General features: G+C 58.0%; 10 protein-coding genes and 2 non-coding genes across 18 annotated transcripts in view; 8 read left to right on the top strand and 4 right to left on the bottom strand.

Annotated features, from left to right (window-relative positions):
* The window catches only part of DUSP9 (dual specificity phosphatase 9), a 2,653-nt gene extending 794 nt beyond the window's left edge, over window positions 1–1,859 (top strand). The window contains exons 2-3 of the mRNA XM_057718803.1: window positions 831–1,280; window positions 1,534–1,859. Coding sequence (XP_057574786.1) covers window positions 831–1,280; window positions 1,534–1,859 — 776 coding nt within the window. The remainder of the gene's footprint in view (window positions 1–830; window positions 1,281–1,533) is intronic.
* Window positions 1,860–13,484: 11,625 nt separating this feature from the next.
* On the bottom strand, window positions 13,485–16,420 carry PNCK (pregnancy up-regulated nonubiquitous CaM kinase). Its single transcript, XM_057718379.1, has 11 exons — window positions 16,351–16,420; window positions 16,024–16,155; window positions 15,722–15,796; window positions 15,491–15,629; window positions 15,234–15,357; window positions 14,973–15,048; window positions 14,765–14,877; window positions 14,603–14,681; window positions 14,425–14,512; window positions 14,126–14,270; window positions 13,485–13,778 (listed from the first exon to the last, which is right to left on the bottom strand). The coding sequence occupies exons 1-10, from the start codon at window positions 16,416–16,418 to the stop codon at window positions 14,133–14,135; spliced, it is 1,032 nt and encodes a 343-aa protein (XP_057574362.1). The 5' UTR covers window positions 16,419–16,420; the 3' UTR covers window positions 13,485–13,778; window positions 14,126–14,132.
* A 6,936-nt stretch (window positions 16,421–23,356) lies between these two features.
* On the top strand, window positions 23,357–23,503 carry LOC130842761 (small nucleolar RNA SNORA57). The gene has a single exon (XR_009050554.1). It is a non-coding gene; the product is annotated as a small nucleolar RNA SNORA57 (small nucleolar RNA).
* A 4,201-nt stretch (window positions 23,504–27,704) lies between these two features.
* Window positions 27,705–35,438, top strand: SLC6A8 (solute carrier family 6 member 8). Its single transcript, XM_057718113.1, has 13 exons — window positions 27,705–28,086; window positions 29,650–29,781; window positions 30,809–31,058; window positions 31,490–31,622; window positions 32,604–32,738; window positions 32,828–32,931; window positions 33,015–33,139; window positions 33,711–33,823; window positions 33,956–34,093; window positions 34,173–34,275; window positions 34,361–34,461; window positions 34,551–34,721; window positions 35,089–35,438. Exons 1-13 carry the CDS (start codon window positions 27,825–27,827, stop codon window positions 35,227–35,229), a joined length of 1,908 nt encoding a protein of 635 aa, XP_057574096.1. The 5' UTR covers window positions 27,705–27,824; the 3' UTR covers window positions 35,230–35,438.
* Window positions 35,439–40,669: 5,231 nt separating this feature from the next.
* Window positions 40,670–67,032, bottom strand: BCAP31 (B cell receptor associated protein 31). 2 transcript variants are annotated; one of them, XM_057719047.1, is made up of 8 exons: window positions 66,887–67,032; window positions 65,872–66,006; window positions 64,315–64,415; window positions 60,225–60,372; window positions 44,056–44,191; window positions 43,046–43,166; window positions 42,203–42,303; window positions 40,670–41,025 (listed from the first exon to the last, which is right to left on the bottom strand). In XM_057719047.1, the coding sequence occupies exons 2-8, from the start codon at window positions 65,961–65,963 to the stop codon at window positions 40,987–40,989; spliced, it is 738 nt and encodes a 245-aa protein (XP_057575030.1). In that variant the 5' UTR covers window positions 65,964–66,006; window positions 66,887–67,032; the 3' UTR covers window positions 40,670–40,986. The 2 variants fall into 2 exon arrangements, with proteins under 2 accessions (XP_057575030.1, XP_057575031.1); XM_057719048.1 differs by lacking the exon at window positions 66,887–67,032 and adding an exon at window positions 66,436–66,587.
* LOC130842740 (U6 spliceosomal RNA) lies at window positions 61,421–61,523 on the bottom strand. Its single transcript, XR_009050538.1, has one exon. It is a non-coding gene; the product is annotated as a U6 spliceosomal RNA (small nuclear RNA).
* A 342-nt stretch (window positions 67,033–67,374) lies between the features above and the next one.
* On the top strand, window positions 67,375–85,810 carry ABCD1 (ATP binding cassette subfamily D member 1). The gene is made up of 10 exons (XM_057719419.1): window positions 67,375–68,647; window positions 71,426–71,606; window positions 77,690–77,832; window positions 77,921–78,089; window positions 78,599–78,697; window positions 81,219–81,360; window positions 81,763–81,908; window positions 84,068–84,152; window positions 84,455–84,580; window positions 84,725–85,810. Exons 1-10 carry the CDS (start codon window positions 67,739–67,741, stop codon window positions 84,930–84,932), a joined length of 2,208 nt encoding a protein of 735 aa, XP_057575402.1. The 5' UTR covers window positions 67,375–67,738; the 3' UTR covers window positions 84,933–85,810.
* Window positions 85,811–89,866: 4,056 nt separating this feature from the next.
* Window positions 89,867–90,928, top strand: LOC130842262 (V-type proton ATPase 116 kDa subunit a 1-like). The gene has a single exon (XM_057718903.1). The coding sequence runs from the start codon at window positions 89,867–89,869 to the stop codon at window positions 90,926–90,928; it is 1,062 nt and encodes a 353-aa protein (XP_057574886.1).
* A 5,692-nt stretch (window positions 90,929–96,620) lies between these two features.
* PLXNB3 (plexin B3) lies at window positions 96,621–112,433 on the top strand. Of its 4 annotated transcripts, none has more exons than XM_057718857.1 (36): window positions 96,621–96,716; window positions 98,019–98,139; window positions 99,702–100,745; window positions 101,130–101,309; window positions 101,874–102,002; window positions 102,082–102,182; window positions 102,689–102,818; window positions 102,976–103,132; window positions 103,221–103,329; window positions 103,411–103,525; window positions 103,638–103,763; window positions 103,830–103,946; window positions 104,176–104,269; window positions 104,353–104,522; window positions 104,777–104,928; window positions 105,209–105,314; window positions 105,917–106,047; window positions 106,301–106,477; window positions 106,592–106,784; window positions 106,906–107,145; window positions 107,231–107,392; window positions 107,471–107,622; window positions 107,786–107,886; window positions 107,966–108,189; window positions 108,324–108,502; window positions 108,766–108,832; window positions 109,114–109,441; window positions 109,553–109,656; window positions 109,742–109,835; window positions 110,208–110,392; window positions 110,528–110,688; window positions 110,928–111,075; window positions 111,245–111,309; window positions 111,378–111,453; window positions 111,581–111,655; window positions 111,907–112,433. In XM_057718857.1, exons 2-36 carry the CDS (start codon window positions 98,080–98,082, stop codon window positions 112,009–112,011), a joined length of 5,757 nt encoding a protein of 1,918 aa, XP_057574840.1. In that variant the 5' UTR covers window positions 96,621–96,716; window positions 98,019–98,079; the 3' UTR covers window positions 112,012–112,433. The 4 variants fall into 4 exon arrangements, with proteins under 4 accessions (XP_057574840.1, XP_057574839.1, XP_057574841.1 ...); XM_057718856.1 differs by having other exon boundaries at window positions 111,799–112,433; XM_057718858.1 differs by having other exon boundaries at window positions 107,231–107,622.
* Window positions 112,434–113,785: 1,352 nt separating this feature from the next.
* SRPK3 (SRSF protein kinase 3) lies at window positions 113,786–118,482 on the top strand. Its single transcript, XM_057718197.1, has 15 exons — window positions 113,786–113,862; window positions 113,928–114,058; window positions 114,184–114,292; window positions 114,423–114,510; window positions 114,807–114,894; window positions 115,464–115,570; window positions 115,647–115,812; window positions 115,919–115,944; window positions 116,433–116,562; window positions 116,650–116,883; window positions 116,973–117,073; window positions 117,455–117,562; window positions 117,635–117,704; window positions 117,784–117,876; window positions 118,017–118,482. Exons 1-15 carry the CDS (start codon window positions 113,813–113,815, stop codon window positions 118,199–118,201), a joined length of 1,686 nt encoding a protein of 561 aa, XP_057574180.1. The 5' UTR covers window positions 113,786–113,812; the 3' UTR covers window positions 118,202–118,482.
* Window positions 118,483–118,526: 44 nt separating this feature from the next.
* On the bottom strand, window positions 118,527–122,421 carry IDH3G (isocitrate dehydrogenase (NAD(+)) 3 non-catalytic subunit gamma). 2 transcript variants are annotated; one of them, XM_057718899.1, is made up of 11 exons: window positions 122,403–122,421; window positions 122,042–122,139; window positions 121,605–121,717; window positions 120,564–120,624; window positions 120,338–120,470; window positions 120,073–120,206; window positions 119,711–119,813; window positions 119,473–119,619; window positions 119,094–119,188; window positions 118,951–119,011; window positions 118,527–118,730 (listed from the first exon to the last, which is right to left on the bottom strand). In XM_057718899.1, the coding sequence occupies exons 2-11, from the start codon at window positions 122,098–122,100 to the stop codon at window positions 118,629–118,631; spliced, it is 1,008 nt and encodes a 335-aa protein (XP_057574882.1). In that variant the 5' UTR covers window positions 122,101–122,139; window positions 122,403–122,421; the 3' UTR covers window positions 118,527–118,628. The 2 variants fall into 2 exon arrangements, with proteins under 2 accessions (XP_057574882.1, XP_057574881.1); XM_057718898.1 differs by lacking the exon at window positions 122,403–122,421 and having other exon boundaries at window positions 122,042–122,234.
* A 4,172-nt stretch (window positions 122,422–126,593) lies between these two features.
* Window positions 126,594–130,613, top strand: SSR4 (signal sequence receptor subunit 4). 2 transcript variants are annotated; one of them, XM_057718900.1, is made up of 6 exons: window positions 126,608–126,877; window positions 128,705–128,823; window positions 129,644–129,718; window positions 129,884–129,973; window positions 130,256–130,321; window positions 130,452–130,613. In XM_057718900.1, exons 1-6 carry the CDS (start codon window positions 126,811–126,813, stop codon window positions 130,554–130,556), a joined length of 522 nt encoding a protein of 173 aa, XP_057574883.1. In that variant the 5' UTR covers window positions 126,608–126,810; the 3' UTR covers window positions 130,557–130,613. The 2 variants fall into 2 exon arrangements, with proteins under 2 accessions (XP_057574884.1, XP_057574883.1); XM_057718901.1 differs by lacking the exon at window positions 129,884–129,973 and having other exon boundaries at window positions 126,594–126,877.
* Window positions 130,614–133,049: the final 2,436 nt, after the last annotated feature.

The raw sequence follows: 133,049 nt of genomic DNA, 5'->3' as shown, positions 1-133,049 counted from the left end.
GGAGGAGGCGGAGACCTCCCCCACCCCTTCTGCTGCCTGCCATGGTCACGGCAGGGCTCGGGGGTGGAGGGCAGACGCGCTGATACAGGCGTGTTGGCTCCTTGCCAAGCCAAACACCCCCGGAGACCCAGGGTAGGGACAAGATTCCCGTGAACCTACAGAGCCAGCCGTCCCCACCTCCCCATCGATGCGGGGGTCATTGGACTGTAGTCCCTTGCTCCATTCTGCATGCACAGGGACACAGAACTACATAAAACGTCGGATTTCCAGGCCCCCACCCCCATCCCCGGGGAAACAGTAGTTTTCTGTAGATAGAGATGTTCACTTCTTGGGACTCTGGGACCGTCCAGGTAGAATGCTGCGCTCTCCCGGGCTCTCTGCCTCTTCGGGTCCACTTCTCTGAAGAGAGCACAGCCATGGCTGTGACCTGGCCCCTGAGCTCAGGGTACTCCTGGTCGAGCTGGACCAGGAGACACCCAGGCAGAGAACTCACATCTGAACCTTTCCTCTTTTTTAACTGATGGCCGCTGTCCTCCCCGAGGCTGGCAATACATCTAAACTCTGTTGAACCCTCGTGCCTGCCTTGGCTTGGGCCTGAGGGTGTAAGATCCTCTTTGGGTGGCTCTGCCCGGGCCCAGCATCTTGCAGCTGCAGTGGGCACTTGCCATTCGGAGGAGCAGCCACCAGTGCTGAGCACACCACAGGGGACACCAGGAGAGGTCATGCTGCTGGCTTTTGAGTTCTCCTTGGAGACATCTGCCAGCCCCAACCAGGGCACTCGGCTGCCCAGGAGGCCAGATCAACGGGACCCTGCCCTTGTCCCCTCCCAGGTGGCTTCAGCAGATTCCAGGTCGAGTGCCCTCACCTATGTGAGACCAGCTTCAACAGCCGTGGCGGCCCGAGCATGGCCCCAGTGCCCAGCCCAGTGGTGGGGCTGGGCGGCCTGTGCCTCGGCTCCGACTGCTCCGACGCGGAATCTGAGCCCGACCGTGACTCCATGAGCTGCGGCCTGGATTCGGAGGGTGCCACGCCGCCCCCGGCAGGGCTACTGCCGTCCTTCCCTGTCCAGATCCTGCCCAACCTCTACCTGGGCAGTGCCCGGGATTCGGCCAATGTGGAGAGCTTGGCCGAGCTGGGCATCCGCTACATCCTCAATGTCACCCCCAACCTGCCTAACCTCTTTGAGAAGAACGGCGACTTTCACTACAAGCAGATCCCCATCTCGGACCACTGGAGCCAGAACTTGTCCCAGTTCTTTCCGGAGGCCATCGCGTTCATCGGTGAGTCCACTCTGCGCTCGCCCCGCCCTCCCCAGCCCCAGGCCTGGCTCCTGGCCTCTCCCACGTCTTCCCTCTCCCTCCCCTGGGCTCCTCTTCCAGGCTGAGCTCGGAGCCAGGATGGCCCTGCGGGGTCCAGGCAGCCCTGGGGCAGCCCCCGGAGGCCACTGGCTGGAGGACGGGGCGGGGGCCGCCAGGGACCCTCCAGAATGCCCCCGCCGGCACCTCACGCGGGCCCCCCTCTGTCCCCACCTAGACGAGGCCTTGTCCCAGAACTGCGGGGTGCTCGTTCACTGCCTGGCGGGCGTCAGCCGCTCCGTCACCGTCACCGTGGCCTACCTCATGCAGAAGCTCCACCTCTCGCTCAACGATGCCTACGACCTGGTCAAGCGGAAGAAGTCCAACATCTCGCCCAACTTCAACTTCATGGGGCAGCTGCTGGACTTCGAGCGCAGCCTGCGGCTGGAGGAGCGGCGCACCCGGGAGGGGGGGAGCGGGGGGCAGGAGTCGGCCGCCTCCGACCCACCCTCCTTCTTTACCACCCCAACCAGCGACGGTGTCTTCGAGCTGGACGCCACATAGGGCCCCAGGCCGCCCCCAGCGGGTGCACCCAGCTCCGCCACCCACGTGCTGGGGAGGAGGCAGGAGGGGGCTCGGCCTAAGGAGGGGGGGGGTGGGGGGGGGAGCACAATACCTCAGACCTGTCCTACCCACTTGAAACATCCACGGGAATCCTATTAAACGTGCCTATGGGCCGGGCCGCCGGCCACCGGCCCGACCCGCGCCTTTTTTGGGCGGAACCCCGCTCCAGAACCTGCCTCTTCTGCGACTGTTACTTGTTCCTGTGGGGGGTGGGGGTGGCGATTCTCATTCCGAGGGACCCTTCCAGGTGGCAGCCGGCTCCCGGGGCCCAGGCCCCACGTGCTCGGCCCGCTCGGCCAGGCCCCCAGTGTCCCTGTGGTTTCCCCTTCCAGGAAGGGCGCGGGCCTGCTCCGTCCACCTCGTCTGCCACAGGGACCTGCTCCCAGGCCCATCCCAGTTGTGAAGTGGCTCCTTAGAGGGAGGGGTGCACCACCAGCACCAGTGTAGTCACCCCCCTGTTCCTCCACAGAGGGCTTGGGCCTCTTGGGACTGGGGGCCTCCCAGGGGACATGGCCTTGGCCGCGCAGCGGCCGCCTAGCATCCACGGGGACAGCCCCTTTCTGGGTGGCTCCTGGCTGGGCAGTGCTAGAGGGGAGGGCGCCGGCCTAGGAGCCGCTGGGCAGGTTCCCGGCCGCACATCTGGCGCCCTGACTGTTTATCCACTTGACATTTGAAAAGATGCTTTTTTTCCTCTTCCCCCAGATGTCTTGACAGGATCACTGGGGCTCTTTGTGACTGAGGGTGGTCAAACTGCCGCCAGAGGAGATGGGGTCTCAAAGCAAGAGCTGTGGGTGGGGGAGGGGAAGAAGAAGGCCTGGATTTTGCTGCTGTGGGTCCCACACAACCGTGGTTGGTTTGGGGGGGGCGGGGAAGGGGCCAAGCTGCACACACACAGTCATTCATTGCAGTGCATACCCCTCATGGGCGGCGTGTGTGTGTGCGCGTGCGTGTGTGTCAGCACTCACACACATGCCAGCCCGCTTATGGACCCGGCCCAGGGCCAGCAGTCCCCCCAGCAGGGCCATCTCTCCCTTGGGAATCCACACCACGGTTGCTTTCTTTAATTGTTCCTGAATAAATGGTTTCTGTAAGATCCTGAACGGAGGGAAACGGCTTCCTGAGCACCTCGGAGAGTTTGGGGGGAAGGTGGAGAGGGAGACCTGGGGACTCGCACATCACCCCACCCCCATGTCATTCCCCACCTGGCACCCACGCTGCCTGTCGGCCCAAACTCTGGCTCAGCTGCCCATTCGCCCACAACCCATCGAGCTCCTACTCTGTGCCCCACGGCGCAGGACTAGGACCTGGTGAAGCAGCAAATGATGCCAGGTATCCAGTGTAGCAGACAGACAGGGTAGCAGGGACCCAGAAGTGACCATGGGGGGTTGACAGCTGAGCCCCGAGATTCTGTGGAGTCAAACCCAAGCCCCAGTATGAGGAGATGGAGCTGCAGGAGGACCCGAGCTGGTGAGTGACACAGGAAGACTGCACGTCCAAGCATGTGTCCCTCTGGCTGACACAGTGTGGAATTTGGACTCCGAAGGCCTGGGTTGGGGATAGGGAGAGCCTGCAGAGGCCACTGGGCCTCCTGAAGTGACAGTGGGGGCTTGCTCCTCCCTGGCCTCCCAGCCTCAGCTCTGGCCGCCTCCAGTGCTTTATGCACACTGTAGCTGAAGTGGTCATTCTAAAGCCATGATTCCTGGTGACGGAGACACGGCAGGAAGTGGCTGGAAACTAGAGGGTGGGTGGAAACAAGAGCAGTGTAGGAAGGCAGTGGAGACTTTGTGAGCTATATGGACCACGTGTCCAGAGCAACTGTCCTGGTCCAGAACCTCTAAAACATAGAATGAAGTCTAAAACATGTTTCAATGAATGGCTGAGCTGGTGGGAAAATAAGAGAAAGCCTCCGAGGTCAGAAATGATGAGAATACTTGAGATGGGGAGATGGTCCTGGATTCTCCAGGAGGGACCTAAATGCCATCACATGCACGTTTATAAGGGAAAGAGGGAGGCAGGAGAGTGAGACGAGATGTGATGATGGACACAGGGGTCAGAGCCAGAGAGATCTGAAGATACTACACTGCATAGAGGTTCTGCCAGGACAAGGCAGCTCATGAAGGCCAGCAGCTTCTCCACCTAGGTTTGAAGGCGGCTAAGTCAGTTTGGAGTGGTGGGCAGTGTCCACACACAGAGCACTGTCAATTGAAGTAACTTCTCAGGAGCAGACCAACAGGGAAGGGCCAAGAGCTCAGTTCTACTAGACAGGTTGTGAATGTGGTTGGGGCAAGCATATTCCTGACTAGCTGGAGAATGGAGAGGTCCCAAGCTATTCATGCACTCCTGACTACCTTGAGGCTGTGAAAGAAAACCCTGGAAAGGCCTGAAAATAGCCTGCACATTGAAAGAACTCCCCTTCCCACACACAGATCCATCAGCAGAGCACACAAGCCTTAGTGGCTTGAGGTGTTTGAACACAGTTTCTGTCCAATCATTGGCTGGCCACTCAGCTAGGCAGCTACAGGGGCAGCCCCTAGAAAACCAGGCTTAAATTTTAAACTGGACTATTTTTTTTAACTCAGCAGACACACCACTGACTGCACACTGCAGTGGGGGGGGGGGGGGTACAGATTTCACAGACTTAGTCCAGAAATGTTACACAACAAAGAAACAAGTTAAAACACACACATGTACACACATGCACACATGCCAAAAACAACTACTTCTAGGAGGAAAGGGAATATCAGAATCTAGAGTTGATGAAAAATGTTACCTAAAATATTCAATTTTCAGCCAAAATAAAATGGCAAGACTTAAAAAGAAACAGCAAAGTGTGACCCACATTAGGGAAAACAGTCAATAGAAACCATCTCTGGGGTCTTCCCTGGTGGTCCGGTGGCTAAGACTCCACACTCCCAATGCAAGGGGCCTGGGTTCAGTCCCTGGTCAGGGAACTAGATCCCACATGCTGCAACTAAAAGTTCACGTGCCACAACAAAAGACCCTGCATGCCACAACGAAGATCCCGTGTGGCTCAACTAAGACCCAGCACAGCCAAATAAATACATAGTTGAAAGAAAGAAAGAGAGAGAGGGAGGGAGGGAGGAAGGAGGAAAGAAAGGAAGGAAGAAAGACAGAAAAGAGAAAGAAGAAAGAAAGAAAGAAAGAAAGAAAGAAAGAAAGAAAGAAAGAAAGAAAGAAAGAAAGAAAGAAAGAAAAAAAAAAAGAAGGAAAGAAAGAAAGGAAGAAAGACTGTCTCTGAGTGTTCCCAGATGTTGGAATTAGCACATGAAAACTTCAAAGCACTTATTATAATATGTTCAAAGTACTAAAAGAAACCATGTTTAAAGAGTTAAAGGAGGGGACTTCCCTGGCAGTGCAGTGGTTAAGAATCCGCCTGCCAATGCAGGGCTCATGGGTTCAATTCCTGCTCCGGGAAGATCCCACATGCTATGGAGCAACTAAGCCTTCATGCCACAACTACTGAAGCCCACACACCTAGAGCCCATGTTCTGCAACAAGAGAAGCCTGCGCATCGCAACAAAGAGTAGCCCGCATTCACCACAACTAGAGAAAGCCTGCACACAGCAACAAAGACCCAAAACAGCCAATAAACAAATAAATAAATAAATCATTTTTTAAAGGAGTTAAAGGAAAGTATGACAACAATTAATCAACAAATAGATATTTTCAATATGGATACAGAAATTATGAAGCAATAACTAAATGGAAACAATGGATTTAAAGAGTACAATAACTGAAACGAAAACTACTCTAGAAGTATTAAAGAGTAGGTTAAAGGTGTCGTAAGAAATTATTACTGAACTTGAAAACAGATCAATAATATAAATTATCCAATCTGGAGAACGGAGAGAAAAATGATTGAGCTTCAGAGACCTGTGGAACATCAAACATTCTAAAATATGTGTAATGGGAGGTTTTCAAGAAGAGGACAGAAAGGATCAGAATAAATATTTGAAGAAATAATGATAGAAATGTCCAAAATTTTATGAGAAGCATTAGTCAGGTCCAAGAAGTTCAATGAACCCCAAATAAGATAAAAACAGAGTTAGTAATAGACACTTCACAGTCAAATTATTGAAAGCTGAAGACAGACAATTTTGAAAGCAATAGGAGAAAAAAGCTGACACCAGTTAGTAACTTAAATTCACAAGAAGAAATGAAGAGCAGCAAAAATGATTAATATCTGGATTAATATAAATGTCTCTCAATATATTTTTCCTTATTCCTTCTCTTAACTTCTTTAAAAGACATGATTGTACAAAGCAATACTATAACACTGTACTGTTGAGTTTTTATTATAACCTACACAGCTGTAATATGCATGACATTAATAGCACAAAAGAGGAAAGAAGGAATGGAGCTATACTGGAGCAAAGTCTCTACATTTTACCAAAATTAAATGAGTATTAATATGAAGTAGATTGTGATTACTTAAGATCCATATTGTAATGCAATTGTAATTCAAATATATATAGTTTAAAAATCAACAGCAGAAATAAAATGGTACCCGAAAAAGCATTTAACACAAGAGAATGCAGTCAAGGAAGAAGAGAGGAACCAAAAGACAGGAAATACAGAGAAACCAATAGCAAAATGGCAAATGTAAATCCAGTCATATCAATCATTACATTAAATACACAGGGCCTAAACACCCAATCAAAAATCAGGTTCAAAAAAGCAAGATTCAGCTAACTATATATTGTTTACAAGAGAAATTTACCTTTAAATGCTTATACCAATGACAACGACAAAAAAGGTCTCACGTGGATGGACCTGGAGACTGTCATACAGAGTGAAGTGAGTCAGAAAGAGAAAAACAAATACCGTGTACTAACACATACATGTAGAACCTAGAAAAATGGTACAGATGAACCAGTTTTCAAGGCAGAAATAGAGACAGATGTAGAGAACAAATGTATGGATGCCAAGCGGGAAAGAGGGGGACGGGATGAATTGGGAGACTGGGATTGATATATGTACACTAATATGTATAAAATAGATAACTAACGAGAACCTGCTGTACAGCACAGGGAACTGTACTTCACTGTACAGTAGAAACTAACACAACATTGTAAAACAACTTTACCCTAATTTAAAAAAAAAAAGGTCTCAAATCAACAGCCAAATGATATACCTTAATAAACTAAAAAAAGAAAAGCAAACTAAATTCAAAGCAAGCAGATGTAAGATTAGTGCAGAAATGAATGAAACAGAAAACAGAAGGGACTTCCGTGGTGGAACAGTGGTTAAGAATCCGCCTTGCCAACGCAGGGGACACAGGTTTGATCCCTGGTCCGGGAAGATCCCACGTGCCACAGAGCACCTAAGCCTGTGCACCACAACTACTGAGCGCACGTGCTGCAACTACTGAAGCCCGTGCACCTAGAGCCCGTGCTCTGCAACAAGAGAAGCCACTGCAAGGAGAAGCCCACGCACTGCAACTACAGAAAGCCTGCACAACAATGAAGACCCAATGCAACCAATAAATAAATACATAAATGAATTATTTTTTAAAAAAACAGGAAAACAATACAGAAAATCAGTGAAAAGTTAGTTCTTTGAAAAGACCAACAAAGTTGATCTTACCTAGACTGATCAAGAAAAAAAGATGACCTGTGAATTCCCTGGCGGTCCAGCGGTTAGGACTCAGTGCTTTCATTGCCGTGGGCTGGGGTTCAATCCCTGGTCAGGGAACAGATCCCACAAGCTGCACAGTGCAGCCAAAAAAAAAAAAAAAAAAGATTACCAAGATAAAGAATGAAAAGAAAGACATTACTATTGACCTATAAAAATGTTAAGGATTCTAAGGCAATGTTGAACAACCTTATGCCAACAAATCAGACAATGCAGATGAAATGGACAAACTACTGGAAAGACACAAATGATCACAATAGACTTTAAAAGAAATAGAAAATCTTAATAGACTTATAATAAACAAATAAGTTGAATTAGTAATTGAAAATCTTCCCACAAAGAAAATCCAAACCCAGAAGTCTTCAATGGTGAATTCTATCAAATAATGCAACTGAAAACATATGTCCACACAAAAAGTTGCACAGAAATGATAACAGCAGCACTATTCACAATAGCCAAAAGGTGGAAACAACCCAAATGTTCATCAATGGATGCATGGATAGACAGAACGTGGTCTACCCATACAATGGAACATTGTTCAGCTGTAAAAATGAATGAAGTACTGATACATGCTACAACGTGGATGAACCTTGAAAACATGATGCTTAATGAAAAAAGCCAGACACAAAGACCCACATATTGTGATTCCATTTATGTAAAGTATCAAAATAGGCAAATCCATAGAAACAGAAAATAGATTAGTGGTTGCCAGGGGCTGGGGGGTGGAGTGGGATGCGGAGTTACCACTAACGGGTACAGGGGTTTCCTTTGGGGAGATGAAAATGTTCTAGAATTAGATCGTGATAATGTAAACTGTAAATACAGCTCTTCCTTAACTTCTGATCGGGTTATATCCCAATAAACCCATCATAAGTTGAAAATATCCTAAGTCGAAAATGCATTTAAATACACCTAACCTACCAAACATCATAGCTTTGCCTACCCTACCTTCAACGTGCTCAGAACAGTCATATCAGCCTACACTTTGACAAAATCTTCTAACACAAAGCCTATTTTACAACAAAGTGTTGAATATTTCATGTAATTGAGTGCTATACTGAAAGTGAAAAACAGAATGGCTGTCTGTGTACAGAGTGGTCATAAGTGTATCAGCTGTTTAGCCAGCATTATGAGAGAGGATTGCAGTACGTATGGCTAGCCCGGAGAAAGATCAAAATTCAAAATTTGCAGCACAGTTTCAACAGAATGTGTATTGCTTTCGCACCATCACCAAAGTCAAAAAGTCGTAAGTCAAACCATTGTAAGTCAGGGACCATCTGTACACCAAAACAACAATAAACTGTACATTTTAAAGGGTGAGTTTTGTGGCATGTGAATTATACCTCAGTGAAAAAAAAATTAAGTTTGAAACGAAAAGAATTGAACAAGATATGCCAGGCAAGTATTCGCCAAAAGAAAGATACAATTGCTATGCTACTATCACTGTATAAGTCAACTATAAGGCAAAACCATTACTAGTATTAATGCATGTTACTCCATTTTGACCAAATATTCAACTTACCTGAAATACATAGCAATCCTAAACCCATCTGCACTTAATTACCTAACTTAAAAATACATAAAGCAGGGGTTTCCCTGGTGGCACAGTAGTTGGGAATCCGCCTGCCAATGCAGGGGACAGGGGTTCGATCCCTGGTCCAGGCGGATCCCACATGCCATGGAGCAACTAAGCCCATGCGGCACAACTACTGAGCCTGTGCTCTAGAGCTCGTGAGCCACAACTACTGAGCCCACACGCCACAACTTGTGAAGCCCATGCGCCTAGAGCCCATGCTCCGCAATAAGAAGCCCGCGCACCTCAACGAAGAGTGCCCCCGTTCACCGCAACTAGAGAAAGCCCACGCACAGCAATGAAGACCCAAAGCAGCCAATAAGAAAGAAGGAAGGAAGGAAGGAAGGAAGGAAGGAAGGAAGGAAGGAAGGAAGGAAGGAAGGAAAGAGAAAGAAAGAAAGAAAGAAAGAAAGAAAGAAAGAAAGAAAGAAAGAAAGAAAGAAAAAGATTGGATTGTTTTTTAAAAAATACATAAAGTAACAGCTGAAAGAACTAGAAGGATAAAATGAGAAAAAGCAACTGGGACATCACGTGAGGCAGGCTGGGCTAGCTGGCATGAGGGGGACCTATTGAAATCTTCATCTGGCTTGGGCGGGGGTGGAATCTAGAGGTGAGATTTTTGTCTTTATCAAGAGGGGCCATATAGGGTTGAAAAATACTGGAAAAGTCTCTTAAAACAAAAATCTAATCTCATCATCATCCTAAAACCTAAAACCCTCCAGTGCCCCCTTGAGAAAGTTCACTTTTCTGGGCAATCTCTAAGCACTTGTCACAACCATCTGCAATCAGCCAAATCGGGTTATTTGGTTTTTTCCCAAACACTCCATACTTCATGTCTTGCCCACCTGAGGAGACAGGGCTGGAGACAGGGATGCCTGGACAGAGGTGGGGCTGGGTAGAGAGCATGGCTGCCATGGGCCTGCCAAGTGGCTAGCAGGGAGGAGCTGGGCGTAGAGTCCTGACAGGGGCCTGGCTTGGCCCCTTCACCTCCTGAATAGACCTGCTTCTCTCCTAGACTCCCTCAGAGCCCCCCGTTCAGTCCACCATGACCAACCTCCATCTTTCTAGTCCCTCCTCAGCCGCCTTGGCACAGGCCCCCTCCATCTCTTGCCTTGCCCAGAACCCCAGAGGGGCTCACCCCACCACCCAGGTTCCCATCTCACAGGGAATTAACTCAACGAAATAGAGGCACAGAGGGTGTTAAAGGCGACAAAACCTCCTGCAAGGATGAAACTCAAATCCAGGGCGGCCCCCAGCCCCGTGTTCTTCCTCCTTCCTCACACAGACAGTTTGCGCTCACCAGGAGAAGGGTGGAGAATAGCTGCCCCGTGTTCTCCCCCAGTCCCCGCACGCGCTTCATGTCCCCAGTGAGCCTTCCTCACTTGCGCAGAGCCTGCCAGGGGGTGGAGCCCAAGGCTGCTGCGGGGCCTGGCGCAGCTACACGGCCTCTGCGCCTCCGGACGGAAGGCGGAGGTGACGAGCGAGAGTCATGACCTGGCCGTCGAGGCTGGCGTTAACACGGATGCCTGGCACACAGGACGTGCTCCGTTAACACTCACCACTGGGGCTTCCCTGGCGTCCAGTGGTTAGGACTCTGCGCTTCCAATGCAGGGGGCACAGATTCAACCCCTGGTCTGGGAACTAAGAGCCCACAAGCTGCACGGTGTGGCCAAAACATTTTTCAAAAGACTCACCACGGAGCTAATCCTTCTGGCCAGAGAAGGGTGAGGAACACGTCTCTTTTGCTTTACTTCCACACCCCTTCAGGCACCTCCAACTCATCACGTCCAAAGCCAATCTTGTTCTCTCTCCTCCAAACCCACCCTAGCTGAAGCCCTCTTGGTGAATGGTTCCATGGTCCACCCAGAAACGCATGGGCCACCCCAGACCTGCTCTCCTTCATTCTCCAGCCCCAACCCATCACTGACTTCTCAAGAGCTCCCAGGACCACCGCCGCGGCCTCGCCATCCCCAGCGTGGCCCCACAGGTTGAGCATCCCCAGAACCCCTGACACCCACAAGGTCACTCCAGGACAGAGCATGTGTGTCCCAAGACAGAGCGTGCGTGTCCCAGAACGAGGGAGACAGCTTTGTCTCGCGATGCCTACAGGGGCTCCCCCCTCAACGCCAGTCTGGTCCCTGACACCTGGGAAGGCCAGTCCTCTGGCCCTGGCTCCGGACTCACAGCAGCTCAGCACCTCCGCAGCCTAGACAAGGGCGACCTTTGGCTCCCACCCCGCCAGTGGCTCATCACTGCCCAGAGACTAAGGCCCAGCTCTCACCCTGCCAGGCTCCACTTTGGCTAGTGCCTCCGTCAGCAGCCTCGGTACCTGAGCACCTCCTGTTCTCTGAGTCCAAAATTCTCCCACAGCCTGGGTGACCCAAAGCTTTCTTCTTGCAAACTGCCCACTCAGATGGGAAGGGCTCAGAGGGACGAAGGAATGGTGCCTTTGCCTGATCTGCAGGTCCCCCGTCTCCCTGCGCCCAGATGGGCACCGTAGGCCTCTCCCCCAGGTGAGGACTTCCCTGCGGCAGGATTTTGTGGGGTGGTGGAGGAGAAATGGTTTTGAGCAGCTGCCCCAGGTGCTGAAGGATCAACGGGCGGCTGATGGATGTGGGAAAATGTGACTATGGTGCCTCTTGCTGGCGGGAGGTCAAATTGCACCGTGTCACTGCCCCAGAGCTGGGGCCCCGACTCCACTGAAGGAGTGTGATCGCTTCTGGAAGGCTAGCTCTGGTGCTCCTGCTCGGGCCTCCCTAAGCATCCAGCCGCTGTTTTCCCCACACAGATCATTCCCACCGTCTGAGTAAGCCCACCCCCTCCACTGCAGGGCCTCCTGCGTGACGGTGGGCACCTCGGCTGGTGGCCCCAGTGCCTGGCACAGAGTAGAGACCCAATCAATCTTGACGGCAAAAACGAGAAAAAGTGGGTGTGCTGGGAGACCAGCATGAACAACCGAAACGGGATAGGAGAGTCAGCGAAGGGGATGTCTGAGGTGGCAGGACAGGAGATGACAAGGCCCCAAGTGGGAGGCTAAGGGGAGGCAGGACAGGTCGTTGGAGGTGAAGAGGCCAAGCTGTAAAGACGTGGCCAAGGTTATGGCAGCCTGAGGGCCCCTGGGCTGTGGACAGGGAAGGGGGAGCTGGCATGGTAGGACCACATTGTGTGACACCAAAGCCTGGAGCAAACGATGGCCTAGACGGGATGAAGCTAGCTACCCCCTTGGGACTTGTTCCAGGCTCAGGAGCCCATAGGGTGTGTGCATGGACGTGGGTGGGAGGACACTGGGAACCAGTGGCGGCCGGGGGTGGGGGCGTGCTGTGCGCAGCTACCCTCCTCTGTGGAAGCCAGGCCCCTCTCCAGCCCCACCCCCAAGACCCAGGCCAGCCCTGTTCTGGGCCTCGCAGTCTCCCCTCACGTCCCAAAGGTCGACACGGAGAAGTGTCTTCTCCGTCAGGCTCTAAGGCGCAGGCTGGCGGGGGCCAGTGGGCAGGGGTGACGGTGGGACGAAGGGGTGGCCAGCTCAGCCAGAACCCTGGGAGGCCCCAGGAGTCTTCCCCTGCTGGCTGCAGGACAAAGGCCGAGCAGAGCCAGGAAAGGCTTCAGGTCCAGCAAGGCCCGGCTCTGGAGCCCGGCCCCATCCAGAAGACCAGCTGCCACTCTTCACACCAGAAGCCACGACCCACCCAGCCCGGGTTCCCCAGGGGCCCAGGAGCCCAGCAGTGCCAAAGCCACGACCCAGCACGGGGGTTGAGGCCCCAGCGGCGCCCTCTCCTGGCCGAGCAGCTCCTCCTGCAGCCTGGGATCCTGGGGCGGCAGAGCGTTTCCACACAAGGAAACGCTCTGTGAAACGCTCCGTCTGGCCAGGGTCCCGGGAAGCAGGGGAAGGAAGGGAGATGGGGGAGAGGACAGCCCGGGACTCTGGTTGCCCTCCCGGCTACAGCACTCGCCTCCACTCACCCCTGAGCCCTCCTCAGGCCCCCCTCCCACCTGCCTCCACTCCCTCTGCCAGCAGTCCAGCAGGCCCGAGCTGTGCCCACTTTCTCCCAGGGCCCCAGAGCCACACGCAGGCCAATCTCGAGGGTGGCAGAGCTGGCCAGCTGGGCTGCCTCTTGCCAGCACTGTGGGGAGTGGGAAAAGCAAGTTATTGGACCACCGGGAGCTTGTCTGCCGTGCTGCGAGGGAGCAGAAGTTCAGGTGGTGACGGGCAAGGTTGCACGGTGGGGCCCATTGGGCACTGGGCCTGCCTCCTCGTCTCCTTCCTACGGGAGACCCCCATCGCCTCCACCCTTGTCCCCCAGCCCTCATCCCTCCCCCCCGGCGCACCACTGCCCATTGCTGTCTGTCTTTATTGATTTGGGGGAGACTAGAGGGGGGCTGGAGGGCCACAACGCAAGCAGGACCACCCACAGTCAGCGAAGCACACAACAGCACGCAGGAAGGACAACCCCTGGGGCCTTGAGGCTTCTAGAGGGGGTGTGGTGGTGACAGGGGAGGGGAAGTCCGTGGACTCGCCCCACCAGCGGCCAACCCTGGGCCAGGCACCACACCCACAGGACTCAGGGGTCGGGGGAGGCAGAGGAGACTGAAAGGGTCCACTGGAAGGGAATCTGGGTGTCCGTGTGCTCAGCCTGGCGTGGAGGGGAAGAGAGAAGCACAGGAGAGGGGACAGTCAGGAGGCGCCCCGGCCTGCCCTGTGCCCCTGCTCCCAGCCCAGGCTCTCAGCAGAGGCACCCGCTGGGTCTTGGCACCGGGCCCCTCGAGAACCCTCACGGTCCCCGCTGGCAGCATGGCCTGTCCCCCACCTCTCTCTCATCCACTTCTCCGGAACCCCGGCTCCTCCCATCTGTGCTCTCTGCCCTCAGTCCGCTGCTCTGTGGGCGCCACCCTGCTGAGCTCTTGGACACATGGGACCTGCCACCCCCTGAGCTCACTGAGGAGCCAGCTCCCAGGGGCTGCAGGGCCCACCCCCACGCACCTGGGTGTCACCACTTGGGGGCTTGGCCGGTCTGGAGGCCAGGGTGGCTATGGCTCGTCACCCTCCGTCCCGAGGCCTCCTCGCCCTCCGGGCTCTGCCCCAGCTTCCGGATATGGCGCAGGAAGGAGGTGGCATTGAACGCTCGCTGCGGGGCGACAGGGGTGTCAGGCCATGCCCCGGCCCTGCTCCTAAGTCTCCGAGGACCATAAAGACCACCAGCGGCCCAGACCATCCCCCTGAGGCTGACGGATGGGGCGGGCAGCCTTGAGCCAGGTCCCCAGGCCCCTCCCCACACTGACCTTCCAGTGGGTCCGGGCAAAATTCTTCTGGATCTGCTCACTGACTGAGCCCAGGATGTCCTTGTCAAAGGCTGCATCCCCGGAGATCCTAGGGGGAGGAAGAAGGTCAGAGGGGGTGGGGGTCTCTGAGGGTGTGGCCCCTCTGCTCCCAGGACAGCTCAGCAGGGGTCCAGCTCACCAAAGATGCTGTAAGGCCTGCTGGCAGGTGAACCTCTTCTGGGGGTCTCGCTCCAGAAGGTGCCGGATGAAGTCTTTGGCTGGAGCGGGGAAAGCAAGTCAGCCAACCCCATGCCCACGGCTCCTCGTCACTCCCCCCTCCCTGAGCCAGCCTCAAGTTCACCTGATTCTGAGATGTCATCCCAAAAGGGAGAGTCAAACTCGTAGCTGGCCCTCAGGATCTGGCTGAAGAGTTCGGGGTCGCTCTCGTCGTAGAAGGGGGGGTACCCACACAGCCTGGCACCCACAGATGAATCACCCAGCTGTCCAAACCTCCCCAACCCATCAGGGGGCAGGCAGGCAGAAGAAGAGCCTTCCCAGCGGTCACTCACAGGATGTAGGAGATGACACCCAGGGCCCACACATCTACAGCCTTCCCGTAGGGTTTCTGCTCCAAGAGCTCCGGGGCTGGGGGCCAGAGACAGACAGACGCACACCCGCGCACACACACACCATGCCTTCAGTGCTGCCCGGCTCAGCCTAGTCCGCCCCAGGAGTGGCCCATCGCCTGCCCTGCCCCTGGCACCGCGGCCCCCACAGGGACCCCCAGCCCCCGGGCCCCCGGCGAGCCTTGGGGCACCCCCCTCACTTACCCACATAGCCCGGTGTCCCACAGGCGGTGCCCAGCATGTTGCCAGCCTGGATTTTGGAGAGGCCAAAGTCAGAGACCATGATCTTGGAGTCCTCGAAGGGTGTGGCATAGAGGAGGTTTTCAGGCTGTGACACACAGATGCCAGAGAGGACACCGGGTCAGCCCTGGCATGGCCCCTGGGGCTGGGCGCCCACAGGTCCAGCAGAGTGCACTGGGATGCGGGGCAAGGCCTGGGTGGGCAGGCAGGAAGGCAGGCACCTTAAGGTCTCGGTGCACGATGCCCAGGCTGTGCAGGTAGGAAACAGCACCAAGGACCTGGCCCACCAGGTGGCTGGCGTCTTTCTCCGTGTAGGAGCCTCGCTCCATGATGCGATCGAACAGCTCACCCCCTGTCACCCTGCAGGGAGCAGGGGCCCAGCTGATCCAGGCCCCTCGGCCCCAGCTCGCCATCCACCCCCTCCCCACCCCCGCCTGACCCCGCCTCCTCACAGCTCCATGGCCAGATAGAGGTGGGAAGGGCTCTCGTGGACGTCCTCCAGAGCCACGATGTTGGGGTGGCTGACCCTACAACGGCAAGAAAAAGCCCCTTATGGGCTGCCACGGCCCCCTCTGGACCCCCAGGGAAGCCCTTCACCCTCTTCTCGTCCTCCCGCACCTGCCCCCTACCCTACCACAGGCCGCCCCTGCCGGTCCAGCAAGCCAGGGCCCCAGGCCAGGCCCTTCTGGGGACACCAAGGAGGCAGGGCCAGCGCTTCACCCCAGAAGGCTCCCAGCCATGGCAGGGCGCACACCTGCGGAGCACCGCGATCTCGTTCTCCACCAGGGCTTCCTTCCCTCGAAGGGCCTTCTTGGGGATGCACTTGAGGGCGACAAGGTGTGAGGATCCCCGCTCCTGGGCCAGTACCACCTCGGAGAAAGCGCCCCTGCGGCAGAGGGGAAGGCAGGAAGGGAGGGGGAAAGGGGAGGAGGAGGGTGGGGGGAGAGCAGAGGTGGGGAGGGGGAAGGGCCTCCTTAGCCGAAAGAGATGGGGAGGCCCTCCCCGTCCCATGCCACCCATCCCCCACACAGATACACACATTCACATTCACTCACTCACTTACACACACACACACACTCACGAGCCAAGCTTCTCCCGGATCTCATAGACGCTGCTGATGTCCTCCGTCTGTTTCTTGAGCAGCAGCATGTCTAGGGGTGCAGGGAGAGGTGGAGAGAGGCTCCCGGGCGAGGGGCAGCCCCATCCCCAAGCCCAGACCCGGCAGTGCCTCAGCCACCCTCAGCGACAGCCCCACTCAGGAGCACAGGTCCCACACACCCTCCCCCAGCCCGGTACATCCCGCCCCTCCCCCAGCGTCTAGGTCCGCACTCCCAAGTGGACGACTCCAGCGAGGCCACCACACACACTCCTCCCCCTCCCAGATACGGCGCCGCCACCCCCCAGCCCCGACCTGGCACCCCGACGGCGATCGGCGCCCGGACACCCCCCCCGCCCCCCCACAACCTAGTCAGCGGCGACTGGCCGCCTTCCAGAAGGCTCCGTGTCCCCGCACCAGGGCCCCTCCAGGCCCACCCCCATCCGCAGCGCCCAGAGGCGCCCCCGGCCGCCCCCAGGCCTAGACATGCCACGCACGGCCCAGCGCCGACCGGCACGCGCCCCCCAGGCCACCGACCCGCCCGAGATGCACCCGCGACCCAGGCGCGCGGCCGCCCGCCACGGCCACCCACGCGGCCGCCGGGCGCAGCCCAGCCCTCGGCGCCGCGCGGCGGGAGGGACTGCGCAGCCCGGGCCTCCCGCGTCCTGAGCTGCGTGAGCCGCGCGCGTGCCGGCCGGGGGCGCGCCGGGCGTGACAGGTGTGCGCGGGGCCTGCCGCGGCCCGGGACCCTGCACGCCCCCGCCCGCGCGCGCCCGCGCCCCGGAGCGCCGGGTGCGGACCTGGAGCCGAAGCGAAGCCGCAGCGTCGCCGGGCGCAGTGGCCACCGCGCAGAGCCCCCCGCCCGCGCCCCGGCGGCCCCGCCCCCTTCGCGCGCGCCCCCGCCGCCCGCTGGAGGCCGAGCGCGCGGTGGCCGAGCGCGGCCACGGCACTGCAGGGCGCCTTGTAAGGCAATCGGCTGGCGCCCGCCGCCCCCGCCTCCCTCCTTGGTCATTCGTGCGGGTTCCCGCCGGCTCCAACCCCCGTCCCCCACCCCCACCCCCGCGGCCCCACTGGGCCGACCCCAGGCCCTTTGCACCACCGGTGTCCTCCATGCAGAGGTCTCTTCACCCACGTGTTGACCTGGCTCTCTGCATGCCTTCGGGTCTCTGCCCTAACGTCCTCTCTGCAGACAGGCCGCCCAGGCCATTTGGCCTAAAACAGCCTCCTTCCCCAGCCCCAGCCCTGCCGCTCCTTTCCACCTTGGCCTGAGCCCCCAGTAGCATTCAGTTGCAGGACAGCAACAGCCTCCTCGCTGGGCTCCCCCTGCCCCCTGGCGGTACCCTTAACCTCTCCCACTGCAGTTTCTTCCCCCACGGAGCAGCCAGAGCATTCCTTCTGTTGAGACCATGTCACCCCTGAGTTTCAAACCCTCCCACGGCTCTTCGTCTCTCTCCAAACCAAAGCATGAGTCCTTACAGGGGCCTAAGGGCTCTGCATGATTGGTCCCTCTTTCCCATCACTGCTCTGCCCCTCTCTACCCACTCTCCCCCTTGCTCAAGCAGCTCCAGCCACGCTGGCTTCTTAACTGGTCCTTAAACACGCCATACGTGCACCTGCCCCAGGGCCTTTGCACTCGCTGCCTCTCTGCCTGGAATACTCTGCACTCCATCAGGTCTCAGCTCAAATGTCACCTCCTCAAACAGGCTTCAGCTGTCCCTCTCCGACACATTCGACAGTACATCACCCCACCTGCCTGTCTGAAAAGCATGCATCTCTGCAAAATCACCTTCCTTGGCTTGTCTTCCTCAGCAAAGCATCCACTCCCAGAGAGTGTCTCTGCCGACTCGGCCCAGGAGACTCACTCAGGAGATAAGTGCTGCGTGACTGAGTCCATCCTTCATCCAACAGCTAGTGGATTTGTCCCATCCAGTCTCATCTCGGTTCTGGAGCCCCTCCCAGGGGGTCCAGATCCCACCAAGGATGGGGGCGACAGGTGTCCTGGCTGTTGACAGGAGCACATCCACACCGGCCAGTGTTGCAAGGGCTCCATGGCATCTCAGGGTCCAGGAGTGACCTCCTGAATCTGTCTACACAGGAGTCTATACGACCCCGGCCTGACACAAAGTCTTCAAGAAGGTCCACAGGGCAGGCAAAGGTTTTTAAAAATCATCTGTCCAGACCTCAACTCCTATATGTCCTCTGTTCAAAAATGGGGGTCTGAGAAGGCCCCCTCGGGTTCCCTTTCCCAACTGCCCCCCTCCCAGTTCCCTCTAGAAGGCTCCAGGGACCTCAGCACTTGGCGGTGTGGGCCCCACTCCCAACTGCTTAAATCTGTGAACAGCGTTTCCTAGAGGTCACATCTAAAAGAGAAAAAAATTAGGAATGGAACCGACAGTGAACCCCATCTCATGCTGGCGGTAAGTCCTATTTGTTTATGGACACTTGACTAATTGACACAAACCAAAGCCCCATCTTACTTTCTTGTTTCCTAATCACGCATCCACATGTCTAATCCACTGCCCCATGGTCACATCTCCTAACATGAAATGTAATTGGTGTTTTGGAGAAGTAGGATGATGCCTGAGTAATAAAAGACTGCCCACGTGGAGAAGGACGGCAAAGGAGACTGCTCTGGGGGCAGGAAGAAAAGGACCCGCTTCCCAAGTGAGCCTGTGGCATCAAAATCATCTATGGAAGTGTAAAAAGTGATCTCACAGTTTTTGTTTTAAATCAGTATTTACAATACACCAGAAATGACACCTTTCACAACTGTTGAAACATCCATTGAAAGACTGTAGATGTCAACGTCAAAATACACCTGTGTGTGTGTGTGTGTGTGTATGTGTGTGTGTGTGTGTGTGTGTGTGTTTGTGTTAGATGGTGGTGGATAAAGAGCTTTTCAAAATCCTTTCAGGGGACCCCTTACAGAAAAATGAGCTCAAAGTGGATCACAGACCTAAGTGTAAAATGCCAAACTTCTAGAAGAAAACATAGGAGAAAATCTGTCTTACCTTGGGATTGGTGATTAGTCTGGGGATACAATATGAAAAGCATGGTCCATGAAAGAAAAAATGATAAATTGGACTGTATCAAAATGTAACATGTTTGCTCTGTAAACAACACTGCTAAGAGAAAGAAAAAAAAAAAAAGAGAGAATGAGAAGACAAGCTACAGCCTGGGGAAAAATCTTTGCAAAACACATATCTGATATAGGACTGGTCTCTAAAATATATAAGGAATTCTTACAACTCAATAAGAGCACAAAAAAATGGGAAAAAAAAACACACACAAAAAACAATTTAAAAATGGGCCAAACATCTGAACAGATACCTAACCAAAGAAGAAAGACAGAGGGCAAATAAGCATGTGAAAAGATGTTTACCATCTTATGTCATTAAGGAATTGCAAATTAAGACAACGGATGGGACACCACTACACACCTATGAGAACAGCCAAAATCTGGACCACTGAAATACCAAATACTGGCAAGGCTGTGGAGCAACAGGAACTGTCATTCATTGCTGGCGGGAATGCAAAATGGTGCAGCCTCTTTGGAAGACAGTTTGCTGGTTTCTTACAAAACTAAATATACTCTTCCCATGCAATCCAGCAACCGCACGCCTTGGTATTTTACTCAAAGGAATTGAAAACGTATGTCCACAGAAAAACCAGCACATAAATGTTCATAGCAGCTTTATTCAGAATTGGCAAAAACTGGAAGCAACCAAGATGTCCTTCATTAGGTGAATGTGTTAGTTTCTGCTATTTGAAATATGCATTTTTAAAAGATGGCCGGAGATAAGGGTTCCTGGAAAAGACCAGGTAGAGTATTTGCATCTCAAAGACTTGGGGAGCAAACCAAGTTCCTTCTAGGATGACATTGTTCCCTTAAGGCCATTAGAAAAAAAAGCCTCTTAAAATAAGTAGGGGAGGCTTGGGGAGTTGTAAAGCATGGGTGGGCTTTGGATTATTTCTGGAGCCTCACCTCTGGTCCTGTAAAGACTAGATTTATAAAACAAGGAGGTTTTCTTTCCCTCAAAGAACTGGGTGGTCACCTCAATGATATCAAAGGACTGATACACCCATTCACCTTTGTTGGTAAATGCGTGTTTCTCTTGCCTTCACTCAGCTTAGGGGAGAAGGCCTTCCCCACCCCAGATTCCTCTCAGCTGTGCTTAGTTTAGTCAGACCGGTGGCCTCCCATGTTGGTAATTTACTTATAAACACTTTTGAGGATCCTCCTTGGGTTTAAGAAATGCTCTAATCATGGCCCTCATGGCTGGCCTACAGCCTCACGTGGTCCCATTTCTAAAGGTAGCCTGACGATAGCAACTCTGCCAGGGACCTTGGTGTCCCAGGCTGCAAGGGTTCACTTGAGAAACAACCTGGGATAGAGGGGAGCCCCGCTCTGGCTTGGGACTGAGGCAGGCTCCCACGGACAAGAGCAATCATTTTTCTTGGTGGGTGCCTTCTCTGTGAAGGTCTCCAAATTGGACTACTGTCTGGAATTTAGTGAGCAAGTCCTTTGCCAGCCAGCGGACGGGGCACACAGGCATAAGCAGAAACTGCCGTGTGAAGGTTCAACTTCCCAGCAAGCAACTGACGGGAGGGGGACTGAATCACTTGGTTTGGGGTTTTCCATCAATCCGTCAATCCCTGTTATCATACACAATTGGGATGACAAGGGGTCCAGTGCAATTAGCACAGAGCAGGAGGCCCCCGTGTCTAATAAGAAAATAACCTTCTTATGTGCCACGTCAAAGTTACCATAGGCTCTGTTACCGAAAGCTCAGCCTCTCTGTGCACTGGTGCCGAATCACATCTTGGAGACAGAGTTTCTACTTCTTGGGTGAAGTAGAAAAGAAGAGCTTTATTACTTTGCCAGGCAAGGCGGGGCACAGCAGGCTTCTGCCTCGAAAACCTATGTGTCCCCCAGCCGGGAGGATTTGATGAGGGGTTTTATAACAATGGTTAAAGGTGGGGGGTTCTAGCAAGATTAGGGTGTCAGCAGGGCTCGCTCTCCTTTAATCTCATTTTAGGTGGTGGGTCTCCTAATCTTCATGAGCTGCTCTGGTCCTTTTAACCTCGCCTTGAGTGGTGTCTTGCTGCTCCTCGCTTGATGAGCAATCTGCCCTTTGGAACTCAGAGAAGGTCATGGAGGCTGGAGTCTTGCCTACAAGGAATGGGGGACAAAAAGGGATCTGTGCCCAGGAGCCCCACGGACCCCACTAGGGTTCAGCTCCCCTGGAGAAAGGATCAGGTATCCTTTGGGAGCCAGGGAGGGTCCCAAGCCCCATCAGTCTTCGGTCCTCTCAGCCATCATTGGTTTGGGGGCCCCGAGTCCCCTTCAGCCCTGGGGGCAGTCCCACTTCCAGTGGCCCTCTCGTTTGTATATTGGGCAGGGTCCCGATGGACTCTTCCCATACAGAGAGCATTCGTTCTTCCAGTGGCCCTCCTGGCCACACTTAAAACAGATCCTTTCTTGGTGAGACAGTGGCTCTGATCCAGGCTTCCTGGATCCTGTCCCTGCCATGGGCTTTTGCTTACGGAGGATAACCGTGAGGTGGTGCAGGGCTTAGGGCTGCCGCCAGTAACTGTGCTGTTAGCTGTTGTCCCTGAATCCTTTTTGCCTCTTCAACCCTATCTCTATTATTGAATACTCCAAAGGCCAAGTCCACGGGCTGATTATGGGGGTCTGGTATCTCCAGCTCCCCAGATGGGGCGTTAGGGCTAAATGGTCTGGAAGACTATCCCTCCTCAGAATTGGGGTGGGGGGTGGAGTTCCCAGTTGTGGACCTCGGGGAGGTGGACTCATAAGGGGATCATCTAAAACATCGGGCTCCTGTGGGGGAAGAAGGCACTTTGAAGGGATGTGTGCCAAGCACACCTGGCAGGAGTTCTTTAGACTAGATCTTAGAATGGGGTCGCGAACATTTGAACACATGGCACTCCCACCCCATCTACCTTTCCTTTTACAAAACAGGCCCAGCTGCAAGACGGTATTGTAATTCAGTGCCCCATTTTCTGGCCAGATCTCTTGGTCTCCTGGTTTGTATTGGGGCCATGCAATATTGCAAAAGAAAATTAATTTTTTTCCTTAAACCATCCTGTCTGAATTTTCCCCAATTAGCTAATATGTATCCCAGCAGGGAGTTCTTTGGGAGTGGGAGGATTATCCCAACTACTTTGGAGAAGGGGTGGAGACTAACAGGAACTGTACCACCGCCCTCTTTTTGGCCTTTTATGGTCAGCCTGGCAGCCACGGCACCTGTGGGTGTGTCACGTAGCATGGTGTGCAGTACACCAAGGCTCAAGGTCCACTGGAAGTCGAAGCTTCTTCTTGGGCCTGATGAGTTCGAAACCAGTTTTTGTCCTCTCCTGTTTTTCTCAAGGATGTGTCATTCTTTAGGGGCACTTGTGGGTGTGTCACGTAGCATGGTGTGCAGTACACCAAGGCTCAAGGTCCACTGGAAGTCGAAGCTTCTTCTTGGGCCTGATGAGTTCTAAACCAGTTTTTGTCATCTCCTGTTTTTCTCAAGGATGTGTCATTCTTTAAGGGTTGTGCCTTGCCCCTTCCCTCCTGTCACAGCAGCATAAGCACCACTCCTCAAGTGTGGGCCGTGGACAGTGACTGTTCCCAAGAGGACAGGATGGAAAGCGGGGAGATTAAATTCAACGTGGAGACGCCTGATGAACAAACATGACCTCAGCCAGGCGAGCAAGGTCGACACGGACGATGGGAGTCGTGTTGGAAACGTGGAGTCTTGCTGCGTTGTGATGAGAAGGGCACTTCACCTCTGTGCCCCTCCTCTCAGGAACCATCGCCCTGTCTATTCATGACAGAAAACCAGAAAAACCGTGAGGAGGCCTCCAGGACCTCCTCCAGGACACCAAACACGAGGAGTCACAGCCCAGAGGAGCCTAAGAAGACACAAGGATCCTGGGGCAGAAAAGAGATGCGAGGGGAAAGAGAAAGACTCTGGACTTTCACCCTCCTTTTCTTGGCAGGGATCAGTCATGTGGTCCTGGTCCACGTACTGGAAGGAGGTAGGGCAAGGACTCTGGCCCCCTCGGCATCATGGCTTCGCTACTGGCAGCTTCCAGTCCCCCAGTTCTATCCTCCAGTGCCGGGAAAAAAAAGACTCTGGTTGTTCGTTGGTGACCATATACAATATTGGTTGATTATTTTAACAAAGGGACCACACAATGGAGAGTGTTAGTAACAGGGGAAGCTGGGTGTGGGTGTGTGGGAACTCTCACTGCTATCTCTGCAGTCTGTCTGTGCATCTCAAGCTATTCTGATAGAAAAAGTTTATTTAAAACATAAAAACAAATTTAAGAGATCCTGTTGGGGGTGGTTTGTGTGGATGAACACAGCTGGTGGACCAGGGGTGCAGTGCAGGGGCGGGGGGGCGGGGGGGGCAGGCCCCAGGCCTCTCAGGTTGCCCTCCTCCCAGCCCCCAGGCAGGCTGCGTGCGCCTTTCTCCCTTTCCCAGTGGTTGGAAGCACAAAGCCCTTCAAGGTAGACTCCAGCCTTCCCTCTGTTCCCAGCTAATTCTAATTCCAAAGCTCCCTGTGCCTGGCAGCCTCCAAAGAGGAGGAGCCCCCACCCTGCCCCCACCCCATCTCCAGCTGCGAGGTCCTCTAGGCATAACCAGTCACCTCGGGGCAGAGTGCCCTCCCATCCAGCCCACTCTGAGGTCCACGGTCTCTGCAGACACTGGGTCCAATCCCCAGACCGAATCCCCAGGCCTCCCAGGACAATAGGAGCCCTCCGGCTTGCCCTCCCTCCCTCCCCCTTGCCCTCCCTCCCTCCCCTGCCCTCCTTCCAGCTCTCCTCTCCTCCCCTCCCCTTCCTCCTCAGCTCCTAGTCTCACCCCCAGCCTAACTGTGGCTTCTGCCTCGGGTCGCTTTGCTTCTCGGGGTCGCTTTGCTTCTCGCCAACGAGTGGTGGTAGGGGCACATACCCCACCCCCTCCCGCACGTGCTCGGGAACCAGCCTCAAAGGGCCATCAATACCAGGGCCCGGTGGGGGACAGCATCCTGGCCGTCAGGTCAGCTGAGGTTCTGCTGCAGGGGGAGGGGGGTGTTGGCAGATACACCCCACCGAGGGCCAGAAACCCCTCTGCCTCCATTCGAACCCTGTAGACGTCCCTATCCGCTGGGACACTTCCAAGGGCTGCTCTCTCAACACATCAGAGGCCAGAGTTCCGACCCCAGCTCCCACCTGGAGAAACTCCTGCCTCATCATCCTGCCACAGGTGAGGATGTGTCCGTGAACTTCGTGCATCTCCAAAGCCCAGCTCGCCCTGGCTGGACACGGGAGGCTGTGCAGGGGTGCGCATGGCTCAAAGGATCCCTCTTTAGCCTCCTGGGCCAGGTGGCAGCTGAGCTGAAAAGTGGCACCCCAGGCAGCAGGCCAAGGCACAGAGAGGGCAGCAGGGAGGCGCAGCGCCCTCCAGCGCTGGAGAGCCCCTGGGCCAGCTCTTGTCCCATCTCGCACGCCTCAAAGAATGTAGGTTGATCTTCAGCACAGAGAAAAAAGCACAGGGAAGAGCAGATGGGGAGGGACCGGTCAGATTTGTGCTGCCTCCGAGAGAAGCACCGAGAGAAGCACGTGGTGCACAGGCCACAAGGATGAGGCCACGTGAGGTCCGGGGAGGCAGGGGCTGGTGTCATTACCTACTGGGAAAGACTGGAGAGGGGGAGGGAGCAAGGATGTGGCCCTGTGGAGCCTGGTCTTGGGGCCTGTTGCACCCCCCAGATGCGGAGGGCCCCCGCTCTGTGGCTGGGGGCGGTCCCTGGAGCAGCGGGAGCCGTGCTCTGCGCCAGCTAGCCCTTCTCCAGCCCAGTCACCTCGCTCTCAGCAGCCTCTGACCCCACAGAGAGAACGGCAGCCGCAGGTGGCGGCTCCCTCCCTGTCCCGCCACTGGCCTTGGAACACGTCCCCACGCCTCCTGGGCGTGGCAGCCGAGATCCCCACCCTGGGCTCTGACCACTCTTCTCAGGCGCCCTCGCCCTCGGCCTTGCTCGGTTCACCCTCTGCCCTCCTCCAAAAGTGCCATCCGCAAAGTGCCATCAGCTCCCCACAGCCTTCTCCATCCAGCCCCTGCCTTCTCTCCCCACCAAGTTCCTGGGGAGCCAGATCCTAGCAAGATCTTCAATTCTTGAGTCTCCTGCACTCCCCACCACCCCCTCCAGGCCACAGCCTCACTTCCCCGAGCTTGCCCTGGCGCCATCCAAGCAGCCCTCACCCAGGGCACCAGCACAGCTCCCTCCCTCCCCTCCCTCCCCTTGCAGGCGTCACCGCCCTCGCCCTCGCCCTCGCCCTCACCCGCAAGCACGCCCTGCCCCTTCCCCTCCGCCTTCACCGGATCCTCTTTCCTCTTCAAACTGCACGGGGCTGCATGGGTCACATACTTCTCGGCTGTCTCTTTGTCTCCCGACCAGCTTCATTCTTAGGCTGGGTTAGAGAAGACTCAAGATAGGGTGTTCTGAGGAGGAGTGGGACCCCGATACCTCGAGGGTCCCCGAGCCTCCAGTGCCCCCGCCCAGCCTAAACACTGGAGACCCCGCCCGTCTTCCACACAGGCCCGCTAAGGCTCCTCCAGGAAGACTGGGTGGAGATGCTGCCCCTCCCTCACCTAACAGGTTCAAGCTGGCTCGGGCCGGAACTGCTTTTCTTCCTAAAGCCGGCCGGATGGCTGAGGGTTTAGCTTAACGGGATGAGCCATCTGGGGACTGCAGCGTGGCGGCGATCGGAGAGCCTGGGGCTAGAGGCAGGGGTGGGCACACCTCACATCTGCAGCCAGGGCAAGGACCCCTTCCGTCCCCATCCTATGGCTGGTCTTGGCCCTGGCAAATTCTGAACAGGCTGCTCAGCTACTGATGGGGAAGCAGCTGAACAACCTTGTTCTTGCTGGGGAGGCCTGCAGGTCCCTGGGGAGAGACGCATGGAGGGTGAGGAGCTCGGGCCTCTTAGCTGAGGCCTTTGGGGGAGGGTCTGTACACCTGCCAAGCACCAGGGGGCAGCCTTACCCTATTCCTGCCAGTGTCTCCTGCAGGTCAGGCAGGGGTCGGGGGCGGCAGGAGTCCCTACCATCCTCGACTTGGGTGGAAAAGTGTAGCACTGTCCCTCAGCCTGGCAGGCTCCTCTCTGCCTTGCCTTCTTAGGAGACTCACAGAGACCTGACACTCCAAGAGCTAGGACCCTGACCTCTAGCGACCAGGGCTGTGTCCCCCAGGGAGGGCCGAATGGCAGGAGATAGGGTCCTGGCAATGCCCCACACCAGACCTGGAGACAGGCCCGCACCCCGAGCCCAGCCTTTCCCGACTGGGCCAACTGGACCCAGCCCTTCAGGAGGTGGAAGTAGCCTGCCCGCTGTGGTGCGGGGGCGCCGGGAAGCTGCAGGCCTTGGTACGCAACAGTGGCCCGGGCCTCAGCTGGGAGTCAGAGAAGGGCCAGAGATGGCACAGGCTAGAAGGAGGAGGAGGGGAGAGGGGAGCCAAGGATGTGGGAAAGGCAGCCGGGGAAGTGGCTGGCCTAGAACCGGGAAGGGCAGGTTAGGAGGGTCGACGTGAACCAGGCCCAGGTGAACCTGGGGTCAGGGGCGCTTCGGCCTCTGGGAAGGAGGTGCTGGCCGGCACCCCAGGTAGCAGCCATCCAGCTTCCCGCTGGAGCGGCGTCTCCTCCTCGGGAAGAGGGCGGGCGGAGGTGGGCGGAGTGACGGGGAGGGCGGGCGGGTGGGAGGGACGGAGGAGGGGGAGGGGAGCAGCCAGTCGTGGGGGTGGGGCGACAGTGACATCATCCCGGAGTCGGTTCTTAAGCGGCAGCCGGTCGGGCCGGGGAGGAGAGGCAGGATCGGAGCGCAGTGGTGAGTCGCTGAGCCCGCCGCGGCCCCGAGAGCGGCTGGAGCCGCCGCCGGGAAGGAGGGGCGAACGCGCCTAGGCCGCCGCCGCCGGAGCCGCGGGCGAGCCGAGCAAGCCGGGCCGGGCAGGGCCGGGCCGGGCCGGGCCGGGCCGGGGTGGGGGGCGCGGGCCGCAGGCCCCTGCTCCGGCCGCCGCTTGCAGACAGTGGGCTCCGGATGCCGCCCGCGCCCCGCTAGGCTGAGCCTCGGGCCGGGCGAGCCGCCGCCGCCGCCGCCGCCGCCGGAGCTGCGGGCAGGAGCCTCGGGAGCCGCCGCCGCCGCCGCCGCCGCCCGGCCGGGCCCCGCCGCCGCCCGCGCGCCCCCGGGCCCCCGACACACATGAGATTCTTCAGGCTCACTTTCAAGTGCTTCGTGGACTGCTTCTGACCGCGCCGCCCCCGCCGTCCCGCACCCCGCCCGCCGCCCGCCCGCCGCCGCCCCGACCCCCGGCCCCCGGCGGGCCCGCGCCTTCGGGGCCCCCCCCGCGCCGCCAGCGCCCCCGCCGCCCGCCCGCCCGCCCGCCCGCTCCCGCGGGGCGCCGCGCCCCCGGCCATGGCGAAGAAGAGCGCCGAGAACGGCATCTACAGCGTGTCCGGCGACGAGAAGAAGGGCCCCCTGATCCCGCCCGGGCCCGACGGGGCCCCGGCCAAGGGCGACGGCCCCGCGGGCCTGGGGGCACCCGGCGGCCCCCTGGCCGTGCCGCCGCGCGAGACCTGGACGCGCCAGATGGACTTCATCATGTCCTGCGTGGGCTTCGCCGTGGGCCTGGGCAACGTGTGGCGCTTCCCCTACCTGTGCTACAAGAACGGCGGAGGTGAGCGCCGGCCCCTTCCCCGCCCGCCGCCGGCCCCGCCGGGGCGCCCGTGCGAAATCCGGGGGGAGGGGAGGCCCTCTGCGGGCCGGGGGCTGCCCCTCGCCCGCCGTCGCCGCTCGGTGGCCCGGCCGGGCGGTCTCCACCCCCCTGGCCGGTCATGTGCCTGGCAGCGTGGGGGGGAGGGGGCCGGCGAGCCTCCCGCCGAAGCCGCCGAGCTGCCCCCCCAGACTCCCGGCCCTCGGCCCCGAAGTGATTGGCCACCGAGGTGGCAAGGCGAGGCCTCCCCCTGGGTGGGGGGGGGGGGGGCTTCCAGAGGTGAGGAGCCCTGGCTGCCCCTGCCGGTCAGGCACACAAGTGGCACATTGTGTGGGCCCCCCACGTGTGCACACACGAACACACACACAATGGGCCACTCTGTCCCTCCCTCTGCTTTCCCCTCCCTTCCCTTCTCTCTTCCCCTCTCCCCTTCCCTCCCCTCTCCTCCCCTCCCTCCCTCCCCTGTAGCCTGGGCCTGGAACACCGGGTGCCTGAGCCAGGCTTGGGAAGCCTGCAGCCTGGGCCGCCTGGCGCCGCCGCTGGACACACTGCACGCACACCCCATGCCCGCCCGCCCCAGCCCAGCGTAGCAACAGTGATGGGCACGCGTGTGTCCTGTGACTGCAAAGCGGCACCAGGGGTGGGGGGAAGCCACAGAGACTAGATGACCGGTGGGAAACTGAGGCCCAGAGAGAAGGCCCTTTGCCCAAGGTCACATGCAAGAAGGATGCTGAGACCAGAAGCTGAGCAGGCTGTGGCCAAGCTCAGCTTTTGATTAGTGGAGAGTGCCGAGCTGGGGGCAAGGGTAGGGGGCCTGGAGAGGAGGAGGGCTCCCCCCGCCCCCCAGCCTGAGGTCTCTGCCAGCCTCCCCCAACCTTGTCTCTTTCTGTCCTTTTTCACACCCTTCACTCTGCCCACTGGCAGACAACTGCCACCCTCCCCCTTCCCTGGACCTTTGCACTTGCAGGCAAGACTCTGGGTGCAGGACTGGCCGGGGCTCCCTTCCCCTCGCCCAAGCTCCGCAGGCCCCCAGGCCTGAGCACCAGCCACCGACGTGCGTGCCCGCGCACTCATGCCCTCGCAGTTCCTTCCTCTGCTGCCTGCCAAACGGGCGACTGCGACATTAGACGTTAGGAGTGGCTTGTGCCCACATGTACATGTGTCCCCCATGTCCGTTAGCTCACCCTAGGTGAGCAGGGGCAGAAGACTTGTAGGGGACCTGCAGCCCAGGATCCAGGGCTCTAAGGGCCCCGGGGCTGCCACAGCCCCCTCAGCAGTCCACCTTCCTAAGACTGTTCACCTTGGGCCCCTGAGTCAGCAACCACCCCTTGCACTGATTCACTCAGTGGGAAGTTAGGATGGGGCCCGGGTGGAGCCTGAAGCTGGGGCTCCACCCACCTCCCAGGGCTTCTGAAAGCCAGGCTGGCTTGCCTGGCCTGCGCAGCCTGGCTCAGGAGTTTGGGTCAAGTCCCTACCTAGCTAAGGGGCCACCTTGTGCAAGCGCCCACCTTGAGCTTCGTCCCCCAGGTGTTTTCCTTATTCCCTACGTCCTGATCGCCCTGGTCGGAGGAATCCCCATTTTCTTTTTGGAGATCTCGCTGGGCCAGTTCATGAAGGCCGGCAGCATCAACGTCTGGAACATCTGCCCCCTGTTCAAAGGTGAGCAGCCCCAGGCGGCCCCGCGCCCTCTCCCTCAGAGACCTCTCCCCTTTCCCACCACTGGGACAAAGCTGCTTCCCACTTGAGAAACCTCATCCTGTCTGAGCACCAGGCCTGGGATGCCCCCAGGCTGTGAGGGAGAAGCTGGAGGACGTGCGGACCCCCCTGGTGACCTTGGGGAGGTGGGGACTAGAGTGGGGGATGGGCCTCTCCACCTGGGCAAGAAAAAGAAAGCCCAGTCCCAGCAGGGCCCAGGACAGGCCCCGCCGAGCTTGGCTCGCTGGGGCTGAAAGGGTAGCTGGGTGTGAGACACATGGCAGGAGAAGCCAGAGGGCCAGCCTAAGGAGCTGGGACGGGAGCCATCAAAAGCTCAGTCTGAAGGGAAGGACCAATGGCAAAGATTACATTTGAGCCCCCTCTGTGTGTGGGCGGTGTTCCTCCATCAGCTGAAGGCCCTAGGAGGTAGTTCCTACTGTTAGGAGGCTGGGGCACAGAGGTGAAGTGACTGGCTGAGGTTGCCCGCTGAGAGGGTGACTTGTCCCCCACACCGCCCCAGGTCCACAGAAGACCCCCCAGCTGCTCAAGTATGGGAGGCCGCAGGTGGGGGGCGGGGGGCAGGTGGAGGCTTGGCCTTCCTTCAACCATCGTGATGGCAGTGGAACCCAGGAGAAGGGGCCAGGTGTGAGACTAGGGAAACAAGAGGACTTGACTCTCACATGGGGGCAGGATGTCTGCTCTGCTTTGGGGCTGGGGAGGAGGCAGGAGGTGAAGCAGGGAGGGTGGGCAAGGAGCAGAGGCTGATTTTGAGTGACAGACTGAGAGTCCAGGGGGGCTTGGAGAGGTCTGGTTGGACAGCCACAGAAGGATCTGGATGCACGGATGGTAGGGAGCGGGAGGATGGCAGATGCAGGGAGCAGGATGTTAGGGGCCCAGCAGGGACCGCTGGCAGTGCCTGGCCAGGTAGATAATGGGGGCGGTGGGGAGCTGGCCAGAGAAGAGCCTACACGGAAACTCCTCTCCTCCCCAGGTCTGGGCTACGCCTCCATGGTGATCGTCTTCTATTGCAACACCTACTACATCATGGTGCTGGCCTGGGGCTTCTATTATCTGGTGAAGTCCTTCACCACCACACTGCCCTGGGCCACGTGTGGCCATACCTGGAACACTCCTGACTGTGTGGAGATCTTCCGCCACGAAGACTGTGCCAATGCCAGCCTGGCCAACCTCACTTGTGACCAGCTTGCTGACCGCCGGTCCCCTGTCATCGAGTTCTGGGAGTGAGTCAGGCGCCTCTGGGCCAGGCCTGGCTTGTCTCTGGTCTCCCACACGTAGCTCAAGTCTGCATGTGTGTGCGTGTTGGTCTCCCACACGTAGCTCAAGTCTGCATGTGTGTGTGTGTTGTGTGTGTGTGCGTGTGCGTGCATGTGGACGTGTGCTGGGGCCTGGCCCTGGGGAGATGAGGCCAGGGATGCAGGGAGGCTGTGCCTGCCCGCCTGGGGAGGGAACGGGGGACGGCTGCTGGGACCGCTGGGGACAGTGTGGGGCCGGGCCGCCAGGGGTTCCAAGGCTCTGAGGACACAGATTGCAGTGACCAGGCTGCCAGCTTGGCCCGGGCCATACAGGTGCATGGTGGGCGCACCAACCCTGGGATACCCCCAGTCTCCTGGCCCTCTGCTGGCACAGCCCTCATGGGCTCTCCCTCCCCCAGGAACAAAGTCTTGCGGCTCTCCGGGGGACTGGAGGTGCCGGGGGCCCTCAACTGGGAGGTGACCCTGTGTCTGCTGGCCTGCTGGGTGCTGGTCTACTTCTGTGTCTGGAAGGGGGTCAAGTCAACAGGAAAGGTACAGCCGGGGGTGACGGCAGGGCTGGGGGCAGCACTGCCTGGGGGGAGGGGGTGTCTGCCAGGAACCCCTGCTACAACTGGACCAGGGCCAGAGCCCGAGCCCAGGGAGGTGGGGCAGCTCCTTCAGTTCCAGCCACTTGATCCCCACCCCCTGGCTGGATAGTCCTCTCCACCCTCCAAATCCAGGTCTAGCAGCCTTCCATCCAGAGTGGAGGGAGAGAGGCCCCGGTGGCAGCTGCCCCTTCCCTGGGGTGGGGGTGGGGGTGGGGGTGGGGGGGTCATCCCCATCCCTCCTTCCCTCGCTTCCTGTTTCTCTTGGTTCTGGCTCTGAGTCGGTTTAGACCTGGTCTGTGCCTGTTGCTCTCACCTGCCTGTCTGGCCTAGGGGACCCAGCAGGCAGCCTAGACACATCCCTCCCTCAGGGGCTCCCTGTCAGGTTGGGGGGACAACTGCGAATGGGTGCATAATAATACAGTGTGCCGATGGTTGTGGGACACAGCCAGGTCTCTGGAGGGCGGGCTTATTCCCAGCAGGGTCCACAGAGCAGCTGCCTAAGGGGCCCTGCTTGGATGGAAGGCTGAGGCCTTTGCTGTCATCTTGCTCTTGCCTCTGTCTTTGGCTGGCTGAGTTCTCATCCCAAGTACCAAGGACCCTACCTCTCTGCATACGATGACCTGGAGTCAGGTTCACAGTGTGCATGGGACCTGCCCCCAGACTGCAGGCCCCGCCTCTCCCTCCCTCTGCAGCTGACCTGTGCTTGCTGTGGGGCTGCTGGTATCCTAGCTGAGCACCCTGCTTCCTTTGGGAGGACCATGGCTCTGATGAGTAGAAGGGGGGCTGCTGGGTGGCCTCTCCTTACCTCTGAACACGCCAGCCGGCGTGGGGGGACCGTGGCCTCCCTGGCAGTCCTGCTCAGGCTGAGGGCATCTAAGGGGGAGGCGGGTGCCGCAGGACCCCTCTGAGCAGCCCGGCCCCGCAGATTGTATATTTCACCGCTACATTCCCCTACGTGGTCCTCGTTGTGCTGCTGGTGCGTGGAGTGCTGCTGCCTGGCGCCTTGGACGGCATCATCTACTATCTCAAGCCTGACTGGTCGAAGCTGGCGTCCCCTCAGGTGAGGTAGAGGTTGGGTGGAGAGACACTGGGGGAGCAGGCCAGCCTAGCAGGGCTCCTCACACCTGCCCCTTCCTGGCTCATCTCCAGGTATGGATAGATGCCGGGACCCAGATTTTCTTCTCTTACGCCATTGGCCTGGGGGCCCTCACAGCCCTGGGCAGCTACAATCGCTTCAACAACAACTGCTATAAGTAGGTACCGCAGCCCTGATGCCCCTGCCTGCCCACGGGCAGCAGGCAATCTAACCAGCCCTCATGGTCCCCTCTGCCCCCAGGGATGCCATCATCCTTGCACTCATCAACAGCGGGACCAGCTTCTTTGCTGGCTTCGTGGTCTTCTCCATCCTGGGCTTCATGGCCACAGAGCAGGGGGTGCACATCTCCAAGGTAGCAGAATCAGGTAAAGACCCCCAAGCCCCAGCCCAGCCTCCGAGCAGCAGCTGCTGTCATAATGTACTATACACATGAACACACGGAAATAGACATTCTGAGAAATGAGAACAATTCAAACTCAATGTGTCACATCACTCTGGCCTGGAGGCCTGGCTGAGCAGCTGTGAGGCCCAGCTGTTCAGCCGTCTCGGGCCAGGCCACGTGGAGCCCTGAGCCTCCATCCATCTGTATCCAGGGGCCTCAGGGTGTGTCCTCGTACTTGCCTGAGTGTTGCAGAGGAAAGGTCGGCCTTTTCTGGGTCAACGGTGACCTGTGACCACAATAGCTGCTGGAACCCAGAAGGCTGAACCAGACACCCCCCCTGTTAGGGGTGGCGATCTACCAAGGGCTTGCAGGCCCCCGGTATGGCGCACGCAGAAGGGCCTCAGTGGCCTGGCAGTGCCTGGACACAAGTGCAAAGGCCCTTGGCCACAGGGTGCCCTGCCATCGTCCATGACTCTGGTACTGTGGGGCATGGTGGGGGGAGGCCAGGAGGTGGGGGGGCTCCAGGTGTCCACACCCTGCCCCTTCCTCCTCAGGGCCTGGCCTGGCTTTCATCGCCTATCCCCGGGCCGTCACGCTGATGCCTGTGGCCCCGCTCTGGGCTGCCCTGTTCTTCTTCATGCTGCTGTTGCTTGGCCTCGACAGCCAGGTTTGCAAGGGGGACAGAACCGAGGGGGCTGGGAGGTGAGGGGTAGGGGGGCTAGTGGGCAGAGGACACGCTGGGCAATGGGAGATGGCAGTTGGGTGGCGGAGGGGCACTGCCTGAGTTGCCCGGCCACAGTTTGTAGGTGTGGAAGGCTTCATCACCGGCCTGCTGGACCTCCTCCCAGCCTCCTACTACTTCCGTTTCCAAAGGGAAATCTCCGTCGCCCTCTGCTGTGCCCTCTGCTTCGTCATTGACCTCTCCATGGTGACCGATGTGAGTGGGGGCAGAGTGAGGGATGCCCCTGGCCTCAGGCTGCCAGCTGCCACCTTCCCTGACCTGCCTCCGTCCCCAGGGCGGGATGTATGTCTTCCAGCTGTTTGACTACTACTCGGCCAGCGGCACCACCCTGCTCTGGCAGGCCTTCTGGGAGTGCGTGGTGGTCGCCTGGGTGTATGGTAGGTCTGAGTCGAGGGGCAAGCTGGGGGTGCAGCACGGTCGGGGTGGTGCGTCTCTATCTCTGGCCCTCCCGCGTCCCCCCAGGAGCCGACCGCTTCATGGACGACGTGGCCTGCATGATCGGGTACCGACCTTGCCCCTGGATGAAATGGTGCTGGTCTTTCTTCACCCCGCTGGTGTGCATGGTAAGGGCCAGGGGAGGCTGGGCAGGGCGAGGCGCACCAAGGGCCTGCGGTGGCAGCCGCCTGCTGAGTGCGAGGCTTCCCGCCGGCAGGGCATCTTCATCTTCAACGTGGTGTACTACAAGCCGCTGATCTACAACAACACCTACGTGTACCCGTGGTGGGGCGAGGCCATAGGCTGGGGCTTCGCGCTCTCCTCCATGCTGTGTGTGCCCCTCCACCTCCTGGGCTGCCTCCTCAGGGCCAAGGGGACCGTGGCTGAGGTCAGTTCCCCATGCACCCTCTCCCCTACACCACCCCTCCCTCCCATCGGGTCGAGACGTGACCTGCTCATTCTCCCGCCCAAGACAGACCTTTGTGCCAGCAGCCTCTGGGCCAGCTCAGATGGGGATGGATGGAGAGAAAGCTGGCCCTCGGTCGGGTGGTGGCAGGCCTGTCCCTAGCCTCTTAACAGGCTCTAACTCAACCCTCCACTGAACCCTATTTCCCTAGTGCAGGGACTGGGGGCCTGGTCCGTGACCTCAGGAGGGGCGGCCCTGGGCCCAGAGTTAGTGGCAGGTGGCGTGGAGAGGGACCAGGGACAAGCAGGTACCCCTCCTCAGGGACTCAACGTGTCCCTCTCTCCTGCAGCGCTGGCAGCACCTGACGCAGCCTGTCTGGGGCCTCCACCACTTGGAGTACAGAGCTCAGGACTCGGATGTCAGGGGCCTGACCACCCTGACCCCAGTCTCTGAGAGCAGCAAGGTGGTGGTGGTGGAGAGCGTTATGTGACAGGCACCCTGGCTCACATCACCAGCTCACCCTCTTGTAGCCATAGCAGCCCCTGCTTTATTTAGCCCCCCACCCTCCAGGGGGCTTGCCTTTCCCTGACACTTTTGGGGTCTGCCTGGGGTGGGGGGAGGGGTAGGAAGCACCAGAGTGCTTATAACTAAAATAACCTTTTCCATTTTTAATAAAACGCCAAAAATATCACAACCCACCAAAAACAGATGCCTCCCCAAGCCCCCTTAACCAAGCTGGTGCACACGCTGCTTCCCAGGCCCTGTTGCCCGCCCTCTCGTGCCCGCTACGGTCACGTCTCACCTGACCCCACCAGGCCCTGCCTGTCTCTCCAGGCTCTGCCCAACACACCCTTGGGTGGCCCCCACCCCAGAGGCAGCAGTAGCAGCTCGGGGGACAGGGAGACTGGAGAGCGGAGGGGGAAGGTGAGGGAGGGGCAGCAGAACCAAGGCGAATATTTCAGCTGGGCTAGACAGAGCCGACCCCTCTCCCCATCCCTACTCTAGAAGCTTAGAGAGCCAGCCAGCAATGGAACCTTTGGTTCCTGCGCCAATTGCCACCAATATCAATTGTGTGAGCTTGTGTACGAGTGCATGTGTGCGTGAGTACATAGGGTATATATAGATCTCTATTTCTTAGCAAAGGTGAATACCAGGTGTAAATTGTGCCTGTGGGCAAACGAGGCTTGTATTTTGCACATTTTATAAAAACTCGAGGAGAGATTCTGCTTGTATATTTCTAAGAGAAACAGCCCAATGTCCCTCTCCTTGCCACGCCCCATCCCTTTCAGCCCCTCTTATACCTCTGCCCCAGCCAAGGAGTGTGAATTTATAGATCGAATTTTCATAGGCAAAGCAGAAGCTTCAAGCTCTCAAGTGTGTGAGTCTGTCGTGTGGGTATGCACGTGTAGTCCCTGGTCCCAGATGGTGGAAAAGTGCACGGTGGGGGCCTCAGTGGGTGTCCCCACACTCCCCCTCTGCCCACAAGTCAGCAGGGTGAGCCGACGCAGGGTCCTGTCGGACCTGGGGCTGCTCACCCAGCGTGCTCAGGCTGGCCCACACCCTGCTGGGCGCCACTGCTGCAGGGATCTGAAGAGGGTACCCCCCCACCCACCCCCACCCCCCGATCCTGGGCGTGGCTCCCACCTGCAAGCTTAAGGCTGATGCACTTCCTCTGTGTAGCAGCTTCACTTAACCCACGTCTGTCACGTCCAATCCCGAGACAGCCAAGGGGGCCCTAGAAAGGCTTCCCCACACCCTGACGTGGGCTGGAGGGGTGGGGCTGGGTGAGGGCGGGGGTCCAGCGGGGACACCCTTACTGTGCTCAAAAGCCACTGCAAACAGCAATAAAAACATGTCATTTTCCAAAGCTGGCTCCCGGTGCTGGGGGACGGGGGTCAAGACTGGAGGTCCGGGGAGGGGTGGCTGGAGGCCTCCCCACCTCCAGCGGCTTCCTTGGGCAAGTACTCTTCCTGAGGGTCTCTGCACCCGGCACTGTTCTGGGAACTTGGAACGGAGCAGGGAAGGAAGCCTCCAGAAAGCATTTTCCCCACGGAGCTGACATACTTGGGGAGAAAGGACAACGGTGTGGTGTGCTCAAGAGGAGCACACTGAGTGGGGAAGGTGGGTGTGAAGTCAGGTGCTGAGGTTTCTGAAGGCTGTCCAAATGCTGCACTGAACAGGCGCTCTTCCAAGGGCAGGCAAGGCAGAGCCCAGGAAAGGTGGAGCTCACAGGGCGGGGCCAGGACACTGGCAGTGCAGGTGAGAAGTCTCCAGATTAGGGACCTGCTTGCAAGGCAGAGCCAACAGGCTTGTGAAGGGCTGGGATGCCGGGAAGGGATGCCGGGAAGGGTGCTGTTGCCAGGCCCTGCCAGGGAGACAAGGAGGTTTGGAGGGGACGGTGGTGTCAACTAAATAGAAGTGTCTAGTCGGCAGGTGGACAAGGAGTCTGAAGTTCTGGAAAGAGTCTGGGCTGCAGACAGAACTTTGGAATTTCTCATTACATAAAGATGGCCCTGAGCCTGGATGGCTCACCAAAGGGAACCACGGGCAGCTAGAGAGGGAGATGTGGCCGAAGCACTGAGCCCTGGGGCCCTCAGAGGTGGCAGAGAAGAGGGGGGAGCTGGCTGCGGAGTCTGAGGGGAACCCCCGCCCACCAAGTGCCAGATGGTCTTGGAACACGAGTGAGGACCCCCCACCCCCAGGTGTCAGGGAGGAGGGAGTGATGGGCTCTGTCAGGTGCTGCCCGCCCATGGTCAAGGGAGATGAGGCCTGAGAATGCTCGCTGTGTTTGACAAGATCACGGAGACCTTGGACAAGACAGGTCTGGCGTGGGCGGAAGGGCAAAAGCCTAACTGGAGTGGTATTAAGAAAGGGGTGCAAGCAACCCCAAGGGTCCACCGACAGGAACAGACGAAGAAAATGATCCATCCACACAATGGAACAGTATTCAGCCTTAAAAAGAAAGGAAATTCTGACATCTGCTACAACATGAACCTCAGACATTAAACTCAATGGGAAAGAAACCAATCACAAAAAGACACATACTGTGTGACTCCACTTCTATGGCGGCCCTAGAGGAGTCAAGTTTGGAGACAGAAAGCAGAACGGCGGGTGCCAGTGGATGGGGGAGAGGGAAGGGGAGTTAAGTGTTTAAGGGTGTCAGAGTTTGGGAAGATGGGACAGCTCTGGAGATGGATGATGGGGATGGCTGCACACAACGTAAATGTACTTAATGCTACTCAACTGTTACCTTCAAAATGGTTAAAGCAGAAGTTCAAGATGACGCACATGTTAGCACAATGTAAGAGAAGGGGTGGGGAAGAACTGGAGAAAGTGAACCCATTCAGGTCCTTGGCTCCATCCAGAGTTAAATGGGAAGAAAGGCATGACAAGGAACGGACACAGGAGGTGGCCAGGGCCAGCCCAGTCATCAGCTGAGGCAGGCCTGGGGTAGAGGTCAAGGTTGGGAACCTGCTGCCCACTCTGAATGTCAGCCTGGGCAGAAGGGAGGGGGTGGCCCTTCAGAGAAAAGTGACAACTTGCTCCTCTTCAGTCCCTCTCTTTAGCAAGGCATGGTCCCTTTAGGGAGGAAGGGGCTTTAGCCCTCAACCGTCTAGCCAGGGATGGGCTTTGGCTTGTAACACTGCCATCAGCCCCTGCTCTGACGGTCACTAAGAAGAAATGCAGAGCTTGGGAAGGAGCATCGGCTGAGCAGGCCCAACCTCAACTCGACCTGGGCCTTTAGAGCCTGTGCTGGTGCAGAGAGGCGCCTCCCAGGCGAGACGGCAGCCCAGCCCCTGCAGTGCCAACACCTGACAACCTTTCTTCCGACCCAACCCTTGTCCCACCCTTCTTGAAGACTTTTCACCCTACAAGCCTCTGCTCTCGCCACGCCCACAGCTCCAAGAACCCTGTGTGACGCCAGCTGCAGCCTGGCTCTCCTGAGAAGGCCCCTCACACCACACTCAGCCCCCATCCCCCATCAACTCCTCCATCAACAGGCCCTGCCTCCCCTGCAGCCAGGCCTGCTGTCACCCCCCTCAGGCCCTCGCCACTCCCCACCCTGACTCATACCAACTCCTTAACATCTCCATTCCCAACTGCGGCCATGCGCTGGCTCAGGGCCTCATCACCTCTTGCCAAATGGCCTCCAAGCCACCTGCCACAAGGCCACCAAAGATTCAGAAAACATCAACAACACAAACAAGGGAATCTAGGGAATTCCCTGGCGGTCCAGTGGTTAGGACTCTGCGCTTCCACTGCAGGGGGCCCAGGTTCCATCCCTGGTCTGGGAACTAAGAGCCCACAAGCCACACGGTACAGCCAAATAAATAAAAATTCAAAGCAAAAAAACCCCCAAAAAACAAAAAAGGGAACTGTAGAGAGATCATGCTGCTTGGCCAGGGCCCTGAGAACCATGGGCAGGCCCCATTTACTCAGGAATCTGTCCCTCCAGGAGGGGCTGAGGACACCGGGACCAACAGCCTAGTGGGAGAGATAGGCAAGGAGATGGAACAGCCCAGAACCATGATGCCCACGGGGTGATCAGAGCTGGAGGCAAGTCAGGGGATACTATCGGGCACAGTCCCACTCAGAGTGGAGGCTGCCAGAGGGCCAGAGGGGGCCGGGGGGGCTGGTCTCCACGGGTGGCCCTCCAGTCGAGGCTGGGCGAGCACCTTGTTTTCCACCTTTAAGAGTCTGCCACCCCCATCGCTGTCTCTTCCCCTCCCCAGCTAGATGGGGTGCTCCAAAAGTGGCCTTGTGCAGCTTTTTCCCCTCTGTCCAGTGCAGGGCCTGACACCAAGGGGGTTCGGGGGCCACCCGGGGCTGATCAGGGAAGAACCTAAAGGCACACTGTTTGGACTTTGACCTGTAGAAGTTCAGAGAAGGGTGAGCTCAGAGAGGCCGAGGGAGTCAGGGAACACTTCCTGGAAAGGTGGGACTAGCCCTCAGCTTTGGCATAGCAACCAGAGGGCGTCACCTGCGGGCTCCCTCCCCGGCAGACACCACCTAGAAGGCTGCCCAGAGAGAAGTGGCACTCCTCATGAGAACGTGGGGAAAGGACACCCCTGAAGGGAGCCACCAGCCTGAGCCTGGCAGGAGGAGCAGGTGTGCAAGGCTAGGTGTCAGCACCAACATCTTCAGGGACCCCCTAACTCCAAAAGAACATACCTCCGACCTGCCCCCCCATCCCCCTTGCCCAGTCCTCAGGGCCAGCAGAGGATGAGCACTAGGGCCTGCTCAATGGCGGCCACCTGCCAAAGCCAGCCCGGGGGGCCGCCAAGGGGGAGCCCGCTGCCAGAGCAGGCTCTCTGATCAGGGCAGCGAACCTGCACGTTCACGGGGCCACAGGCGGCAAAGGGGGCACTTTACCCACCCAGAGGCCCTCCCCAGTGCCTCGCTCTGCCCTGGGCCAGCCGTAGGTCACTGCCAAGGGCGAGTCTCCTCTCTTGCCAGCATTAGTCAGAGGTCATCCTGCAAACCTTCAGGAGGGGGTGGCGCAGGGAGTGACGGGTGGCACTCCGCCATGCTCTATCTGTCCTAAATGTGATGAACAGGACCCAGAGGAGGCAAGCGAGTCTGCCACCCGGAAGCCCCAGCAGTTCACCCTGTCTCCCAAGCTCCCCTGGGCCCAGCAGCCTACCCCAAGGAGACCGACAGGACAGACACACCCCACGTGGCCATAAAGCGGGGCCTGGCTTGGGGAGCAGGAGGCAGAGAGGGCAAATGTGAGCCTGCACCCAGCCTGGGATGAGGGAGCCTTTAGGGCTTAGAACAAATGGAGAGAAAACGTCCTGAAGGCCTCCAGCGCAAAGACTGGAGCAGGGGCCTGTGTCCACGCTGCCTGCGCCACCTTCTCAGCCACTCTAGGGAGAGGGATCACAAGGAGGCCTCCCCACGGCCTCAGTTACACGCACGCACGCACCACGAACACAACACAACAACTTTTATTGCCCCAAGAGAAACCCTACTCTTCCTGCCCCATCTGCCCTCCTGCAGGACCAGAGAAAAGGGGCCTTGGAGTCCTGAACATCAACGCACAACATAAAGGGGCTTAACCCAGCGGGAAGCAAGACTGGCCGCAGCCTTGCTCATCCTGGGTGGGAACCGGGCCCCCTACAGAATGCTGGGAGAGCATGGAACTGCAAGCGGCGCGAGGGAACAGAAGCGGAAGGGAGCGAGCTGAAGTACCAAGGGAGGCCAGGCTCTCAGGAAGCAGCCAGCCATGGGCGGGGAGCAGAGACCCTCACTCCTCCTTCTTGTCCGTGGGGCCATCTACCGCCGCCTGCAAAGGGGACAGAAATTGCAAAGCAGTGGGTTGGCAGGGTGCACGCCTCCCCTGCACCTTCCAGTCCCTCTACCCCAGAGGCCCAGTGGGGTGCCCCTTTCCCCAAATGCCAGGCAGTCAGATGAGCAAGGGACCGCACCTTCAGTAGCACCTCACAGTCTGCCACGGTGGGAGCGGCCCCACTCCGTGAAGGCCGTAATCCTAACTCCAGCCGGGGCTGTGGGGCTTGGGGGAGAGGGGAGACAGCCGGAAGCCTCTGCTGTCGCTCTTTTCTTAGAGTCCCCACCCGTGGCAACACCTTCTCCTGGGCCTCACTCACCCCACCCTCATGCCCACAGCTGCCTCCACATCTGAGTCCCTTCCAAGTCCCAGTTCAGGCTCTTCCCAACTCTGCACACCTTCCACATGTCCTGCCAGTGAGCCTGCCCTGCACTGAAGCTACTGGTCCCCCTTTCAGGGCTGGGCACTCCCTCTCCACCCTCCATGGTACCCAAACTCTGGCCGCCAATCACTGAATCAAACTGTCAGAACTTACGGGTGTTTACCTAGCCCCCATGCCCAATTTGCAGGCCACCTGAACTTCCAGACACAGGTAGCCTGGGGGCTCAGACCGGGCATGGGGGTGTAGGTGGTGGCAGTGACTACGACCTACTTGGCGGGGGTTGCCTGCGATGCCCCCCAGCTCTCTGCCCCACATCACTCCACAGCCCCTACAGAGGAAAGGCCAGCACCCAGTAGTGGAATTTCCCCTGCATGTCTCTGTCTGGTACTTGATGGGGCCCTTCAGTGAACCTGGACTGGAGTCAGGGGCCCCACACCATGGACTGGGGGTACATGTAAGGGAAGGAACTCTTCTTAGGGGCGCTGAGGCTGGGAAGGCCCACAGTGCAGAGGGCAGACCCAGCAGCCAAGGCTACCTTAGTAAGTGGCTGCCGTCTGCCAGGCCACACCCCTCCTGCTCAAGAAGGGGTTCCGGCTGTTGGGCCCAGACTGGCCCCAGACTGAACAGCAACAGAGGAAAAAGGGGGGGCTGGGAGAGAAAGCAGCCCGCTTGCTGCCGAGGCCTCTCAAATAGGAAGGCTTGGCCCTGAGGTTGAGGGAGTGGGTGGCCTGCTCTGCACCTGTGCGGGGTGGTGGGGCTCAGCTCCAACAAAGCAGACTGAGACGTGCTGACCTGCAGCTTCGCGTGCTCCTCCAACAGGCGGTCGTACTCCTTGGTCAGGCCCTCAGACTGCTTCTGCATGGCCAAAGCCTCGTTTTCAGCTTTCTCCAGTTCTGGGGATAACGTAAGCGGTGAAGGAAGGAAAATTAAAAGATGAGGATTAGGGAGAAAACACCATTTGCTGGAGACAGCAAATGCAGCCGCCCCAACTCTGTCCGCAGTGAGGGTGTCTGGGAGGCTCCTCTCAAGCCTCCAAAAGTGGGGAAGGGCTAGCCAACAAAGCTGGGGCAAGTAGGAAAACACTGAGGATCCACCTCAACCCCTTTAATGGAGGAACCCCGCATGGTCTCAGACGGCAAGGAGGCTGTTGGCATGGGACAGACATTCTGAAAAGGTTGGCGGTGAGAGCAGGAGGCAGGGAGCAGAACCCCAGCCTCAAAGCTGAGGACAAGAAGCGTGTCGAGAGGGGCCTTCAGGAAGGGAACAGATGGGAACGTCTCAACTGGCTCTGATGTAGCTTTTCCTTCCCCACCCGCCAGGCCCCTGGTGACAAGGCACACAGCGCCACTCCCCTACGCCTGGCGCTGGATGAGATACTCTGGAGGTAGCCCACGGGCCACTGGGGTTCCTGGGCCCTCCTCGGTGGGACCCTGAGTACACTGCTAAACCACTAAGCCCCACTGTCTGGGGCCGAGCCCAGCTGCGTTTGGGCTGGACAAGCAGGGAGCCATTTGTTTGTTTTCACCCAGCTCCTGAGCCTGCGTGTGAGTTTCTTACTAATACTCTGGCACGAGAGGTGCGGCAGCCACCAGCGGAGGCTCCAGGGTTCGGGGGCGACTCGAGGACAGTGCTCACTTTGCTTGTTGACAGCCAGCTCGTCCTTCAGCCTCTTCAGATCGGCCTTCAGGCTCCTGTTCTCTTCCTCCACCTTCGCTTCAGCGTTCCTGCCATCCAACTTGATTCCACCGACAGCTTCCTAGGAAGAGCGCCAAGGGCCTGGGTTACTCAGGTGGGAGGGAGGGAGGGAGAAGGGGGAGTCCAGCTCCGTCCTCCCCACTGAGCTGTGATTCCTCAAGCTGCCCTGGGCACTTGCCCCTTCGGAAATGTCAGCACAGAACTGGGCCACTGCTTGTTCCCAGCCATCGGGCAAAGCCCAGGGCCAGCAGGGCCACCTGCTACAGCTCACAGGCCACACACCCTGCCTGCCCTGGCCCCCAGCCCTATCTCCTTTCTCAGCAGCTCCTTAGAGATTACCAGTCCAACCAATGACTCCATTTGCTGTCATCTGGGGATTGCTGCCAGTCACCCACAACTGACCAATGCCGTCCCTTCCTCTCCCCAAGCTCCACAGCTCATTCCAGCCAAGGAGCCCCCAACTCACCCCTACCCGTCCAACTCTATCCTGCCTGTGAATCCAAGTCCATCCGTCTCCTTCCCGGCTTGGCTCACACCTCACCTCCTCTGACAAGCCTTCTAGGACTGCCCCGCCTCATCCCCAGCTGACAGCAATCCCAAAGAGGCCAGGGCTCTCCTTTTGCGCTCTTCTGTGCTAACTTGCCCAACGTTCACAGCACAGGGCTCAGCTCCTTAGGGAGTCAGTTTTATCAGGGAAGAGTCTGGCCTGGATGCAGCAGGTAGAGGCAAGAGAGGAGCAAGGGCACCCCCTTTCCCATCGTGTCCCCTAGACCCCTCCCATACCCTCCCCTCACTGAGAGCCGCCCCTTCATCCCTCCACCCAACTCCTCCACTTTTCAAACAGTAGTGGCGCACATTTCCCAGCCTGATAGGTTCATGGTGGCCACTGTGGCCCATAAAAAATGTCACCTTGGGGGTGGGGGTGGGGGGGTCGGGCATGCCAAACTCACCTTCTTTAGCTGGTCATTCTCTTCCATGTACTTCTTGGCTGCTTCACTAGCGCTCTCTGCCTGCTTTTTAAAGGCTTCATTGGAGGCCAGCAGCGTGGCCTGCTGGGAGATGAGAGTCACCAGGCGTCTAAGCAGGCTGTAATTGTTTACAAAAGAAGGGAGAAATCAGCAAAACAAAGAGGAAAAGATGGCTAGCATAACCTCTTTTGGTTGTTCCCACCCCACACCTGCCTCCAGCCCAGATCTGTCCCTTCCGATGGCCAGGGTGGCGAAGTGCAACACACCAGCAACGTGAGGAGAAAGATGCAGCCATCTGTCCTCGGCCACCAGGATGATTACTAGTGCCCCCAAAAGGCTGCTGGCAGCCCTGGGGCTCTCCTCCAGCCCTGACGCCACAGGAAGCAGGAGCCTGACAGGACACTAGGGGCCGTGCGTAAATACAGCCTAAAGGCCTAGAACCTGGCACTTTCCAGGGCAGGGCCTAGATGTGCCAAAGCAGCCATCCTGCCACTTTCCTCACTGCGAGGCCGGGCTCGCCTCGATAAACAAGAACAGCCCAGGACCTTCCTGGCAGTCCAGTGGTTAAGACTCCACGCTTCTGATGCAGGGGGCATAGGTTCGATCCCTGGTCAGGGAACTAAGATCCCGCATGCCATGCAGCCAAACAAAAAACAGCCCACACGAGAGCAGCCAGAGCTGGGGGTACTTCCAACGGGCCAGCCAAATCCTCCAGCCCACCTTGTGAGACAGGTGCTACTGCTGCCCCCATGATACAGAGGGGAAACGGAGGCTTGGCATGCTGAAGCAATTGGTCAAGAGCCAGAAACGAGTGTGGCTGGAATCCCCACTCCTGCCTGTCTGACCCCAAGGCCTGAGCTGGCAACCACTACGTGTTCTCAATTTCCAGGGAACAACTTTCCGGGCCAACCAAGAGATGGAAACGACTCTTCTCTCCTCATCCCCTTTCCAAATGCATTCTACAGGCAGCTGCCAGAGCACATCTGTTAGATAACATCATCACATTCAGCTTTCCCCAGGTTAGGGGGACAGAAAATGAAGAATCAGGGCCCAGGCACACATCTCAGGTTCAGACCAGCCACAAGAGGCAAGCAGGTGGCAGCTGGGCACACACTGCTCCATTTCCCAACAGCCACCCTGCCCTGAGATGCTAGCTGGCAGGAGAGCGGACGGGAAGACTCAGAGTGGGGCGCGGCTGGGGCGCTTCCCCACATGCCTGGGACGGGCCTGGCCACCCACTGCCCTAAGGCAGGCGCGGAATGGGCAGGTCCCGGGGATGAGGGGAGGACTCAGCACGGCCAGGGTGTCTTTTACAACAAAGTGCTCACTCAGAGGAGACAAAGCAGCTGAAGCCGCCTGCTCCGAGCCATCTTCTCTGGCCTTCTCAGCACTCTTGTCGACGCCTGCTGCTCAAACAGCCCAAGGGGAGAGGGGACTAGGGAGGGACAGGAGAATAAACAAGGCGCCCACCTCTCCCCGGTCAGGCCCTGGCAGAGCCCCTGCTGGGAATGAGCCCTGAGGGGGAGCAGGTCGAAGGGGCTGTGAGGCACCCATCACACCTCCTGGTTTAGGGAGCGGCTCCAGGGGCCCCTGTCAGGACGGGGAGAGTCAAGCTACTGGTTCCTGGCAGGAGGGGAGAGTTTCCAGTGACATGTGCTCTCTAAAATTAGAGACTGGGACCTCGTGGCCCAGGGCTCAGGTTTCCCTGTCTCAGCCCTGACTGCCCACCAGCCTGCCCCCCACTGGGCTGAAGCCCCGGAGGTGGAGGGAGCTCCCGAAGCTAGACAGAAGCGACGTGCCTGAGTCACACAGGCAGAGTGGCAGTCACCGGAGGAGCCCAGAAAGAAAGGCAAGTCTAAGCTCCAAGCTCGCAGGCACTGGGCGCTCAGGCAGCTCTGAGCGTATCCAGTGATGTGGAGGAGGCTGCTCCTCCCAGCCAGAGACGGGATTAGGGGGTGCGGGGGGGCACGTGTGCCACCTGGTGGACCCAGCCAGCAAAGACGGAGCGGGCAAGCCCAAAGGTGACGCTTCCCCTTCACCTGCCGCCCCCCCACCACGAGGCTGGGCAGGCGGCTGACACGGGCAGGACTCCAGTAGTGCTGTGAGTGACCACAGTTGTCGCCCCAGTTACCCAGGGAGGCCAGACCCAGGGTGGTGGTGGCAGTGATGACCACAGCGGTACAGCTGGGCCCAACTCTTCTCAGGGCCCTCCTCACTTATGGAGAACCAGGGTTGCCAACAAGAGCCCGAGCAAACATGCAGTACCCAGCACAAGAGCTGTCCAGGGGTGCTCCTGCCACCTCAGCCCCCCTCCCCCCCGCCCGCCCTTAGGCTCTCCCCCTCAGTGCAGGGCAGGAGCCCCCAGGGTAGGTGCCCCGCCCCCACCATGTATCTTTCACGCCATCCATCCACCATCCACGTCCTCTCCCTTCCTGTTAGACCTGTTCCTCCAACCCAGCCCTAGCTGATTCTGGGTAATTCCTCCCTCCAGCAACCTCACCCCTCAAGGCTCTCCCTCCCACCTGCCCAAGCCCTTCCTCTCTTCCTCCCTCCCTCCATTCTTCAACCTACACCCACCTAGGCCCTGCCCTGGCCATGCCACCAGCAGAACCACTGGTACCCTGGAGTCCTCGGGGCACCCGTTCTGTAGTACTTGGCACAGCTGACAGGTCACCCCCTTGGAATCCTCCCCTACCCTTGCCTCAAGCAACCCTCACTGCCTGCCAATCCCACCCTCAACAGGGGTTTATCTCAGCCAGATCCTAACACCCACCTGCTTACTCACCGGTGGCTCCTGGGTGTCCCCGAGACAAGCCCGACTCAGCCCATCCGAGACAGGCCAACCACCCCTGCACCGCGCTATGGTGGACAGCGTCACTACCCAAGGTCTCGGGCCTGCACGCCACGTTGGGCCCCAATCATCCCTGTGGCCTCACTGCTCTTTCCTAGGTGACTTTAATAGCTCCTAACTGGCCTCCTCCCTAACCTCCCCCAAGGAAAGCCAGTGATCTTTCTCCAAGACAATCTGATCATGTCACCCCTCTGCTTCCATCCCTCTGATGCCCGCCCACTGCTCTGGCTGGCAGACAGCCCTCTGCGAGCTGGCTCTTGTCCCCTCACCACCCGCATGGCCCTCTGCTCTAGTAACACCAAACTGCTGGCTGCTCCTGAACACGCCTCGTCTCCTGTCACTGCATGTCAGCCTGCCAGTCTGCAACGGCGTCTCCCCTTCTCTTTGAGAATTCTCACTGATGACTCAAGACCCAGCTCCATCACCACTCTCCCCTCGAAGCCTCTCCTGAACCTCCCGGGTTGCCCTTCAGCGTGTCCCCCCGCAGTAGCCCCTGCGCCACCCATCTGGCTGTATGGTTCTTGCTCTCTTCTCCCGATCATCTCCCCGTGTCGCGCTATCATGTGCTTCTCACCTGACTGCCCAGCTACAAACGCCTTCAGGCCAGGGATTGCATCTTTGTGATCTCTAGACCACCCCCCAACCTGGTCCACTGAGAAGGGGCCCCCCCGCCCTCCCACATGTGGGGGGCCACACCTCAGGCCAGGACAGAATGTGGGTCTGGGGCACTGGTTCTCCCTAGACTCAGCCTTCCCTCAGCCTGGCCACATTGAGGGGGACACAGGCAGACACGGGCGGGGCTTGCTGGTCGGTCGGTTGAGCAACAGGGTGACAGGAAACAGCAGCAGGAAGGCGCCATGTCAGACCCGTGTGGATGAGCCAGCCAGACTTGTGACTGCAGCGGTAGCTGAGAAGGCACTTGGGAAAACACGCATCATCAAAGCTGGGGCCAAAGCCCAGTGCCCCAGCCCAAGTCCAAAGGGTGCCTCTGCAGGGCCCCCGGCTAAGCCGAGAGCAGCACTCCCTAGCACAGCTGACCGGGTCTGCCCAGGAGCTGGCCTTCTAGAACTTCTTACTGTCCCTCACACATCAGGCCCCATGCTCTTGGCCTACCCGCAATTCATCCAAGATCCAGCTCCAACACCCCGCTGTGATCCTCCACCCCCTCCCAGACACAACAATGTGCCCTTTTTGTGTCTGTCCCCTCAATGTCCTGAGTCTCCACTGAGACCCAGGACAGAGCCGGGCACACGGTGGAAGGTGCTGAGCTTCAGAATCTCCGAGCCTCAACAGCCCAGAGACATCAGCCTACAGAGAAGGCTGATGCACTGCTCTCCCCGCTCCTGTTGGCCACCCTCCATCATGCTCAGCTCAACTGCCCGAGTACTGTTATGCAGGTAACTATTCTTAGCCATTTCTGGACAACAGGTGAGAAGCCACAAGCCAAAGGGATTTCCCAAAGGTTCAGGGCTGGCAGTGGGGCCTGGGCTCTGGGTTAAATGAACCCAGAGACACAGAGAGAAGTCAGTGCACGAACCATAAGAGAATCTAGATGTGTCCTTTGCGGACAAATGTCATCCCCAAATACCTGAATTCAACTGCGTTTCCTTGGTGAGATGTTTCTGGACACTGAGTGGGGCTTTCATGCTTTATAAAAGGTTGAGTAAACAAGAATCAGCAAGAGAAACAGAGCCAACCATATCAAGTGGCGGAGACGTGGCTCACATGTGCTCTACACCGATCCTGTCTCCCTCCTATGGGAGAACAGGGGGAGACAGACGCAGACTTAACAGGAAGTGGGATGAGAGCGAGGGGGAGGGTCCTTCCAAGTCCCAAATGCAATATTATATGCATACACCCCCCACCCCCACTGCCGACCCTGCCCACTAGCGTTTACCAGGTATTTTTCAGGTGCCACACCCTCAGGTCACTCAGCCCTCAGGACCCCTGTGTGGGCAGACAACTCCCCTCACCCTGCTGCCCCAGGGGCAAGTGGGAAGCTGGTGTCACAGCGCCACCTGTTGACTCTCCAGGGCGACTACAGCTCTGCCTCAGGCGTCACTTCGTGGGGTGGCTTGCCAGGAAAAAACACGGAGGAGGCGGCGCAGCAGCGTGGGGAGGTGGCCACCCTGGCAAGGAGCCAAAAGCTAGGTGCTACCCCAGCAAAGGCTCTGGGCAAAGTAACAGGGCGGAAGCTGCCCCAGGAAACTCTCACCCTACAGAGTCTGGAGTCATGAAAATAAGGAGGCAGCAAAACGGGAAGGGTTTACTCAGAAAGATCCAGAGAAAATCTTCTGAGGGCTGCTCCCGTCCATCTCAGGAGTACATCTCATCACACATGCTCAGCCTTCCTCTTAACCCTTGAGGTTGGAGGAAATGGGAGGGGTCCCCAGTCAAGGAAAGGCCAAGGCCCTGCAGCAACTTCAGCTTAAGCCCAGGTGGTGCCTGTCTACCCTGCGGACAGCAAGGCCAGCTAGAGGGAGTGAGGGCGGGGGGGGGGGCCCTCTGGAGCCAAAGAGAACCTGTGAACAGGAGCAAGCTCGTCACGTTGCCTTCTTGAAATCAGGGAGCAGAGAGATTTTGTATAAACTGGGGAACAGGGAGCAACCAAAAGAGGCCCAACAACCTAGGTAGATGTTTCAGTGCTAAAATATGCTGGTGGCTCCCTGGCTACTTCGAGGGAGCAGAAGGGAGGGAGGGAGCTATCACCCCCAGATGTGCCCCATGTGGTACTCCAGTCCAAAGGCAACAAGGCAGCGTCTCTGGCAGGCAACCAGGAAACAGGTCTGGCCCAGGGTGGGGAACAAACGAAGCAAAGGACAAGAGGTGGCGCCAGCTACACCGTCCAATACAGAGGCCACCAGAGGCCCTTTCAGTTCAAATAAATTAAAATTACATTAAATGAAAAATCCAGCTCCTCAGTCATACCAGCCACACTTGTTCACAGCGAGTGTTCCCAGCCTGCAGGTGATTGGTCAGACAATGCTGGGCTGGAGGAGCCCCTCGCCCTTCCCATCTCCAGCCCTGCCCTCCACTCCCCCTACCCTCTGCCTTCAGAGAAAGGGGCCCTCCTGGAGCATCAGGCTTCCAATGACCTTGGAATCAGGAAGACTGAACCCCTATAGTTTGGCACCCTGCCCCCAAAGAGGTCATTCACTATTTGCCTTTACAGCATGAAGAAGAGGATTCTTCAGCCAAGATCAAGTAGCCGAGCAAACAATCCACATTTTAAAAGCAGCCAATGCTCATTCTGATGCACGTCAGATGGTCTTCCGTGGTCTCTCCGTAGCAACTCCCCCACTTTAACATGGTCCCCCCTTTATCAGAGCCCCTCTGCGGCCCAGCACCCACAGGACACCAGCACACTACTGTAGTGGGGGTGAATTTGGCTGGGGGAGGGGTATACTAGATATCAGTGGACTGGAATTTCCTGGTGGCGCAGTGGTTAAGGATCCGCCTGCCAATGCAGGGGACACAGGTTCGATCCCTGGTCCAGGAAGATCCCACGTGCCGCAGAGCAACTAAGCCCATGAGCCACAACTACTAAGCCCGTGTGCTGCAACTACTGAGCCCACGTGCTGCCCACGCACCTAGAGGCTGTGCTCCGCAACAAGAGAACCCACCGCAATGAGAAGCCACTGCACAGCAAATGAAGAGCTGCCCCTGCTCACCACAACTAGAGAAAGCCCACGCCCAGCAATGAAGACCCAACGCAGCCAAAAACAAAAACGAAAGAATCAACGGACTTATAAAAAAGGCTCTTACCCAGTGCTGAGCTGTGAAGCACTATTATACTTGTGGTCTTAGAAAATGATGGCAGGGACTTCCCTGGTGGTCCAGTGGTAAAGAATCCATCCTACAATGCAGGGGACACAGGTACGATCCCTGGCTGGGAAACTAAGATCCCACATGCCGCGGGGCAGCTAAGCCCATACGCCACAACTACTAAGCGCTCGCGCCTCAACTAGAGAGCCCAAGTGCCACAAACTACAGAGCCCACGCACCCTGGAGCTCTTGCGCCACAGCTAGAGAAGAGAAAAACCGCACACCACAACTAGAGAGAAGCCCACGCAGCGCAGCGAAGAGCCCGCGCGCCGCAACGAAAGATCCCACATGCTGCAATGAAGATCCCATGTGCCGCAACTAAGATCCAAAGCAGCCAAAAATAAAAAATAAAAGTAAAATAAAAAAGTAGAATTACATTTAAAAAAAAAATGGCAGCCAACGGATTGATAGATCAAGAGGAAATGAAGGCCAAAAATCCCTCTACCTGGCCTTCTAAGGTCAGCCCTCCACTTAAATCACTTTATCTTTGTGTTGGCCCTGAGCATCAGATTTAAAAAACCCCTTAGGTTACCTTATCTACACACAAATTTAAACAAACAGTATTAAAAAAAGAGCATAAATAAAACCTGCAAAATAGCCTGGGAAACATGAGCAATCACCACTGAGTTGGTTACTAAGGAGTTACCATAAGGTTCTTGTAATAAGCAAGACGCTAGCATGCTTACGATTTTTTAAGGAAGTCCCTCTTCTCCAAGCGATAGGCCAAAATATTATTTTGCTTGTAAACATATTTAGGATTGGTTTCAAAATAATCCAGAGAATAATGGGGGGGGCGGGGCGCGGCAGCTGCAATCAAATGAGACTGGCCTGGGAGACGCTCACTGCTGAAGCTGAGTGACACCACAGGGGCTGGGCTCTTATATGCTGCCTCCAGTGCTGGGCCAGGGCTGAGAATCCTCTACCAAAAGCATCCAACCGGATGCCCGGGGCCCTGAGGATTCCTCAGCTTGCCCACCTCCAGCCCTTACTCGGCCTCTCCCTGGGGCCGCCCTCCCCCGACCCTCTGCTCTCGCTGCAGTACCCGTCCTCTCTATCCGTCTCTCCCACTCTGCTCTGCCGCCCCCACTCTCCCCACCCTGGAATGTAAGATCCCTGAAGGCCAAAACCGGTCTTCTCTTCAACTCCCTACGCAGGCCTGGCACAGCCTACCACATGAGCGGGAAAAATTCCACAAAACTCTCTCACTACTTGGGGTAATACCAGTAACAATTACCGTTTATTAAGCACTCCCCACGTGCCAGACAAGACACTGAGAACATAACCCGAGTCACCTCAATCCTCACACCAAGTGCATGAGAGAGGCATCCTCACCCCTGTTCAACAGGTGAGGGAAAAGGCTCTGGAGAGTAAGTGACTTACCCAAGGTCACACAGCTAGACAGTAACAGACCCAGGATCCAAACCCAGCCAACTCCAAAGTCCACTCCCACTACGCCTGCTTGCCTCTCAGGGCCACCATGGGCTGTTATACACCCTTGGGCAAGGGAAGAAAGCGCCCCGTGGCCACTGCATGCAGCAGAGCCCAGGTTGGATGTTCATCCCCGCCTGCTCGGCACGTGATCTCAATGAACACGGTGGCTCTGGCTTCTCTCGCCATTGGCACAAGCCCCAGCGGTAGCCCGGGCACCAACCATCTGCAGAGCTGAAACGCTGGCAGCAAGCAGGGCTGACCCAAAGGCAAAGCAGAGCAGAGCTCCCCGCTTACCCGAGAGGGTTTGAATGGATTCTGCCCCACCGATGGGTTTAAAGGGCTCGATCACCTTCTAGGAGACAACCCAGCCCCCAAGTCACTGGCCGTTAGGCAGAGGAACTTCGCAGCAAAGCACAGACAGCTCCATTTGGACTACCATGACACGACCCAGCCCCAGAGGGGTAGGCAAAAAACAAGAGGTAACTGAACCAAGTCCAGGTCATTACAGATCGAGGGGCCTCACGCACCAGGGTGGACCTTCCTGGGTCTGGATGGCAACCACTACTTGGGTCCTGACCAATACTATTTTAGCAAAGGTGGAGAAAACAGAGCGTGGCTCTCAGAACATGCACAACTCAGCCCAGCAGGAGCTGCCATGCAGCCACACCCGCAGCTCCAGAGCAATGCTGCCCAGCAGCAGCCCCAGAGCAGGGACGTGTGCACTAAGACGATAGATGAGCAAGAGCACGCCAGACAGAGCCCGCGCTGCCCAAGTCCATACTAAACGGTGACCTGCACCGCACCCATCACAGACCAGAGGCCCGCTGCGCGGTGCTGGGACCAGTGGCACCCACGCCCTTGGGGCGCCCAGACGTGTGTGTCTTCACGAGCACTGCCTCCCGCTGCGTTCCTGCTGTCAGAGCTCAGGAGACCCGAAGAGCTGGGCATCCAACCTAAAACGCTTGGCACAGCAGTTTGATAAGTTCAACCTGGACACGGGCCTAAAGCTGTGCCTGTCTGCCAAAACACTCCATTTAGTCTCTAAGGTGAAGGCGGCCCTTCATGTGTGCCTGGCCCTTGGCACAGAGCCAACCAGACTAAAGGGGGTGAGCTCAGGTCCCCAATGCCGCACCTCGCATGCCACCGTGGCCCATGCAGGACAGCTCTCTAGGCCAGCCAGCAGCACAGCACAGGCCTTGCACTGCAGAATCAGGAGGGAAGGCCCAAGAAAGCATGTAGGTTTCAAGCCTTGATGCCAAAGATGCTCTGAGGGCACTGGAAGCAGGGGGTGGCAGAGCTGGTTTCACACATCAGAAAGGTCACTTGGCTGGGGCAGGGTGGACAGGCTGGGAGAACAAGACTGGAGGCAGGAAGCCTACTTGGGATGATGCAGCCCCACTGTGGCAGCACTTCCCTGGATAATGAGGGAGAGGCTCAGCAGGTGAGATCCCTGGCTATGGAATGGGGACAGAGTTTCAGTTTTGAAGACAAAGAGTTCTGGAAGCTGCCTGTACAATAGTGTGCATGGGCCCAACACTACTGAGCTGTACACTTAAAAGTGGTTCAGATGGCCAGTTTGATGTTATGCGCATTTTACCACAATTAAAAAAACAACACCACAGAAGCAGGGGATTACATAGGAAAAGAAAAAGGGGCAGAGCACCCCCAGGCTTCTGAGTAGAGACAGCTGTTCCCAAATTTTGTGGCGCAGCCCACAGAGAAAGGAGCGTGAGGACCTGGGTAGGTAGCAAGCTGCCCCGTGTCAGAGTGACCACGAAGCAGATGCAAGACAAAAGCCCAGACCCCGCCCTCTCCCCCAGCAGACTGTTGGGGAGAAGTGCAGGCTTGTTTAAGGATGTGATGCATTCTTCAAGCCTGGAGCCCCTGCTTTCAATTATGAGCGCTGCTCAAAGCTTCCCCAAAGTGTTTTGTTTTTTTTTTTTTTTTTTTGGCCACCTCGTGCAGCTTCTGGGATCTTAGTTCCCCAATCAGGGATTGAACCCGAGCCCTCAGCAGTGAAAGTGAAGAGTCCTAACCACTGGACCGCCAGGGAATCCTTACCCGACGTGCTCTTGACCCCAGCCCCATGAGGAACCAGCGCCACCCCCAGTGTCTTCTCTGAGCATTGCTCTCTCCCTCTGTGGTCCTCTCACCCACTAACCTGCTGTCTCTCCCCAAGTCTTGCCTCTCCCTGCATCTGCTTTCATTCCCCTTGACCTCGCTCCCATGGAGTGGCCACCCCACCAGCACCTTCCTCAACCCCTTGGTGAAGTGGTCATCTGACACCCCTCCAAATCCTCAGTCCTTCCAGCAGGCCTCAACGGCTCCCTTCCTTCCACGTGGGTGGGTGTGCCAGCCTTCCTCTGGGTTCTGCCACAGCTGCCACTCTACGGGCGCCCACAAGAGAATCGCCACCACCTCAACCTCAGAAGCTTGACGTCCCCCCCCTAGTTTCTCCCACCAGCATCTCTGAAACCTGATTCAGGCCTCCAGCATCTCTCAATTCAGCGACCTCTGACTTGGTCCCCCTGTTTCCAGGCTCTCCCGCTCTACTCCATTCCAGGCACTGTTGCCAAATACGAACACACAACTCTGACCATGGCACAGCACCACTGGAAAAACTCAGTGCTCTACCACACAGAGGTCAAGTACAAATTCTACAACTGGCATTCAAAACCCTCCACCCCGTCTCTGGCCACTCCTGACCCATCCACCCTGATCCACGTGCTCTTCCCCAAGCAGCCTACTGGGGTGCAGGGACTGAGCCAGTACCTGCCAGTGAGACGTATGCAAACACGGATGAGAAAGAGACAGACAGAGGGGCACAGACACTTTGAAGAGGACCAGGAGGCCTGGCTGAGAGGCTCGCAAGGTGACAATCAGGAGGGGTTTTCCCTCTTTATGATATCAGAAAAATGGGGAGATGGGCCTGATGTTCACCAGTGGGGAATTGGTAGACACATGAGAATGCTAGAAGGCTTCCCAGGTGGCGCAGTGGTTAAGAATCCGCTGCCAATGCAGGAGACGCGGGCTTGAGCCCTGGGCCAGGAAGATCCCACATGCTAAGGATCAACTAAGCTCATGTGCCACAACTATTGAGCCTGCGCTCTAGAGCCCGCAAGCCACAACTATTGAGCCCATACGTCACAACTACTGAAGCCCACACGTCGCAACTACTGAAGCCCACACGTCGCAACTACTGAAGCCCACGTGCCTATAGCCCATACTCCGCAACAAGAGAAGCCACCGCAATAAGAAGCCCACTCACTGCAATGAAGAGTAGCCCCCACTCTCCACAACTACCAGAAAGCCCACGTGTAGCAATGAAGACCCAATGCAGCCAGTAAATAAAAAAAAATTTTTTAAGTATTAAAAAAAAAAAAAGAATGCTAGAAACAGATGTGTTTTCCTAGAACAATGTTAATGACAAACTCAGTGGAAGATCCAAGTTCCCATGTGGTAGTTACAACTTGACCCTGTTTTGAAGAGTGTGGCTGCCGAGGTCCCATCACTTTAAGTCTGAATTCTCAGCTCTGCTGATGACTCGTTCTGGGAACTGGGGTCGCTGAACCTCAGTTTTTTCTTTGCAGAGCTACTATAAAAATTAATGTGTGCTTGGCACACAGAATGGTTAACAAGTGGTAGCTGCTATTAGGCACAAAAAAGTCTAGAAAGATACTTAACAAACGTATATGTCAATAATGGTTACAGTAGCATTTTAAAAGATGTATTTTCTTACTTATTTAAAGCCTCAACTTCCTCCAAAGGCTTTATACTACCAGATTACTTAATAACCTTCAGATGTACAAAAGGGACTAAGAGATTAAAGTCATTGGACTCCTAAAACTTAGACTAATAAGGCTTATGTACAGATCATGTACTTGATTCAGGCACCTTCCTACCAAAATCCAGGGGAAAAAGACCACTATCCAGTCTACAGTCAGAGGTGGGCTATAAACCAACAATCTGGCACTAATGGCTCACTCCAACGCAAACAAACTGGCATCTGAACAGGGGGTCAGAACTAGGCATGAGCTCGGGCTGGCCACTTAGAATCTATGCAAATCAGGCCACTCCATCTCTCTCGGGCTGCCCTTTTCCATTTATAAAGGCCCACTGAATTACGAAGGGTTACTAAAGTCCTTACTGGCTTCAAGCAGAACAAGAACTCAAACAGCTCACACGCACACAGGCAAGGCCACCTGGCCATCCAATCTTCAAGATAAGCCTCTTTTTTGGGGTTGTTTTTTTTTTTTTGGCCACGTCTCAAGGTTTGTGGGATCTTAGTTCCCCAACCAGGGATTGAACCCAGGCCCTTACTAGTGAAAGCTCGGAGTCCTAACCATTGGACCGCCAGGGAATTCCCAATAAGCCTTTATTTTAACAGATGATAATACTTAGGGCCAGAGGGAGGAGATGCCTCTCCAAAGCCATGCAGCTGCTGAAGCGGTAGCACTGGCCTAAGGACTCCAGTCTCCTGACCTCTGATTCCACATCCTTCTTCCTATGCTGCCAGCCCCCCTCTCAGCGCAGACACGTAGATTGCGTGCAGGTGTGCGCTGCTGATCTGAACCCCAGGACGTTCTGGGCACCTCACTGTTATAACTCCTATGCAGTGTGGTCTCCCCCACGACTACTTTATCTCAGTTCTTCCTGCGGCAGCACTGTCTTATGTACAGTAATGCTCAAATGTTTGTTGAGCTGATACCGTGAGTGGGACCCTACAAAACAATTCTAATACAACCCAAGTTGACCGAGCAATGAAAGACAGAGACATCTCTCTTGTTCTTTCACACAGGCTTGCACGCAGCTAACAAGTTAATGGTTTGTTTGTGAAAGAACGTGTACAAAAGTTCAGAGGAGCACAGAAGCAAAGACATATAGAGGGACTAGCCCATGTAGGGCAGAGTGTGCTGACAGAGGAGAGAAGGCAGTCTTCAAAGAGAAAGGACTTCCAGAACTACAGGACAGATGGAGTATGGTTTCTGAAAGAACCAACAAGGTACGTGAGGAGAGCGAGAGTGTACGCCAAGTGTCCTAAATGCACTTGACCACTGTGTAACTGAATTACTTTGCTGTACACCTGAAACTAACACAACGTTGTAAATTAACTATAGTTCGATTTTTTTTTAATGGTCAAAAATAAACAAAGAAATAAATGCACCTGACCGTGTCCAGACCTCGGTGAATTCCAACCCAGGTAGTGAAGCCCATGACACAGGCAGAACTGCTGTCCACCTGTGACCCCCAGGGCAGTGCACACGGGGAGATGTGCCAGAGCAGCGCCAGCCAAGCACTAACGTGCACGGGGTCACCAGGAGCTCCACGAGACACAGGCCCTCGCCAGCAGGCCAGGGGCAGGCCTGAGGGTCTCCATTTCCAACAAGCCCCAGGTCCGGCCAAGGCTGCTGGCCACAGGCCATACTTAGAGCAGCGAGATGCCAGGGTACCAGGATCCCTCCGATCCATTTCTAATGATTAAAAAGAGGAAAAGGAAAAAAGGAGCATCCTGTGCAGGACAGACTAGAAAGCATCAATACAGAAAATGGTGGGGTTTTTTTCAAATTGATATTTTACACTTTTAATTTTTATTTAATTTTTATTTGATTATTATTTTGGGTGCAGCATGCAGTATGTTAGTTCCCTGACCAGGGATCAAACCTGTGCCCCCTGCATTGGGAGCTCAGTGTCTTAACCACTAGACCACCAGGGAAGTCCCGGAAAGTGGTTTTTTAACAGTATAAATTTCGAACCAGCTCACACACGTGTGAGCAGGTAATTGGTTAAACACACGATGGTCCCCTGACAGGATGGAACACTGCACAGCCATGAAGTACAGGAGAGGCCTGCACAAGTCATTGGGAAAAACTGCCAAGATACATAATTGGGTGTAAAGGGCAAGTCAAAGCAGAGCAAAAGAAACCCACAGCACTCCTAAGAGAAAAGTTACACGTATGTAAAAGACTATTTTTAAAAGTTCAGAAACATCCCACTTCTTATCTCTGAGGATGAAACTTCAGGGCACTCGCTCTCTCACCACACATTCCTATACTGTTTGAAGTTTGGGGGGCTTTATTTTTACAGAAAGCAGGTATAACTTTTGTAATCAGAAAAACAAAGATGATAATTGTGTTCTTAAAGTGTTTCCTGCAAGCTGCATATGGGTTGTTCAGGTCTGAACAAGAACCGTTCTGTGGCTAATGTCATGCAAAGAGAGAAGTTCCTCAAGGGCCACAGCCGCCATATAGGATCTGACCTCTAGACTAGGGAGGAGTATATCATCTTGGAAAATTCTAGGAACAATTAAACAGATCATTTGTGGGCAACTGGTGAATCCACACTGATCCTTGAGGTCACTGTTTCCTTTTCTAAGAAGCCACACAAGACCAACCTCACATCCTTTTGTTTGATCAGCTACCGGACAGGGACACAGGAGGGTGTGGCAAGCACAGCAAGACCTCTTTCATCTAAGATGGACAGGTAACAGATGTGTGGCTGCTGGAACAATCAGGCCCAAGAAGTTACTATGTCCGACACGTTTTAAAGGGAATTTGATAAACCTTCCTTACACGCTTGTCAATGGAAAGGTCACAGCAAAGTGGGGGAAGCAGCTAACACGAGAGAGCACAGAGCGGGATCTCGAGGGCACACGGGACTGGTGGGCCCTAATCTCACGCTCTTCTCTCAGCCTCCACAAGTCCCTTTGGGAACAGCAGAGGTATAAACAAGGACTGCTGTTCTTTGAATTCACCTTGTTTGGGTTAGGAGACTGCCAGCTGCTCTGTACCCTGACTGCGGTGGTTATCCTACCCTGCATTTGTCAAACACTCACAGAACCAGATGCTGATTTGTGCTATACATCAATTGTTTAAAGTCAAGTGTAAGAATTAAGCTGAACACCTAGCTTCATGGTGTCGCAGAGAGGACTGAGCTAGGCACACACTCACTTGTCTGGTACATGTGGCTACCCACTGTCCCCTGGCCAGGTCAGATAATACCTGCCCTGGAGATCGCCTTCTGGAAGAGACCACAAAAGCAGAGCAGTCAGGAAAGTCTTAGTCCACAAAATCATAATTTTTTTTGGAGCTTCCTGAAACCCTAAAACTCTAGGGTATGTGTCCAATTCCTCCCAGCCTTTCCAGTTCCTGACACTCAGAAGTTGGAAGACAGTAGCCTTGCAGATCACTCCTGTGATTAAATGTATCCCCCTGAAAAGCCCTTCCCAGCTCCACCACCTGCCACTTTCCAACTATGACCCAGAAAGGCCAGACTCAGCTAAGCAACTGACATTTTTTCTGAAAAACTGAAACCCAGTCATTCCAATGCCTAGTGAAGAAGGAAGTCCAGGCGATTAGAGATAAGAGAGCCCAGCCCAAGAATCCACACACTCACCCTATTTTTGAGTAACCTCATGATAAGCTCTTCCCAATATCTCCGGAAACCCTTGGCCTGAGCACAATGTCTTATTCCCCGCCAGTCAGCACACTTGAGAACTGCCAGCCCCTCCACCCCATTAGAACCCCTGTGAACAGGAGGCAGCAAACCAGCCCCCAGGCTCCAGTATGTCTCAAGCTCCTATGACAGACAGGTCTACATCTGGGAAGGCCCTGGGAAAGGGGTCGGTCTCAGCCCCTTTGCGCCATTTCTGCCCACTCTTCTCAGGACAAGACCTCATATACAAAAAGCCACTATTGAATTGGTGCCTTTTAAGCTGGGCTCCAAAGGGCCTCTTCCAGAGGAGGATAACGCCTGTCATTTACTTCACTCTGTGTACACAAAGCAAGCTGGTAATAAGACATTTGCCCTAAAAGAACGTGTCGCAGATTACAGCAGAGCCAGAATGTGGTCTTCTGACCTTCTAGTCAGCCCTCTCCCACCTTCCATGCTGCCTCTGGGAGTCAGGAGAAAAATCGGAGGCCTCTGGGGAAACTGTGTGGTTCCCCTAACACAAAAAGAGCCTCCAGTTCAAGGCCACAGACTGAGGAAGCAAAGTCACAGGCTAGCTCACAGGTCCCTTCACAGTCCCTCACCCCTCCCCACTCACAAGGATAGCAGCAAGGAAAAGCCAGCAATGTAGAGGTTCCTCTGGGCACGGAAAAGCTTCATGTGGAAGTGTTCCACGGCCCCAGGGTTGTTCTGCAGGTTCACCTTCTCCGTTACGTCGTCATACTTTCGAATCTCGCGAACAGCATCTGTGACAGAGCAGAGATACGGGCATTTAGCTCCCGCTCAGACTAGGCTGGGCTGTCCAGGTAAGACAGGCGGCGTGAGTTGGGGCAGCCTTGCTTCCCTAGAACCTGTCTCCCCTCCTACACACACCGTGGGGGATGCCTTGCCAGAAGTGCTGCCCTCGGACCTACTCTCTCCTCTAGTTTTTATCACGTCACTCCCTGGACCCACTCTACCCAGGCCATGAGCTTGCTCTCCGTGTCAAGATGCTCACCGAATCTGAGATGTTGCTGGCAACAGAGGCAGCTCCCCTTTCCCATGGTGCCCCAATGTTTGGTTCTGTTTATCTCAAATTGGGCTGGTCATCAGCCATCCAACTGATAAGCCAGGGTAGTCCTGTTTATGGAACTGCCCACTAGGGAGGCATGAGCTGCCTAGGAGTTAAGACCTGGAACATGCCTACTAAAGGTTCAAGGGTTTTCATTCCTAAGCTTTGTAATGGATTTTATTAAGCTGTTTTATTCTGATTACAAAAGGATTCATGCTCATAAAAGGTTCAAACATACCAGAAATGCAGGGGAAAGAATCCCTTTCTTTAGCACCTCCAGCAGGACCTGCTACATACAGCCAGCTTAGCTAAGGCAGTCATTTTCAGTCCCATTACCCTATATCATTTTCTTTGTAATACACACGTGAAATTATCCCAATTACAGGTTTATTGTCCGTCTCCCCCAAATTAGACTACAAACGCCACGAGAGCAGAAATCTTTTCTATTATATCCCTAGGGCGAGCATAGTTCTAGGCACACAGGGGGCACACAAAAACCCGCTGAATGGCAAACAGCCTCTGCTCCGGAGAGCCACTGCTGGCCACACAGCTCTCCAGTTCACCGTACATTCACAGCTGTACACTTGCAGAACAGAAATGGAATCATCCCATACCTACTGCTTTTCTCCCTTGACCCTGAGATCTCTCTTTTTTCTTAACTGAGGTATACTGATTTGTAACATCATATAAGTTTCATGTGTATGACATTTTATTTCTACTTCTTTATACCCTACAAAGTGCTAAAAAACATGGAATGCTTCATGAATCTGTGTGCCATCCTTGCACAGGAGGCATGCTAATCAGCTCTGACTCATTCCAATTTCAGGTTATGTGCTGCTGAAGCAAACATCTGAGGTCTTTTTAAGTCACTATGTAAAGATCTACCTAAAGAGGGCTCTTAATGGACCCCCATGGGAGAGGGGCAAAGTACCACTGTATGGCTATTATCTGGTTCTTAATTTCTGGTTTGAGACTACTTGTTTTTTAAGCTGATCTTACATTATAAAAATCTGCCTCACTGGTTTCTTTGTGTTACATCTGTATCATGAAGCAAGCATTCTTCCAACAGGGACATATACCAGGACAACAACATACTGGGACAACAACATTTACTATGGACTGCGTGTTCCTGGCCCCCAAATTCCTATGTTGGCATCCTAACTCCCAACCAAATGATATTAGGAAGAGGGGCCCTTGGGAGGTAAGACTGAGGCCCTCATGAATGGGATTAGTGCCCTTATAAAACAGACCCGAGAGAGCTCCCTTGTCCCTTCCTCCATGTGAGGACACGGCAAGAAGGCAGCCATCTGTGAACCAGGAAGAGGGCCCTCACCAGACACTGAATCTGCCGGCACCTTGGACTTTCTGCCTCCAGAACTTTGAGAAATAAATGTCTTTTGTTTAAGCCACCTGGTCTATGATCTACAGCAGCCCAAACTAAGACATAAAATGTTAAATGTTCATACCCTTGGATTCATCCATCCTACCTCTATGGAATTTACCCTACAGAAGAATTTGTATATACGTGTAATGACATGACAATCCCTATAAAGAAAGAATTACAGTATAACCGTATGATAAAATACTACACAATCTTTAAGAAGAATGAAATTGCTGTAAAAAATGTCTAAGATATAATGGGAAAAGCACAGTCCAAAACAGTGTGTACTGTGATCTGAATCCAAGCCAAAACAGTATGTACTATTTTAATAAAGACAGCAGCATAGAAAATGCCTGTGGAAACATACCACAAACTTTTAACAACAGTTACCTGTGAGACATGGGATTATGGGGGACTTGAACTTTCTAGGTCGAATTTGTTATTTTTGTGATTTAAACAAACAAACAAAAAACATTTTCCTACACTATCTTCTGCATCCAGAAACCCCAGCACCTCAAGGACCACCTTGGCTGATGGCAGAGAGCAGACTAGAGATGGGGGCATTGGGCCAAACTAGCCCCAAGTCACGCAGCAGAGTGCTGCCCTCTCTATCCCAGGCCTCTAGCCCAGGGCAGTTGACCCTGAACCCTCATTAAGCCCACTACCCCAGTGAGATATGCCCTAGGCTCCTCCCAGTAATGGCTAGGGGCCAGCCAGGCCTGCAGCTTCTAACTGGTTACGTTATGACACTAACAATTGCTACTAGCTAACAACTTATTTAGGTAGGCTTCTCTAGATTACGCTTCTTACCATTACAATAGGAAGCAAGCTGTCATCCTAACAGGATATCTCTCTAGAACATCCAAGCAGTTCCCTGAGGCCCCCAAAAGAAGAATGGCACCTTTGCCAACTACTGCCTCCTGCAAAGGGCCTCCCTGGCCCACTCTACCATAGGAGAGCTCGTGGAGTCCACTTTATAGAGGGGCAAGGCCCCAAGTGAGTGATCCCAGCACAGTCCCTCCCCACCCCAATTCTTGCCCCCAGCCCACACCCAAAAGCAAAAGCACACACACCCAGTTCCAAAACCCTGCAGCCTGGCTTTTCCTGCTCAGGGGACGACATGCATATTCCCTACCTGTTCTGGACTCAAAGACAATTCAAGGAGAGAACGCTGATTGGAAAGAGCTGCCTCTTGGGGCTTTGCCAAGTATTTCAAGAACACTGAGGTCTGTGGGCAACTGGCACCCACCCTTCATGGCTGGGAATTGATAAGCTACACCTCACCTGTTCAGAGGCAGTCCTGCCTGAACATATCCCATCAGGCCCCGAGACATTAAGAAGGAGACACACCTAATGCTGCAGCTGGTGGGTGGGGCCATGCAAGGTCCCCTGAACTATGGCCCCCTGGCCTCCCACCCCCTCCACATTTCTGCTGGGGACTCAGGGAGAGAGGAGTGCTCTGAGTCTAAGCAGGCATCGCACCTTGGAGACAGGACTGCTGTCTATGGCAGAGCTGAGCCAATACTTTGAGGCCAAGCAGGGGGACGTATTGATCATTTACCACAGCAAAATGCATATTTAACAGCCACATGAGAGCTATATTGATTCCTCTGGTCTCTAAACCAATTACGCCACCACCTGACCTCAGGCCCCACCCCTGTTTATCTTTCAAGCCCCTGCTGGCGAGTACCTCAATGCAGGGTTTATAAAACTTCAGAGCTGGAAGGACCTGAAGTCTGATCCAGATCCAGAGAGGTCTGGCATTTGCCCCTCAGATATGTTATCAGACCTCTTGGCTCCCCCTATACTATAGGACAGGGCAGCTTCCTTCCCAGCATGGCTCCCTGTCTACTCGGTAGCTCAGTCTCCTACTTAAGGCCTGTTTCAGGCATTGAGGGAGAGACTGGTGCTAAGTGCCTGAGGAGCAGCACTACTTAGACCAAGGTCAGCATGAGTCAGTTAGCTTCTCTTGGTTTCAGCTCTGGGAGGACCGAGGAGCTGCCTAAAACATGAGGTGGTCATCACCGGGTGCACAAAGGCTGCTGGTCAAAGTGAAGGCCTGCTAGCAGTCAGCAGCACGGTCTTTCTGGATGAAGGGAGCCTCTTCCCCCAAGAGAAAGACAGGCACACTTAAGTGGTCTGTCTCTGAGAAGCCAAAGCTGTACACTACTCATGAAACATGGCACAAGGCTTTGCAGCAGAGGCCACAGCAAAAGGTCTAGGTCAGGTAGCTGCCCTCAGCCACAACTCACTCACCAATGACCAGCAGAACAAGGATGACAATGAGAACCACAAAGAAGGTGTTGCCATAGGTCACTACCAACTCCACGAGGCGGGACTTGAAAATCTTCTGCCATCTGTGAAGAAGACAAAAAGGCTAAGACCTGAAGCGAAAGAACACACACCTGGCATCCAGGGCCCTGAAAACAGAAATACAGTTTTGCGTTCTTCTCCAATGGCTGAATATCCCATACGGATTCAGCCTCAGCTGCTTGCAATTCTCCAATTTATGACATCCATTCAGGAGTGTTAAAAAGAAAACAAGATACGTGTCCACGTGTAGAATTTTCTAGAAAACCAGTCTTAAACACTGCTAGGGTCTGGGGAGGGAAATGGGAAATTTACTTTCCTCTCCGCAGCATCAAAATGCTTGCCACGGACACATCATTCCTTTAAACTGTTTTCTCATGTGACTAATCTTGCTTCCTCTAGACTCCCACCACCCCAGATTACTATGAAGCAGACCCCAGACCTCCCTTCATTTCCCTCCATAAATGCTTCAGGATACAGCTCTATCAGAGAAGAGCCTTCCAAAATGCTAATCACAATGCCATCATCAGACCTCAAAAATATCAACAAGAATCTCATCCTCAGACCCAGAATTCCAAAGTCCAACTGAGACAGTTATTTTTAATAGTTGGTTTGTTTGAATCCTAACAAGATTCTGATTCTGCATTAGTTGATAAGTATCTTAACTTTCTCTTATTCTATAAGCTCTCTCTTCCCTTGCCCTCTTTTCTCTCCCAGTTTACTGTTTTTGCAGAAACCAGGTTGTTTGCCCTATGAAGCTTCCCAGACTGCAGCTCCAAGCGGGCCTCTGTCTCTGCATTTCCTGTGAATTGTATGAGGTGATTCAGATCTGGCTTTTGTCAAGAATATTCCTCAAGCAGTGCTGTGTACTTTCTATCACATCACAACAGGGGCCTATACTTTTCAATCAAAAAAAGAGCTTTTAAAAAAATATCTGTGAAAACACAGCTTTATTCATAGTGTACCAACTTAAGTCCAAACGTGTTCATATAGTATATGTAGTTAAAGTTAATTTTCAATTACCTTTTCAGGGTCTGTTTATTGAAAGGAAACATGGCTTCAGCCTTCACAGGCTGAGTAATGCTCACGAGACCACTACACAATGCCAGTGAGACTAGCTAGGAGGACAGAAGTCACCGAACTAAAGGCAACGTGACCCCCATGGTGCAAGTTCTGCGGATCCCACAATGCCAATCCCTGAACGCCAGGGCCCGCAGGGACGACAGGAGGGCATCATTCCCAGAACCATAAGTAGGTCTTCTCTCCTCTGGGACATTCAGAAGACCAGAAAGCAGGGTGCACGGGAAAGGAACTCGGCAAGATGTGACAGTGCAGAACTGTGGGGAAGGTTGACAATAATGAACACAACTCTTGCCACCCCCACCCCAGACAAGTTCTACCTGTTTCCGCCTGGCCTCAATTCCAGGGCCCACCAACTCTGCCGGCATAAGCGGCAGAGCACCTCTCCCTGGCATGCCTGCCCGCTCCACGGGCCATACGTACCTTTTGGGAGAAATGAAGGGAATGCAGAGAAGCAGCACAGCGAAGACCTCTGCGTAGAGGAAGGTGGCGACCGCAGTCCACTGCAGACTCATCGTGCTGCCAGCCGCTTTCCAACCCGAAGATGTGAGCCTGTTCCTGCCGGAGCACAGAAGGAACAGGAGTCGAGACAGCTGGGCAGCCACCGCACCCCGCGCCCCAGCGCTCGACCTCAGAGCCTTCCAAGCCCCGGCAGTCCGGGCGCTAACACATCCAGAGCCGGCTTTCCGGACGGTGCCTTCCCCGCGGGGCCCGGGAGACTCCTCGTGCCCGCGGAAGCGGGGCAGCGTTTGGAATCGGAAGTTCGTGGAGCCTGGAGGCCGCCCCCCCCCCCCCCCCCCCCCCGCCGCGCCCGCCGAGGGCCGCGCTGCGCCGCAGGCTCCCGCCCCGGCCGCCGTCTCAGCGGCGCCCTCGCGCTTTCTCCCAAAGCTGCGGCGCCCCGTCCCCCGGGAAGCCAGGGGGCCCCTCCGCGACAGGAGCGGGGCTCCAAGGCCCCCCCCGGCCACCGCGTCCGCCTCCGAAGGGTACCTCAGAAAGCCCCCCGAAAGCGACTCCTAGAGGACGGGAGTCGGGGCCAAGGGCAAGCGCGGGCCTTGACCCCGCACCTCACGGCCCCATCCAGGGAAAGTTCTAGAAGACTGTCTCCTCCAAAGCCAGAGCAGCCCCTCCCGGACGCCCGGGTCGGCCACGGCGCCCACCCAGCTCCCGAGGACCCCCGACGGGGCCCCGGGCCGGCACGCCCTCCCAAGCCCCACCCCGGCGGCTCCTCCGGATGGACGTCGCCGTGGCCCCCCGCCCCCGGAGCCGGCTCCACCCGCCGCGGCCCCGACTTCCCTCGGCCCTGCCCTGCCCCCGCACTCCCGGCTCGGCCCTGGCCCCGCGCCCCAGGCCTCGCCGCGCCGCCCGCCGCTGCCCCTCGTCGAGGAGCTGGGGGACCTCGGCGGCCCCGGAGCCCGGCCGAACGCGCGGGCTCGCTCACCGAGTTTCCCACTGTCAACGCGCACACCTCGTCGCCGCCAAACTCTCCCACCAGAAGCCCGGCCCCGCCCCTTCCCCGCGGCCGGAACCGGAAGCGCCCGCCAGGTCCCGCCCCGCCCCCCAACGGCCGCAAGGCCCCGGAGGCCCCGCCTACAGCCGCTTTCCGCCCCGCCCCCGAGCTGAGACTCCGACGCCCAGGACTGGGGAAGAAGCGGCGTCTCGGGCGCGCGCGGAGACGGGGCGAGGCCTTGGCGGGAAGGCGAGGTGCCACTTCTCTAGCCCGCGCGGTCCTCCCACGTCTCTGTGGTCCGGGGAGGGGCGGGGCCCAACCGTGGGGCGAGAACGGGGTGGGGCGGCCCGCGCCCGGGCTCCGCCTCCCGCCCCTGCTCCGCCTCCTCCCCTTCCCCCGACTCGCCCCTGGGGAGGGGTGGGTGGGTAGGTGCGGATTCTGGGCGGGTGGCGGAGTCACAGTCGCTTCAGCCAGGCTGTGGAGCGGACGGACGCGCCCGGTGCCCCGGGGGAGGGGCGCCACCAGGGAGCAGGAGGAGGTGGAGAGGAAAAGACGCCCTCTCTGCCTGAGACCTTTGGAGGCTCTGACCCCAGGGGCAGGGGACTGACAAGTTCCTCCACCTCAGCTGCCTGAAGAGGCCACGACCCTGGTGGGCCCTGAGCCCGCCGCACCAGGGGCCCCAGCACCACCCGGGTGGCCTAAAGCGACAGTCTCAGGGACCACTTCGAGGTTTCCAGTTGCCTAGACAACGAGCCCGGGGTCAGAGCCACCACCCTTCCAGCCACCTGCCTCCTCTGCTGCCTCAGGCACCAGTCCCAGCCCCGTGAGTCCAGCCCAGGTGACATGACGGTGCTCTCTACCCCCCGGCCCTCGCGGGTGACCACGCTGAAGCGCACAGCTGTGGTCCTGGCCCTCACGGCCTATGGAGCCCACAAAATCTACCCCCTGGTGCGGCAATGCCTGGCTCCGGCCAGGGGCCCTCAGGCGCCGGCCAGGGAGTCCGCGCAGGAGGTCTCTGGGGCCACCGCTGCCGCAGCGGCCAAGGCCGGTGTCAACCGGGTGTTCTTCCAGCGACTCCTGTGGCTCCTGCGGCTGCTCTTCCCCAGGATCCTGTGCCGGGAGACGGGGCTGCTGGCGCTGCACTCGGCGGCCCTGGTGAGCCGGACTTTCCTGTCGGTGTACGTGGCCCGCCTGGACGGTCAGCTGGCCCGCTGCATCGTGCGCAAGGACCCCCGGGCCTTCAGCTGGCAGCTCCTGCAGTGGCTCCTCATCGCGCTCCCCGCCACCTTCGTCAACAGTGCCATCCGCTACCTGGAGGGCCAACTGGCCCTGGCGTTCCGCAGCCGGCTGGTGACCCACGCCTACAGACTCTACTTCTCCCAGCAGACCTACTACCGGGTCAGCAACATGGATGGGCGGCTTCGCAACCCAGACCAGTCCCTGACGGAGGATGTGGTGGCCTTTGCCGCCTCCGTGGCCCACCTCTACTCCAACCTTACCAAGCCGCTCCTGGACGTGGCTGTGACCACCTACACCCTGGTGCGAGCGGCCCGCTCCCGCGGGGCCGGCATAGCCTGGCCCTCGGCCATCGCTGGCCTCGTGGTGTTCCTCACGGCCAATGTGCTGCGAGCCTTCTCGCCCAAGTTCGGGGAGCTGGTGGCAGAGGAGGCGCGGCGGAAGGGGGAGCTGCGCTACATGCACTCTCGAGTGGTGGCCAACTCGGAGGAGATTGCCTTCTACGGGGGCCACGAGGTGGGGCAGGTTGGGGCGCTGGAAAGCGTATGGCTGGGGGCTTGGGGTCAGGAAAGCCGGGGCTGCCTATGGCTGATACCAGAGGTGTGGATCAGCCAGGGCCTTGGGCAGCCCAGATCGGCACAGTAATGGAGAAGCAGGAAGGCTGGGTGGGGATTGCCCTGGGCCACTTCTGCTTCCTCTCTGCCTCATTTGTCCTGGCCTTAGGGCTGGGGACCCTAGCCATTTGAGACCAGAGAGCTCCCTGCTTGCCCCATTCTTGCAGCCAACAGAGAGGAGGCTTCTGCCATCTGGGGGCAGGGATGATGGGACGCGGCCTGCTGCCTTGCCCCTCCTGGGCCCCCAGGCCCTTTGAAGGCTGGCGTCTGGCCCAGCTGGCCGGCCGGGCAGGAGGGCATTATGGGCATGACTCAGCCCAAGCGGAGGTTAATAAGCAGCGCGCAGCGTGCCGGCCACAGCGGTGCCAGAGCTCCACGCTCCAGATCAAGGCTTCCCCACTCTGGAGCCCGGAGGCCGGCCTGGCTGTGGGCTTGGCCACCTCCCCAAGGCCCGGGCCGGGGATGCTGGGCCCAGGCCGCCACCGCGGCGGGACTCACTTCCTGCCCGCCCGGCGGCCACCCTGCCCCCAGCGTGGCCGCCCTTCCGCCCGGGGCCCAGTCGTGCAGCTCCCCGGCAGGCCAGGTCAGGGGCCGGGCTGGCTAGGGCCAGTAGCCCAGGCCTGGAAAAGGTTACTCCAGGCCAGTGCTCCCTTTATCTCGCCTCGGCCCCTCCCCTTCCTCGTGCCTGGGGTTGCAGCTGCCTCCGGCTAGGCTCTCTGCGACTCTGGTTTCGGTTCCCCCGTGCTTCTTGGGGGAGGGGCACAATGGCATCCGTCTCCTGAAGGCCCATGAGTCCTCCCTGGGTCAGGTGGCCTCGTGCCCCAGACCTTGTCTCATTGGCTGCACGTCGCATCAGGCAGAGAGGCAGGCTTGTCTCTGATTTTTAAAAAGGGTTTATCCCTGAGCAGATAGGGGGCATCCCAGGCGTGCGCTGGGCTCCAGATTAGGAGAAAAAGCGCCTGGTCTGCAGCCGCAACCCCCTCTCCTCCTCTCCTGTCCCCCGGGCCGCAGGGCCTTGGCAGGCAGCCGTGGCCTTGGGTGAGGCACTTGGCACATTCCCCGCAGTTACACTGTCAGCCCCAGCCAGCACTCCTGCCAGCTCGCAGCACGAGCCTGGATTGCCTGGGTGCTCAGAATAGGCGTGCTCACTTCAGAAACAGGAGATTGGCTTGAGGCAAAGCCACGGTGCGGTGCCGCAGACCTGAAGAGAGATCACTGGCTCTTTGAAGGACTTCCTCTGGGCTAGTTTCAGCAAATAGCATGTTCACGGGGAGGATTCACCGGCCAGGGTAGGAGGGGCCTAGTGTGCATCCACAGTCTGTCTGTTTAGGCCTCGGCCAGAGCTGAAAGCAGTGTGGAGTGATGGGCCTTCATGGGTGGGTTGATTGCCCTTACTGTGTAGGCACGTGGCTCACCCCAGTCCCCATTGGCTGATGTCCTCATGGACACTGGCCCAAGCTTAGATCAGCAAGCTAGGGCAGAGGTGACTGGCTGGCTGGAGGGCAGACAGCAGGGTATTTTGCTGTTACTGGGATTTCAAGGAGGAGGCTTATTTAGACGCGCATACAAACACACACAACCTCTTACTGGCTTGAGCGTAGGTAGACCTTTATAAGTCAAAGAATTTGGTTCTCTTAATGGCTCAGCCAATGTGGTCCAAATTCCATACCTCTTGCTACCTCCAGGCTGTGTGAGCTGGGGCAGGTCACTTTGCCTGTCTGGGCTACAGTGGACAAGAGAATACACACACAATTGGACGTGGTGAGAATCGAATGGAGAATCAGCTGTGAAACCACTTGGCAAAGGAAACGGTTCCAGGCTAGGCAGCTGTTGTTGCTCGGGAGTGGGAAGGCAGGGCTAGGGCATGTGCCCCCCACCCCAAGAAATCCATGACCCAATGGGCACCCGCTGTGACTGCTTCCTGACCGCTCCAGCCCCTGCCCCCGCCCGTCTAACCACTGCTCTCCCGGGGAGCCTCTTTCTCTCTCATTCCCTCTCCTGCTCTCTCTTCTCCAGGCCCTGCACAGGTCCCTCTCCAGAGATGGCAGGTGGTGGCCAGTGCAGGAAGGGGGAGGGGAGGGCAGGGGAGGCCCACCCACTGCTGAGCCGGTGGGCTGGAGTCCTCAGCTGGCTTGGGCATGGGGCTGTCCCCTGAAGCCGATGCCTGCACGAGCTGGCTTGGGAGTGTGCCCTGCAGGTTCCTGTGGGAGAATGCGCTGCAGGTTTCTCACCCTGAGGAATTGTGGGAAAGTAGAGGGAGGTGGGGCCTAAGCAGGTAGAGATTATTAACCAAGTTCTTCAAAACCAACTATTGCCTTTTGCCTTCATGTGCTGCCCTTCGCTTAGTTCAGGGTAGCCTCCCAGCAGTTGCCCAAAGAAATGGGCAAGGTGGCTGCCCTCAGCCCATGTAGAGAAGCTGTCCAGGGCAAATAGGGGCGTGGTGAGCATTCCAACTGAAGAGGTAGCGGAAAGAGGGGAGGAGTGTGGGCCTTGGAAGTTGGCAGGGGGTGAGCCCCTTCACCGCTGCTATACCCCAGTGCTGAAATGTTGATCCCGTACCTCCCCTGTAAACATGGCCCTGTTCTAACTCCTGGCTTTCAACCTTGTCTTGGTCATCAAATGGCATGGCCTGTGGAACTGATCTCCAGGCCTCCGGCTCACCGGTGCCCCATCCCCACAGGTGGAGCTGGCCCTGTTGCAGCACTCCTACCAGGACCTGGCTTCGCAGATCAACCTCATTTTGCTGGAACGCCTGTGGTACGTCATGTTGGAGCAGTTCCTCATGAAGTACATGTGGAGCGCCTCGGGGCTGCTCATGGTGGCCGTCCCCATCATCACCGCCACCGGCTACTCAGAGTCAGGTGAGAGGGGCCTGTCCTCTTGCACCACTGAGTGAGGCTTGGGAGGGCCCAGGGCTCAGCCAGCCCACCTGCCTCTTCTACTTCTGAGGTTGGGGGGGCTCGGCATGTCACAGTCTCCCGGAGCTCCTCGCCGCCTGCTGCCCTGTGTGCGGCTCCCCTTTACAGCCTCTCACGCTTCTTGGTCCCACTCGGCCAAGCCCAGGGACTGCGATTCAGGAACACCCTTCACCAGGGGTGTGCGTCCTTGCCCATCTGGCCCTGTCCTTGGCCCATCTTGCATGGGGAGGGTGGGGAAGTACGTTGAGGGAGCCCTTTCCTGGCTTGGGCCTCGGCTTTCCCATGCCTGCAATAGCTCTGGCAGGTTGTCGAGGGCAGAGCCCTCTTCCCCGAGGCTGTGGGGGGACTGGAAAGGATGGCCGTTTTGTTCCTGTACTGGTTTGCAAGGAATTCATTCTGTTTGCAGCCTTTTCGTGGTTGCCCTTGGAAGGTCCATGTGCATACTTGAGAACAGTCTGGGTTAATCAATAGCTCCTCCTCCTCAGCCTGGCCCTTGCTTAGAACACTAGAGGAGCAGCCCAGCCCACCAGCCGTTCCCCGCAGCCCAGGGACCCTCCTCCAGACAGACGTCCTTCAGGAGTCCTTACCGTGAGGTTTTCATCACGGAGCTTCAAGATGATTTTCTTGTCTGAAAGTGTCTTTATTTTACAGCATCTCACGCTGTAGACAGACATCCTTCAGACAGACGTCCTTCAGGAGTCCTTACCGTGAGGTTTTCATCATGGAGCTTCGAGATGATTTTCTTGTCTGAAAGTGTCTTTATTTTACCCTCCCCTCTACCCCAAACTGGATTGTAGTTGGGTGAGGGAGTTGAGGCGGACGCTCAGTCTCTCTCAGCCCGGGGACCACATCCCGTTGCCTCCATTGGAAAATCTGTTATCAGCTTCACTGCTCTCAGCGGCCAGCATGGTCTCCCTGGTTAGACTTTTCTCTTTCTCTGCAGTTTCTTTAGGAAGCATTTCTGTCTATTCTGCTTGAGACTTGTTGTACGGCCTTTGAATATTCAGATTGTTCCATCGTTCTGGAACGTTCTCAGCTGTTATCTTTTCAAATATTGCCTTCCATTCTTTCTACTCTTTCCTTCTGGAACTCTCACTATGAGCTGGTCTTCTCACTCTCTTCTCTGCGGCTCTCAGTCTCTCTTCCCTCTTCCCCATCTAGCACTATCTGTGCTAAATCCTGGGAGGTTTCCTCAGATTTTCCTGCTCACTCATTTGCTAGTTTTCTCTTTGGCTGCATCTAATTTGATTTTTTTTTCTTTTTTTGGCTGCTCTGTGCGGCATGTGGGATCTAGTTCCCTGACCAGGGATTGAACCTATGCCCCCTGCACTAGTAGCATAGTCTTTTTTTCCTTTTTTCTTTTCTTTTTCTTTCTTTTTTTTTGGGGGGGGGGTGCTGCTTGGGTCTTCGTTGCTGCACACGGGCTTTCTCTTGCAGTGAGTGAGGGCTACTCTTCATTGCGGTGCTTGGGCTTTTCATTGCAGTGGCTTCTCTTGTTGCGGAGCACGGGCTCTAGGTGCATGGGCTTCAGTAGTTGTGGCATGCGGGCTCTAGAGCACAGGCTCAGTCGTTGTGGCGCATGGGCTTAGTTGCTCCACAGCATATGAGATCCTCCTGGACCAGGGATCGAACTCGTGTCCCCTGCGTTGGCCGGCAGATTCTTAACCCCACTGTGGGTTAAGAATCCGCCTTCTTCCCCTACCAGGGAAGTCTGGAAGCGCAGAGTCTTAACCCCTGGACTACCAGGGAAGTCCCTAATTTGAATTGTTTTTAATTTCAATGACTATTTCTGTAAAGTTCTGCCGCCTGCTGTATTAATCATGTTTATTCTGTGGTCTCTATGCAGCTATTCGGTTGTCTGAATTCTTGAGGGTCCAAGCCAGCTGTATCTTCCATCTGCCACTCTTCTTTGCTCGTGGTCCTTGTGGGTTTTGCAACCAGACTTCTGTGGGAACTCTGAGTAGCCTAACTGGAAGGAAGGATTCCCCAGCCACATTTGCTTTTATTGTAGCCAAGTAATGAACCAGTTGGAGGCTATTTTCATGTTAACTTCTCCACTTGGGGAGGAGAGGTTCCTGAACTTGGAAGTGATGTTAATTTGAATCCCAGACACAAATGACAAATTCTTAGAGGAGACTTTTTTTTTTAAACATGAGTAATTAATGGTTTTATTAACTGTATTCCTAACATTCAAATTAATTCTTCATTGTAACTAGTTTATTATTGCTTCTCCTGTCCAAAAAGTCCTTCTTTCTTTGTTTTGCACATCTAATCCTTTTTTAAAAAAAATTATTTATTGGCTGTGTTGGGTCTTCATTACTGTGCGCGGGCTTTCTCTAGTTGTGGCAAGCAGGGGCTACTCTTCGTTATGGTGCACGGGCTTCTCATTTCAGTGGCTTCTCTTGTTGTGGAGCACAGGCTCTAGGCATGTGGGTTTCAGTAGTTGCAGTGCATGGGCTTAGTTACTCCATGGCATGTGGGATCTTCCCAGACCAGGGATCAAACCTGTGTCCCTTGCATTGGCAAGCGGATTCTTAACCACTGTGGCACCAGAGAAGTCCCTGCACATCTAATTCTTGACCATACTTTAGAGCCCCACTCACGTTACGCTAGTCTAATGATATTCCTAACTCCCTAGTTTTCCTGATCTAGAGGAGACATCTTGGTCCTTGCACCTAGAGCCCTGGCTATATGACAGAAGCTCCCATCTTCTCTGTCTCTGGGGATGTCACAGGAGCACCTGGCTACAGGCTTCTCTTCTCGCTCCTGGGAATTTCCCTTGCTTCCATGCAAGCACAGCTCTGATTTAAAAGGTGTTATATGTTATGCAATTTGGTAGTAAGAGGATTTTCAGTGATATGTAAAGAGAGAGAGTCTGACTTGCAAGTCTCAAAACTAGAAGTCTCTCTGATTCTCTCCCTATAGGTGTCTCTCCCTTGGGGCTTCCGTACCCTCGGCTGTCTGTCCCTCTGTGGGTGACCTCCAAGAGGAAAGATCAAATTTGAGAGGGTAGTTGCTTCCACCAATGGACCTATACAAAGGTGGCCTTGATTTAGGCCAGGAGCATGGGAATGGACCCAGGAGGAAACCAACCTGTGGTTTCAGTGAGGAAGTGCCTGTGGCCACTTCCCTCTGAGGCTGGCACTAGGCACAGCTCAGCCTGTCTAGTCCCTGAGGCCTCTCCCTCCGCTGAAGGCCTAGGACTTTTTGGAGCCTGTGCTGTGTAGAGCTTTGAGTGCAATTCAGAGGCCTGAGCTCCTGTCCCTACCCTCATGGCCCTTATAGCCAGTCATCTGTGAACGTGTGGACCGCTCCCATCCCCCTTGCTCACTCCACTTCTGTCTCACTGGCCTTCCCCGAAACACCAGGCCTGCTTCTGCCTCAGGGCCTTTGCTCCTCCTCACTGTGCCAGGAATGTTCCTTCATCTGCCATCTCACGGCCTCCTCCTGCCCTCTGTGGAAGCTTTGCTCACAGGCACCGTCTAGGTGAGGCCTGCCCTGACCACCCTGCACCCCCCGCTCTTCTCTCCCCCTCCCCTGTCTCGCTGCTCTTCAAAGCGCTGAACAGCCCATCTGCTCCACCTGCCTTATCGCGGTTCTGCCACTTTAGACTTAAGGAGGCCAGAGGTTTGTCTGTTTTGTCCCTGCTGTGTTCCCAGTAACTGGAGACTGAGAGCGCTGGGAACCGGGTGATGAGGCAGGCGATTATCAACAGGGGAAGGCGTAGCCACCTTTGCCCTTCTGGCCTGCTGACACTGCCAAGCTGGAGGACCAGGGAGGGACAGCCTGGCCAAGAACAGCTGTCGGGTGTCTGGCTCTGGGGCACTCGTCATAGCCCCTGAGGCTCGGAGGAAAGCTGCAGGAGGTCATGCTGTCTCTAGGGAGGTACGCGCTGTTGCCAGGGCCCTCCACCCTGCAGACCCTTTCCCTTTGTGCGCAGTCCCTTTCCAGCTCTCAGGATATCTGGGGAGGAGGGTTTGTGTCCCCCTGCCTAGGAGTATGGTGGGAAGGAAGGTCCGGGACCTTAGACGGTCAGAAACACCACTCTCCTCCCCCACCCAGTTCCCTGGATTCCTGGTGCTCTGGCCAGCCGTCCTGCCCTAATCCACCCCACACTGCACCTGCCCTGGCCTGGCTTCCTGCCCCTTCCCACCCCACCCCTGCCATCGTATCCTTGAGGCTCCAACCTCAGATCCATTTATGGCCCTGGATAGAGTTAGTCCTCAGAGTTGCTGAGTCCCCCTTGCTTCCCGTCACCATTTCCAGAATATTCCTTGTTTAAAAGCCTTGCCCCTCTCGGGGATCCAAGGGTCAAGGGTGTCAAGGCCATTGACAAGAGAGGGTTGGGTGAGTAACCATGGGCTCTCAAGTGAGACAGAAAAGAAAAAAGCAAGTCAAGACAGGAGCAGGCTCCTGGGGAGAAATAGTCGCATTGAGGATGGCCACAGAATGCGGCAGCAAGGGGAGAGAGGAGGGCGATGTGGGTTAGCGTGGAGGTCTGAGAGGGGATATTCCTGTTTGAGAGATCTGGGAGGGGCTGCCGTTGTAGTGCAGGACGCAATACCTGCGTTATTACTTTTTTTTTTTTTTTATAGTTGTGGCACATGGGCTTAGTTGCTCCATGGCATGTGGAATCTTCCCAGGGCAGGGCTCGAACCCGTGTCCCCTGCATTGGCAGGCGGATTCTTTACCACTGCACCACCTAGGAAGTCCATACCTGCGTTATTGAGATGTAATTAACATACCATACAATTCAGCCTTTTTACGGGTACAATTCAGTGGGTTTTGATATAGTCGCAAAGTTGTGCAACCATCACCACTATCTAAGTCTAGAACATTGTCACCACCCCAAAAAGAAAGGCCGGACCCATTAGTAGTCACTCCCCACCCCACCCTGCAGCCCCTGGAAACCACTGATCTTTCTGTCGCTATGGGTTTGCCTCTTCTGGACATTCCATGTAAATGGAATCATACAGTATGTGGCCTTCTGTATCTGGCTTCTTTTACTTAGCATTGTGTTTTTACAATTCATCCGTGTTGTAGGATGAATCAGTACTTTATTCCTTCTTATGGCTGAATAATGTTCCATTGTATGTGTATACCTGCCACATTTTGTTTATGCATTCATCCATCGGTAGACATTTGGGTTGTTTCTACCTTTTGGCTCTTATGAATAATGCACACTCATGTATAATTTTTTGTGTGGACCTCTGTTTTCACTCTCTTGGATATAGGTACACCTAGGAGTGGAATTGCTGGGTCATTTGGTAACTCTCTGTTTCACATTTGGAAGAACTGCCAAACTGTCTTCCACAGTGGCGGTACCATTGTTCACCTCCCCCAGCGGTGTCTCAGGGGCCAAGCGCTCCACTTCCTCACCAACACTTGTTACTCTCTTCTTAACTATAGCCATCCTAGTGAGTGTGAAGTGGTGTCTCATCGCAGTTTTGATCTTGTGTTTCCCTGATGACTAATGAACATCTTTTCCTGTGCTTATTGGCCATTTGTGTATCTTACAATGGAAATGTTTATGCGGATCCTTTCCCCATTGTTTAATTGGGTTGTTTGTATCTTTATTGTTGAATTGAAAAAAGTTCTTTATGTATTCTGGGACCTAGGCCCTTATCAGATATATGATTTGCAGATATTATCTTCGAGTGTACAGGTTGTGTTTTCACCTTCTGGATGATTTACTTTGGTGCCCCAAACCTTTTACTTTTGATGAAGCTCACTTACCTGTTTTGCTTTTGTTACTTGTGTTTTTGGTGTCGTATTTCAGGAGCCATACCTAATCCCAGGGCATGAAGGCTTACCCCTGCTTTCTTCTAAGAGTTGTGTAGTCTTAGTTCTTATGTGTAGGCTGGTCCTCCACTTTGTGTTAGTGTTTGTGTGTGGTGTGAAGTGGGGCTCCTTCTTTTGCATGTGGATACCTGGTTGTCCAAGCACCATTTGCTGAACAGACTGCTCTCTCCCCCAGTGGGTCAGTTTTGATTTTCCACTGTCCTTGCCCTTGCTGTGCTCTGCAGACTCAGAGGTGGCAAAGAAGGTGGCCCTGGAGATGAAGGAGGAGGAGCTGGTGAGTGAGCGCACAGAAGCCTTTACCGTCGCCCGCAACCTCCTCACAGCTGCTGCAGACGCCATCGAGCGGGTCATGTTGTCCTACAAGGAGGTAACCCCTGACCCGGCCCACACCCCTGCCATCTCCCCTTCTCTCGTCCCCACTGGCAGGGGCTGAGCCAGGGTCACCCTCCCTTCAGGTGACAGAGCTGGCTGGCTACACAGCGCGGGTCCACGAGATGTTCCAGGTATTTGAAGACGTCCGGCACTGCCGTTTCAAGAGGCCCGGGGAGCCAGAGGACACTCAGGCAGGGTCCGGGGCTGTGGTGAAATCTGGTGTCCGTGTGGAGGGGCCCCTGCAAATCCGAGGTAAGGGCGCCCTCTCCAAAGAGCCCCCCCGCCCCGGTCGCAGCCCTCCCACCACAGGCTGTGCGGTGCCCCCCAGAGGGCTTCCTGGGCAAGTTGTGGCCCCGACAGAGCAGTTGCTGCTGGCCTCCCTGCTCACACGCTTAGTCCCTTCCAGGTGCCCTGGCCAGAATTTCTCTTTGCAAGAGAGGGGGGCATGGTCCGCGAGTGGAGGGGATCGCTCACCCATGCAGGCAGTGAGAGAAAGCTGGAGGCTGCAGTAGGGGCCAGGGTGCTGTGGAAGAGACCCCAAGCATTGGTGCCGCCTCTCAGATGGTGCTGGTGATGGGGGGCTGCAGGAATGGATGGAGGGTGGCGCCCGCATGGTCAGCTGCTGGGACGCCTGACTGTATTCCCAAGGGCCCCTGGGCCACACACTGGCATGCTGTTGGGGGTTGGGGGCACACAGAACCCACCAGAAGGTGGAGGGAGATCTCTGTTCCTTCTCTCCCTTCCTTGCATTCTCTCTCCAGGCCAAGTGGTGGATGTGGAGCAGGGCATCGTGTGTGAGAACATCCCCATCATTACGCCCACAGGAGAGGTGGTGGTGGCCAGCCTCAACATCAGGGTAGGTCGAGGGGGGAGGGGAGCACCAACCTGGAAGCATGGGCGGGGCTGAGCCGAGCTGTGGGCCTGGCCTCTTGCACCTGCCTCAGCGCCCAGCCCAGCCAGCCTGCCTGCGCTGTCGGGAGCTATTGACCACAGGTCTATGTGGCAGGCAACCTGAGCTCAGGGTGAAAGACCAACGTGTCTCTGACTGCTAGTCCTGGGGCAGTGGCGTCAGAGCTAAGAAAAAAGACCAGCGATTACCAGGATTGAGCAAGAGTCACCCAAAGGCTCCTGGCCCTATCATTGCCAGCACCCCACACCCCACCCCTGTCCCTGAGAAGCCTAGGACTTGGGGACTGTGGTCCAACTCCAGCTGTGATGACAGAGATTCTCTTCCACCGACCTGGGCTTGAGGTCCCACAGATCTACTTTGAGAGGCCCCCAGGGCAGGTGTGTGCCCGCACAGCCTGGCCCATGGAGAGCTTTCAGCCACTACGCAAGCTGTCTGTGGAGAGGATGCCCTGGGGGCCGACATCCACTAGTCACCTGCGTCTGCAGGCAGGGCTTCGGACAGGGCCAGGGGGTGAAAGTCAAGGGAGCCCTGGGGTGGGAACTGTTCATTCATCCATTCATTCAACTCATGTTCCCTGAGCTCCAGGCTGGACACTGGAAACCAGAGGTGAATCAGGGGAGCCCTCAAGGGTTACAAAGGTCCCAGGTTAGGGACTTCCCTGGCGGTCCAGTGGTGAAGACTCCACGCTTCCACTGCCGAGAGTGCAGGTTCCATCCCTGGTCAGGAAACTAAGATCCCACATGCTGCCCAGTGTGGCCGCAAAAACACTTAAAAAAAAAAAAGATCCTGGGTTAGACGGCTGTCCAGGGTCCAGCGAGGGCCACAGGAAGGGCCATCACCATCCCTTGGGGAGTAAAGGTCACGTGAAGCTTCACCCAGGAGCCCCCAGGCAGGCAGGCAGGCAGGCATCGTGGTGAAGAAGAGGGCTAGGATGAGGAACCAGGGGACTGCGGGGCCAGGTCCCTCCGGGGCTGCGTGTGCCCGGCTAAGGAGCCAGGGCAGCAGAAGCCACAGCAAGGTAGGGAATAAGCAGGAAGGGCCAGTGCCTGGAGCTCCTTTCCTTGATCTGCTGAGAGGGGTCTTGAGAGCCAGTTGTAGGCTGGACACAAGCCAGTGGTGCGATCCCCGTTGCCCCTGGAAGTAGTCACCCTTGGGGTGTGGGGGGTGCCACAGATGGCCGGTTTATCCAAGGTGAATGGTTTCCAGGCAGGCCCAGTGGACGCCCAGGTGGGCAAAGCCCAGAGGCCCTGGTGAGCAGGGGCACGGCTGGTTAGAAAGCGAGGTCAGGTAAAGAAGGGGTGACCGGGGGCCAAGCAAGAGCTCTGTCCTGGCAGAGCTGCTGGTGGAGCTGGGCTCTGGGGCTGGGAGATGTTGGGAACGGGGAGCAGTTCCTGGCCCTGATCAGCCAGGTGATGGGGTGAGGAGGGCGGTTGGAGAGATGCAGGGAAGGAGACAAGGGAGGCAGCTGTGGAGCTAGCTGGGGCCAAGGCAGCTCTCCGGGGGCCAGGCACGCGGAGGAGCCAGGGCCTGACCAACCAGCCCTCCTGCATCTGGACGGAGCGAGGCCTGGGCCCTGCCCAAGGGAGTTGATAGTCTAACAAAGGACAACAAAGAGAGGGGCTCAACCAACAGAAGTTCAGATCAGGGTGTCTAGGCCTCTCCCAGCTTCTGGTGTTTTGCCCTCATCTTCACATGGCACTCTCCCTGTGCGCATGTCTCTGTGTGCAAATGTCCCCTATTTATAAAGACACCAGGTCACACTGGATCAGGGTCACACTGGATCACACCCCACTCCTCATCTAAATTTAATAATTATATCTCAAAGACTCTATTTCCAAGTAAGGTCACATTCTAAGATCCTGGAGGTTAGGACTCCAACATATGACTCTGAGGGGACACAGTTCAGCCCCTGGCACTGATCGAGAGAAACCAGGCGGACACGCGCATCTGCCGCGCTGTCGGGTCTCGCAAGGACCGCGCCAGCTGGAAGGCCCTTAGTGTTGCTGACTCCGTGTCTCACACCCTCTCCACCCCGAGGACGGCAGGCGTCCTGCCATCTGTATGCTCGCTGCCAGCTTGGGTGGCCTTTTTCCCAAAGCAGGTGTTCCCAGAAGCCCAGCGGACATCATGTAACCAGCTCATTGGGGAGCCTGAGGCGCTGGACACTTGGCTTCTGGGTGAAGTGGGGTGGCTGGGCTGCCGGCCGCCTTCTGGGGCGGAGCAGGCCCTCCTCCTGCTGGTCGCTGCTCTCTGGGCGTGTCGGGGCCCTCGGAGACCAGCCGCTGCCCGAAACAGGCGGCAGCTTAGGGCTCGGGATGCCAGAGCTCACCCTCAGGGCCCTGCTATTTCTCACCAAGAGATGGAGGATGGCGTGTGCTGGGTGCGGGGAGCTCTCTGAGGCTGTCAGGCGGGCCGCAGGTGAGAGGAGGGAGGCCCGGGCCAGGTCCCACAGCTGCTGCCTCTGCAGGTAGAGGAGGGCATGCACCTGCTCATCACCGGTCCCAACGGCTGCGGCAAGAGCTCTCTGTTCCGGATCCTGGGTGGGCTCTGGCCCACCTACGGCGGCGTGCTCTACAAGCCCCCACCCCAGCGTATGTTCTACATCCCCCAGAGGTGAGCGGTCGGGTGATGGGGCCACTGGGGGGCCTGCCCAGCACGTGAGAGGGGAGAGGGAGGTGACAGGGCCTGAGGCCTGGGCAGAGGACAGTGAGATGCTGCCCCCGAGTCCGAGGGGCTGTGGCACCTCCACCTGCCACCCCACCCTAACCCGCTCGCCTGTCAGCTCCACAGCTGTGGGGTGCGTGTGCACGCATGAGTGTGTGTGAGCGTGTATCTGCACGTGTGCCATGATGCTTGCGTGCAGGCTGTGTGGGTGGGTGGGTGTGGCACGCGGCGCAGAGGGGCCTGTGGCCTTCCTGCCAGCCCCCTCGGACAGGCCGGAGTCCACTCAGGCACAGGGCATCAGCAGGGAAGCTGGGCCACCCTTCCCTTGGCGGACACGCGGCTCTCCCACAGGCCCTACATGTCTATGGGCTCCTTGCGTGACCAAGTGATCTACCCGGACTCAGTGGAGGATATGCGAAGGAAGGGCTATTCAGAGCAGCACCTGGAAGCCATTCTGGACATCGTGCACCTGAACCACATCCTGCAGCGGGAAGGAGGTAGGGGAAGGGGCATCTGACCCCTCAGTGCCACAGGGGAAGCTGTCCATCAGTCGTCCTCTGTCCAAAGACTCGGCTGGGGAATCTGCTGCCGCCCCCGCCCCTGCGGGATGAAGATTCCCCCAACCAACACTCAGGAGTACCACACGCTGTGTGGCCTGGAGAGCCCCGCGCCCCAGGGAAGACGACAGGAGGCAGCCCACCCCAGCTCGCCTGAGTGTGCTCCACTCAGAAAGGGAGCCGGAGATGGCGGGGGATGTCTGCCCACCCACGTGTCTGGTTCAAGGCTAGGGGGTGTGTTCCCTGGGAAGAGATCTACAGGAGGGAAGGACAGGCTGATGGCCAGAGAACGCATTGCTCAGGGGCTTCTCGGGTTGGTCTTTAAATGCCCGTCATGCCCAGAGGGGCGGAGGAGGCGAGGGCAGCCCAGCTACCAGATTTTGGATTTTCACACCGAAAGCTGAGTGGCAGAGCTCTGAGTCCTGCCTCGGCTACTGAGGGGCAGCTTGACCTTGAGCGAAGCCTGCCCTCTTGAGACTCTGACCACCTGTAGAGGGGCCAGGTACCAGGGTCACCCTCAGTGCCGGCAGTTAATGAGCGCACCTGTGAGGACACATAGGGCTGTAGGACATGGCGGTTGACTCATGACGGTTCTTCCCAGATGTCGCCTGTGCAGAAAGGGGGCCGCGGGTGGTGAATTCACTGGGGCAGCTTCTCCCGGGCCTGCCCTGGTTGCCATGGTCCCTGCAAAGCTTCATCCCCAGCTTCCTCCGGTCTGGTCGGGCCTCTTTGGCTCACCCTTGGCGTGCACCCCTCCTCCTGGGCTCCACGCACCCCTGAGTGCCTGGGGCCCCCAAGGCTGACTGTGACACCCCATTATCATCAAGTTCAGCTTTGAGTAATGGAACCACCCACCCACAGTGGCTCAATTCATTTATAAGTTCGTCCTACTGGGACATAGAAGTCCTAAGGAAGGCAGGCCACGGTTGGTAGAGGCGGCCCCACGCCATGAAGACCCCGAGGTCGCTCTGCTATATGTGGCCTCCATTCCCAAGGTCACCTCACGGCCCAAGGCGGCTGCTTCAGCATCACATCATATTCCAGGCCATAGGATGGAGAAAATGATGGGGATGGGGGGAAATCATAGAGTGAATGCCGTCTTTCTTTTAAAGAAAGTTCCAGAAGCTGCCACGTGTGTAACATTTATACTTATACTCCATTGGCCAGAATTATAGTCCTGTGGTTAAACCTCCCATCAGGGCAAGCTCGGGGATGTAGTCTTTTTAGGGGGTGGCCACATGCTCTGCCAAAAACTCTAGTTCTCTGGAAAGACGGTGGAGGGAGCAGGCGAGGAGGCGTTTCTGATGAATCACCCAGTCACCTCCTCATCCGAGCAACCCTCCCGAGCCCGGCTGATGTTCTCCCCCAAGCAGGGACGCACAGGCCCGGTCCCTGTGGGTAAGAAGCCTTCTGGAGAGACCACCACAGCCATCCTTGGGGCTCTGCCATGACTGCTGCCCACATGTTAGCGCCCCGTTAGGTCCTGTGTGAGTTTGCTGGCACCACAGGTTGGGTGGGGCAAACAGCAGAAACATATCATCCCCCAGTTGTGGAGGCTGGAGGTCCAAGATCCAGGCGTGGGCAGGGGTGGTTCCTTCTGCGGGCTGTGAGGGAAGGTCTATTCCAGGCGTGTCTCCTGGGCTTGTAGATGCCGTCTGCTCCCTGGGTCTTCACATCGTCTTTCCTCTGTGCGTGTCTGCGTCTCCCAATGTCCCCTTTTTATAAGGACACCAGTCCCATTGGATGAGGGCTCACCCCAGTGACCTCACTGTAACTCCATCCCCTCTGTAAACACCCTGTCTCCAAATGCGGTGGCATTTCGGGTCCTGCGGGTGAGGACTCCCATGTGTCTTTTCTTAGAGGGGATGTAATTCTGGTCCCAACTCTTTTGAGCCGTTATGGTGTCCCCACAGATGGACAAGTCCCCAGAGCACACATCCCTGAATCATGTGCGCTGCCGTGTTCCACTGTTACGTGTGTCCCTAGCCCCTCCTAGCAACCCCAGGCCCTCCCGCCACCCCTGCCATGCCTGCGCCTGGGCCCTCTGCAGAAGCTGGTCAGCCCTTGTTGAAATGAACAATGACCCTTGTCCCCGCCAGGTTGGGAGGCCGTGTGTGACTGGAAGGACATTCTGTCAGGGGGCGAGAAGCAGAGAGTCGGCATGGCCCGCATGTTCTACCATAGGTGAGCTGCACTGTCCTGGTGGTTGGGCTCTCTTGGGCACTGGGAGTCCTCCGAGCCAGCGGCAGACACAAAAGTGCTGCCTGGGTGCTCCCAGGAGGCTTCATGGGACAGCCCAGGAGCCTGCTCGGCATCCACGTTGCCTGGGACCTCCTTAAGAGGGGCGGGCAGCACCACTAGGAGGCCTTGCCCTGCCCCCCCAGGGCCCAGCAGGGATGGGGCCACAAGGAGCTGGGCTCAACATGCAGATTGGGGTGTCAGCCATGAGGGTCCACAGCCTCACCCGCTCGGCCCCCACCCCCAAGGCCCAAGTATGCCCTCCTGGATGAGTGTACCAGCGCCGTGAGCATCGACGTGGAGGGCAAGATCTTCCAGGCGGCCAAGGATGCAGGCATCGCCCTGCTTTCCATCACCCACCGACCCTCCCTGTGGTAGGTGCCCTCCCTTTCTGCGAGTGGCGCCCCATGGCTTTGTCGCTGGGGAGGGGGCGGTGCTGCCGTCAGAGGGGCAGAGGGTCCTGGCGGCCCAGCAAGCTTCTCCTGCCGAACAACCTCACGCTCCCTCTCCTGGTGCAGGAAGTACCACACACACTTGCTACAGTTTGATGGGGAGGGCGGCTGGAAGTTCGAGAAGCTGGACTCGGCCACTCGCCTGAGCCTGACTGAGGAGAAGCAGCGGCTTGAGCAGCAGCTGGCGGGCATCCCCAAGATGCAGCGACGCCTCCAGGAGCTCTGCCAGATCCTGGGCCAAGGCCCCGGGGTCCTCCAGGGCGCTGCGACCTGACAGAGGGCCCTGGCACTTAGCCCTCGGCCCCCGCTCCTGCCCAAGCCCTCGGACCACATGAAGGAAACGGTGCCTGCCCACCCAGCCCCGCCCCGCCGTCCCACCCTGCCTCGGGCCCACCCTGCATGCTTTGCTGTCCTCCCAGGCCTCCCAGAGGACAACCAGTGAAACTTGTGCCCACGTCCCGGGCCCGGTGGGTGAGGGAAAGGGGAGAGGGGCCAGAGGCGAGCCCCCACTCACAGCCCCAGCCTGTGTCCGGGAGCCTTGGCGTTTGCTGGGCGGCACCTCCCGAGGCTGGAGTCCCCCCATTCCCTCCTCTGCCGTCCCTTGGAGACATCACGGTCCATCCCTCACAGCCACGTGGGACCCGCAGTGAGACAGGACTCGTCATCTGTGCCCCTTCTCTGCACCCGTCATCCCACAGAGCTCTCAGGAGGAAGAATTGCACAGCATTTCCTACCGAGCAGTGACAAGAATGTAGTCCCCGGCCCGCTCCGTCCCTAGCCCTGTCTCCTTCAAGCTAATTTATTGAATTCTTGTTTGTAACCATCTCCATCACCAACATGAGCACCCTGCCAGCGGGGGAGAGCGGCCTGGGCCTCTCAGCCAGCCCTCTGCTGGCCCCCGCCACCCCACCAGCCTACACTGCCAACCACCCTGGGGTGGGTGGGGGCGGGCCAGCAGGCGAGGGGCGATGGACGCTGGGGCTGCCGGGCATGAGGGCACCGCTGTGCCCAGTTCAGTGCCAAAGAGGGGTCAGCGGGGAAACTGTCTCTGCAAAGACAGCCCCCCACCCGAGAGGGAAACCCCGCTGCCGCACCGCCGTGTGCCTTTTGGGCCCTCAGCCCTCGGGTCAGGGAGCCTCCCTCAGTTCCTCAGTAAACACCTTCCGTGGAGAATATGGTCCTGCCTCCCAGCCTCTTTGTCCGCCGGGGCTTGGGAGAGAGGCAGAAGGGGCAGCGGTTGGCCTTGGGGGGGAGGAGGAACCTTGAGCCACACCCCAGCCGAAGATGCTGCCCCTGCACGCTCTCCGGCAGACGTGGCAGCGGGGAGGTGGCATCAGCAGCATCTCACAAAAATAATGGCTGAGCCGGAAAAGGACTCTGGACCCAGCCCGACCTTGTGCCAGGGTGGACAGGAAGGGCCGAGGTCCAGTCCACCCATGAGGAGCTTCGAGAGAGATACCGAGAGGAGAACAGTGAGCTGCCAAGAGGACTGGCGGGGCACCCGGAGGAGGAAGAGTCCTGAGCCATCCAGGCGAGGAGCAGCAGGAACACAGTGCTTCTAGACCTTCTGGGAAAGGGGACGCTTGTGCAGAGGTCCTGGCTGAATCAGGAGGAAGATGCAGGATATCAGTGCCAAGTATCAAGGGGGAAGGGAGGGGCCGGGGCCACGCTTGAAGAGCCTGGACTGACCCCGGAAGCAACAAGAAGCCACTGAAGAGTTTTCGGCAGGATGGAAACAACACGGGAGTTATGCTTAAAGGGGGCTGTGTGGAGGGTTGCTTGGAGGGAGGCAAGAGCACCGCACTTGGCCCTCATCCACTGCTGGTGGGAACGGAATTGGGGCAGCCATTGTGGGGAACAGTGTGGCAGGTCCTGGAAAGCTGGGCATAGACTTCCCATGTGGCCCAGCACTTCCACTCGGAGATTTAGACCCAGGAGAATGGAAAATAGATATTCAATCAAAACCTTATACATAGAACTTCCCTGGTGGTGCAGTGGTTAAGACTCCGCACTCCCAGTGCAGGGGGCCCGGGTTCGATCCCTGGTCAGGGAACTAGATCCCACATGCATGCCGCAACTAAGACCTGGCACAACCAAATAAATATTAAAAACAACAACAACAACAACAAAACCTTATACATGAATATTCTTAACAGTACTATTGATGATAACCAAAAGTGGAAACAACCCAAACGTCCATCAACACATGAATGGACAGGCAAAATGTGGTCTCGTCATACAATGGAGTATTATTCAGCTTGACAAAGAAAGCAGACCAGTGGGTGCCAGGGGCTGGGGAGTGACTACTGATGGGGACAAGGTTTCCTCCTTTGGGGCTAATGAGAATGGTCTGGAACTATAGAGGTGATGGTTGCACAGTATTGTCAGTATGCTAAATGCCAACAAATTGTGCACTTTAAAAGGCTTAATTTTGTGTTATGTGAGTTTAACCTCAAAAAATAGATGATAGATCCATTGATCATAAAGAGATAGAGGTGATTGATGACTGATAGATAATAGAGATGATAGACTGGTGGTGATGATGGATGGATGGATCATAGGTAAAGAGATAGAGAGAAAGGTAGACGGGTGAAGGAGCACACCGCTTGATGCAACCCGGGCCAGACGTGCTGAGGCCTGAAATCCCAGATGGAGTAGAGCGAGATTAGAAGTCATGGGCGGGGCGGGTACCTTAGACTCTGGGGGAGGGGACAGGTGGGGTGAGAGTCAAGGTGACCCCTGGGTTCTGCCTTGAGTGGCCGGGTGGGCGATGGCACCCTTTGCTGAAGAAGGGACAGGTCAGGGACAAAGTGTTGCCCGATAGCGCTTGCTGGGCCCAGGCCTGCGGCCCCAGCGGAATTGATGAGTAGGCACTAGGAGGGTGCACTGGCTGAGAGTTCCAGGCTGGGGATCGTCCAAGGGGGCATCAGCCAGTAGAGAGACAGCTGGTGGTCAAAGAGACGCGTGGATGGCCTGGGCAGGAGGTGCTTGGTCTCCCATCTGGGGCATGGGAGATAGACTGTGTTTTATCTGAATTTTGAGGTTAGGGTTTGTTCCTAATCTCAGGACAGGTGGCAATTCTGAGGCTTAGGAGTTCTTCCTCCATCTCGTCCCAAGGTTGTGCAAGTCATCCCTACCTGATAATAAATCCTTTTTTTTTTCCAACTTACAAAGCTAGAATGGTTCTGTGGTCTGCCACCAAACCCTAATTGATACAGATGGAAAGAGACATACATGGCGAATACCATTCAAAAGGAAGTTAGTGGAGAGAAATTAACATCAGACAAAGTAGACCTCAGGGCACAAATCATTATTTGGGATAAAAGAGGTTGCTGCGCAATGATTAAAGAAATAATCCATCCAGAAGTATTAACCATTCTGAACGTGTGTGTAGCTATCTAATGACAGAGCCTCAAATGTACATCAAACAAAAAAGCAGCAGTAAAAGGAAAAATTAATAAATTAGTAAATTCACCACAATAAATCACACTACCTCTCACTCCACTTGGTAGCTCAAGCAGACAAAAGTAGGAAGAATATAGCACAAACTGAACAAGCTTGTTTAACAGACATCCCAAAACTAGAGACTACACACTCAAGTTCACCTTTAACACTTACTAAAACCCACCATATTCTCGGCCACAAAACAAATAGTAGAAGAACGGTATCATACAGATCATGTTCTCAAAGTGTGATAGAATAAAATCATAAATGGATAATAAAGCTAAAATTAAGTCCTCCTATATGTTTGAAAATTTAAATTTACAAATTTAAATTTAAAAATACACTTCCAAATAATTGATTGGTCCAAGAAGAATTTTAATGAAAATCTAAAAAATGTCAGAACTGAACAACAATGAAAACACCAAGTATGAAAACATGTGGGGTGTAGCTCAAGCAGTACTTAGGAGGAAATGTATACCCTTGAAAAGAGTAGGCTGAGCCCCAACCCAGAAAGTTAGAAAAACCACAGTAGAATAAACCCAAAGAAAGTAGAAGGAAGGAAATCACAAAGACGGCAGAAATTAATGAAATAGTAAAAACAAAGACCAATAAAACCAAAAGTTGGTTCTTTGAAATTAGTAAAATAGACAAGGCTCTGGCAAGAATGAACAATGTCAGGAAGGAAAAGGGGTAGAACCACGGATACCACAGCCCTTTCCAACCTGAGAGACTCCGGCTTAAACGTGGGAGCTTAGACACCTGTGTAGTCCTTGGAAGGCACTCCTTTCCCTTTCTGTGGTAAGTGTATTCCTTTTTTACATTTGTCATCCCCTTACCATCAGTTTTGCAGTGTTTTGAGAAAGAAGGACTAATCTCAAAGAACCAACTTTTGGTTTTATTGAAAACAGCAGTGGGAGGCAGCCCCCTGGTTTGCACAAGAAATAGAAGCACCAGATATGTCAGAAGAAAAAAATTTGTGTATGTGTGGTGGGGTGGGGAACAGGAGGATCAATTGAAACTCTGTGTAAGAGGCTGCTAGCTCCCATATACTTCAATTATATATACATAGATATATGTATATATAATTGACTATATATAATTGAATATATATAATCGAATATATACAGCAGATATATATATAGCATATATATCTATATAGCATATATAAGCACATCTATATAGCATATATATATATATATATATATATATATATATATATATATATATAGCATATATATAAAGCTGCTAGATGCTCACATCTTTGCCCCACCTCATGCAGAATACCAGACTTTACTCTCTGGCAAGTTAGAACAGAAGGTCTATGGAAATGCAAATTAAAGCCACAGTGAGATATCTTTTTATTCTCATCCACTGATTGATTGACAGAAATTAATGTCAGACAATACAAAGTGTCGGCAGTGATCTGGAGTAGCAGGAACTCGTACAATGTGGGGGGATATAAACTGGTACAACCACTTCGGAAAACGATTTGGCATTATCTAGTAAAACTGAAGATGTACATATTTATGACCTAACCATGTCACTCTTGGGCACACCCTAGAGAAGATCTTTCACAAATACACCAGGTTACATGTACAAGTCGTTCACAGCAGCATTGTTTATAATAAGCAAAAGCAAGAAAAAACCCAGGTGTCCATTAACAGGTGAATAAACAAACTGTATTACAGTCGTATGATGGAAAACTATTCAGCAATAAAAATGAATAAGCTCCAGCTATATGTATCAACTTGTCACAAATGTAATATGGAACTAAAGCAACAAGGTACGGAAAAATATGTCAAGCTTTGGGGGAACCCTGTCCTCCAGCTGAACCCAGCTGTCCCTGGAGTTTTCGGTGGACCATATCCTTTTGGCATTGATCCAATTTGGAACATTGCTACCAATAAACTGACCTTCCTCAACTCCTTTAAGATGAAGATGTCTGTTATCCTTGGTATCATCCACATGATGTTTGGAGTCACCCTGAGCCTTTTCAACCATATCTATTTCAAGAAGCCCCTGAATATCTACTTTGGGTTTATTCCAGAAATAATCTTAATGACCTCTTTGTTTAGCTATTTGGTTATCCTTATTTTTTACAAGTGGACAGCCTATAATGCTGGCACATCTGAGAAAGCACCAAGCCTTCTGACCCATTTCATAAACATGTTCCTCTTTTCCTATGGGGACTCTGGTAATTCGATGCTGGGTTCTGGACAGAAAGGAATTCAGTGTTTCCTGGTAGTGGTTGCACTTCTGTGTGTCCCTTGGATGCTGCTGTTTAAACCACTGGTCCTTCGCCATCAATATTTGAGGAGGAAGCATTTGGGAACTCTCAGCTTTGGTGGGATCAGGGTGGGCAATGGACCGACAGAGGAGGATGCTGAGATTATTCAGCATGACCAGCTCTCCACCCATTCAGAGGACGCAGAGGAGTTTGACTTTGGAGACACCATGGTCCGCCAGACCATCCACACCATTGAGTACTGCCTGGCCTGCATCTCCAACACTGCCCCCTACCTGCGGCTCTGGGCCCTCAGCCTCGCTCATACACAGCTGTCTGAGGTGCTTTGGACCATGGCGATCCACATCGGCCTGCGTGCGAAGAGCTTGGCGGGAAGTTTGGCTCTGTTCTTTAACTTCGCCGCCTTCGCCACCCTGACTGTGGCCATCCTCCTGATCATGGAGGGCCTCTCAGCCTTCCTCCACGCGCTGCGGTTACACTGGCCCACCTGTGGCCTTCAAGTGACGGTGTCTTCCCACGTCCTCATGAATGAGCCCAAGGAAGTGACGAGTGGCGAGAGAGCAGGCTTCAGAATCGGGTGAACTGAGTTCAAATTTCAGCTCCACTGGCACTGGCTGGGGGACCCTGTGGAAAGCACTTACCTCTCTGAACCTCACTTTCTCTCACATGAAAAGGGAGGATAATGTCCATGTGATAAGGTTGCTGTGATTAAATAGGAAATAATGCACAGACAAAAAAGAAAAAAAGAAAAATACTTCAAGTATGATTCCATTTATATAAATTCCAAAAATAGAAAACCAAACTGTATATATGGTTTAGGAATAATCCATATTTGGGACAAGTGTAAAGAAAGCTCAGGAAAGGGTAGTGGTTGCCTCTGTCGAGGGAGGAAGAGGGTACATGGGGGCTTCAAAGTCATTGGGAACGTTGTCCTCCGGTTGACACTGGGGACACATGTGTAGCAACAAAGGATACAGTAAGCAGAGTAAGAAGGCCTCCTACAGAACAGGAGAGAATATTCATAAGTCATATATCTGATAAAGGGTTAATACCCAAAATATAGAAAGAACTCCTACAACTCAACAACAACAAATCAAATTACCTGATTAAAAAATGTGCAAACGGGACTGAGCCACAGTAAAAAAAAAAAAAAAAAAAAAAAAAAATGTGCAAAGGATTTCAATAGACATTACTCCAAAGATGATATACAGATGGCCAACAAGCATATGAAAACATGCTCAACATCACTAATCATCAAGAAATGTAAATCAAAACCACAATAAAATACCTCACACCCATTAGAATGGTAACTATTTAAAAAAAAAAAACAGAACACATCAAATAGTGTCAAGAATGTGGAGAAATAAGAAGCCTTGTGCACTGTTGGTGGGATTGTAAAATGGTGCAACTGCCATAGAAAATGGTATGGAAGTTCCTCAAAAATTAAATATAGAACTACCATGTGATCCAGCAATCCCACTTCTGAGTACATATCTAAAAGAACCGAAAGCAGAGCTATTTACATAAACACATTCATGGCAGCACTATTCTCAATAGACAAGAGGTAGAAGCAACCTGAGTGTCCATTGACTGACAAAAGGATGAACAAATTGTGCTCTATACACAAAATGGAATATTATTGGGACTTCCCAGGTGGCGCAGTGGTTAAGAATCCACCTGCCAATGCAGGGGACATGGGTTCAATCCCTGCATGCCACGGAGCAACTAAGCCCATGCGCCACAACTATTGAGCCCACGTGCCACAACTATGAAAACCTGCAGGCCTAGAGCCCATGCTCTGCAACAAGAGAAGCCACCACAGTGAGGAGCCCGCACACCACAATGAAGAGTAGCCCCCACTCTCCACAACTAGAGAGAGCCCACGTGCAGTAATGAAGACCCAACACAGCCAATACATAAATAAATAAATTTTAAAAAATAAATTAAAAAATAAAATGTGTGGATGGAGGGGCTGGTGGTTGTAAAAACAAGGAAGGCCTAAATAGTTTTACAGATGAATTCTAGCAAGCCTTCAAGTAACTGGTAACCCTTGTCTTCGATAAATTGTTCCAGGAAACAGAAAAAGAGGACATGCTCCAAAAACAACAACAACAAAACCGATCCAGCCCAGAAAATGCAACTAACATAATTTACCACAGTAATTGATGAGAGGTGGAAAATTCTGTCATCCACTCAGTGCATTCAGAAAAAGCACTTGATAAAATTCAACATATAGCCAACTAGGACTGGAAGGGAACTTCCTTAATCTTTTAAATCTTTATAAACACCCCCTGCAAACATCATAATTAATGATGAAACCTTAAGAATATTCTCTTTGCTTCCATTCAACCTTGTACTGTCCAGAGAAGTAAAGTGAGAGAAAAAAAAACAAAACTGTAGTTAAAAGGACTGGAAAAGAAGAAACAAAACAGCCATTCCTGGTGGATGGCATGACTGTGTAAGTAGAAAACCAAAAACAATCCACAAAAAAGAATCCAAAAAGAATTATTACACCTAAAACAAGCATTTACAACATTGCTTGATACAAACTCCATACACCAAAGTCAATTCTATTTCCTTCGTTGTACACCTGAAACTAACACAATATTGTAAACTATGCTTCAATTTTTTAAAAAGTCAACTGTGTTTCTATGTACCAGCAACACAATCAGAAAGTGAATTAAAAAGAAGATAGCATTTATAATGGCATAAAAAAGCAAGTCCCGGGACTTCCCTGTGATCCAGTGGCTAAGACTCCACACTCCCAATGCAGGGGGTCTGAGTTCGCTCCCTGGTCAGGGAAGTAGATCCCTCATGCCACAACTAAAAGATTCCCATGTGCCACAACAAAGATCCTGCACGCAGCATGTAAGACCTGATGCAGCTAAAGAAGTAATAAATAAATAAATAAAGATTGTTTTCCAAAAGCAAGTCCCTAGTAATAAATCTAACATGCTATGTGCAAGTCCTTAGGGGAAAATGTATTGAAAGGATCTTGATAAATACAAAGAGATGCGATGCTCAGAGATGGGGAAATGATATTTTAGAGATGACTAGTCTCCAAAGGGATTCAAAATTCAACAAAATCTCCACTAACCCCTTCAAAAAAATTCCAATGGTGTTTCCTGGAGCTTGATGAGCTGTTTTTTAAACTTCCAAGGAAAACTCAAGGGCCTAGAATAGGTGACAGAAATCTGAAAGATGATGATGAGAAGGAGGAGGAGAAAAAGGAGAAGAGAATAAAAAGGAGTGACCCCCCTCCCAGTATCAAAAGTTGCTTTGAAAACTTTAGTAAGTAAAACAGGGGTAGACAGGGAACAATATTCAATATCCTGGGATAAATCATAATGGAAAAGAATATAAAAAAGAATGTATATATGTGTATTACTGAGTCACTTTGCTGTACAGCAGAAATTAACACATTGTAAATCAACTATACATCACTTTAAAAATTAAAATAAAAAATAAGACGGGGTAGACAAACCAAAGGGACAGAAGAGAGAGCCATGCCCACATAGGCATGGCATGTGGCATATGACCAAGGGCTCGCCACACATCAGTGGAGAAGGACAGGGTGAATAATGGGGCTGGGACAATAAACACCCATGTGGAAAAAGGTAAAATGTGATCCCTACCTCACACCATATACAAACAAATTCATTCTAGATGGATTAAAGATATGAGTATGAAAACCTGTAAAAATATTTAGAAAAGAGACACAGGAGAAAAGCTCTATGATCTCGGGTAGGGGAGGATTTCTTAAATAAGACAAAAATGGCAAGCCATAGAAGAGAAGATTGATATCTGTGATTATACTCAAATTAAGACTTGTTCATCAAATGATAAGCAAACTGAGAAGACAACTAAGAGGCAGGGAGAAGATACAACAGACCAAGGACTGGTATCTAGAATATATGAAGAATCCCTCAAAATAGTAAGGAAAAGACAAACTACATAGAAAATTTGGCAAAGACATGATCAGGCATTTTGCAGAAGAGGAAACATACGGAAGCTCAATATTACTAGTAGGCAGTGAATGCCAATTAAAAGCCCAGCGAGGCATCACCATTTCTCACCCATTGTATTGACAGAAAATACAAAACACAAAGTAAAAGTATTAAGTCCAAATGTTGGCAAAGATGAAGAGAAACAGAAATAAATGTCTCTACAGTGGCAGTGGGAGTGTCGTGTGGGACACCAACTTGGAAATCGATTCCTCCACCCCTGGGAAACTCGTAGCACATCTATGACCTGGCAAGTCCCCTTCCAGCATCTAGAGAACCCAGCACTCGGCAAGGAGACGGCATCAGGATGCCCAATGCAGCACCACACATTGCTCCGACCAGTGGAGGCCGCCTCCCAGCCCCTCTCAGGGACATTGATGAATGGAATCCCAGGCAGTTGGCCGAATGGAGCATCCACGTGGATTGGCACAGATACATCTCCAAAGGCCAGCCGCCAGGGGAAGAAGCCATTGGCAGAAGGAAAACAACAGCACGATTCCCTTTGTATAAGATGTTAAAACTCACAAAACCAGCAAAGGTCCTTCACTGACTTCAGACTAGGGGCTGCCTGTCTTCTGCCCGGGACCAGTGGACGTGGCCCTTGCAGGCCATACACATACATGCTTATTAAAAATTGTGTCGCCTGGGGACAGATTTTTTGTCTTCTGTGGAAAGGTAGGACAAATGTTCGCAGCGCTGGGACTGAAGGTATCTGTCTTTCCTGAGGCCACCAAGGACACTTGTGTGTGTGTCAGGGGTGGGGGCTGGGGAAAGACAGGGTGGAGGAGAGAGGCCCAGCTGGCTATGGGCGGGGGGCAGTCCTTCCAGTCTTATTGTTCAGAGACCCTCCCCCCATCACTCCCCCAACAGCCTGCCCCTCCCAGAGCTTCTAGATCCCTCCCTGGCCCCTTCTTGTGCATTCGGCCTTCCCCCTTGGGGGGAGGGGCTGTAGACAGAGACAACTCTGAGCAGCCGCGCTCTGCATCTGCTGGCCCTTCAGCTTCTGGGTGGCTCACCTCCCCTGATGCCTCGGTCTCCCAAGTTCCCTCTTGTGACCCCCACCCACCCCCAGGGCTCGTCACCCCAAGACAAACTTCTCATACTAAGACACCACCAGCTCCACTGGCCCCCTCCTCCTGCTTTGTGGGCCCTGCAGTCCTCCCATCCTCCCCTTCACTGGCACCCCTGCTTGGTAGGGAGTGATGCCACAGCAGAAAGAGCCCAGGGATCTCCTGGATTCTGCCTTCACCGCCCATGCCCTGTCCACCCGGGTTCTGCCTCCGCTCCACTCTCACAGCCACCTGGTCCAGGTTTTCCCCATGCTCTCCGCCCCTGAGCCGCACGCTCCCGCTTGTCAAAATGCAAAGCTGTTTGCCAGGCCACAGCGAGCCAAGTCCAAGTTCCTCCAGACTTGCTGACCTCTGCACCCTCAAAGCCCACCTCGACCAACTTGTGCTCCAGGTAGGGCGAAATGCCCCATGGCCGTGTCACCTGCAGGCTTGGCCTCAGGCAGTCCCCATCTCCCCTCCTGCCCAGTGCCTGCCACGCTTCATGGTTCAGGGCCTCGGGGCTTGATTTTAAGGGCAGGGGCCTGTGGTTGACTCTGAGCCTTGCCACTTACTACCCAAGTGACTTTGTGCAAGTTTCCTAACCTTGTGAGCCTCACTTTCCCCACCTGTGGACCAGGGCAAATAACTGCACCCCCTCTGGGGTCATTGGAAGGACTGAATGTGTTCACATACACACAACACTTAGAGCATCCCTGGTACACTGGAGGATGGCAATAGGAGTAGCACCGAGTGGTTCAAGGTCAGCTTAAACTTCACTTCCTCTGTGAAGCTCTCCATGATGCCCTGAGCTCCCCTAGACTTGACTCTTCCTCCTTGGTGACCCACGATGCCCTCCACAGATGGGCTGTCCTGGCAGTGGGGTCTCATCTGTTGGCAAGTAGTTCTGCCCAAGACCTGGGAGACTCTTGGGGCAGGTGGCAGTGGACTTTATCTCTGAATGGTGCCAGTGCCGGGGCCAAGTCTGGCTCTCAGTAGGCACTTCATGAAAGACTATGGAAAGCCCTCCTGCCCCCGACCCCCCATGGGAAGTCACCACCCCCTCTCACCTCCTCAGGGCAGGTGCGCGGCTGGCCCTCCAGCATGCCCACCGAGGCCGCCAGAGGGCAGCAGTGCCCTGCCCTGCGCCGTCGGGCAAAGGGGCGGGCTCGGAGGGGCTGGGCTGCCCGGGCGGGCCGGGCCACCGGGACAAGTCGGGCTGACAGCGATTGCATTGTGGGGAGGGAGACTGCGGCTCCTCCGGGACACACGCCTGGCGCTGCCGGCTGCTCCTTGATCCCGGCCGGTGGCCCACCCAGGTAGGCAAGGGCTGGGGCTGGCTAGGGCGTGGGGTGCAGGGGCTGCCGTTGGCGGGGGGGGCGCCACCTGGGGGCCGGGAGAAGCCAGGGGCCCACAGGCCAACTAGCCTGAATCAGGCAAAGGCCCTTAGTTGCCAGCCCCAGTCCTGCGACGACACCTTCTCCTGCCTGGGGGCACAGATCCACCACCCCCAGCCCCGACCAGGGGTGGCCCTGGAGCTGGGAGGTAGGACTGGGGCTGCTGCCCCCAACTGGGAGAGCTGGCGCCTCTGGCCGGGGCAGGGCACGGGCTAGGGAAGCAGCCCAACTGGCTCCCCACCCCCACAGCCACCCAACCGGCCCAGCCAGGTGGCAGGGAGCCCTGCTGCTGCCGCCACACCGCACACCACGAAGGAGACAGGGACCCTGACTCGAGCACACCTGTTCCCGCACCTCGGGCCACAGCCTGAGCTCTGCCAGCTTGCTGTGCAGGCGGTGCCCTCTGAGGGTGGCAGAGGAGACAGCTGCCAGCTGCCACTCCCTTCCCCACCCCATGAGTGCAGGGGGAGCAGGAGGGGGACCGCTTGAGACCAGTTGCCAAGTCTGAGGCTAAGGGCTGGGTTCCCGCCCCTCCTGCGTATCCTCTTTACCTCAGCCCCTCCAGGAGCATCCTCCGCTGGCGCCACACTGTACCTGGCACAACTTTGCCAGTCCCTGCGAGTGAGGGGAGTGGGGGGAGAAGGTCTCCTGGGCGGGCTGCCTTGGCCAGTCTCTCCCCTGCCCCCGGCCCGGACAAAGGCCGGCATTGAGGGCCAGGACTCGCCTCCAGCCAGGCGCCAAGGCTACCAAGGGTGCGGCTGGCCATGCAGGAGCTCAGGACTCTGGCCCTCGCAGGGGGGCTCCGTGGCCTACTCTGTGCCCTTCACAGGGACCCCGAGGGACACAGGGAGGAGCACTCTGGCTGGCACGGGGCGGGGGTGGGTGACTGGCTGTGAGGGTCTCTTTTTTCTGGCTGAAGGAAACCCTGTCCCTTTGTCCCCAGATCCCAGGGAGTGTCTCTCTGGGGGTGGGGAGTGGCAGGGAGCCCCCCGGTCAGAACAGCCTGGCTGGGGATAGGAACACCAGATAGCGGGTCCCTGGCCTGGGCGTCTGGACAGAGGGGACATTGTTGCCGTGGAGGCAGGGCTGCCTTGGCCGGGCCACTATTGACAAAGCTGCCAGCTGTGGTGGAGCCCGGCTGCCAGGCCTTGGCCCCCCGGCCTCCCTCCTCCCCCAGGGTGAGTGTGAATGGGGCCAAGCCTCGCCTGTCTCCCTCCCACTCAGGACAATGCTCCCCACAGCCGTCCTGTGCCCGTCACCACTGCCCCGGGGCAGCTGAGCTGAGATGCGCCTCCCTTGGTGTCACACCGCCTGGGCGATGCCTCTGCCGCCGCATGTCGCCGAGGTAAGTGCCTGAGCCCCGCGTCCCCAGAGACCCTGCCCTCTGGGGAAGGGCAGGCAGGTGAGGAGCGCAGAGGAGCCTGGAGCCCGGGCTCCCATGCGCTGCACCTCCAGCTGTGGGCCCTCTACCCCCTCACCCACCCCAGACACGGCCGCCGATACCAGGGTCTGGAGGAAGTGGCCCTGTCCCCAAGCCAGCCCTGACCTTCCTGTCTGTATTCCCGAGATAAGGGCTCAGGGGCCTTCCTCGGGGCTCTCCCCGCAGCTGGCATGGCCGTGGGGGCCAGAGCTGGCAGGCTGCTGAATGACAGCGGGCCCGCTCCTGGCTAGCACGCGCCCTCACGCCCAGCTGTACAGGACCCTAGCTCAACTCAGGACTTGGCTTCTACGCAGTCTTTGTGGCTCTGCGCCCGCCCGGGGTCAGAAGGAGGGAGGCGTGAGGGGCCATCACGGCCCATCTCTGGCCTTGTCACCTGGGCACCGCAGGAGGCTGTTGGGCAGTGGCTGCTGCTAACGGCCCCTGGCCGGGAGGTGAGCTGGGAGACACAGCCGGAGCCCCGCTCAGAGCCTCCTCTGGAGGCTGCGGCCCCGCCCTTCCCCTCAGGGCTCAACCTTGGGCCCACACCAGGCCGGTGGGAGCTACCTCCAGTAGCCCCAAATGGGTGGGGAATGGTGCCCATGCCTGGCTCCTGGCCAGGACTTTCTTTCAAGCTCTCCTCTCCCCTCCCCCTGACCGCCCTCTCTTTCTGGCTGTCTTCTTCTCACTCCCCTCTCCCCTCGACCCCATCAACACTCCCTATGCCAGGCCCCAGTGGACCCTGGCTGCTGGGGCCCGATGGGGCAAGGGACAGGCCTCTCCCCACCCCTGCCCCCTGGGTTGTCTCTCAGTGGTCCCCCACCTCCCGCGGTTCTGACCAGCCCCAGTTCAGTCTGGGGCCCTCCCAGCCCTCTGTTCTCCTCTGTCTTGGCCCTGGCCACCAGTCCCTTGCTGTCTCTGGGGCAGGCGGCAGAGTGTCTGGCTCTTTCCCCTCTCCGGCTAGCTTCCCAGGGCAGGTTTTCTCTCCCACCCTCGCAGGCCCTCAGGCCCCATCCTTGTCAGGGACTCTGGGCTCCTGTCCCCTTTCCCCTCACCCGGCTGCTCCCCAACCCTCCACCTCCATGTCCCCATCTTCCCCGCCCTGCCCTCCTTTCTGTGGTCTCTCCTCTCGGTCACTCAGTCCTTCTATTGGTGTTCTTGTGGCTTTTCAGGATCTGCCCCTTTCAACAATCTAGATGCATATAAAGCAGAGGATGAAGGAAATTCTTTCCTTGCGCACGTGTGCACCGCATCCCCATCTCCTGGGGACTCTCCGTCCCTCTTTTTGTCCACCTGTCCCTGTCTCCCTCTGACTCTTTCTCTCTCCTCTCCCTTTGCTTCTCTCTGCCCCTGCTTTCTGTCTCAGTCTCTCCGTCCTTCTGTCCCTCCCTTTCTATCTCTCTCTCCTGGATTCGCCTTTTCCTCCTGCCCCCTTATGCTCCATTCCCATGGCCACCCTGACTCATGCCCTCCTGCCCGGCCTCCCCCAGGGCCCCGCAGTGGCGCCCCGGCCTTCGCTGGGCACCCGCCTGCTGCTCATGCTGCCGCTGCTGTGCCCACCCCTCGCCCCGACGCGGGCGCACCGCTTCTCGGCGCCCAACACCACCCTCAACCGCTTGGCGCTGGCGCCGGGCCAGGGCGCGCTCTACGTGGGCGCAGTGAACCGCCTCTTCCAGCTCAGCCCCGAGCTGCAGCTCGAGTCGGTGGCCGTAACAGGCCCAGTCCTCGACAGCCCAGACTGCGTGCCCTTCCGGGACCCTGCTGAGTGCCCGCAGGCCCGGCTCACCAACAACGCCAACCAGCTGCTGCTGGTGAGCGGCCGGGCCCGGGAGCTGGTGGCCTGTGGGCAGGTGCGCCAAGGCGTGTGCGAGAAGCGGCGCCTGGAGGATGTGGCGCAGCTGCTGTACCGGGCTGAGGACCCTGGCGACGGGCAGTTCGTGGCTGCCAACGCGCCGGGGGTGGCCACGGTGGGCCTGGTGGTGCCCGGGCCGGGCCGGGACCTCCTGCTGGTGGCCAGGGGCCCGGGGGGCAAGCTGTCGGGCGGGGTGCCGCCCCTGACTGTGCGCCAGCTGGCTGGGCCGCAGCCCTTCTCCAGCGAGGGCCTGGGCCGCCTGGTGGTGGGTGACCTCTCCGACTACAACAACAGCTACGTGGCGGCCCTTGCTGACGCTCGCTCAGCCTACTTCGTCTTCCGCCGCCGCGGGGCTCGGGCGCAGGCCGAGTACCGCTCCTACGTGGCCCGGGTCTGCCTGGGAGATGCCAACCTCTACTCGTACGTGGAAGTGCCCCTCACCTGCCGGGGCCACGGCCTTGTCCAGGCTGCCTCCCTTGCCCCAGGCGCCTTACTGGGCGCATTTGCTGCAGGCCCGAGGGGGGCGCAGGCGGCCCTGTGCGCCTTTCCCCTGGCCGAGCTGGACGCGAGCATGGAGCAGGCCCGGCGCCTTTGCTACACCGCGGGTGGCCGGGGCCCCAGCGGCATGGAGGAAGCCACTGTGGAGTACGGCGTCACATCGCACTGCGTCACCCTGCCCCCCGTGAGTGGCTGGGCCCGGGCTTCTCCCCTGCCCTCTCACCTGAGGCTTTCCACGGCCGCCATCTGGCAGCGGCACCAGCCTCTCCCGTGGCCTCATCATACCCGGCCTGCCTCTCCGGCCCTGTCCCTCCGTGACCCACAGTATCTCTCGGCCCAGGGCCGGGGCTGCCACCCGTAGTCCTGGCCGAGGGCAGCTGGACGCTCTCACGCGACAATCGCCTGTGACTTCTGGTTTAGAGGACATCAAGGAGGGGCCCCATCAGCCTGTCTCTCCCTCTGCGATGCAACCTTGGGCTCCTCTCACCTGCTGCTTTGCCATCCTGTGCCCGGGAAAGGTAACTCCTGCCTCTTCCGGAAACTGATTGCCACCTCTCCGCCCCTGCAGGACTCCCCCGAGTCATACCCCTGTGGCGATGAACACACCCCGAGCCCCATTGCAGGCCGCCAGCCCCTGGAGGCAGGGCCTCTGCTGCAGCTCGGACGCCCCATCAGCGCTGTCGCAGCTCTCTGGGCAGACGGGCACACGATAGCCTTTGTGGGGGACGTGCACGGCCAGCTGCATAAGGTAAGGGCCTGAGGAAGGCAGGGCGGGCCTAGGCCGGACCCCCGGTCTCAGCCTCAATGCTGCCAAGCCAGGCCCGGCCTCAGTGGCCTGACTGGATGTGCTCCTGCCCTGCGGCAGCTCACGGAAGCTCCGCGAGCCGTGGTTTCCTTCCGCCTCTTGGCCTGTGTCCTGCTGGCAGATCAGAAAGCCAGGCCACACACTGATGGCTGGCTGGGTGCCACCTGCTACTCTGGTTCCCAGATGTGTGGCTTAGGATACCTCCCAGGCGGCCCCAACTTCTCCAGCCAGCCAGGAGACTCCTGCATTTCGCGACCTGCTTGTCTCCCCACAGCTGCCCTTCTGCCCCTGGCACTCAAGGACCCTATCCCCCCTAGCTGGGTGAGGCTGAATCGGGGAGGCGACATGGGCAGGCTGGATGCCCGTGGGCCTGCCCCACCCTCCGTGGCACGGCCTGGCCGCCCTGGTCTGGCGGGAAGGGGAGCCGGTTCTGTGGGCCGGGATGTCTCTAGGAATGCCAGCCGGGATGGCACCTACCCGAATGGTTGACCCTCATCATCCCCTCAGGTCTTTCTCAATGGCACCAGAGGCCAGGTGTACCACTCACAACAAGTGGGGCCCCCGGGCTTGGCCATCAGCCCTGACCTGCTGGTGGACAACAGCGGCAGCCACCTCTACGTCCTGACTTCGCAGCAGGTGAGGGCTGTCCCGGGGGGTGGGCGCACGAGGCCCGAGGCCCTGCATCCACCGCCCCTGTGCCCTGCCGCTTGCCCAGGTGGACCGGGTACCCGTGGCAGCCTGCCCCCAGTTCCCCGACTGCAGCAGCTGCCTCCAGGCCCGGGACCCGCTGTGCGGCTGGTGCGTCCTGCAGGGCAGGTGAGTCCTGCAGGGTGAGTGAGTGGGGGGCTGTGCCCGAGGCGAGACACAGAGCTGTCACTGAGTTCCCCCATCCCGCCCTGCGCACCAACCCAGGAATCTGCTTGGCTTCCCCTGCCCAACACTGGCAAACCTATCCACCTCTCCTCCCACAGCCCCACTCTGGGCCAGGCCCCTGTCACTTCTCTCAGGTGTCCCCTGGCCCACTCCAGCTCCCCTCCAGCCCACGCTCCACACAGCAGCCCCAGGACTCCCTTACGGCAGCCCTTGGTCAGGGCCACATGCTCCTCTCCACAGCAGCGGCACGCCCTCCCTCATAGTCAAGGCCAGAGCCCGCACATCAGCCGCGAAGCCCTATGTGCTTGGCCCCTTCCTTTCTGAACAACGACCCTCTCACCCTCCCTGCTCGCTGCGCTCCAGCTGGGCCGTCCTCCCAAAGCCCTTGCCACCAATCACTCAGGGAGCCTGAGTCCCACACGGGGACCCAACGGGCCCCTGCCCCGCAGGTGTACCCGCAAGGGCCAGTGTGGGCGGGCAGCCCAGCCCAACCAGTGGCTGTGGAGCTACGAGGACAGCCGCTGCCTGCACGTGCAGAGCCTACTGCCGGCTCACCACCCCCGCCAGGAGCAGGGCCAGGTGAGGCGCCTGCCACTGCCTGCCTGTGGGGTTCCCCGTCCTCCTTCTCTCCCGCTGCCTCTGCTTTCACCTCCCCGCACCCTGGATCCCTCTCCCTCGGCGAGGTGGGGCCCTCGAGACACCCCCATCTGCCGTGTTTTTCTCGCACGTGTCCCAGATCACCTTGTCTGTGCCATGGCTGCCCACCCTTGCCGTGGAGGAATACTTCCATTGTGCCTTTGGAGACTATGACAGCTTGGCTCACGTGGAAGGGACCCACGTGGCCTGTGTCACCCCTCCCCAAGACCAGCTGCCGCCTAACCCTCCAGGCACAGGTGAGGGACCCCTGGGGCGAGGGGCGAGGGCAGGGGCTGGAGGAGCAGGAGCCACGTGACCGGCCCTGCCACCCCCATCCCCTCCCAGACCACGTCACCTTGCCCCTGGCCCTGATGTTTGAGGACGTGGCCATGGCTGCCACCAACTTCTCCTTCTACGACTGCAGTGCCACCCAGGCCTTGGAGGCAGCTGCCCCGTGAGTGCCGGGCCCGGCTGCTGGGTAGGGGTGGTGACTCCAGATGGCGCTCCACCTGAGCAGGCCCCTCTGCCCCCCCAGGTGCCGCGCTTGTGTAGGCAGCCTCTGGCGGTGCCACTGGTGCCCCCAGAGCAGCCGCTGTGTGTACGGGGAACGCTGCCCAGAGGGCGAGAGGACCATCTACAGCGCCCACCAGGTGGGTGGGCCCGGCCTGCTGGGTTCCCTTCACCTCTGTCGCGGCCCCACCCTGCTCTGGGACCACCGAGGCCCCTCGACTTCTGAAGCGCTAATGGGTCTCCTTCCCCCAGGCGGACATCCAGGTGCGTGGCCCAGGGGCTTGTCCCCGGGTCGAGGGCCTGGCAGGCCCCCTCCTGGTGCCCGTGGGCTGGGAGAGCCGTCTGGCCCTGCGCGTGCAGAACCTTCAGCATTTCCGGGTGAGCACTCCAGCGGGAGGGGCGGCGGCTGAAGGTGTCCCGGGTGCTGACAGAGCCCACCCGCAGGGCCTGCCTGCCCCCTACCACTGCTGGCTGGAGCTGCCCGGAGGACTGCAGAGGCTGACGGCCTCCTTGGAGGAGGTGGCCGGGGACGCGGGCCTCGTCCACTGCCAGGCCCAGCAGGTGCGCAGCTGCCCCACGGCCTCCCCTGCCTCGTTCGTCCCGGGCCCTTTAGCCTGCCTGCCGTCGCTCACGAGGCCTGCTCTGGGCAGACCCGGGCGCGCACAGGAACCCGGTGCCCACAGCCCAGGCTGGGAGAGGCGGGCCCTGAACAATGGCACCCGTGCCGGGAGGAGGCTCCTGGGGAGGTGGGGGGGGTCGGGGGTGTTCTGACCCCGCCCTCCGCCCACAGTTCCAGCCCCGCCTGGCCCGGCGGGAGCTGCTGGTGCCCATCTACGTCACCCGGGGTGAGGGCCAGCGGCTGGACAATGCCCGCACTCTTCATGGTGAGCTCGGGGGCAGCGCGGCGGGCAGGGCAGGGCGCGCGGCAGGGGGAAGGCGCCTCAGCGTGCCGCCTGACCTTCCCCAGTCACCCTGTACGACTGTGCCGTGGGCCACCCTGACTGCAGCCACTGCCAGGCAGCCAACAGCAGCCTCGGCTGCCTGTGGTGCAGCCACGAGCAGCCCGCCTGTCGCTATGGGCCGCTGTGCCCGCCTGGGGCCGTGGAGCCGCTCTGTCCCACACCCAGCATCGACACAGTGAGCCCCCAGCCCTCACCCTAGCCTCCACCCCCAGCCCTCCCCCATGGCCCAGCCTCTCCCCCCCTCCCCCCAACCCCATCCCTGCCCTGCCCCACACTGTCTTAGCTTCACCGGGGTCAGACCAGCCCTGCCTCAGGCGCCCAAGCCCCAGCAGCCGTGTCCCTCCTCGGGCTGGTCGGCTGGCCAGGCGGCCCCCACTGCCAAGTGGGTGTGGCTTGGGGGCATCCTATCACCACCTTTCCCTGTTGCAGATTGAGCCCCTGACTGGCCCCCCTGAGGGCGGCTTGGCCCTCACCATCCTGGGCTCCAACCTGGGCCGGGACTTTGCCGACGTGCAGGACGCCGTGAGTGTGGCTGGCCAGCCCTGCAGCCCTGACCCCTCTCTCTACCGCATCTCCGCCCGGTGAGGCATCCTGGGGCCAGGGGCAGAGGGACGCTCTCCCAGGGGGGCCCTCAGAGACTGGCCACCCAGAGATAAGGCAGGCTTGCAGCCAAGAAATGTGGGCCCGGGTCAGATACGCCAAAGGAAGATGAGCCAGGGGGAGGGGTGGGGGGGGAGCTGGCAGTGAGAGGAGTGGAGGGGGTGGGCTCTGGGCAGTGGCTGGCAGGCAGCCCATGGCTCCCGCCAGGCAAGGGCCCAGCCCACGGGGTCCCTGAGCAGTTCTCGGGCCTCCACTCTCCAGGATTGTGTGTGTGACATCTCCTGCCCCCAATGGCACTGTGGGGCCAATCCAAGTGGCCATTAAGAGTCGGCCACCAGGCATCTCAACCCAGCACTTCACCTACCAGGTCAGTGCCCATCCAGGGTGGCCCCCATGTCCAGGAGGAAAGCCACGTGATCCGAGTGATCAGTCTGGCCACTGAGTGGAGGGTGGGCTGGGCACAGTGGTGGAATGGAGGGGACGCTGCCGCCAGCCGCCGTCCAGGAGGGAAGGAAGCAGCAAGTGCAGTGCCCAAGGGCGAGGGGACGGGGGAGAGCAGGGATGCCTCCAGGCATCAGCCTGAGGCCTCGACACCTGCTGGGGCCATTTCTGGGGCCAGGACGCCCGGGGCGGGAGCAGCGGGGGCGGGGGTAGGTTGGATCGGGAGTTCTGCTTGGCTCGTGCAGCACCCCAAGGAGGCTTAGAGCTGCAAGGGAGGGAGGGGCCTGGGAGGTGCAAGCCATGGCAGAGGACAAGGAGACGCAGTGAGGAGAGAAGAGCACCCCCTGGTGAGGCAGGAGAGCTGGGGGGCCGCACAGGGCTTCTGGAGGGAGCGAAGGGTCGGCTGTGCCCCCGGAGGCAGAGCCAAGCAGTGGGCCTCCACCTCGCAGCCCCAGGGCCTTGGGGACTGGAGCCAAGGTAAGGATGCGCCAGGCTGCTATGCCTGTCCCAGCTTGCCCTGTCCCCCAGGACCCCGTCCTGCTGAGCCTGAGTCCCCAGTGGGGCCCCCAGGCAGGGGGCACCCAGCTGACCATCCATGGGCAGCACCTCCAGACAGGAGGCAACGTCAGCGCGTTTGTGGGCAGCCAGCCCTGTCGTATGTGAGTATCTCCTCCTGGTTCCAGCTGGTCTCTGTCAGCGGAGGGTACTCCCTCCAGGCCCCAGTGTCCCCGTGCATACAATGGGGGCCATGAACTCAGGGCCCCCTAAGGCCCCCATCAAAGTCCAAGGATCACGGCTGCCGTAGGTACCCCGGGGATCTCTGCCTTTGCTGAGGGAGGCAAAGCGGGCCTCTGGTGGGGTGGCCAGGCCAAGGCTAGAGCCTGAGATGCCAGACTCCTCCCCACCTTCCAGCCAGGAGCCGACGTGTCCTGAGGCCATCGTGTGCCACACCATGCCCCAGGCCAGCCCAGGAGAAGCTGTGGTTCGAGTGCTCTTTGGCCATGTCCAGCGCACACTACTCGCCAGCCCCTTCCGCTACACCGCGGACCCCCAGCTCGTGGCAGCGGAGCCCAGCGTCAGTTTCCGGGGGTGAGGACCTGGTCCACCCAGGGCAACCCGTGCCCCCTGTCCGCAGGGCCGGGAGGCAGGACTGGACTGGGCTGCTCGCTGCCCCTGGTCCTGCTGAGTCCTATCCTGGCACAGGGGCGGGCGACTGATCCAAGTCAGGGGCACTGGCCTGGATGTGGTACAGTGGCCCCTGCTGTCCGTGTGGCTGGAGGCCACAGAGGTGGCTGCTGTGGAGGTGCTGCCCTGGGACCCGACCCCAAGGAGGAGCTGTGGGGCTCCCGCTGCAGCCCCCCAGGCTTGTATCCAGCTTGAGGGGGGCTTGCTGCAGGTAAGCTCCCACCCACAGGCGAGACTGCCTGCAGCAAGGGGGCGGGGCGGGTCCCCACGTCCCTGGGAGCAAGCGAGGAGCCCCGGCTCACCACAGCTCATCCTGGCCCGCCGCCTCGCAGTGCTCCACCATCTGCTCCGTCAACTCGTCCAGCCTCCTCCTGTGCCGCAGCCCTGCGGTGCCAGACGGGGCCAGCCCCCGGCGGGTCTTCTTCAGCCTGGACAACGTGCACGTGGACTTCGCCAGTGCCAGCGGGGGCCAGGACTTCCTGTACCAGCCCAACCCCCGCCTGGCCCCCCTCAGCCGCGAGGGGCCCACCCGCCCCTACCGCCTCAAGCCAGGCCACATCCTGGACGTGGAGGTGAGGGCTTTCGCCGGCCAGTGCTGCCTGGGGGCTGCGGGCCCAGGCTGGGCGGCCCAGCTCAGGCCTCTGGTCTGTCTCCCAGGGTGAGGGTCTCAACCTGGGCATCAGCAAGGAAGAAGTGCGCGTGCACATCGGCGATGGCACGTGCCTGGTGAAGACACTCACGCTCACCCACCTGTACTGCGAGCCGCCCGCGCAGGCCCCGCAGCCCACCAATGGCTCCGGCCCCCTGCCGCAATTCGTGGTGAGGCTGGGCCCTGGGTGCAGGGGGGGCAGGTGGAGCACGGAAGGCCTGCCCTCAGGAGCCCTGCCCCCACCCCAGGTGCAGATGGGCGACGTGCGCCTGGCGCTGGGCCCCGTCCAGTATGAGGCTGAGCCTGTGCTGTCCGCCTTCCCCGTGGAGGCCCAGGCGGGCCTGGGCTTGGGCGTGGCTGTGCTGATCGCCGCCGTGCTCCTCCTTACCCTCATGTACAGGTGAGGGGGCCTCCCTGCCACGCACACACCGGTGCAAGCTCCCCTCTGCGCTTTTGGAAAGGGTGCCCCACGGCGGGCCTCCGGGCAAGCAGCCATCTTGGCTTGGGGGCCCCGGCCCAGGCAGGCCTGGTCCTGCGGCTGACACCCGGTCCCCGGGCTGCAGGCACAAGAGCAGGCAGGCTCTGCGGGACTACCAGAAGGTTCTGGTGCAGTTGGAGAACCTGGAGATCGGCGTGGGCGACCAGTGCCGAAAGGAGTTCACAGGTCGGGAGGGGGCGGTGGGGAGGGGGGCAGAGGGCAGAGCTGGGCCTGAGCTCACACCTCGGTGGCTCCTGGCCTACAGACCTGATGACAGAGATGAGTGACCTCAGCAGCGACCTGGAGGCCAGCGGGATCCCCTTCTTGGACTACCGCACATACGCCGAGCGCGTCTTCTTCCCTGGGCGCGGCAGCTGCCCGCTGCAGCCTGTCCTCGAGGGGCCCGGGGAAGAGGGCCGCCGCACGCCCGTCCGCCAGGGCCTCATGCAGCTCTCCAACCTGCTCAACAGCAAGCTCTTCCTCCTTACAGTGAGGGCCAAGTGGGCGGGCAGGGGGCCTGGGTGAGGAGGCGGGCCGGGAGACAGGTGTGGGCACAGAGGTGGGAGGACATCTGGGGCGCAGGGCTTCCCGGAGTGAGCGGCCACGCCCCCGCCCCCGCCTAGCTCATCCGCACCCTGGAGGAGCAGCCCGGCTTCTCCCAGCGGGACCGCTGCCACGTGGCTTCACTGCTGTCCCTGGCACTGCACAGCAAGCTCGAGTACCTGACTGACATCACAAGGACGCTGCTCGGAGACCTGGCCGCCCATTACGTGCACAAGAACCCCAAGCTCATGCTGCGCAGGTTGGCCTCGGCCTGACCGGTGTGCCGGTAGCAGGGAAGCTGGCTCCCTCCAGCCTCGGCCTGGGGTGGGCGGGGCCAGGCAGCCGCAGGAGGCGGGCTGGGTCCCGAGCCACTGGTGGGGAAGCAGATGGGCATCCCAAGCGGCAACTTGAGCACGAAGGGCGGCCAGGCGGAGCGGCTCTGCCTTCCCTCGACCGCCTGCCTCGGCCCGGAGACAGGATGGCCCTGCAGCAGCCCCTCTGACCCGGGCCCGCTCCCTGCAGGACGGAGACCATGGCGGAGAAGCTGCTCACCAACTGGGTGTCCATCTGCCTCTACACCTTCCTGAGGGTGAGGGCCCCTCTCCCCTCGCTCCATTCTGGGGCTGCTGCCTCTGGCCTCACTGACCCACGCTCCCATTCCCCCAGGGGCCTCCGGCACGAGGGGGCGTGGTGAGGGAAAGGCTGGGGACCGTTGCTCAGGCTGGATGTCAAGCAGGGGCCACGGCCGCTGCTCGCCCTCCGCCCTCACCCTGCACATCTGGCCACCCCTCCGTGCCCCCATGTCACCCTCCGAGCCTCACACAGCCCACCAGTGCCCGGCGTGACACTGGCCCGTCCTGCTGGCTGCAGGAGGTGGCAGGTGAGCCGCTGTACATGCTCCTCCGGGCCATCCAGTACCAGGTGGACAAGGGCCCAGTGGATGCCGTGACGGGCAAGGCCAAGCGGACTCTGAACGACAGCCGCCTGCTGCGGGAGGACGTGGACTTCCGGCCCCTGACGCTCATGGTGCTGCCTGGCCCGGGTGCTGGGGGGGCCACGGGGAGCAGCGCGGCGCAGTGTGTGCCCGCCCGGGTGCTCGACACGGACACCATCTCCCAGGTCAAGGAGAAGGTGCTGGACCAAGTCTACAAGGGCACCCCCTTCTCCCAGAGGCCCTCAGCGCACACTCTAGACCTTGGTGAGACTCTGCCCCTCCTGCCCCACCCCGGGCTCCCCTTGCCCGTGGCCGCTCAGCTCTGCCCTGTGGAAACAGGCGGTGGACTGACGGGCTTCCCCGGGTCCCCCCAAGAGTGGCGCTCAGGCCTGGCTGGTCACCTAACCCTGTCGGACGAGGACCTGACCTCAGTGACTCAGAACCACTGGAAGAGACTCAACACCCTACAGCACTACAAGGTGCCGGCCAGGTGGGAGCTGGGGGCGGTGCCCGCCTCGGGGTCAGCCAGGGAAGGAGCCCAGCCTGTGCTCCCCTCCCCGCCAGGTCCCGGACGGAGCCACTGTGGGGCTCATCCCGCAGCTGCACAACGGAGGCGCCGTCTGCCAGAGCCTGTCCCGGAGCTGCCCCCCTGGCGACAGTGAGTCCCGTGGCCCAGCCGCGCCCACCTGCCCCCAGGAGCTCGAGGCAGGCGGGCCGCAGTCCTGGGCACACCGTCTGCCCTGCCCTGGTGTCCCCACACCTTGGCAGCGGGGAAGCCAAAACTCCAGGCTGAGCCCAGGGCCCAGGGCGGACAAGGGCAGCGGCACATCCTGGTCAGGGAGCTCCAGGGCCATGGGATGTTGGGCCGAGCGAGCCCCTGGGCTGCCACCCTCCTCTCCATGTCTCCCTCCCCCGGCGGCCCTTGGTGCCCCCCACCCTGCCCCACCCCACTAAGGGGAGCAGGCTGGCCCTCCCCGGCCAGCGGCATGGGGCAGGGCAAAGGACTGAGGCCTGGCTTCTGTGCCCTCAGACATGCCCATGCTGGACGACAGTGAGGAGGGTGGGGTCCGCCTCTGGCACCTGGTGAAAGCCACTGAGGAGCCGGAAGCAGCCCAGGCACGGCGCAGCAGCCTGAGGGAGCGGGAGCGGGAGCGGGAACGGGCGCGGGCCAAGGCCATTCCAGAGATCTACCTCACCCGCCTGCTCTCCATGAAGGTGCGCGGGCCGGGGAGACAGTGTGGTCCTGAGAGGAGAGGGGTGGCCCCACCTGCTAAGGGAGGATGCGGCTGCCCGCAGCTTTGAGGGTCCCACACCCTGCCCCGTCCACACCACCCGTCCCCTGCCTTCTAGGGCACACTGCAGAAGTTTGTGGACGACACCTTCCAGGCCATCCTCAGCGTGAACCGGCCCGTGCCCATCGCTGTCAAGTACCTGTTTGACTTCCTGGATGAGCTGGCTGAGAAGCATGGCATCGAGGACCCGGAGACCTTGCACATCTGGAAGACTAACAGGTGCCTCACCTGCCAACCCCGTGCAGAGGGAACGTGGAGTCCCAGAGAACAGGGACATTGCTAGGGCAGGGGCAGCAGGGCTGGGACAGGAGCCCAGGCCTGGTGGCCTTCACCCTGGGTTTCTGGCTGCCCCCGGCACGGACTCGCAGGCCAGCTCCCCACGCAGCTCAGGGCCGGGGCCCAGGCTGAGGACGGGAGCCGGAGCGGCCTGCTCACGCCACGGCGGGCCTCGTCCCCAGCCTGCTGTTGCGGTTCTGGGTGAACACCCTGAAGAACCCACAGCTCATCTTTGACGTGCGGGTGTCGGACAACGTGGACGCCATCCTCGCCGTCATCGCCCAGACCTTCATGGACTCCTGCACCGTCTCAGAGCATAAAGTGGGCCGGGTGAGGCCAGCGGGGGGACCATGCGGGCTGGAGCAGAGTCCTGGGGGGGTCTGGGGTGGGTGCATCATGGCGGCTGGGGGGTGGGGCGGGAGGGGGCAGGAGTGGCCCGGTCAGAAGGACAGGGCAGAGCTCCCCACCTCCCGCTCACGCTCCCCCCGGCCCGGAGCAGGATTCCCCAGTGAACAAACTGCTCTACGCCCGGGAGATCCCTCGCTACAAGCAGATGGTGGAGAGGTAGGTGTTGGGGCATCACGGATGAGGGAATGGGGGCTGCCTGGCCCTAACTCTGTCCCCTCCTCCAGATACTACTCTGACATTCGCCAGAGCTCTCCGGCGAGCTACCAGGAGATGAACTCGGCTCTGGCCGAGCTCTCTGGGGTGAGACCTGACCCAGAGGGTGCACCCTTCCACACCCAGGGGGCAGGGGGCAGGGGGCAGAGGGGAAGGGGGAGGCTTGGGGCTCGAGGCCTGGGCTGGGGTCTCAACCCCCACGTGCTGCCCCCAGAATTACACCTCCACCCCCCACTGTCTGGAAGCCCTGCAAGAACTCTACACCCACATCCACAGGTACTACGACCAGGTGAGGCCCGGGGCACTCCGGAGCCCAGAGCCCAGAGGGAGGCCCCAGGAGTCTCCCTGGGGGTGGGGATGAAGTGTCCAGGCCCAGTCTGGGCCAAGCAGAGGAAAGGCCCAGGTTGAGGATGGGGCTCGGTGTCTATCCAGATTCCTCAGGGAGGTCTGGCTCCCCAGGCTGCTACTGAGCTGGAGGCAGGGCAGGGCCACTGGCCGAGGGCCGGGGCCTCAGGCGGGGCGCCTCCCCTGCCTTGGCAGGTCATCAGTGCCCTGGAGGAGGACCCTGTGGGCCAGAAGATGCAACTGGCCTGCCGTCTGCAGCAGATTGCCGCCCTGGTGGAGAACAAGGTGACTGACTTGTGAGTTCGGGCAGCAGCAGGACCTGCCATCTCAATGCCTTCCCTGCCTCGACCCAGCAGGAGCCCTGGATGCAGCCAGCGACCCAGGAGTGGCCGGCAGAGAGTGGGAGGGGCTCCCTGCTGCCTCCGCCCCGCCCCACCACCCTTCCCTCCTTCCCTGCCTGGGCTTCTTTCTAATTTATAGCGACCCTTTCTCCCTCCCCCACTGTATTTATGTGCTTGCTGGAGCATCACATCTGGAAATAAAATAGAAATGTCTTTTTAGAAAAAGCCCAATGCCCAGCCCCGCCTTCCCCCCCGTGAGTCTCCTCGGTGCCCTGGCACAGCCCTCCCCTCGGCGCCACAGCTATGACTTCCCTACCTGCGAAAAAGAGGACCCCGAGGCCTTGCTCTCCCCTGACCCCTGCGGGAAAGGTGCTCCTGCTCTCCTGCCCCCATCTATGCCCGCCCCACCCTCCCAGTTCCTTCCTTGGCACAGGGACGTAGAACCAAGTGTCCCCCATGTTGGCATAACCACTGTCACTGCCAAGCCCCCTCTGCTCCTTTTTGACTCCCTGACGGTCCCCCAGCTGGCCTCCCGGCTCCCCTCTTCACCCTCCATTCCCTCCCAGGAGCAGCCAGAGTGTCCCTTCTAAAGAGCCGGAACCCCCACTAGTGCCCACAGGCTCCGGGGGCTCCTTGGCTGCCCAAGGCCTCCCCCCGTCTTCCCCACCCACAGCCACTCTTCAGCCAAGGCCAGCCACAGAGGTCTCCAGCCCTTCCTGCTGCCTCCCTGGAGGTTTCCCCCCTGGTCCCTTGGATGAATCCCCAAGATCACAGGCTCTGGAAGGTTCTGCCTGACCCAGGCACCTCTGTCACCAGCACACTAGAGGACCCCCGAGGGCGGGGTCAGGATGGACAGCTCCCTACGCCTCCCACGTGGACACATGCACTGAGCCAGTGAGCAAGGCAGGGCTGGGTGGCAGGGAGCCGAGAGGGAGACCGTGCAGCCCTGGAGTCCCTGGCGGGCAGTTCCCAGGCTGTCGCACAGGCCTGGCACCTCTGGTGGGAGGAAGACCTGCCTGCAGCTCACGCCCCGGACCTTTGCCTGGCCAGGGCCCCCAGCAACGCCGCCTTGAGAGACAGGAGGGCATGGGACTCCCGCCTGTCTTAGGGATCAAGGACCCATCAGAAAAGCGGGAACCCGGCTGACAGTGGGGGAGAATGAGGTACCCATGGGAATGGCAGGCATCGCCTCTGGGAAGGCTCCCGCAAGGGCCATGCGGGAAGCCAGAGAACGCTCCCAGAGTGTCGCCGGTGCCCTAGGGCATATGAGCAGCGGTGGCAGCCCAGCCTGAGGACCGGATTGCCATGCCTATGGTGCCCTTGTGTGGCCGGCCCCCTCAGCACGCTCTGGAGTACAGGGACTCCGTCTGAGGACCGGGTCACTGCCACGTGCCCATTCAGTGGCCCCCTCTGCCAGCCCTGGGGCCCAGGTCATCACGTGCCAGCATGGGTGTCCCCCTTGGCCCCGGGGTGCGGGGGAGCTCCCTGTGAAGGCTGTGTCACACCGTGTCCCCACAGCGGCGCCCTCTGCCAGCCCCGGGGTGGGGGCGGGGGGGCTCGTCCTGGGGCCCGGGCCCTCCAGGGCCGCCGTCGCCATGCCGCCCCCTCCCCGCTGCATACCTTGCCCACAGCCGAGCAGCTGGGAGGCTATTTATAAAGGCGGGTGAGATCAGCGGCCGAGGCTATAAATGCGCGGGCCGCGGCCGGGCCCCACAGGAGCAGCCGCCTGGGGCGCCGGAGCGGCGGGCAGCGCCGCCGGGATGAGCGCCAGTGCGGGCGGCGGCGGCGGCGACAGCGGCAGCAGCAGCAGGTAGGGCTCGGCCTGGGTGCCCGGGGCCCCGGCGCCTCGCACGCTCACCCCCGCCCTCCCCGCAGCTCACAGGCCTCCTGCGGGCCCGAGTCCTCAGGCTCCGAACTGGCCCCCAGCGCGCCGGCGCCGCGGATGCTGCAGGGGCTGCTGGGCTCCGACGACGAGGAGCAGGAGGACCCCAAGGACTACTGCAAGGGTGAGGCCCGGCCTCGGCGGGGGCCAGAGCTGGCCCACGTGGGCCAGAGGGCCGGCGGGGCTGGGCTGTCCCGGGGCGCGGGGGAAGGCGACACTCCACCGCTCTCTACGGGCCCCCTTCCCCAGGCGGCTACTACCCTGTGAAGATCGGGGACCTGTTCAATGGGCGGTACCACGTGGTGCGCAAGCTGGGCTGGGGCCACTTCTCCACCGTCTGGCTCTGCTGGGATATCCAGTGAGTGTCCCCCCCAACCCCCAAGGTCCAACGCCAGCTGGGATCCGGCCCTCGGGCACGGTTGGGGCCATGGCGATGGCCCTGTGGGTCTGGCCGGCGCCGGCGGCCGACACGAGTCTTGGTGTTGCAGGCGCAAGCGCTTCGTGGCCCTCAAAGTGGTGAAGAGCGCAGGGCATTACACAGAGACAGCTGTGGATGAGATCAAGCTCCTGAAATGTGTGAGGCGCCTCCCCTAGCCGATCCCAGCGCCCCAGGAGCCGCCCGGGGCCTGGCAATGTGGGTGCAAGGCCTGCTGGGGCTCCGCAGGGTGGGGCGGGGCTCCTGGAGGGGCAGGCTCCAGCTGGCTCAGCCGAGTGGGAGGACTCGGAGGAGCAGGCGAGGGCAGGCCGGCAGCCTTTCTTCCAGGGGGGCCCAGCCAGAGCGGGAGAGGGCCCCCCACCCCCTAGGGGTCCCCGGGGAGCAGCTGGCGAGAGGCAGGTTGCAGCCACCTGTGGCCCCTTGGCTTTTGCTCCAGGTCCGAGACAGTGACCCCAGTGACCCCAAAAGAGAAACCATTGTCCAGCTCATCGATGACTTCCGGATCTCAGGGATTAATGGAGTCCGTATCCTTTGTAGGCTGAGCAAGCAGTGTGGCAGCACAGGGGCCAGCTGGCTCGTGCCTTCCCAGCTCCTAGGGCCTCAGTTTGCTGATCTGCACAATGGGGGTTTATCCCTTTCAGTGACACTAGTCTGTGAGAAATACCCCATCACCACTTCGGGGATTTGTGTCTGTGTGTATACAGGGGGGTGGATAACCAGGTTGGCACTGGTTATCCATGAGCGTTGCTAGGTTACCCCCAAGTGGGATGGGCCACCTCTGTGGCAGTGCCTTCCCTTTAGGGTGAAGTCCACAGGCTCTCTGGCAGACTTGGGCATAGGACTGGGGCTGCACTGAGAAACCTGTCTACTCTTTCAGTGCTCTGTTCCTAGGGGGACCACAGAATGTACAGTCCCAACTGGCACACCTGAGAGTGACAGGGACACTATGACACTGGGATGGTAGTGATACCAGGACCTCCCAGACCCAGCACCGCACTGCCTGAGCCTCGTTGCTCCTCAGCCCCAGCTGAGAGTGGGCCGGGCCTGTGCCCCAGCTGCTCGCCCCCTGGCTGCCCTTCACTCCTGGCCCCAGACGTATGCATGGTACTGGAGGTCCTGGGCCACCAGCTCCTCAAGTGGATCATCAAGTCCAACTACCAGGGCCTGCCTGTGCCGTGCGTGAAGAGCATCGTGCGGCAGGTGAGTGCCACGCGTCCGGCACGAAGAGCGCTGCGAGGCGGCCGGGCCGCCCGAGTTCAGGAGTGGCTCTCCCCAGGTGCTGCATGGCCTGGACTACCTCCACACCAAGTGCAAGATCATCCACACGGACATCAAGCCCGAGAACATCCTGCTGTGTGTGGGTGATGCCTACATCAGGCGCCTGGCCACTGAGGCCACCGAGTGGCAGCAGTCAGGGGCCCCGCCCCCATCTCGCTCCACAGGTACCAAGAGCCTGTGTGGGGCCTGGGCGCGGCCCGTGGGCCTCAGCCCCTGCCTGAGTCCGGGTTCCTTTCTCTCACTCCATGCTCTGCCTGCCCCACCCCGCAGTCAGCACTGCCCCCCAGGAGGTCCTGGTAAGTCGGAGCACCCCTCTTCCTAGGCCTCATCTTCCTCAGCTTCTCCGGTTCCACCCCCTCCCCGCCTCTCCGCCCTCCCCAGCACTCGCGCAGTGGCCCTTCCAAAAGGCTGGGTGGCCTGGCTGAGGATGATACACAGAGTGGGCCACGTGCCCCAAACTGCCCAGGGTGGCGCTGGGCTCGCCACCACCTCCGTGGAAAGACACTGTGTCTAAGGCCAGGAGGGGCCAGAGCTGCCCGCAGGGGAGGCTGGCATCCGTCAGAGGCAGGCCTGTTGGTTCCTCCCCAACCTCGAGCTCTGGGGAGCGGCGGGCAGGAGGGAAGACAGGAGGCGGGTGAGGGGGCGGTGCCGTGTCCTGGTGTCCGTGGAGCCCCGGGGCGCGCAGGCCTCGTCCCCCAGGGGGCCCGCAGGCCATGCGCAGAGGCTTGGGCTACTCGGGGGCTGGGTGACGGGCGACCTGGAGTGACCCCGGCTCTAACGGCAGACCGGTAAGCTGTCGAAGAACAAGAGGAAGAAGATGAGGCGCAAACGGAAGCAGCAGAAGCGGCTGCTGGAGGAGCGGCTACGGGACCTGCAGAGGCTGGAGGCCATGGAGGCAGCGGCCCAGGCTGAGGGTGAGGGGCCGGGGGTGGGGGGCGCGGGGCCACCCGGCGATGCCACAGGGGCGTCTGCTCACACACCACCTCCGCCTGTCTCCCCAGACTCAAGACTAGAGGGGGGCAGCGGCTCCACCTCCTCTTCTGGCTGCCACCCCGGGGGGGCCGCGGCCGGCCCCTCCCCGGCCTCCTCCTCCCCTGCCCCCGGGGGCAACCGCAGCTTCAGCCCCGGCTCCCAGACCTCAGGTTTCTCGGGCTCCCTCTTCTCCCCCGCCTCGTGCTCCATCCTCTCAGGCTCTTCCAACCAGCGAGAAACTGGGGGCCTCCTGTCACCCAGCAGTAAGTCAGGCAGGACCAGCAGGTGGCAGGTGGGCAGGGCCGGGCAGGGCCGGGCCAGCTCAGTCTCTCTCCTTCTCTTGCTTCCCCAGCACCGTTTGGTGCCTCCAACCTCCTGGTGAACCCCCTAGAGCCCCAAAATGCAGACAAGATCAAGATCAAGATCGCAGACCTGGGCAACGCCTGCTGGGTGGTATGAGCGGGCGCCGTTATGCAGGAGGCGTGACAGGAATGTCCCAGGACTCACCGAGCGACCTGCTCGACCAAACCCCTCCCCTGTGTCTGCCTTGGGCCCTGCACAGTCCCAGAGCTGAGCCCAAATCAGCACTGGTCCCACCGGGTCGGCAGAACTGGGCCCACGGCATGGGGTAGGGGGCCACGGGGAAGGGGCCAGCCTCAGCCTCAGGCTGCCTGGCGAGGCACTCTCGGGACATCTGGGGACGCTGAGGCTCAGAGTGAGCCCCGCTGTGCTCCTTGGGTGCACAGCCCAGAGGAGGTGGGAGACGAGCGGGGGGCCAGCGAGGGCAGGCCCGCCACGGCCCTAGCTCCTCCCCAGGGCTCCTCTTGCCTCCAGCACAAGCACTTCACCGAGGACATCCAGACACGGCAGTACCGGGCCGTGGAGGTGCTGATCGGCGCCGAGTATGGGCCCCCCGCCGACATCTGGAGCACGGCGTGCATGGTATGTCTGTCTGGGCTGCCCCCGCTCAGGGCTGGCCCACCAGCCAGCAACCTCACCCCGTCTCCCTTCCAGGCCTTCGAGCTGGCCACTGGCGACTACCTGTTCGAGCCACACTCCGGAGAAGACTACAGTCGTGACGAGGGTATGGGGAGGCAGGCCTGGGCCCAACCTCGGGGTCTCCCAGCTGCCCGGCTGTCTCCCAGCCACCTCTCTGTCCACAGACCACATCGCCCACATCGTGGAGCTGCTGGGAGACATCCCGCCGGCCTTTGCCCTCTCAGGCCGCTACTCCCGGGAGTTCTTCAACCGGAGAGGTGGGGCCAAGCAGGCTCAGGCCACCTGGATGTAGGGGGCAGGGCAGGGACCTTAGGTTCTGAAATAGGGGGAGCAAGGGGTCCCAGCTCAGAGGCCTCCCTGGGGAAGCCTGACCTGAGGCCCACCGGCCTGCCCCCAGGAGAGCTGCGGCACATCCACAACCTCAAACACTGGGGCCTGTACGAGGTGCTCATGGAGAAGTACGAGTGGCCCCTGGAGCAGGCCACACAGTTCAGCGCCTTCCTGCTGCCCATGATGGAGTACATCCCCGAGAAGCGGGCCAGCGCGGCCGACTGCCTCCAGCACCCTTGGCTCAATCCCTAGGCCCTGCTGGTGCTTTGGGCAGCTGGGGGCGGGCCTGGCTTCCCCCCCACCCCCAGCCCTCAGTGCCTTCAGGGAAAGCAGGACAGTCCCGCAACCCTGCGGGGCTGCCCTGGACTGCCCTGCCCACCTTGCCGAGTGCGAGCTCTGTCACACCTGCCTCAGCAGGGCAGACACATGCCAGGGCCAGGCCCGCCTTGCAGAACTCGTTCTGCCCCCAACCTTCGCAGAGCCCTCTGAATGGGAAGCGTGCGGTTTCTTTTCTTAATAAAGCGTGACCTGAAACACCAGCATCCCGGAGTGACAGAAGCACACGGCCAAAGCCTGGGGGCAGAAGTGGGTTTATTTTGGGCCCGCCCACCAAGTCGACGAGGGTGCTGGGGGTGTGAAGGGGAGCGGAGGGGCGGGCTGAGACCACCCCAGGGACGGCCTAGGCCTCCACAGCCCGGCCGTTGATGACGCGGATGTGGCGGATGATGTCCTGGATGGCTTCGGACGTGGTGCCCTGGCCCCCGATGTCCGGGGTGTGCATCTGCGGGAGAGGCAACCGTGGGCACACACGCGGCCCGGCTCATGCCTGAGCCCCAGCTGGCAGGCGGCCCAGCGGCCGCACCCCGCCTGGTACAACCCTCCCCTGGGGGGCAGCACAGAGTGCCAGGTCACCACTTCCAGCCCCTCAGGCGTCCTACCAGCTCAACCCGGGCCGGGGTGGGGGTCGGAGAGGAGGCAGGACCTGGGTAGGGGAGCCTCACGTTTTCATTGTCCATGGAGGCCAAGACAGCCTTGCGGATGGAGGTGGCGTAGGAGTGGAGCCTGAGGAAGAAGAGCAGACTTCAGTCCTCGCGGCCCCGGGCGGGGGCGGGGGCCGATGGCCTGGCCTCAAGAAGCCACTTACTTGAGGTGGTCGAGCATCATGCAACTTGCCAGCAGCGTAGCCGTGGGGTTGGCGATGTTCTTATTGGCGATACTCTTGCCCGTGTTCCTTGTAGCCTGGAAGAGGCGAGATGAAAAGGAGGGGGTGGCGAATATAAGACGGTCGAGTGTAGACTGCATTCATGCCAAGCAGCCAGAACAGGCAAATCCAGAGACAGAAAGCAGAAGAGTTCAGGGCCAGGCATGATGAAAACGTTCTAGAACTAGACACTGCGGATGGTTGCACAACTCTGAATGTTCTAGAAACCACTAAATCATACACTTTCATATGGGTGAACTAGAAAGTATGTGAGCTATAGTTCACAAAGGCTGGTGACCCTGGCACCGCAGGTGGCACTCACCGTCTCAAACACGGCGTACACGTGGCCGTAGTTGGCCCCAGCTACGAGCCCGGGGCCCCCAACCAGCCCCGCACAGACGTTGTTGACGATGTTGCCATAGAGATTGGGCATCACCATGACATCGAACTGCTGGGGCCGGGACACCAGCTGTGGGACAAGGAGGGGACAGCCAGGAACTAGAGCACAGGCGGTTCTGGGTGCCCAAGGCAGGGGCCGTGCAGCATGGCAGCCTAACTACCTGCATGGTGGTGTTGTCCACGATCATACTCTCAAACGTGATTTCGGGGTAACGGGCTGCCACCTCCTTGCAGCACTGGAGGAAGAGCCCATCGCCCAGCTTCCTAGGGGGGATGCAGGACACCAGCTTGGCCGCTGCAACCGTCAGCTGGAGGGACGGGGCGTGCAGACGCCACAGAAGGCTGGGTTCTAAACTACAACCAGTCCCATCTGCAGAATGGGCAGAATCCCGTTCCACCTCCCCCAGATGTGCACTGCAGTGAGGCCACAGCTGGGAAATGGGCAACAGGGCGTAGTCCTGGGCCCCGAGTCCCTGAGAGCAGGCCTGGGCGGCAGCGCGGAGGGGCAAGGTGGGGAGCATACATGATGTTGGCTTTGTGTACAGCCGTCACTTTCTTGCGCCCACTCTCCTGGGCCAGTTTGAAGGCATACTCGGCGATGCGCAAGGACTTGGCCTTGGTGATGATCTTGAGGCTCTCCACCACTCCTGCCACACTCTGAGAAGGGGACGAAGGAGAAGAGACCCATAGTATCCTGCCCGAGCCTGCCCTTTAGCACGACGTTCCCCTCGGGCACGGCCTTCCTGACCACCGCCCTAGCCGGGCTCAGCCCCGGCCCCACGCCGCACCTCGTGCTCCAGGCTGCTGTACTCGCCCTCCGTGTTTTCCCGCACGATGAGGATATCTATGTCCCTGTACCGCGTCACCACTCCCGGGAGGCTCTTACAGTGGATGACGTTGGCGTAGAGGTCCAGGCTGGTGCTGCGGGCACAGAGAACCAGCCAGCCAGTGCCACGACCCTCTGCTGGCACCTCCACTCCCACCGAGCCCCCACCGGGTGCACCTGGCTCTCACCGAAGGATGTTGTTTCGGGATTTGTGCGATGGTGGTAGGTTGTGGTTTGTTTCAATATTGCCTGCAGGACGGAAACAAGACCGGCGGGCTGGAGAGGGGCCCCGGCTCAGCTGTACCCCCATATTCCCCTTTCCCACCCCGGGAATGTGTGCTGCAGGCGGCTCCAACAGGAGAAGACAACAGCTTCTGGCGGTGTTAGTGTTTTATAGAACACTCTAGTGAGGGCAGAGGGGGTGTGTGTCCACGCGTTTGGTTCACTGATGGGTTCCTGGCACATGGCAGGCACTCAATAAATACTGAATGAATGAATGAATGCACAAGGGCTGGCATCTGGCCAGAAGATCTTGCTAGACCCTGGGTGGGGAATGGCAAGGCCAGGGTCGGGGGTTGCCTGGAAAGGACCACAGCTTCACCTTGGCTGGAACCAGGGCACTCAGAGGGCCAGCAGCCGCTGAGAGAAGGTGGTCAGAGGGTGCCAGGTAGAGGAGGCCTTTCTCAGGGCACCTGGCCCTCCAAGTCACACCCTGCCTGGACTGCCTTCACCCAGAGGGCCCCAGGCACCCTGCAGTTGACATGTCAGCCCCTCCACGTGACTGCCAGGGCCTGGGGCTCTACCCGGGTTCATCTCTGCTCACTCACTGCTCACACAGAGCAGGTGATGGTCTAAAGTTTGCAGAATGAGTGATGGAAACAGTTTAAAAATCTGAACCAAACCAAGGCAAACTCAGGATAAAGCTCCCATCTGTAACATCCACAACCGCGCCAACTGGGGCCAAGGCAGCAGGAAGAGGATCAGAATGGCACCTCTGTGACATCTGGTTTGTGAAGAAAGACTCTGAGGATCAAAGCTGACTCCAGCAGAGCGGACTGCCTCAGGAGGAAAGAAAGGGGTGGGAGGGAGCCCACCCCTGGGCAGGCTCCCGCAGAGCCTAGTGCCCCAGAGATCTCAGAATCGCGGCACCAATGGGGCCCCAGGGACGAGTATAAGCTCAGAGGTGAAAGGAATCACACCCGGTGCTCCATCCTGGCCCCCGAGCTCACCCTTCAGAGCCACGCGGTTCCGCCGGATGGCCATGATGGCGTTTCGGATGTCCTCCTCATCGGCGTTGGAGCTCACGTGCACCTCTTCAAAGTCCACAGGCACACACGCGTGCCTGGGGCAGAGCAGGGTCAGGGCGGCGGCCCCAGGCCTCCCTCCAGGAAGCCTGCCCGGACCACCGGGTGCAGAGGCCTGTCCCCTGTTGCTGCCCGCCCTGCCCTGGTTCTGGCCGAGGGGAAACGGAGCCCAGCTGTGCCGGCTGACAGGCGTACACTTGCACTTCACGACACCGTTAGCGGGCCTGGTTCCGCCCTCCCCGTGTCCGGGCCAGCCTGGCAAGATCGCAGGCACTGGGACAAAAATCCTCCCACCACTGGCTCAATGTCCCTCTCAGCACAAAGGTCTCAAGGTCCCCTTGGCTGGGCCTGAGGCTCTGTACCTGAACACAGACTTGACGTGCAACATGAGCTCTGGCCCGATGCCGTCCCCTGGGATCATGGTCACCGTGTGCCGCCCACCATACTTAGCGGACGGGGGCTAGAAGGACGGGAAGGGTAGGCCTTCAGTTCCCTTCCTCCCTCCAGCACGCACCCGGCGGGTGGGCCAACCCGGAGTCGCCCTCTCAGGGCACCTCACGCCTACGCCCTGCCCCACCCACCCCAGACGGGGCTGCTGGCGGGGCTCCTGGGTCAGGAGGGCCACAGCAGGAGCAGGCCCCACCCCCGCCTGGACCCGGTCAATGGTCCATCCCAAAGCAACCGAAAGCCCCAACGTAACATGCAGATGAGAAGAATACTCACAATTGTTTGTTGCTAGAGGGGGACAGGAAGGAAGAAGACACAGATCAGCCAAGGTTGGGGGAACAAGGCTGTACCTGGGGAAGGGGCCCTGTTCCCCAGGAGCTGTCTAGCACATTTCAGGGGAGGAGGAGGGGTGGACAAGCTCTGGACACTGCGCCTCGGCGGGGAGACACAGAAGGGTAGGGAGCCAAGAGGCACGGCACCCACGTGCGCACGCATGCACGCACGCGCACACCTCTGCACCCACACGCCTGTAAACGCGTCTGCATGCAGCTGTGCACACGTGCCTCTGCACGCACCGGGACGGGCACGCGTCATCATCAACACACACACGTGCACACACACCCATGCACACGCACGCGCACACTCGGTCAGGTACTTACTGAGAAGCTCCTCCGGAGGGCCTCGTGGGCACCTAGAACCTGGCAAAGAGAACCGAGATGCCGGTGGTTGCCATCTAGCCCAGAAAGCCAATTTGGCAAGGGCCAGCCAAGCTCCTGGCTGGGAAGGGCAGCATCCTCACCACGCCCAGGCGGGCCCTGCACACCATGCCTCGCCTGCGCACCACTGTCCAGCACGCGGCACGTGCCCAAACGGCTCCGGTGCCACCACTGCCCACACACCAGCCCCTCGGAACACCACGGAGCGTCATTACAACCCTTCATGTCTCCTCCAAGTTCCTGGTCAGTCTTTTAACAAATGTTTATATCTCCCTCCCCACCTGTGGTGTTTCTGGTCTTTTTCAGCCAATTATTCCTGCTCAGTGATGTCTAACTTGGAAAAGTCGGCACACCAAACGTAGTACAACAAGCAATTCACGATAACACAGGGCCGCCACGACCATCATTTACATCATTTTTAAAATCATGTTTCCTTATTACAAAAGCAGCATACAGACAGAACATGGAGATCAAAAGAAAAAAGATACCACCCAGATATAAACACTGTTGACACCATGCGAAGCAGGCCTCTAGAATCAGACATCTAAACATCTAACCATTTTCAGCAGAACAGCAGATACCCACTGCTCATACTGGATGACAAAACTGCTTTGCGGCCTACATGGATGACAGATGTCCCCCCCACACACACACACACACTCGAAACAGCCAGGCTTGGTGACATTGGTACCATGCCCGACAGCTTCAGAGCAAAAACCACCCGAGCCAAATGGGACAGGTGCTCAGTGACGCATCTGGAGTCCCCACACTTTCCTGGAAGAAGAAGCCTGTGTCCCAACTCCCACCGCAGCAGGGCTACAGGCCCACACACTTTCCTCCGCGCGGTGCCCCACCTGGGTGTCCCTCAGTTCCTCACTTGGGAATATGCCCTGCCACTCGCCTGCTGGGGCAGCACCACAGCGTTCCAGCCAATGGCAGTCACTGTGGCCATTTTCCAAAGAGCCATGCCTTCCACTAGAAGGCCAGAAAGCTCAGTCAGAGGTTGACTGTCCCCTCTGGGTCTCCCTGGTTGGTAGTCACAAGGCACCCACTTGCACAGAGCTCTGGCAGCACAGGGGTTAGGAAGGGGGTGACTAATAAGACAACAGGCCCAGGACGTTTCTGGCGACCCAGACCCACACTTGGCGATTGCCAGTATGCGGATTCACCTCATCTGCAGGCTCTCGGTACAAACTTGTGGACGGTGGCTCACAATGCCCTTCCTCCAGGAAGCCGTGCCTGATGCTCTAAGACTGCTGAGCTGTTGGTCCCCCTGGGCTCCCAAAGCCCTACCCACTCCCTTCACCCCAACAACAATCTCCCTAGGTTATCGCTGCTGTGCTCCCTTCTCCAACCCCTAAGCCGGAGAGTAGACGCCATGTCTGTCTGATCCCCTACTGTCACCCCAAGACCCAGCAGAATGCCTGGTCCAGAGCTGGGACAAAAAAAAAAAACATTTCCTGAATGAATGAGCACATCAGAAAATGAAGGAAGATATGGTAGGCTTTGAGGCTAGAGAGACCTTGGTCCAAATCCTCCCTCTACTACTCTTGGTGGCAAATAAGCTTAACCTTGCTGAGCTTCCCGCCCTTACCTGAAATCCACAGAATAGAGGTGCCTACTTTATCTGACTGCTGCAAGCATTAAGCAAGAAAAGGTATGCAAGCTGTTCAGTCCCTAGCAGGGCACATGGGGCTGTGCAAAAGCACACGCCCCCCCCCCCCCCCCCTTCACCCCACCAGCCCCTCAGACCACTGTTCAAGGCTGGTGTCCAATGAGGGGATGCTGGGCTGAGCCCTACAGCTCCTTGCAGTAATTCCTCCTGGGTTTCAGCCCTCTTGAGGTCCACTGGCACTGCGCAGGTAACCTGGCCGCGGCGGTGAGCCAGCACTCATACCAGGCCTGGCTCTGCATCTGTGCAACCACACCCCACCAGACCTTGGAACTCATCACTACCACCAGGAACTCATCACTACCACCAGGGCTGAACCTCTCTCTCACCTGGTCCCAATGCTAGATGTTCCATCCAGCTTTGGCCAAAGACCCGGAGAGCTCTCAGAATAGCGACTTCCCTGACCTTGCCCTGGACAGATTCAGGCACCTTCCTTCAGGGGGTTGCAAAGGTTCTGTGAAGCCCAGTGTGAGGCAGGATGGGATATATACATTGGTCTCCAGCTTGTTCATCAAGCAGGAAGGTGGACTGTTACCCTTATCCTTTGATAGCGCCACAGAAAGAAAGGGGTCCAGAATGGTATGTGTTTCAGCCAAAGGGCTTCCATGCTCCACACGTTAGTGAGGTTTCTCTCTTCAGCATGCTTCTGTTGGATCAAGTACCAATGATGGCTGCATGTTTTCCTACAAGGTCCCAATTAGTGGGACCAAAGATCTGGGCTTCATCTCTAAAAGTTCCCATACCCAGGACAACCAGTCTCAGGGCAAGACATTGCCCAGTTCGCAACATTTCACTGCACCCTACCCCCACCCCAATACGGACACAAGCGCACACACACACACACACAGGGGAGGTCAGGGAGGAGACAAATGTCCCCACCAAGTTCCTGCAGGAGCCTAGCTGCCATGGACCTCTGGGAAGCCTTTTGTGAACAAGTGGGAAAAGTCAGCACTTTAAACAGAATTTCGTAAAGCAGAAGCTGTTACAGGGCAGTCTTCCCCAGAGATCTGAGGGGGAAGCATGGCCGGAGATGCGTCCACAAGAAGCGTCAGCAAAGTCACAGGGTTCTGGAAGGTCAGAGTTGGGTGGATCCTTTGAGACGCAGGGGAAACTGGAGCCCAGAGAGGTATGCCCTCTTGTCCCTCGGGGCCAGTCCTGACTCGATGAGGCTTCAGATGGCTTCCAACCCACCCAGGGACTAAATTATCCTCATTCAAGTGTGTTGAGAGAGGAATCAGACCTGAATAACCAAGATCCTAAACGGAGAACGACGGAAACAAAGCCCTCGCAGCCTCAAACCCGCCCGCCTCCTTCCCATTCCAGGCGCCTGCGGGTGGGGGGGGGGGGGGGGGGCGGCGGCGGGGAGCCTCTGGGGCACCGGCAAAGTCCGATTCGCCACCTCCACTGGGAGAGGCGGCAAAGCGGTCCACGAGAGGGGAACCTGAGGAGGAAGGGCGGCCGGGAACGGATTCCCAAGAGGGCAAGCGCAAGGCGGGCCGAACATGCGACCGCCTCGGGAGCGTTCCCACAAGGACACTAGGGAAGTGACAATGCCCCCGTGGCCCACTTTCCCCGCCTGCTGGGAGCTCCCCCGCCGCCACAAGATGCAGACTCCTGAGGAGCCAGACCAGGGTCAACTTTGGCTAACCCCTTCACTGACAGCGGAGGTGGCCAATCAACCCGGGGCCGCAGCACTCTCCCCTCCCTTCGCGGGGCCGCAGCCAATCTCGCCCCAGGATGCTCCGAGAGCGGCGGCCGCCGGCCTGACTCCGCCGAGGTGCAAGCACCCCTCAGCGAGCGCCCCAGCTGTTCCCATGGCCCGCTCCTCCTTCTCACCTCCCAAGGACGGCAGAGGAGGGCCGGCCTGAGCACTGCCTTCGCAGCGCCTCCTGCGGCCGTCGCCACCTTCAGCGCCATCACGGAAAATGAGAACCGCCGCAGGGTCCGACACGCAGATACCGCTCTCGCGAGAGTTCGGCGAGGCGCGAAGTCCCGGGAGAGGGCGTGGTCCCGGCAGTGCGCACGCACGCGGCCTCGCCGGTTCCCACGCCCTCTTCCGGCGCCAGGAGCGCCGCCGCCGCCGCAGCCGCCGCCGCCGCCATCGCCATCTTGGGGGGGCGGCCAGCTAGGCCCCTGGTCCGGGGAGGGGACACGTCAGTGCCGCCGGCGACGTCACAGGCCCTCCCGGCCCGCCGGCGCTTGATTGGCTGCTGCAGCCGCTTACGCGTCGCGCTTCCTCGTCTGCTCCTCGTGTTCAGGGGAGTCGCTCTCTTTTTCCCTCGGCAGAGAAGAGGCGATGGCGGCGCTGGCATCTCTCGGCGCCCTGGCGCTACTCCTGCTGTCCGGCCTCTCCTGCTGCTCAGGTAGCGGCCTGGCCGGAGCTCGTTTCTGGCGAGCCTCTCACCCACGACTGGTGGTGCGTGGGGGGAGGATGGGTGCGGGCGAAGCGGGGCAGAGTCTGGGCCTTTTTCCTCCCAGAGGCAGGTGGTCTCTGGTCGCGGCAGCTGAGGCCACCGCGCGCTCCTGCACCACACACGTTTACCTAGCAGCCGGGCTGCTGGAAGAAACAGCCTCATCTGTCCCCCGTCTGCTTCCGCGAGGAAGAGTCCCAGAGCCTCTCCCGTGCTCCCGCAGGTCCCAGCTCCAGCAGGGAAAGTGCCACACGCCCCTGCTGCCACTCCCGGAGCTCCCGGTCCCGGAGGGGGTCGCACAGGAGCAAAACTGTGCGGCGCAGGGCGATCGCAGCGAGAAACCGGGCCCGGGGAGAGGAAACACCTGACCCGGTGCGGTGGCGCCAGGCCTCCCCAGGAAGGGAGCTCTGAGCGAAGAGAGGGAGCAGGGACGGTCCAGGCAGAGGGGCACAGAGTGTGGGCGAGTTAGAAAGGAACTGAAAAGGGAAACATGAGTGGGGCTAGAGTGCCTAGATCAGACGGTTGATTTGAGGCCTTGCCGTATCCTTATAGGGTTTTTCAGCAGAGTCAGATGGCTTCACATTCTTGAGAGGTTGTTAACAGTGGCAGGATTGAGCTCAGACTGGAGTCCAGAAGTCTGTTTAGGAGGAGGTCCTTGCAGGAGGCCACGCCGGGCCCGGGGGCCTGGACTGGGTCAGGGCCACTTGCAGCGCATCCACTTTACCTGCCCTACTTCAGGACAGCGCCCTTGGTGCCTGGAGTGTTTCACCAGCCTAACTGGCCTCGCCACCTGCACCCTGATCACCTGCTCCTCAGGAACTCCCCACTGTAGCCAGTGATACCTGGAAAGGACAAACCTGGCTGTAAAACCCCCTCGGTGCTTCCCCAAGTCCACAGGAAAAAGGTCAAGCTTAGCAGCGCGTGGAAGGATCTGGGGGATGTGGCTCCTGAGGTCACCTCCCACAGATGTTCCCAGGCGTCTTCTTCCCATCATTCCAGTCCCAAAGCCACCTCAGCCTAAGTCACGGCCCTGCCAGGACACCGCATTCAGAGAGTGGTTGAGGTGGCCCCTTTCCTTCCCTGTAGCCTCTAGCAGTGTGGCGTGGCTCCGCAGCTTCCTTTCTCTCAGCGCAGCCCTGTTCAAGGCTACAAGTTGTGCTTATGGATCCAGACCCTCTCCCATTTCCTTTCCTCCGGAAACGCTGGGACCAGTCTTGGCCTTCTGTCAGCTGTCCGGGGCAGAGACCCTTTCCTTCATATCGAAAGCTCCCGTAGGTTGCCAACAGCACCATATTTTGTGTTTGCGGAGGATGCCTTCAGTACACTGTCTAGGGCCGTGCATGGCTCTGAATTGAGGTCAGCCTGGGCCCTGCCCCCGGGCTTCTGGGGTGCTCCAGGGCAGCCCGCATCCCTAAACCATTGCATGGCTCGCCTGTCTGTAGGTCCAGGCATAGACTGAAGTTGTGCAGTGAACTCGTGCAGCACGCTCGCGCCACACACACTTGTTTTTTGCCCTTACACTGAGGTCCTACCTGTACAAAGCCCTCCCATCCCCCTTCCCCTGCCTTCCTTCAGGGGCATCCCACCTCTCTGGGCCACTGTGCTTCTGACTGATCATTTGGATCTGTCTCCCAGACCCCACCTGGCAGGGTCCAAAGGACTCTTTGTGTTCTCAGCTGATGAGCTCTGCGAAGTGGGGTTAAGGTGGTCCCTTCTGCCTCTCAACCCAAGGGGTGCAGCCAGGCCTTACCCGTTCATCTCTCTGCCGCCTCCCCACAGGAGAGGCCTGTGTGGAGCCCCAGATCACCCCTTCTTACTATACCACCTCGGATGCCGTCATTTCTACTGAGACTGTCTTCATTGTGGAGATCTCCCTGACTTGCAAGAACAGGGTCCAGGTGAGGCAGCAGGGGTTCAGCCACAGAGGTGTGGGGGCGGGAAGTGGGCAGTGAGCTTGAAACCTTGGGCCCTTACTGGCAGTGGACGGGGTCAGACGCAGGGGTCCGTGTGGACAGAGGGAGAATCAGGGTTTCGATTCCCAGGTGTAAAAGAGATCGGGGCACAGCCAGGCCAGATTCTAGCAGATATTTAAAGAACGTTCCCCTCACCTGCCTGGTCTGCTTCGCCTACGTGCAGGGACGTAGGTAGACACCTCGCTGTGTCTGGAAAGAGTGTACATGGGAAGGGAGAGACAGCCGGGTTCAGCCCCCAGGCTCTCGCATCCCTTTACTGGTTGCTCTTTGTCAAAGGGTGTGTCCATTTGGGTGTTTTGTCATTTCGAGACCAAGCAGCCCTGGCCTCGGCCCCTGCAACCTAAAAGCCCAAAGAAGGAAGGAAGTTGGGCCTTTTTAGGTACAACCTTCCTTAGGCAGCTCATTGGGTGCCCTCAACCCCAATACCCTCTTCCAGGCCCAGAGAAGAAATGGGAACGTTTCTGTCATCCCTCCCCTGTTCAGTTGACAAGCTTGCTGTGGGTTAGGGCGGCCAGACCATTAGGGAGATGTGACCTACATGGAGGGAGAGAGACGTGGAGAGGCAGTGGCAGTGGCAGGCTGGCCTCCATAGTGGTTGTGTCGTGCCCCGCCAGACACTGCAATCCCCGACTGTGCCCGGCCGTCTCCTTACCCACAGGCCGTGGGTGCTGCTTCGGGCGGCACAGTGGGGCCTCGCCAACAGCCAGAGAAGGGAGAAAGTGACTCCTTTCATCCCTTCCCCTAGAACATGGCTCTTTATGCTGACGTCAGTGGGAAACAATTTCCTGTCACCCGGGGACAGGACGTGGGACGATATCAGGTAAGGGATGCTGTGGTCATCACTTTCCAGGGAGGCCACCTGCTCACAGGCGTGGCTTGAAGGCCAGGGCGGCTGGGCCGCAGGGCTGGGATTCTTGGACTCGATGAGCTGCCAGTGGCGCTGTATCCACTGTGCCCACTCCCTGCTGAACGCACCCCCACCCAGGTGTCCTGGAGCCTAGACCACAAGAGCGCCCACGCGGGCACCTACGAGGTCAGATTCTTTGACGAGGAGTCTTACAGCCTCCTGAGGAAGGTGCGTGTCCCCGAAGCCCACCCAGGCCTGCAGTAGGGAGGGCACAGCCCACTGGCCCAGCTGTCTCCACCCTACGGTCCCCTCTCTGACTCAGAGCAGGATGGCCGTGTGGGCACCTTCCTGCCCGCCCCCCCCCCCCCCCCCCACCTGGCCCTGTGCCTTCAGTGTCGCTCCTCACCCGCTTCTCTTCTTCCACACCTCTGGCTGGTGTTCTTGCTCCTCCCACCCTATCCCATCCCACGCCACCAGCATCACCCCCTGACCCCGGCACCTCCCTCGCAGGCTCAGAGAAATAACGAGGACATTTCCGTCATCCCGCCGCTGTTCACAGTCAGCGTGGACCATCGGGTGAGTGGGCAAGAGGGGCTAGCCCAGCACAGCAAGCCTCGCCTTCGTGCCCCGGAAGGAGGGTGTCCGGAGTGGCTGGCCCCATCACTCATCCCTCCCCTGAGAATGATTTTGGTCTCCTTTCTTGCAGGGCACCTGGAACGGGCCCTGGGTCTCCACTGAGGTACTGGCCGCCGCCGTTGGCCTAGTGATCTACTACCTGGCCTTCAGCGCCAAGAGCCACATCCAGGCCTGAGGGTGGTACCCCCCACCCCCGCTGCTCCTTTCAATAAACAGTTACCAGCTATCCTAAGCACTGGGGCTGTGTCACACACACGGGCAGAGCTGGGTGACCAGTGTCCCTGGGTGACCCTGGACCGCACAGGCACTGAGTGGGGGCAGGCCTGGAAGTCCCCTGCTTCCTTTTGCACTCCTTCTCAGCCCCCAGTGAAGCCTTTAGGACCTCATACCCAGTGCCCACCCTCTCTCAGGGTTGCCTGCGTGGTTCCAGGTGGGTCATGGGGCTGGCTCCTCTACACCCCCCCAGTCTTCTGGCCTTCTCTCTCCTGCCCTCGCCCAGCCCGCCTGGGCCCACTTAAGTAAGGGCCCTCTGACCACTCGCCATTGTGAGGGCAACTGCCCAGGGCAAGTGGTATGGGGAGCTTCCCCGAAACCCAGCAGTCAGCAGCGTGCGTAGACACAGTCCCTCCTGGGCACAAGCCACACAACACACTTAAGTACTTCTGTGCTGCTCTTGGGGGATGCTGCGAGCGCCCCTTTGGGGCCGATGTGGTTGAAGCCAGCCCTGGTAGCTAGCTGTCTCTGCTCCAGCTTGGGGCCCCCCAGGGTGTTCTTGCCTCGTGGCATCAGGTGGGGCACGGAGAAAGGCACAGACAGGAGAGGACCCGGACCCCCAAGCCTGCAAGAAAGCCATCATTAGCCCTTTCCAGTTTGGCCTTGTACCTTCCCTCCTAGCAGTCCCTCTCCCCTGAGCACCTGATGTCCTCGAGACAGCAGGCACGCACCCCCGTGCGGCCTCCATGCTCCACATCGCAGCCCTCCCAGCAGCCCAGTTTCCCTACTACCATCAGTGGCTGGAGGTGGGGGGGCCTAGGGTCCAGAGGGGCTGCACGCAAACCCCAGGGGAGACCTTCCCAGCTGCTCAGGGTTGCTCAGCTCTGACCTGGCTTCCTCCAGGGTGTCGGTGAGGGTGAGGACTCTTTGGAATCGGCACCCATCAGGTGTTACCAAAGAGACACAGAGTTGTATGAAGAGCAAGCCTCCAGGGAGGCTGTACCCAAAAGGAGGATAGGCCCAAAAGCTACCTGAGTGGGTGAGGGGGTCTCCTCTGAGCTCTGTCCTCCACTTGGGAGTGTGGAGGGACCTGCCTCGGGACCTCCTCCAGACTTAGGGGATGCCAGCTGCTCCCTGCCCCCCACCCTCAGTCCAAGCAAAGCAGGCAGACGTGGGGTGCCTGGCAGGAATGGGGAGGCTTTGGGGAAGAGCTGTGTCCTCACTCCCAAAAGCAGGCGCAGAACAGGAACCATGGGGCTTAGAGTCCCCTGAAGACCAGGCCGGGCGAGGGCTGCTGGCTGAGGGGCTTCCTGGATTCCAGACAGGCTGCTGGGAGCCCAAGGGAGCACGTCCTGGCTGAGCACTGCTCCTCCTGAGTGAAGGGAGCCAGGGCAGGGAGGGGGCAAAGTGACAGCTGTTGGCCGCCCAGTGGCTCGTTGATACTGGCTCCAACATTCTGCCCAGTGCTGATGGGACCCGAAATGTGAAGTTGCTGGTCCAGGGCGTCAGTTAGCCAAGGGTTTCCAGACCTGGTGTCTCCTAGAGCCAGTGAGAGCCAAGCCGCGGTACCAGCTTTCACATGAGCAAGGGATCCCAGGTTCCAAAGCCTATCCTGGCCTCTATCCCGGGAGTCCTGGGCCTCGGGCACCCCACCTCAGAGCAAGAATGAGGTGCCTCTAGAGCCATCAAAGTGAGCCCCCAGCAGCCAGAGAGGGAAGCCCGGGGAACAGGTGGCCTCAGTCTCCAACTGCAGCCAGTTTTCTGCAATGGGCTGGGCCCTGGGAACCCCATCCTTCACAGGGCCTATATGGAGTAGTGTCCCCTCCTGAGGAGCGGAGCTGCTCACAAGAGTTGAAGCACCTAGCCCCAGCTTGAGGGCTCAGAGGAAGGTGGTGTCTCATGTTTGCCCCTTTTCACCAACAAGCCCTCTCCTCCCCTGAAGCCACTGGTGTTTCACGTGACGTGCTGGGTCTTCCCTCCCAGCTGCTCAGACAGCAGGGCACTCCGCTTCTGGGAGCACAGGCTCCGATTTCTTGCTCCTGCCAGTCTCCACAAATGACCAATATTAACTGGAGACCTATATTGCTCTTTTAAGAGAATTTTTAAATGTGTCCCCGCCCACTTAAGGTGTTGGCAGCATCCTGTGTCTGTTCAGGAGACTGAGCTCCTACTGAAGCTCATGGTGCAGACAGTACCCCTGGAGTTGCTTGCTCTGGGGCCTTGGCCCCAGCCAGGACTTAGGAGGGTTCCTGGCACTGAGCAGGTGCCCCGTGGTTTGCGGTGCTGAATGGAACCTCTAGGAGTTCCCGCATCCATCTGGTATTCATCTGGGCAGAAGCCATTTGTTCACATCTTCTGAATGCTAGGCACTATGGGGTCCCCAAACGGAAGGTAGCTTGTGCCTTCCAGAAGCCTGCAGCCCCCCCCCCCCCCCCACCGGGCTCTCCCTGAGCTG

The sequence above is a fragment of the Hippopotamus amphibius genome, chromosome X (genome assembly GCF_030028045.1).
Source record: "Hippopotamus amphibius kiboko isolate mHipAmp2 chromosome X, mHipAmp2.hap2, whole genome shotgun sequence".
NCBI lineage: Eukaryota > Metazoa > Chordata > Mammalia > Artiodactyla > Hippopotamidae > Hippopotamus > Hippopotamus amphibius.
Note: the sequence above shows the minus strand (reverse complement) of the source record. Positions and strands in the feature narration are given on the sequence as shown.

Bases quoted from the DNA above. Each gene is read 5' to 3' on its own strand.
- BCAP31 (XM_057719047.1), bottom strand. From the start codon at position 65,963: ATGAGTCTGCAGTGGACTGCGGTCGCCACCTTCCTCTACGCAGAGGTC. The intron at 43,167-44,055 runs GTGAGTTTGGCA...CGCTCTTCCTAG, and splicing joins AGAATGACCAGCTAAAGAAG to GAAGCTGTCGGTGGAATCAA. The intron at 42,304-43,045 runs GTGAGCACTGTC...CGTTATCCCCAG, and splicing joins GCTGGCTGTCAACAAGCAAA to AACTGGAGAAAGCTGAAAAC.
- ABCD1 (XM_057719419.1), top strand. From the start codon at position 67,739: ATGACGGTGCTCTCTACCCCCCGGCCCTCGCGGGTGACCACGCTGAAG. The intron at 68,648-71,425 runs GTGGGGCAGGTT...CCATCCCCACAG, and splicing joins CCTTCTACGGGGGCCACGAG to GTGGAGCTGGCCCTGTTGCA. The intron at 77,833-77,920 runs GTAACCCCTGAC...CCCTCCCTTCAG, and splicing joins TCATGTTGTCCTACAAGGAG to GTGACAGAGCTGGCTGGCTA.
- SSR4 (XM_057718900.1), top strand. From the start codon at position 126,811: ATGGCGGCGCTGGCATCTCTCGGCGCCCTGGCGCTACTCCTGCTGTCC. The intron at 126,878-128,704 runs GTAGCGGCCTGG...GCCTCCCCACAG, and splicing joins CGGCCTCTCCTGCTGCTCAG to GAGAGGCCTGTGTGGAGCCC. The intron at 129,719-129,883 runs GTAAGGGATGCT...ACCCCCACCCAG, and splicing joins AGGACGTGGGACGATATCAG to GTGTCCTGGAGCCTAGACCA.
- PNCK (XM_057718379.1), bottom strand. From the start codon at position 16,418: ATGCTGCTGCTCAAGAAACAGACGGAGGACATCAGCAGCGTCTATGAG. The intron at 15,049-15,233 runs GTAAGTGAGGGG...TCTGGCCCCCAG, and splicing joins TGGGACACCGGGCTATGTGG to CCCCGGAGCTCTTGGAGCAG. The intron at 14,878-14,972 runs GTGAGTGACCGC...TGTGGGTGCCAG, and splicing joins GGTGTCATCTCCTACATCCT to GCTGTGTGGGTACCCCCCCT.
- LOC130842262 (XM_057718903.1), top strand. From the start codon at position 89,867: ATGGAACTAAAGCAACAAGGTACGGAAAAATATGTCAAGCTTTGGGGG.
- PLXNB3 (XM_057718855.1), top strand. From the start codon at position 98,080: ATGCGCCTCCCTTGGTGTCACACCGCCTGGGCGATGCCTCTGCCGCCG. The intron at 111,454-111,580 runs GTGAGACCTGAC...TGCTGCCCCCAG, and splicing joins CTCTGGCCGAGCTCTCTGGG to AATTACACCTCCACCCCCCA. The intron at 111,656-111,798 runs GTGAGGCCCGGG...GTGTCTATCCAG, and splicing joins TCCACAGGTACTACGACCAG to ATTCCTCAGGGAGGTCTGGC.
- SLC6A8 (XM_057718113.1), top strand. From the start codon at position 27,825: ATGGCGAAGAAGAGCGCCGAGAACGGCATCTACAGCGTGTCCGGCGAC. The intron at 31,623-32,603 runs GTACAGCCGGGG...CCGGCCCCGCAG, and splicing joins GGGTCAAGTCAACAGGAAAG to ATTGTATATTTCACCGCTAC. The intron at 33,140-33,710 runs GTAAAGACCCCC...CTTCCTCCTCAG, and splicing joins CTCCAAGGTAGCAGAATCAG to GGCCTGGCCTGGCTTTCATC.
- SRPK3 (XM_057718197.1), top strand. From the start codon at position 113,813: ATGAGCGCCAGTGCGGGCGGCGGCGGCGGCGACAGCGGCAGCAGCAGC. The intron at 116,563-116,649 runs GTGAGGGGCCGG...CTGTCTCCCCAG, and splicing joins GGCAGCGGCCCAGGCTGAGG to ACTCAAGACTAGAGGGGGGC. The intron at 117,074-117,454 runs GTATGAGCGGGC...TCTTGCCTCCAG, and splicing joins TGGGCAACGCCTGCTGGGTG to CACAAGCACTTCACCGAGGA.
- IDH3G (XM_057718899.1), bottom strand. From the start codon at position 122,100: ATGATCCCAGGGGACGGCATCGGGCCAGAGCTCATGTTGCACGTCAAG. The intron at 119,620-119,710 runs GTAGTTAGGCTG...CTTGTCCCACAG, and splicing joins TGGACAACACCACCATGCAG to CTGGTGTCCCGGCCCCAGCA. The intron at 118,731-118,950 runs GTGAGGCTCCCC...CCTCTCCCGCAG, and splicing joins CCTCCATGGACAATGAAAAC to ATGCACACCCCGGACATCGG.